The sequence below is a fragment of the Falco rusticolus genome, chromosome 9 (genome assembly GCF_015220075.1).
Source record: "Falco rusticolus isolate bFalRus1 chromosome 9, bFalRus1.pri, whole genome shotgun sequence".
In the NCBI taxonomy this organism is placed as follows: domain Eukaryota; kingdom Metazoa; phylum Chordata; class Aves; order Falconiformes; family Falconidae; genus Falco; species Falco rusticolus.
The window spans coordinates 52,020,780-52,147,125 of NC_051195.1; the positions used below are offsets into that span (position 1 = coordinate 52,020,780).

The window sequence follows — 126,346 nt, forward strand, 5'->3', positions numbered from 1 at the left end:
CAGCTGCTTCACAAGTTCCTCTGTAAGGGAAGCCCCCCGTGATGGCTGCGAGGTGCAGTGGTGATGGGGTGGTGGGGAGGGATGCTGGTGGACAGGGGTGAGGGCTGGCAGCCAGCAGCAGCTGCAGAGGAGCAGTCTCAGTGCTGGCAAACAGCATGAGGATGAGGTTGAAGAAGTGTGAGCACGAGTGTGGTGAGGACCCCCTGACCCCACAAGTGCCAGAGGACAGGGCAGGGCAGCCCAACGCCTCTGGCCCTCTGCCTGCTGCGGTCCTGCGCCTGGGCTGGCACCCACGGGGTCAAGGCAGAGGCTGAGATGGTGCTTTTGGCACCTTAAAAAAAGAGCATCCCTGCCACTGCCTCCCAGGCAGCCATGAAGGACCCATGCCCTGCCCCTCCAGCCTGGAGGGGGCTGGGGGCTGGGAGACCTGGCCTGTGGGACTCTTTGGTGCCCCTTCCATCACCGCACAGCAGACAGCCGCAGCTGCCGGGCCCCGTGGCACTGTGCCCCTGGCTCCCTTGGGCGCTGGGCGAGCTTGATGCCGGCCGGCCCTGCTGCACACTGCTGGCATGGCCCAGGCTGTGGCACTGCCAGCTGTGCCACACTCCAGCATGTTGTGTGGCTTCATGACACCTGGGTGCCAGGGACCAGTGCCTCGGCCCCTGTCCCAGCCCCAGGAGGATTGCCTGATGTGGAGGAGCCACACGGGTGTGTGCCTCTAGAGCCCCTTTCCCAGGGGCCTCCAGCCTGCGGGTCCCCGTGGTGGTGCCAGCCGAGCATGGTGCCCGTGCTTTCCCACCCCCGGCCAGTGAAGCCAGCAGAGGGGCTGGGCCCAGGCCAGAGCCACCTCCTGACCTGAATTTCCAGCCAGTGTGGGACCTGCTGCCCAAAGCCTCCCTCCCTAGGCTGACACCCCCCAGGGGTTCCTGCTCCACTGCGGCAGAGTCCTATCCTCGCTGCGGAACAATCGCCCCTTCACCTTGCAGTGAAATTCACACTGCAGCATCGTCCCCTCATCCTCATGTCCCAGCAGCACTGCTCCTGCCTTGCAAGTGCTGCAGTAGCTGCGTGAGGTGCACCCTGCACATGATTTACTGGGGCTCCTCTCTGCTGCCATCGCTCCTCTGCTGAAGTCACCATGGGACCATGCAGGTGGCAGTGTGCTGCTGCTCTGGGGTGAATTGCATCTCTGACAAGAGCTGCCTCTCCTTGCAACCCTGCTCCTCCCGCAGAGCCTGCACCAGCCCACCGCCATGCAGTGTGGGTCACCTACACACCCATGGCCCTGGTCCCCCTGCTTGCAGTGGGGCTGGCTCCACTTTGGAGTTGTCACAGGGTGGCAGAGAGGCTCCATGTCTCCAAGGCCTGTGCAAGGGGATGGAGGCTGTGTCCCCTGCAAGGGGACATGCCAGCTGGTGGCTGCCAGCCCCGTGGGGTGTTCCCTGCCTGGCCACTGTGGTGGGAGAGCCCTGCAGAGCCTGTCCTCCCTGCCACAATGTGCCTTGCTGGGGGCTCTGTCCTCTGTGCTTGGGATGGGCAGTGCTGCTGACAACTCTTCCCAGGCACGAGAGACCCTGGTGATACAAGAAAGGTCATTCAGGGACCACAACAGTGTCGTCTTCAAATGGAAATGTAATTTTTTTATTTTTCAGTGCTGATAGAGTGCTCAGAATAAAGGTAGCTGATGGCTGGGAGAGCTTCAGCTCGGACAGCCTCCAGCCTCTTCTCCCAGCCCTTGCCTGTGCACAACGTGGCACAGAGCCCCGCTGAGCTGCCATCCTCCTCCTTGGTGGCTGTGGGACTGCTGCCCGTCCCCTCCTCGCAGGAGCAGTGGCTGTTAGTGAGGGGCTGTGTGATCCCTACCCGTGGTGCCTGTCAGAGGGGACCCAGAAGCGTGCGGCTCGGTGGGCACCTGAGTGTTGGGAGCCGTGCGAGGGCTGCCCCTCACCAGCCCTTCCACCACCCCTGGACTGCAGGAGGGAGGGGGCCTTGGGGTCCCCCGAGCCCTGGGAGCGGGGGCTGGGTCTCAGCTGTCTTGCCAGGATGCCCCCTCTGCTGCCTGGACCTGCTGCCTCCCTGCCTGCTCCGGCACCGGGCGCTGCTCTGGGCAAGCGATGCCGTCTCAGAGTGGAAGTTATCTCGTGTTACAGACTCGTGTTGGGTGTCGCTTCCATCTCCATGAAAGCAAATGAAAGGGTTTTGATCCAAATTGCATTTCCTCTCGTAGTCTGGAGTATGACGGCACATTAAAGCCTATAATATTCCACTGCTGCTCTTTTGCATGATTTTTTAATTAAAAAACTATGGAGTAAACAAACATTCTGCTCTGGAGTAGCCCTGCAGAGACCCATCCGTAGGCACATTTACATCTCTACACTTTTTCAAGAAAGTTTATATCTTAACAACAACAAAAAAAAATAATATCACCCACCCAAACAGTTAGTATTGGATAAAAGTTTGAAGTGAAAGGCAGCTGGCAACCTTCTCCAGCCCGTGAAATGATATTAACATTTTATTATTCTAAGGTGAGCTTTTTGAAACGGAATTTTAAATGTTACCCTGCTGTTCCAGAACACAAAAACCTTTAATTTTATGCAAATGAACAGCGAGGAGCTGAGCGCTTAATGTAAACGAACACTTTCTTTGTAGGAGAGGTTGGAAGAGAAAAAAAAAAATTCCCAGGGATTCTTTAATTGCTGTCTGAAATTATGTAAATCCCACTGCTAGGCAGAACGCAATTATCCCGTGCCCCTCTCTGCCAGCATTGCTAATGTCTAACAAAATATCGGTGGGTGACATTTAGTCGAGGTAATGCAAATGAGAATTAATTTTTTTCCAAGACAAAGGGCAGCTAAAAGATCACCTCATTCATACACCGCGGAGGGGGGCAGAGCCAGAGGGCTCTGCCGGGAAGGCGGCGCCAGAGGCAGGCGAGGGCACCAAAAAGTTGGGCTGGTGGCACTTGGGGACAGCTGGGCCCAGGCCAGAGCCTATAAGTCCTTCTTTATCTTTTTATTTTTCAAAGGAATGAAACCCGGGGAGGTGGGGGCAGGTTGTTTGTTTGTTTTTCTTTTTAATTCATGGTCATTCTGACACGGGGGCAGGATGGGAAACGTGATTGAAACCCCCTAATCGCTCTGCCTGGTGTCGGGTAAAGGCAGCATGTGATTTATCACCTACTTGTGCTGATAACTAGCAATAATTCTATTAAATATTCAGAGTGAGGCTTTTGCAACACAATTATCAAATGGGATTTGTTAGCACAGAAATGCTTCACGAGCACAAAAAGGTGCTGCAGGTATGGGGAAGGGGCTGCTTTTTAAAGGGCTTCCCTTGCCCCCGCTTTGACTGAGGCTGGGGTCACCTCCACACTTGCAAGGTGGGGGGACGGTTGCCATTTTTGTAACATAAATCAGAGAAGTCATACAGGGATTTTCCTTCTTCTCTCTTTTTGTTTTCCTTTTTGTTTTTTATTTTTGGTTCTTGCGTTTCACAGCTACCCTTGCTTCCAAGGCTGCATCTAAGAGCTTGTGACTCTGCTTACCTTTTGAAAGAGAAAAGGAAACCCCAGCGGGAGCTGGTGCAAGGCAGGGGCAGGTCTGTGTGAAGAGTGATGAAGTATATGGATGCTCAGAAGGCTCCGGATCAGGGTAAGAAGTGCTCGTGGAATTATCCTTTGAAATGTACACTCTCTGCAGGGAGGCCCCGGGGATCATCCTTGCTGGAGGAGATGGGCTGAGTTGCACCATCTGCTTGGGATTTAGGACAGGCAGAGCTGTGAAAATAAGAATTAAAAATACAGAGTATCAGGAAATAGTTTCCTCTTGGCCTGTCTTTTTGAAATTATACCAGGCAAAGCTGGATGGTTGGTGCCACCTGCGTGCTGCAGCATTCCCCATGATGGGGCTGGGTTGCTGGTGGCTGGCAGGGACCCCCAGTCCCCCAGGGCTGCACCGCAGGCTCTGCCACCCGGCACCAGCCCCACCTGAGCATGGCTGCTCTGGCAAAGCTCAGACACCTCCCCTTTTTTTTATCCAGTTCCTGCCACATCAGCTCCCCATCCTAGTCTTGTTAACACAGCATGAGAGGGGCCGATGCCCAGGAGGAGCCCCCGGATCTGGCAGGCTCCCCCTGGGCAAGCGTCACCAGCAACCTGCAACTAGCTCCATGGTCCTATTCATAAATGTAGGATCTCCAGTGCCGAAAAAGGAATGGATGTATCATTCATCTGTTTCTCATTGCATTTCCTTCCTTTGAGTTGTTGAAGCCAGTGCATTGAGAAACGCATTCCCCTGATGCCCGCACCATGACCACCAGCCCGCCCAGACTCTCCCCCAGCTGTGCTTGGCACCCACCGGGCTGCACACTGGTGCAGTCCTGCCATGCTGGTATTGAGCAAGGAGGATGGAGGGGGGGCAGGAGGCGTGAAGTTGGGGTGATGCAACTGCAGGCAGAAGCTGTCCCTTGCCTGCAGGACACCGCTGCTGTACAAAGACTGTCCTTGTCCTCCTAAAATTTATAATCTTTATAATCTAAGATTTAGACTCTTCAAAGCTTTATGCCTGTCTTTAACCTGTAGCACATGCATAGTCTCAATGGGATTTCTCATCTGCTAAGAGTTAAGCACGTACATAAATCTTTGCAGGCTGGGGGCCTAAGGCATTCCCATGCACACATGCACACACATTCCTGCGCACACGCGTAATGGAACAACTGCCATGCAAGCTCACTCGTGGAGCCATCTGTGTCAGAGCGGGGAGGCACGCAGAATCCTCGACGCTTGTGCCAACCTCCCGAGCATTTCTCAAGCATTTTGGATGCTGGGGGGATGTTGAACTTCTGACACCACCTTTAGCAAATTCCTTCTGTGTCTGCATCTCCGGGAAGCAGGAGGGGGATGTTAGCAGGCAGTAATTGTGCCAGAGGTGAGCACAAGCAGGGAGCAGTCATGCACAGCCACAGACAGCATTTGGGTCAGACTGGGAACAGAAAATAGCTCAGGAAAGCACTGGCATGCCAGGTACTTGGCATGAAAAAGAAAGCATGTTGAAGGCTCGCTGTGCAGTGAGTCTTTCCCTGCCTCCCTCCACCAGGCTGCTCACTCACAGACATGGCCAGGGCAACGTGCACAGGACCCGGGGCTGCTCTGCACAGGTGCTCCAGCACAACTTGTCTAGTGCAGCCTCCTGTGCTCAAATGCTGTCGTGAAGATTTGTTACCAGGTTCCATCACATCAGCTTCATTTTCACTGATGTAAGCTGTTCCAACATGATCCAGAGTCAAACTGGTGTAAGATACCAGGGCAGATTTTTCATGAACTGGCAGAACTGATGAAATGCCATGCCAACCACTCTAAGTCCTTCCAGTATATAGGGTTTGTGAAGTGTTTCTCCAGCTGTTTGTATTTAGCAGTATAGCATTTGCAGCAGTCTGGTCTATGAGTCTTCACTGTATGAACCTCCAAGCTTTAATTTCCATGCAGCAGTTTTTGCCATCAAATGACCAAAAAAAAAAGAAAGAATAAATTCACATTTAAAACATCCCCATTAAACACTTTTTTTTGCCCTCATGTAATGTTGTTTTAAGTCAGACAATATGACCTTCATGAAACTCCATATCTGGTGTTTGCAATGTGAGTGGATAAGGCCTCTTTAATTTGGGGTTAAAGTATCCAGGCAAACTCATCAGGTGAGAAGCGGCATTTCATAAATATTTTGTGCTCTGCAGCGTTCACTTTATTAAAGAAAAAATTGCATTAGTTTCCCTAAAACATCATATGCCCACTACACGAAGTTATGGCCGTTAGACAGCAACCCTGGGCAGTGGCAGGCAGCAGCGCACACAGCGGTGCTCAGGCTTGCCCCCGCGCTGCACGGCTGCCTGCGCCCGCAGTGGCTCGGGTCAACTGCTATTTGTCAAAAGCATCCGTGGCTGTGGCCCCAGGCAAAGTGCTGATCACAGCACAGCACCCTCTGAACTGACCCAGGCATTTAGCCTTTTCTGAGAAATATTTACGGAAAGGTCAGCAAATGCTTTGTGACAAGATGCTAGCACATCCCTAACCCGCTCCTTTCTCACTCCCTACCTCGCCCCACGTGCCAGCCACAGAACAAACCAGGACCGGATGCCGACATTCCTTCCTTTGCATCACACAAACACTGCTTCGAGCCCCCCACGCCTGCGCGGGCAGGGATGTGTTTCTGTCTGTAACCCCATCTGTTTCCAGAGGATGCTTTTGCATCAGCCAAATGATTTTCCATGTGCCCCCACAACACTGGGGTTGTTTTGCGTGAAGAAAAGCCCTTCTCACTATGCTCAGCTTGTCCTAACGGCAGCCTCTGCTGCCCTAGTCCCCATGCCTGCTTCATCAGCACCTCTCAGGGTCAAGATTTGGGAGCTATGGTTGAAAAGGAATGAACAGGACCTGTTACTGCAAAATGCTGGCAAAGAGGAGGATGCTGCATCAGGGTTACAAGCAGGATGGCTCCGTGCACTGCACCGTGGCAGCACCAGCTGCCTTTTCCTGATTGCACCAGGTACCCCGGGCTCTGGAGCCAACTGCACTTCCCCATCCTATTGCCAATGATTTCTTCCATCAAACATGCTTTTGCTGTGCTCACTGCCACTGTGTCCAGGCAACTTCAGCTACTGGGCCCTTGCTGACCTATCTGCTGGCTCCATCTTTGCTTCTCCATCCCACAGTCAGCAGCATTAGCTGCCCGTCCTGGCAGCAGCCAGTTACTGCCCATGGTGAGGCAGGCAGACAGACAGACAGAGCAGCAGCAGGAACCAATCACTCTAAACAGATTTATCAGCTAGAAAGTTCCTTGCAAGAAAATAGAGCAGTGAGGGGCACACGGTCCTGAGGACGAAACAGGCTTACCATTCCTGAGCCCTCCCTGCCCTGAAATGGCCCGGGTTTCTAAGCAGATCAGAGTAAAAACCTCCTGTAGCTGGGTAATTCTGCCTCTTCCCGATAAGCCGGTAACCCCATTAATAGAGAGTCTGGCATGGAGGGAGCTGTGCTGGGAAAGCGCTGCACCTCAACATACACAGCAGATTAAAAAGGACTTAATCACAGTGCAGCCACAAAGTGCACTACATTGCATTATTCCTCTGAAATAAAATTTTATATACAGCCTATCTGAGAGCAGCACAAAATAAATACTTTTAAAATCTATGATTACTGTAGGGTTTTTTTTTTATTTTATATTGGTGGCTGAGTTCTGCTCTTGCTCCAAAGGATTAGAGGGATAATTCCATTACAATTTAGTAACAAGATTAAAAGAGCCAGTTATCCATTTATGGGGGTCTATGGAAACAAGCAGTGGCTTCTGGAGGTCTCAGACCCTGGGTAGGTGTATCACTCACATCACAGACACATCCAAATCAGGTTAAGGCACAGGCAGGACATGCCCGAGGTGAAAAGGTCTCTGGGGCCACCCGTCCCAGCTTTACCTTGAGAAATGTTCAGGAGTTCGCAGGGCAAAAGGATGCAGACAGGGAGACTTTCTAGTGTGAGAATGGTCATGGACCGGAGGAGAAAGGAAGGGAGAGCAAGAAGGAGCGCTCTAGAAATAAAGCCATTCAGGCAGCTCTCCCAGGAAAGAAGCACCAGTGCCACAAACGTCAGTGCTGAGGACATGTTTCACACAACCACTGACACGAGGGTCCCCAGGGCAGGAGGAGCCATCTCTAGCATGAGAGGTGGAAGAGACCCAGCACCAACCCATGGGGAGGTTCCTCTCAGGGCCAGAGTGCATCCCCAAGAGAAACAGGGTAGTGGGGTGCTGGGGTGGCTGTGACAGAGATTGCCAGATCCTTTCAGCCGTGCAGAGCATGTGAGAAATACCCATCAGCCAGACACCTGGAGAGTGCCAAGATTTGGTATGCCAGGATCTTGACATCTTTCCTATCTCCACAGCTGGAAGAGGAATTTGTGACACCTTCTATAGCAAATTTAGTTTCTTCCTATTTAGAAGCAAATTCCTGAATTCTTGAACATTTTTTTCCTCCAAGTTCTCTGTGATTTTCTGCATTGATAAAGCCTTGGCTCTGCAGGACAGGAAGGCTTTAGGTCAGCAGTAGGAATTCCCAATGGGTGTTGAGTTATGTAGGATGCATGGTTTATTACTCATTCCTCCTACCTCACACAAGGACACAGCATTATAATCATGCATTTGGACGTCAGCTTCACACTGATGATCTGTTATGCAGTTACAAGGATATTTGAGCATTTGGGTTTAAAAAGCACTTTTCAGGAGCGTTACTAAATTTCACTTGCAAGGATATTGGCTGAAAATGACCGCGGCAGAAGATGCAAACACAGGTCATGTGGAGGAAGGGAGTTATTTAGCTGTTCTAATGAGTACATGTGGGAAAGCATTTGCAGCACTGGTCCAGCTCTGCCCCATGGATTGGAAATCTCACTGTCGGAAACTCCCTTGCACAAAAATAATGTACCTGTCAAGCTACATAGGTGGAACTGGCATGAAACATTCAGGGTTAGAAACTAGCCATCACTGGCATTCTTCTGTGTATGCTCTATACTGATTAACGGATTAATTGATATTTAATTGATTGCACTGTCAGAGCAGGACTTTAGCATGTGCTGATTGTCTCGCTGACTGTTACTAACAAGTCTGAAGAGCATTTAGTATAAATCCATAGGAACTGTGCATGCAAAAGGTACAGAAACTGCTTCGGTGGCCACAAAGACCTGAGTTCATGGAGCACAGTCAGTAAGCAATGTAATCTTTCACCCACAGAAAGGTCTTTCTCCTTGGTTTTAAAATAATTGTTCAGAGAAATTTAAATTTAGCTGATTAGGTGGAGTGAGACGTGCCCTCAGTGTGACCCCCCCAGCAACATGCCATGCTCTGCTCTCTGCCTGGAAAGCTCCTCTGCAGCGTTTGTGCCAGCTTTGCACAGCCCTGTTTTGTCCCGCGCAGGGGGAATAGCCAAGTGCCTCCACTGGGGGGGACTGATGCAGACCGAGTGTCTGTCCCCATGCCACGCAGAGCAGTGGCCCGGTGCGAAGGGGCAGGTTTGGAGGAGCAGCCAGGACCCATCCTGGGGTTCTGCCTTCCCCTTGGCCTCGAGCAGGGTGGGCAGGATGCAGCCTGCATGCCTGGGGCGCGGGGCACCGTCCCCTGATGAATGGTCCTGTGCATGTACAGCACTTCTTTTGCTGTTTGTCAAGAGCTTCTTTAAAGGCCTCTCACTCCGCAGAGTTACAGCCTATAGCAATCTGTCCTTTTCTCTTCAAACAAACCCTTTATAGGCTTGTTCTTGTGAAATTTATGGGTTGTTGGGTGAAACATTAGGAAACATTACATCAAAAATGTAGAATGCTTTTCCCAGCCTGAACCAAGGTCTGTGGCAAGTGCTGGCTGCTGAGATACGGCTCTGACAAGCCTTTTCTTCACAGTGACCAGGACTCCTAAGTAATAACGGCTAGCACCGGCAGCCCCTCCGCCAGGACGGGGGATCATTCACCTGTGTGCCCCTTCCACCAGTGTCGGTGAGGGACCGGATTATCCCATCGGAATGTAAAGATGCAGAACACACCATGGACCTGCCTGGTTTTTAAAAGGTGCAGACGCAGATGTGCTGGTGAGTTCCCCGAGGGAACAAAGCTGGCTGCAGAGTGGCTTGAAATGAAGCACAAGAATTTGAAAGGATCAATAGGTTTTTGGAAGAGCCACCAGACAATTGTAACAACGTTGTCTTGCTGTATTAGTTTAATGTCCACTTGAATCACTGACCTTAAGGTCTGAAAAGGACTAAATCTAGAAACAGATTATTTTTTCCATGCAATATGACAGAGGGGCTGTGGTCACTTCCAAATGCAATTTTACGTTCTCTTATGGAAATGAGTTGTTCCTTGGCTACTTTAAAAAAAGAAACCAATATATGTTTGTCTTGAAAGGGGCTAGACCTCAGTGATGGTGAAGCCATTGTGTGCCGCAGCAGCGGCAGGAGCGGCAGCGCCGAACCAATGCTACCCCCTGGTGACCGGAGCTGACGAGCCGCGCTGCTCCGCGCTGATCCGCGCTGATCCGCGGGGACCCGGAGAGGCGGGAGCACTGGCAGAGCAAGGCCTGTTAGCCTTGCCCTGGGCTTCTCATCGCAGCAACAAATAGAATCGTTTTATCCAACATTCCCAGTTATACTGCAAGTGTAAAGACGCGGGACGCATCATGGACCGGTCTGGTTTTTAAAAGATGCTGGTGTATGTGTGCAGATGACCCCCCTGAGTTCCCTGAGGGGACAGAGCTGGCTGGAGCAATTTCTGTCATAGAGTCATAGAATCATTTAGATTGGAAAATACCTGTCCAACCGTTAACCCAGCACTGCCAAGCCCACCACTAAACCATGTCCCTAAGCACCACATCTACACATTACTTAAACACCTCCTGTGCTTCATCCTGCAGCAGTACAAAAGGAAATAGAGAGATAGACTGGGACCCTTGCACCTCACAGGGCTGGGGTGGAGGGCATGGGCAGAAGCAGGAGTGCTGGTAGGGACTGGCCAGGGGCACCTCAGGGTGCACAAGCACCCAGCCAACACAGGGAGTTGGTGCTGGGGCGCAGCCAAGCCTGGGCAGGGGGGGCTGCACAGCTCATCCGGCAGGCAGAGCGGCACTGCCACCCCAGCAGTCCCGGGCACCCTGGCAAACCCTGCTGTGAAACTTCTTACAGGAGTTAATGGGACTTCACCCAGGACAGAGCTGCAGCAAACCTGCAACCTGGTCTGGTGTGCCATGCAGCCTGGATCTCACATCTCTCTGTGTTATACTGCTCACTCTTTGCATCTTGCTAATGAAAAGCATGGATGTAATTTCAATTAAAGATAATTACATATTTAAACTTAACATTAAATTCTGCACTAAAACAAAATTACATGAAATCTCAGTGTGCAGCCGTGCTGCAAGGCAGCATGTGAGGCGAGCGGAGGAAGGAAATGCTATTATGCAAAGCCAGCTGATCCTTTCCACACGTATCTCCTGCCTGCACGATGCTTCCCTGTCCAGCAAGTTAAATCTAATCTGTTCCCACACACCATCTTCAGAGTGATCCCTCTCACTCAGTTTTGCTGGGCAGGCCCTGCAGCCACTCAGCCGTAGCCATTACCGCACTGTACAACGCAGACAAAATAATTAAATACCCCATGAGCGAGCGAGACCATCCATCAGCAGGGTTATGAATGGGGCTGTGGTGGGATTTGCCATTCCTAGCAGCAGCTACTACCTTGGCCGAGCAGCCAGGTCCCAGCGGCCTCTTGCATCCATGGGAAGAGGCTGAGAGATGCTGCTGTTGAATAATATCAGGTGTTAACCTGGGCTCAGCATCCTGAGTAAAGCTGGGGATGTGTTTTGAATTGGCGATGAAAAGCGCAGTTTCTAGACTACTTAATTTTTTTGTGAAATTGAACAAATTTGTTAGCCTCAAAAGCAGTTTTCTGAAAATTGAAAACTTTTTTGATTATTCTTTACTATTTCCCCCTCCGAAAATCCCAAACACAACATTTAATTCTTCCAAAAGCAAATGCTTTTATTTTCTATTCCCAAACACACTGAAAATTACCGGTTTGAGATAGAATAAATTGCTTTTTACTCTCCTACCTCCCTTTTCGACCAGTAAATTAAAAAAAAAAAACAAACCACCACAATTATTTGCCCAAGTCTGTGGCTGGGTTCACGCACCAGGCTGGCACAGTACAGGATCGAGCCAAGTTACTGCCAGTCCACCCAGCCATGAGCTTTATCCCCCTGCCCTGCAGCCCACAGGACTTGTGAAGTGCTGCGAGACCTTCATGGCAAGGGGACAGCACTCACCTGTCAGTGGCTCAGCTTGGAGGCCATGCAGGGATACTTTTTTCCTAGCTTTATATATTTCCTAAAAATAGATGGCCAGAGGATGAGTGGGTTAAAGCCATGCTAATTCAGACTGGCTTAGAGCCATGCTAATGAGACCAGGATTTCACAGGCATGGCTAAGTGGATCTCCTAACCTGGCTATAGACAGAGCCTCTTCCAGCCTCAGCTGGAGGTGACAGCCATGGCTGCTGGCACAGGGACACCAACCTCTTCCCACCCAAGCTTTCTGTGCTGCCCCAGAAACTCAGAGGACAGAGGAGAGGAGGGTCCACTCACATCTGCCCAGAGGGGTCCAGCAGCATCCATGTGCCTGCCCACCAGCCTGTGCCAACCGTGAGCACAGCATGGGCTTGCAAAAGTGGGGAGGGAAGCAGAGGGCACCCATGTCCCTGCCCCTCCAGGGCAGGCTTATGCTCGGGTCTGTCCCAATGCCCTGCTGTGGCAAACCAAAGACACTGTGGGACCCTCAAACCTCTTCAGAGAGAAGCTTTTGTTTAATAAAACATGAAAATTATTCATTGTGTGATCTGATAGGAAATTCGTGGTGGTGCTGTAATAATTATTATCATTATTGATTATTGCAGTGTGGCTGAGTAGCTGCAGCCACAGGCCAAAGCCCCACTGTGCACATTGTACCAGGGGACAGACCTCACCCTCACAGACACACTTCTTACACTTCTTAGCCTCAACTGGGCACAAACGTGGTGTTGAAATTGCGGGTTTGCGGTGTGCAATGGTCAGGGCTGCTAGCAGACTTCATAACTGCACAAGGCAGCGCAGCCTGGGGCTGAGAAAATCCAGACACCAGCTGAGCAGATATGGTGCATATGAAACAGTGAGCGGGCTGTGTCACATTGGTGGTGCTGTCATTAAGCTTCAGTGTGAACGTCACCTGCAGAGCCCTTCGCTCCTCTCCTCGGGCCACACTTGTTTTCTGACCTTGGACAATGTCTTCCTCAGCACACTCTGGGAAAGGCCGATTTGCCACCGGGAGGGAGGGAACCAGCAGGACGTGCTTGTTGCCTGGGTGGACACGGTGAGCAGCCACGTGGAGGGACATCACCACGGGCACCGAGGGCACCGCGCACAAGCACAGCTGCTACACTCCAGCACTGGGGTTTCTCCTCCTCTGTTAAATGATTGCAGTTATCAAGCACTGACAAGTGGCATTAAAATTTATTAGCCAGCATAAAGTTTTATTTAAGGGATGGCTAGAGATTTAGTGGGCTCTGCGAGTCCTTACTTAGGCTGGCTGTGTCACCTTTAATAACCGCCTGTAGGGCGTGCAGGATGGCAGGGTGGCCCTAGGTGTCCCGGCTTCTGCTCCCTGTCCTGGGAGGTCCCCCCTGCTGCCCCCCGTGGCACCTGCGCCCCAGCAGCCCCATGTCATGATGCTGCCAGCCCGGCCGTGCAGACCCTGCCAGCAGCGTGCACCCAGCCTTAGTGAGGGAGCTCCTCCAGCAGCGCTTCCATTAATCAGTTTGGCAATCGTGAAATACACTACATGCGTACTGGAGTTTAAATCCCGGACTCACTAATGGTTTACTACCCACTAAATCCCCCTTCATGTTATTTAACTTTTAAACCCAAGGAATATTCCAAATCAAAGAGGCTCTGTGACACGCTTAGTCCGTCTCAAAGAGCCTGGAATTAACATCCCTTCATGGCTCGACAGTGCCTGCCACACAGAGCCACTGCTTGCTCCTTATTAATATTTATGATGGGGAGAGAAAGTTGCATAAATCTTGGTTGATACTTAATTAAAACCCACTTCTTTTGATTTCTTCTCGTTCAGCTTCACTTAGTGTGGACTGTACAAGCATTAGATGCTCATCCTGCAAAGACCAGCCTGGCACATGTGGTGGCACCCAGGGGGCTAAATGGGATTTAGTGCCTGCAGCCCCCGCAGCCCCTTGCCCCCACATGCCCCTGTGCTGCTGGCTGGCCTTTGCTGCCCTGGCCTGGCCAGTGTGTCCACAGGTCAGAGGCTACAGGGGCCAACACGAGCCTCGACTGGCAAAGCACAGCTCAGCTCCAGTCCCTGTGCTTTGGTTTATCTGCGTCTCATGTCTGATCTCAAGCGTGATTCATAAGAAAACAGTTAACACGCGGCTGACATATCTTTGATACGACGATCATACCGAGGAAGCAGCTTGACCCCCGAAGGCTCCCGCGAACGGCAGGATTGACACTTCACATTGACTTTGCTTCAGGCTTATCAACAAATCTCAGCCAATTTTATTAAAGAGCCGCGTGTGGTGTGTGGGACGCGCCAGCCTCAGACAACTTCATCTAACGGCAGCTCAGAAACCAGGCAAGGCTCGGCTCATTTTCTTCTCGTTCATGTTTTCACTTTGCTGGTGAATTTCATTTTACAGAACCTCCTCATGGGTTTCGGTGAAGGCTGGAAAGTGGTAAAAACCCATTGTGTTTCCTGGCCCTTTCATGAAGAGAAGGGGGAGGGCAGGAGGGGCTGGCTGGGGGCAAGGGGGCTGCAGGCAGCAAGTGGAGGCAGGTGACTGCAGCCATCAGGGTCTCCCCAGCAGTGCCCGGACAGTGAATCGCTGTAGAGGGAGCACAGCGGCAACTGCTCCAGCACCCGCTGTGACGGGCTTGGCGACACCAGACTGGCCAGAGCCACATGCCTGGCAAACCCTGCCTGACGGTGGCTGCCAGCCAGGCCCTGAGCAGCACCGAGGGGTGAGGGCGAGTGCTGGCAGCGGGGCAGGGACACCCCAGCATTCCTGGGGACCACAGCCCTGCACCCCCGGGCTACCTGGCAAGGGGCTTTCACCTCTGCCAAACCGTGGCGCCCCATCCTGAATTACAACCCCAGGAAACGTGGAATTCTCCCGCCCAAAACCCAGCCAAAACGTGTGGGCAGCACTGACTTTTCTAAACTGGTTTACTTGGTTTAGGCTCTATTTTTTAACTGTTTAATGTGTATGTTGTATTTTTAGCACCAAAACAGGTCTGGGGCAGGGTCCCCCAGGACGAGAATGAGGGCAGCAAGCAGCCAGCAGGATCCACTGTTCTGAGGCATTATTTGGTAATTATGTCTCTTTTTACTCATGCTAATTTTATCTGTATTATTTATATATTCAAAGCCATTTATAAATAATACATACATTTATGCTAAGGTAATTGCCTCAACTAGATTATTTGTCCCAGTTTTTATTGTCTATCCAGATGCTGAATATTAAAAGTATGCTTTCTTATATGCATTAGTGGTTCAGAGCTGGCTGTCTTGTCACGGGAACAGCACTTCTGCATCTGCGGATTTGGTGGGAGAGGGAGAAGGTGGAGGACAGTTTTGGTGAGGGCAGGGCAGGGAGAGGGGAAGGGCAACGGGGAGCAGGGAGGGGAGCCTGGGGCCAGCGGCTGTGCCAGCACACCGGTGCCAGACCCGTGTGCAGCAATGCCACTGTGCACTGGTGGTGCAACCACCTCAAGCCCCCTCCGCAGGGCAGTAGCCCAGGGGTGGGCTCCAACAGGAGGGACAGGGCTTCAGGAGTGACTCAGGGAACTGGTCCCAGTATTGCTCACATCCCAATCCTACCTCCCACCTCTTCACTTACCAAAACTTGACATCGCAATGAAAAAAGATTAGGAGCATTGACAGGCCTGCAAAGGTGACAGCTACAAAGAAATATGGAGCAATCACATTGTCAGAGTGCCTATTAGGAACCTAAAAAACCTCAGCTCTCCTGCACAAGCAAAACTGATTTATTGCACAGTACAGTTCATGAACTCATCAGTGGTTTTGCATGGAGAAGAGATGGATTTTCTTTCAGATGTTTATGGTGTGAGTAGACTGTCCTGAAAGTTATTGTATGATTTTATAAATCAGTAGTGCTTGTAGGGTGAGCCAAGAACAGAGCTGGCTCTCCGGCCAAAGCACAGCCAAAACTCACCCCGCAGCCTGAGGAAGCACTGTGCATTTCTAGGGTCGCGTTTCTTGGGAATCCCTGGCACGGCCTTGCTGAACAGAGGGGCACTCGCACGTGGCTGGGCTGTGGCTGCCAGCGGTGCCAGCAGCCCAGCAGAGACAAGGATCCTGTTCGTATCTCCCAGAAAGCCAAACTGTGCCGCCTTACCTGACCGGCTTCCAGACAACGGTGCAGTCTCTCCATGCATTCATGTGGCACATGGCCATGCTGCCTGCTCCCCGGGCCAGCACCGGCACAGCGGAGCGTGGCTCCAGAGGCTGTGCTGCGTGCTGGGTGTTGGGTGTTGCAACAAGAAGGGGTTTAAAGGTATGGATGCAGGCTTGGCTTTCTGACAATCCTGTACTTGCGTTAAACATGTAAATGTTTCCTCTCCTGCATGGGATTATGCCTCGGATGCCCTGGGAACAGCTGTGGTTTATGTAGATTTTAAAGGTGAACTTTCATGCTCAGTGAAATTTTAAAAGCAGCTGATTTACACATGAATCCATTTCTTGGTGAGTGTCTATGTAGCTGTTTCTCTTCCTTAATGGTTTGTGACTGAAGAGCTGGGCTGTAAACAAGCGGCTTCTGCGCGGAGCAGCCCTGCCTGTGCGGCGGCCGAGACCACCCTGTGGGCAGACCCGCCGGCAGAGCTGGCACTGGGGCTGCGGCCGGCTGCCAGGCTGGGAGAGGGCTGGTGTCAGGGTGTGCTGACAGAGGTGGGGGCTGCTGGGCCATGGGCACCGTCTCAACAGGGAAGAGGATTTCTTCTTCACCCTCGATGGTCCGTGAGGGGCCGCAGGAGCTGGGACATCCCACTCTTCCGCTGGCAGAGGGGACATCCCAGCACCCCACCTGCATCATCCCTGTGACTTGCCCACCTGCGCAGCCCCTGGAATAAAGGATACATGGGCTAACATTGCCATTTAATACTCTTTATAGCAAACAGTTCATAACAATTCATCTATGCAGCCGAGCTGCTCTGCTCATTCCAGGGGACGTACCTCCCACCTGGTTTTGGGCACTGCAGGGAGTGACCTCAGGCACCTGTACGCTCACTGGGACCCTGGCCTTATGTCCTACAAGAGCCCTGCCTTGAGCCCTGTGGGAGCAAGTCCCAGCATGCCAAAGCATGGGCAGCAGCGTGTACCATCTGCCCTGCTGCCTGCTCCTGCTCCTGCCCTGCTCCCGGGCCCTGCAGGCCTGGCTCCAGCAGGGCTGCCTGCCAGCCTGTGGTGCTCCCACGGAGTGCTGCGGGTGAGCGGTGCTGGGTGAGCAGCAGCGGAGGCAGATCCCTGTGGGAGCACCCAAGGTGGCGGTGAGTGTCGGCTGCCCAAGGCCCTGTGCCAGCATCCTGCTCGTACAGCGTTCTGGCTCACCCTGCCACCGGCCTCAGCAATCCCATTTAAACCCGAGCACAGCGCACAGGTCCCTAAGCCCTCTCCAGCCTTGACCCTTTAAAGACACTCTCTTTTTCCTTTAAAAACACGAACTTTAAATGGCTCTGAATAAAATAAAAGAGAATAACTGAACTGTGAAGGGTGATGATTGTATTTCTTTCACTTGTAAGAGAGACCTTTATAACTCTCTTGGGAGGAAAAAAACAATAATGGTCCTTCATGGATGAAGTGCTCTAAATATGGTGTATATTTTTTAAAATACCAGTTCTACAGTTATTGAAACAAATTATTGTTAAATGCATTTACAGCATAATAACTGTGCTAATTTGCTGATAAAAAGCATCCAGTGTTAAACCCCCCATACATTATTTTGTCATTAGCATTTGTTAGCTCCTCGTAGGTATTTTCAGACAGAAGGCTTTGTTCTGTATTTAGCACACAGGCCCCGCGCTCCTCGCTCTTCCCTCCCGGTGGGAATTGCTTGTGCGCAGAACTGCAGCATTTTTTTAAAACTTCATGTTTAAAAATGGAAAATTTATTTCATTTCATTAATGGGCGAGAGAGGGAGGGAGGGAGGGAGAGAGAGGAGGGAGGAGGTGTGTGATTTAGTGAGCAGCATGTCACGTGCCATGTCAGCACCAGCACCAGCCGGACCCAGGGGTGAGTGTGGCCCCCGAGGTGAGAGTGGGGCCCAGACCCCCCAGGACAGCCCTGCCTATCACCTGCAGTGGGCTCAGCACCACCACCAGCCACGTGCGGGAGCGTCGTGCTGTGGTGGGTCTGGTGTCCCACCTGCCAAGGGCCACCAGGGCTGCCATGGGCACCCTGCCGGTGGCGTCTATGGAGTGGGTGACGTGGCAAAGCCAGGACCCTCTGGGGCTGGGAAGGGGGCCTGGGTACAGCCATGCCCTGACGACAGCTTGCGGGGGGCAGGTGGGAAGGGACCCGCATGGGGCTGCCTGTTGCAGAGCATCCAGGCAGCAGCTCAGGGCTGTGGTGTGGGGGTCTGTCCCATGGCCCATCCCAGGAGTGGCTGCCCAGTCCTCCAGCATCACTGGGGGGTGAGCAGGGTGGTGGGCACAGGATGGGGCAGTGGTGCAGGATGGGGTGGTGGGTACAGGATGGAGTGGTGGGCACCAGGTGGTGCAGTTGGAAGGGGAGGGCGTGGTAGGAAGGGGGTGGGTCAGTGGGCAGGGGATGGGGCTGTGGGCAGGGGATGGGTCGGTGGGCACATCCCAGCCTCGGAGCACCCGGCAGCCGCCAGCAGTCGGGGGTTTCTAGAGCCACTGTTGCCATAGCAACCCCGCTCTGATCTTATCATCGCCAGGAAAAAAGCAGCTTTATTATCAACAGAGATCTTCCCAAATTAACCCTTGAATGCCTGCCTGGCTCCAGCCTGGCGCTCGCCTGGCCAGCTCTTGCCCTACTCTGCTAGCAGAGGCTTGCAGGGCTGGGGTCCCCGCGGGGCAGAGCGATGGGACCGCTGCACTAACGAGACATGCCCTCTTCCACTGCCCCAGAGGACCAGGAGCATCTCGAGGGTCCTTTCCAAACATAAATGTTTATTGTTGTCCATGTGAGTATCAAAACTTTAAGTCATCCATTTAACTAGCATCGATAAAAGCGCCGGCGGTGTGAAATGTGTCTCCCCGTGCAGCACGGTGCTGGGGGAGCCGTCGGGGTGACAGATGGGCCAGGTGGAGAGAGGAGCGGGGAGCTCCGGCTCGGCTCCCAGCCCACTCACCCTCCTAGCTCCGTTTAAAACAGGAGATATATATTTCCCCCCTGAAATATTACTGCTAATTCTCCGTACGAATGTTCCCTGACCCTTCCTGTGGCCTCCAGATGCAGCCGTAACAGATAAATAATGATAATGAGCAGCAGGGAGGGAGTCAGAGCACCGATGGCCGGCAGGGACTGCGGGAGGAACCTTGCGGAGGCGTTCGGAAAGGGCCCGGAACTGGTGCTCTCCTGGCACCCACTTCACGTGTCCTCATGGGGACACCTCGCACCCACTCCCCCGCCGCACACATGGCCCCGACACCCACCCCCCCACCCCCCCAATAACTGATGGGCTGCAGATTGAAGGCTTAGACAAATCAATTAAGGTGGCTACTGTATATTGATTAATACCCGTAGCTATAAAAATATAATTGATTACCTGAAGAAGAGCAAAGGTGATGTACAGAACAGACAGAAAATCTGTCTGAAGAGTGATCAATACCTACATTCAGGAAACTCACCCAGGAGTATAATTGGACAAAGCAGAATTTGGGCCAGACTGAGCACCGGGAAAATAATTTTGCTAACAACAAGCCATTAGGAAGCTCTCAGGACTGGCCACCATCTATCCCAGGGTGAGTTTACAGCTGCGCTAGCTGCATTAACATTTAATATTTTCATTCCTTTTGGTGAAGAACGCAAAACTTTGTTTTTCTGACCAGACCAAACATTCCAGCTGGACTGAGCTGCCTCCCTCTTGGGACAGCCCCAGGCTCCCCATAGGGACACACTGATCCCAGGGATGTTTCCCAGCTGCTTCTGAGTCTTGGCAACATTTCGCTTCTGACTCCCAGGGATGCTCTGACCTGGCCCTGCCTGCACCAAGCGGTTTGTTCCTCACTCCTCATCCATGAGAGAAGCGCACACCGGGACCAAGCCCACCGGTCCACAGCAGAGCAGCTGCCCCATAGCAGCGGAAGCCTGTGCATGGGCCAAACACTGCCCTCACTGCCTGAGCAGTGGGGTCTGCAGGCAGCTGTGGGGCACCCCCTGCACTGGCCTGAGCCCCCACAGGGTAAGTCAGGTGCCATGGCCGCAGTGCTGGCACGAGCACCCTCACTGCCTGAGCAGTGGGGTCTGCAGGCAGCTGTGGGGCACCCCCTGCACTGGCCTGAGCCCCCACAGGGTAAGTCAGGTGCCATGGCCGCAGTGCTGGCACGAGCACCCTCACTGCCTGAGCAGTGGGGTCTGCAGGCAGCTGTGGGGCACCCCCTGCACTGGCCTGAGCCCCCACAGGGTAAGTCAGGTGCCATGGCCGCAGTGCTGGCACGAGCATCGCAGTGGTACAGGGAAAACCTGCGCTGGCAAACCTGCTGAGTTCTCACTCCCCAGGGAAAAGGCAAGCACCGTCTGTGGAGTGTTTCTGTCCAGCCCAGGTGCCAGGCGTGCTCCTGCCACACGGAGGGCAGGGTGATTAGCAAGACACACAGCAAAATTACAAAATGCAATGAAATACTTAAAATCTGCCCTCCAGACTAAAGTAAATCAGACATGACTTTGACAAGGTGAAACCAAAGTGATGAAACCAATCCATTGTGCTTGGGGAATCGATCTCCCCAGCAGGGAGTTAGAGAGGCCATCGATTCACAGCCTCAGCAGTCAGGAATGTCAAGCTGCCTGATCTAAATTTCTATATGCATCACTCCAGATTAAATGATGGAGGAGCATGCTGTGTGCAGGCATCCACCTGCACGGCCTCACCAAATGGCACCAGCACCAACACACTGGGTGCAGGAAACCTTGCGAGGTGACACATGGGCAGTGCCAGTGCCTCCCCTGGCAGCCACAGGCACTCACTTGGCTCTTCTTGGGCCTCCGCAGTGCAGACCCCAAACATGCCATGGCAAGTGGTGGGGGGATGCTGCGGTGGGGCCAAGTAGATGCAGGGACTCCGAGCACCTGTGCCTACCCAAGCATGGGTAGGGTGCTGGCATTACAGTCTCACTGTGAAACCCAGTGTAGTAATTAAGATTTCATCCTTTAAAAATAAATATTTATCTGGAAACACGATCTCTAGCTGCAAGAAATCTGGGTTTGCATCAACACAAGGGGGACTCGGGCAGAGAGCCATGCCCGGACCAGGATGGGGGTCCAGCCCTGTCATGCATGACACCGCACTGGTGGGGCCAACGCCGTCGACTGCTTTGTCATTGTCGGACCCAGCGAGGCCATTAGTTTTGTCAGTGTGAGAATAAAGAGCCATCTCTGGGGAGAGATGGAAAAACTCGATCCAGCTCCCGGCAGCCCTGAGGGGGTTGTGTTTTACCATTTCTTTATGACTTACCAGCTGGAACACGAGCAGGCTTAGCCGTCGCGAGTGGCAGGAGCATTTTCTGCTTCTAGCTCCCACTGGGAGCCTGTGACAGAACATCAGGGACAGGCGCAGGAAACTGGGAAGCTGGAGAACAGATTGAGGGACGGAGGGAGGGAAGGTGGTGGCGTTCCGTGGTACCAAATCTGAAACACTTCTGGCACGCGCTGTCCCATCCCACTCCCTCCCTCCCACCAGGCTGGGGCTGCGCTGTGCCTCCGGACCCTGGCTGGGACAGGCGCTGCAGAGAAAGGAAGAATTACTGAGAAAGGCCAAGAATCCGCCTGGCAGTGCCCTGCCGTGCTTAGGGGGCTGTAACTGGTCAAGGGTAGGGGCTTTTAACTGGCCTTGGGCCATCCCGGTAAGGGATGGCGAACCACTCCTGGTACCCAGTTGGGATGGCTCCTTTTAGGTCATGGATGCAAATGTATATGCAAATAAATCCTGGTCCCGTAAAACCCCCAGAACTCATCAGAATAAATATACTTTGCCTCAGCTATTTTTTCCATCCACTGAAGGAGTAAATTACTCTTTTTCAATAGTTATGACGTATTTAACTATTTCAGTATAATAACTCAACAGTAATACAGATGATGAGCTAATACACAACAGTAGTTAAAAGTGGCTGTGACCCCTGTCTCTGCTGATAACAGAACTGCAGTCATCGCCAGACCTCCTCCAAGTCACCAAACCTTTTATTTATTTCTGTCACTTTTGCTGCTTTAATACACAGGTGTGACGCATCTCTGAAAACACCTGTATGTGCAGAGTTGCCCAGCCCTGGCCAGGTGCCACATCCCAGGCTGGTGCCACCCTGCATCAGGGTTAGCCTGGTGGCTTTCCCCAGGGCAGGGCAGGTTTATGGGGTTCCGTGGGGCTGGGCATCAGCTGGGTCCCAGCCCTGCCTCCAGGCTCAGCCCTGCAGGAGGCTCTGCAGAAGTGGCTGGAGAGTCCTTTTAGGACTCCAAGGGAACGTCCTTTTTGGGCCCTTTCCTAGAAAAGCCAGGGTGGGATGGGCGATCAGGAGCCTGCAGGCAGCTGCCTGAAGGGGGGCTGTAAAGCTGTTCATGGAGTCTGCAGCCCTTGGAGGGGAAACTGCATGTGATGGACGGGAAAGCAGGCTGGTATCAGTCAAATAATCCCTCTCATTAGTCTTCTGTAAAGCAGGAGATAAGGCAGTGAAAGGGACAGCTGCTCCTTCGGCTGTGCAGTGGGTGGGGGTTTCCTGCAGCAGATTTGTCAGTGCCAGAGGACTTTCCCATGGGAGGCGTCCCCACAGACGCCACAGGTACGGCTGTGTTGAGGGCCACACTCCGTCACCCTGCCCTGGAGCCCCAACAAGCAGCATGAGCCCAGCGCTGTGCCAGCGTCCTGCCACTCACCCCTCCACCCCGGGGACACCAGGCACCCAGAGCCCACCCCAGGGAGAGGCTCAGGGTGCCTGGCCCCCACGGGCAGTGCCTGCTCCGGCTCCGGCTCCTGAGCACATGATGTCCAGCAGCTCGGCTGCCCATGAGCCAGAGTCGCCCCCCGACCCAGCACTGCCCGGTGATCCCCCACGCCACCCCTGCCGCCGCTGAGCGAGGGGGCACAAAAGTCACAGTTGCTTTTTTTGTTAATGTAGGTTTTCATGCATTGCTTCCATTCTGGGATACACAAATGTCTTTCTTAAAAGTGCTTTTCAAGAGACACCATCAAGCAAGGGTCGATGCTCACAGCACCGACAGGTGCCCCAGCCAGTGGCAATGCACACACATGGGCACGATCTGGCCGCTTTCAAAATGGCATCCTTGAAACTGCTCACGGATCATTTTTAACATCCCTTAGAAGTTGTGCACAGCAGTGCCTGCCAGCACAGCGCAAAGGGAAGTCACAAGTACGGTGTGAAACCAGAGCAAACAGCACTAATACAGGACTAGAAAAAATGCAAACTTTATATAGTTAAAGAGTTACCAGTTTGATAGGAGCTTCTATATCATTTGCTTCTTTTTAAACTCACAAAATCCGTGTGCGGTTATTTATAGCAAATCCAAGCAAAACATACACTGCAAACACACCCGAAAAAAGGGCATAATCTCAGTACGTGGTAATTGTTTACACAAAATAAACCATCACTGCTGATGTTTGGCATTAGTATACATCTTTGTCAACAGTGTTTTAGTAATGTCCTGAATTACTATAATTGCAATTAGGAGATGTAAAACACCACCCAGCAACCACACCAACTCCAGCTTCCCACTCCCTCACATCACAAGATTCTTGTATTACATGAAAGCTAGTTTCAAAATTTCGTGTTTGTAGTTACGGATTAAATAATATTAAACAGTATTACACTTGAAAGATTTGTTTCCAAGTAGCAAATGGATTCCCCATATTATTCTTTACTGTAAGTAGTTGTTGTTATATCTTATTCATCTGGAAAATAATTTCAAACAGCCATGAAAATAGCGGATTTCTCTCTGTTAAAATGATAGTCAGAGCCTGGGCCGCTGACATATAGTAACATGATTCACTTGGACAGTTACTGACTGCACATCCAATTCATTTCTTCTCTAGAGCACCAAGTTATTATCTGAAATGCACAAGGTGTCTGGGGGTAACATATGATCAGCCAGGGACGCTTTTGACGGCTTGAAGAGCAATCAATAAAAATTGTCTCCAGCAGTTTTGTAGAGTATGGAAGTTGGTGGTGAAATGAAGTGATGGAGATTAACTAGTGGAAGTCAATGCCCTGGTGCTGTGAACCCTGTTTTTTAATTAAAGATCCAAAGCTTCTTTTCACTTGAATAGGGTTTTTTTTCCCCCCACACCAAATTCAGTGCTGAAGGATAACTTCCCTCTACCCTGCGTGTGCACAAGTGCGCGTGCACCATGTAATAGCTGCTGCTGCCTCTGTCTGCCCTGGGTGTCCGTGTCCCTCCGCAGCCTGACAGGGACATTTGCATTAGCTGGTGGCGCTGGCTTGGCTCGGCCCTGAGCAGCCCTGAGCAGCCCTATTCCCTGCCGCTGCTCACCGGCGAGGGCGACGCTTTGCCATCATGGGCAGTCACAGTTGCTCACTCTTGGGAAATGCATTTTAAGGATAATCTTGATGGTCATACTGACCAAATTAATACTCTTGCTCCCAGCTCCTTAACCCAGCTACACCCTTTACTGACGGCTGCTAGTTCATCCACAACAAAACGGACCTGTAAGCTACTAGTGTTATATGATAATAATTTAATTTAGGACTCATATTTATGAGCCTGCATGCACTTTCACTGAGGTTAATGCAAGTTTTTCATTTAACATTAGTAGTGTGGGACTGGGTTCTGTTCTCCCTGCAAAGAATGACATTTGGTTTGTGACTAAGCATGTTGTGCAAAGGCTGCTGGGTCTTTATTGCTTATATGCACAGCAAGGGGGTGTTTGTATGGCTGAAATGGGTTGTGGCAATGTCAGTGGAGGCACCTGTCCGCTCCCAGCGAGCCAGGGACAGCCACAACCTGCCAGCCCTTGGGAAATCCATTTGCCATTTTAGCATTGCTTAGCGCAGTGGTTTTTAAAACACTCTGTTAATTTTCTTCCATTAAGCACAGTACAAAGCTGTATGTTTTGATGGTGACATAGTAATAAACACTTAAGGATTTGTTTACAGAGAAATAGTTATTGTTTGCTGAATAGTTTTAATGGAAAACAGCAAAGCTCCCTGCTGGGGTTTAGTACAGGACCGCTATGGATGCAGGGTGGGCAGTCCCGAAGCAGCACGCTCTTTGCTTCTCATGTACCAATTACTTAAGTGCAGAAAAGGTTTTTGTAACAGCTCCAGTGCCCAAATATCAGATGATTGCATGCTTTAACGTAAATCTTTCCTCCCGTCTATTCAAGTGTCTTTCCTATCAGTGTCACATTTAATATCTGGATTTCTGTGGATGGCATCTTTCAAGTTCGCCTGGCGAGGCTGTGCTTCTACGAATGGTATGTATGCATGGCAGCTCCCGCAACAGATGCTACTTTAAACGATCCCTTCCCAGCAGGGTGAGGACTAAACCATGTCCAGCAGAAGCCCTGAGGTCTAGCCCCCGTGAGCCGTGACTGGCCCGGCTCCTGCAGCAGGCACCAGCCCACAGAGCCTGTGGACTTTGGCAGCTATGGGTCTGTAGCAGAGCCACAGGCTGGCTGGTGCCCACTGCCCTATTTGGCAGCAAGCAGGGAGTATGCTCCTGGCTCCCAAGGCCGGGGGTGGGGAGTGCCCCCCAGCCTGAGCTGCTGCCAGCTGCGCCCAGTGGGGCAGGTAGACCCAGCCCTTCTGCCCCCCCATCTCTGCACGGGTGCTGGCACAGTTTGACCCAGTGCTGGGCTGCCTGCTCCTGGTGTCAGCCCGCCTGCCTGCACAGTGCCATAGCGCATTATCCCCAGGTAACTGCTGGGGTTTTGGACTGTTACAGAATTCCAGCCCTTTGGCCCAGAAAAGATGTTTACAGACACTGTATAAAGTAAATGGCAAAAGAGGAAAGGTGAATTACGGTTTGAATGTAGCAGCTCACAGAGGCAAACCATGCAGACCAGGTGCATGTGCCACTCCTCTTGTGCCAAAACCCTAATGGGGACGAAAAAGTCATCAAGAAACTGCGCTTACGGAAACCTGCTGGTTCCAACGAAAAGTGAACGGGAGCCCGGGCTGCCCCTGTGGACCACGAAGCCTGTGGGACTATTCTTCTGCACTCCCCTAAATACCATCCCGATGACCACAGAGCCTGCCTGCTCTGCACACCCACCCACGGCCAAAGCACCCTCAGCTTTGGTCCAGAGACACCAGAGGACGTCTTGCATCAGAGCATCCAAACATCCTCCTCACTGAGACAACGGACCACATGACTGCAGTGACTTGTCTACCAAACAGAACCAGGGGCTTGCCCCAGGCAGGCAGCTAGCCCCTGAGCCCCGGCTTCCCCTGCCCTGCAGCCTGGGAGGAAAGTGGAAAATAAATAGTTTTTGGAGATGAAATTAAAAGAAAGAAATCGTTTTAGCCATGTGCTCAACATAAACATTATCAGGGCCACTTGTGGCCCGCAGCAGCATCCGCATGGGCCAGGCCCTGGCCGGAGCTGCCCAGGCGCTGCAGCACGAACACGCGGCAGCAAGCGGAGCCAAACCCGGCTCGAGCAAAGGAGCCAGGGGCTGCAGAGCTGCCTCGGCTGGAGCAGGGGGTCGGCTGCTGACTCTGCCGAAGGATTTACAGGCCCACGTGCTGGCAGCAAGCCCAGCAAGGGGCAGGGGGTGGCGAGGAGGACGTGCAGCCCCTCCTGTGGCATCCCAGCCCTGCCCAGCCCTGCTGCTGTGCCATGCAGCATTAACCCCCCATCTCACATGCTTACTGTAATCCACCAGTAAGGGCTGGCGGCACGGGCTTGAACTATACCGCTTGCTTTAATAAGAAATGTATAAAAATAATAAAAATGGAAACTCATGGATATTATTTGTCAAGTGTGTGCCTAGCAACTCCCTGTTATTTCACATATCGTTCTAGTGGGAACATAAGTAAAACACATTAGCAGTAATTTAAAGTTGCTATGTGCATTGATTATTTATACCCTTACATAAAACTCCAGTCTCTCTGTGCAGCACACCAGCCTTGATAAACTGTGTATGTTAAATCACAATCTCCAAATATGTGGACAGAATCTCCAGGCGAATATTGTAGGTTTTTTTAATATATATATGGAGAGATAGATCCACTCTTTGGTAGTGACTTGTTTGGTTCAAGTGCATCTCTAAATCACACTATACATATAAATAATAAATAAGGGAGGCTCATATCCTTAATATTATTCTCATGTCTTATTAAACTAATATTTCAAAAAACTTTTATTTTTCCTTTAGTTGCAGGTCACCGCTAAAGTTAAAAAAAAAATTACAATCCAGCTCTGATGCTTCACAGGAAGAATGCAAGAGTCCCTGGTAAAGCACAGGCATGAATGATTATTCTAATTGCCTGGAGATGCCTTCTGAGAGATGGAATAATTAAGCGGTGAGATGATTGAGACCTTCGACACCTTTGTCTGTGTTCCCCCTCAGGCCCCCCCTCCCAGGCACAGAGAAGAAAAGGACCATTTTCTGAAAGCGTGTTTTATTTTTCCCTTCATCACTATGAACATTTTATTTGATTTCTTGCCACGAAAATCTTTCACTGCATCTGGGCGATTTCTTATGGCCCTTTGTGCACAGCTTTCCTTCAGAAGAGGGAGCAGCACCGCCGGTAAGGCTTAGGGATCTGGGCAGAGCCGGGATGACTAACGGGCAGGCGAGTGCGCTGCTAATGCCTCTGGGAAAGCCAGGCTGCACGGCCGCTGAGACCAACGGTGCCTGCCTGTGCACGCATGTGCACGCGTGTGCACCACGGCACCTGCCCAGGCTGCCCACCTACACGTGCAGGTCCCTCGCTGCTGCTGCGTGCGTTGGCCTGGACCTGCTGCGCACCCGCCTGCCAGCAGCTGTGGCTCCCTGCATGCAGGCACCCAGCGAACGCTGTCAGTGCCCGGCCTGCGCACGGGCCGGCTGCTCACAACGTGCAAGTGCACGACAGCGTTCACCCGCCTTCAGGCGGCACGTCACCTCCGGCTTGCCTTCCCGCTCGGAACCGCGGGTTATTGATTGCTGACCTGCGAAGCCCCACGCTATGTTTGTGCAGCACTGTCAGCTCGGGGGTGGCTACAATGCTGTGGGTAAGCTGACGGCATCACTGAGGAAACTGAAATGGCAAATCTCCAGGCTGCGGTTTTCAAAGAGCCCCCAGGGCCGCGTGCATACGGCAGCGGCACGGCGGGGCCATGGCCATGCCAGGGGAATCGTGGGGAAGCCTGCAGCACCTCGGGCAGCTGGGCACAGCATGCCAGGAGCAGGAGTGAAAACACCTGCAGGACTCAGAAGGTGATTTCTTGGCTCAGTGAGGCCGCTGGGGAGGCAGTCGACGGCACTCAGCTGCGGCCAAGTCAAAGGCAGCCACGGCGTTTGCTTGGGAGGTGATGCACGAGCGCACGCTCAGGGATGGGCACAGCTCTGCCAGTCAGACCAGGAGTAAACATAATGCATCAAAATTTACTGGAAATTAACATCCCAAACATCTGCTGGAGCAGGGAGTAGTTTGGCAGGTGACTGTCACCGGGGGAGCCTGGCACGGCTGTGGGTGAGCTGGGTCTGGGGCTCAGCACGTCCCGTGCTGCTCACGGCTGGGCCCTGCCTGGCACAGCGCTTGGAAAGGATTCACCAACCCCGGCACCGCCAGGGCGTTGGCTTCCATCTGTTTCGGTCTCTACAGCAAGGAGGTTTGCAGGGGAAGGTAAAACATGCTGTTAAGCCAAGTGAATGCAGTTGGAAAAATAGTGACAGTGCCAGGGTTTGCAAGTGATGCTTCAGGGCAGGCATGGGACGGCTTGATTCTCACTCTGCAGGTGCCCAGTGATGCTTTGGCACATCGCGTCACACAGAGCCACCGTCGCTGGGGATGAAGCAGGCACTGGGTGACACCTGGGGGTGTTTCTGTCCTGCTCCTGCGGGCAGCGCCCTGTGCAGCACCGGCTCTGCAGGACTGGTGGCCACCAGCACCAGCACTGGGAGTGGGGAGGCAGAGCCCTGCCAAGCCCGCAGCTTGGACCCCCTGGGCAAGGGATGAGGGTGGCTCCCACCACACAGCTGGCCAGCTGAGCTGCTGGGGGGCCCTGGCTGGGCCGCCTCTGTCAGTAAATGCGAGCTGGTCAGAAGCAAGATGTTTTGTAGGAACACGTTGCCTTTGACAAAAAATTGTTCCGAAAGAAAAATTGGGGATGGGGGGGAAGTTTTTCTGATAAGGTCAAAACATTCAGCCTCAACCTTTTCAGAGCAGAACGTTTCAATTTTCCACTTTAGCCTGACATTTTGTTTCAATTTTGTACTAAAAATCTAAATAAAATAAAAATCTGGACATAAAAGTTTAAGTTTTCCTGAAATAAGTAATTTATGTTAACCTGAAATTAGACTTTTCACACAATTTTGTTCTGCAGAAGATTCTGGAACGGTCTCACCTCCTCCCATTCAGGAACTGGCTCCTCTTCCAGCCCACTTTTAACTGCTCTCTCGAATGGTGAGGTCTGGCTTTCTGTTTTGCACTGGTTTATTGCCTGGTGAAAGGGTCTCCTATTTCCCATGGAGTTTGCTATTTTTACTGTAATGTAAGTAACAAAATTTATAATAATACATGATAATATTATTGAGAGACATATAAGCCCCAGTTAGAATTGCACTCGTGACAGTAAAACAGCTAAGAGCTTCCAGAAGAGACAGATACAAACCTGGATAGTGCTTCAGCCTCAGCTGTCTGCAGCTTGTCAGAGTGATGATACTGCAGTGCCGATAGTCATTTGCATAACCTTTTAAAATGAGGTTTGTTTACTACCGTCCCCCTGCTATAATTGCAGGGTATAGGATGCTTTCCCTAGAAATGGGCACATTAACTGCTCTGCCTTCCCAACTCAGCCTTGTGAATCATAGAAACAGAGAATTGTTTAGGTTGGAAAAGACCTTAAAGATCATCAAGTCCAACCAGTAACCCATCACTGCCAAGTCCAGCACAGAACCATGTCCCTGAGTGCCACATCTACACATCTTTTAAATCCCTTCAGTCCAGGGGTGGAGGCTCACCACCTCCCTGGGCAGCCTGTTCCAATGCTTGACAGCCTTTTTGGTGAAGAAATTTTTCCTAATATCCAATCTAAACCTCCCCTGGTGCACCTTGAAACCGTTTCCTCTTGTCCTATTGCTTGTTAGTGGGAGAAGGGACAGCCACTCCGTATACGTAAGCAGGCACCCTAAATCACAAGTGATCGCCTCACACAGAAAGCTGTGTGAGAGGACAACACACAGCTGGGGTGCGGCATCACGTCCTCATGTGTGTGCGGTTTGGGCAGTTTCTTCAGTGATAGGCAGTGCTGTTACATGATAAAACCTGAAATCGCTTTATTAGGCGCCATGTGCTGGCTCTGGTGACTTATTCCAGTGCTGTGACTCCAAAGAGTGGACATTACAGCAGGTAATTGTCTGCGCCCACCATGTCTCTCTCCTGAAGCAGGGCAGTGTGCAGCGCACCTACAGTCCTCACTGCTCCAGGCTCTCTGTGATGCTCATGACCAGTCCAATTAAAAATCTTTATCCATTACAGAACCTTCAAAACTCTCCGTTAAACCTAAAAAGTTTCGATAGTTAGCAGACAGAGCTGATTCTGGTGTTCCCAAGACAGAAACCATCAGCTTCATCAGTGCTAGAACACAGACCACCCAGCCAGCTTGGCTCCTCCTTGTCCCACCAAGTGCCACAGTCCCGTGTTCAGCAAAAAATGCTCCTGTTGGGGTGAAGCAGCATCCTTCAGGTTAACAAGGAGCCCGAGGACACTGCTCAAATGCCTCTGACACAGAGATCCTCTCCCAAGTCAAAAGCTACAGAGAACACACAGAGCAGACGAACACGGCTACCACAGCGCATGAACAAACGGCAGCATCTGGCTGCCTGCTCTCCAAAAGCCCGTGGCAGGGTGCCACAAGCTCAGGTTCTGTGCCCAAGCGGCACACAGCTATCGCACCACGTGGTGTCTGAGTCACGAGGGAGCTGCGGCCAGGGCACAGGGAACTCGCTGCCAGTGAGTGGGGCAGCAGCAGCTGAGACTGAAGGAGAAAATGTTCAGTGTTGGCATTGGGCAAAGTCCGGTGGCTGCTCTCTGCCCGACTGCAGTTTGGAGCACCATTGCCCCAGGTGCTGCCTGGACATGGAGTGGTGACCCCTGGGCTAACACAAGGCCACGGCAGCAGCTGGCAACGGTGTATGGCAGGGTGGGTGCTGTGGCCGGGGATGGCCAGTGGGCCCGGCATAAGCAGTGCCTCGGGGAGCAAGGCAGGAGGTGGGGACAGAGCCAGTGTGAGCCCTTGGCAGTGCTGGGACCCCCATGGCTCAGCTTGCAGTCTCAGTGCAGAGGCTGCCAGAATATCAGCAGTTTCATATGAAAAGGGTCTTATCTTTTTCTTCTAGATAATAACAAGTTGCTTCCATGGTTGGGATATCCAAGGGTGTAGAAATTGCCTCTCCTGGTCTTCTGCGAGGTTTCACACCCATAAAACTCGGTGCAGGGCAAGAGGCAAACGCTGCCCAGAGCCCCTGCCTGGGGAGCCAGGTGTGAGCAGGGGGCTTGGGGCTCAGGTGGGGTCAGTCTATGGCACTGGTCTGAGCCCCTTGTGCTCCTCCTTCTCCAGCACAGCCGCCTGGTCCGCAGGTGTCGCTGGCTCAAGCAGGAGAGGAATCGCACGTTGGAAGCACTGAGTGCTGCTTTTTGCACAGCGGTGGTTGCCGCCAGGCTGGCTGCAAGTGCTGGGCTCCCTGGGTGTTGTCCCCCTCCCCTAGCCTGGTGAGGCTGTCGGCGTGGTGACATGAGAACAATACTTTATGTAAATAACTTCCAAGCAGAGTTACTCATTATTAATGCAGACAGTTCCGAAGGCGAAAGCAAACAGCATTTGGCAGCAAGAACTTTTAATGAGAATGTCATTAAGGAATTCAGACTGTGAACCACAAAGTGATTCCTGGTGCACCCGGCTGACTTCTCTGCCTTCCCGTTTCTTTCCTGTCCACTAAACATAAAAATGTCATTTGTTTTTATAACCCCAGAATCCAGGCTTTCTCTCTCTCCTTTTATTAACCAATTTATTAGCAGGACAAGAGCAGCCAGCTGGAGTTGGAGGGCAGTGCCCTATGAACCCTTTTTTTGCAATCACCCTAATTATTTATTGCTATCAGACATCAGTGTTTCTATAAATTAAACCTTCTCTTCCCAAAGCTGCCCCATGGGTTTAAATCAATATCGTGCATCTCACATAATACACGATTATTAATAAGCAATGGTTTGAGATCATTCTGCATAACATTACTCCTTAGTCTGGCGTGTGCTAAAACGAGGGGGAGCGCGGCGGGTGGGAAGAGGCAGAGCGAGCCGTGGCGTGGGGGAATGTGCCACTGCCCACGGGGCTGGCGTGGCCTCAGGAACCACATCAGCCCTGAAACCAAAGTAAAATCTGGGATTTGGAATGGTCAGAGAACAGCGTTTCTGGTCTATGGAACATACCGGCACCTTAAAATCCATTTTCCTTGTGAATTGGGGAAAAACTTGAATATTCACCATGGAAGAGGAAAAAACCAAACCCACCAAACCTTAATTTAGAAGCATCTGAGCTGCCTTCTTGATAATCTTACATTGTTTCATTATGTATAAAAATATTATCAAATACAATAGGCTATATATTGTTTCATTATGTATAAAAATATTATCAAATACAATAGGCTATATATTATAATGCTAAATATTTAATATTATATGCAATTTTAAGCAAAAGTAATTTAAGTAAGAACAGTGAATGTATTTATTTTTAATATTTTACCTTATCAAATCAAAATGTTCAACCAACTCTAAAAAGAAAAAAAATTGTTTAATCTTTCTCCCATCAAAGGTGTCATCAAAACTGACATCCCCATGATGTCATTTCAATGAAAATGCTTTCCCTGATGGAAAACTGCTCTCCTTAAAAAAAAAAAAAAAAAAAGACAGAAAGAAAAGAAAAAGTGTTGCTGCCCTCTGCACAGCTGCCTGAGGGCTCAGCTGCGTGGTGGTGGGATGGTGGGCTTTGCTCCTTCCAGAGGAGGGCTGGGTGCTTCAGCCTAGACTGGCTGGCATGCTAATTTTTAATCAGTACTTCTGTGCTGTTATTTGCACTGCAGGCAGAATAAGTTTTACCTGCCAGGATTTGCAGGGACAACGAACGCAGGCAGTAGAACACGGGCGGCCAGGCCGGGCCAGCTCACAGGCTGCATGCACTGGTGCTGAGCCGGAGGTCCCCATGCCTGCCTGGCCCTGGCCTGGCGCTGGCAGCAGGAACATGTACGTGCTCCCGCTTCTTCTTCCTTCGCTTTTAGATTTAATCGTTTGCATGAGAAATATAAATATCATTCCCGTGTCATTACTGACTGGGCTGTGGCCCAAACAGTGGCGATAAAGGGGTTGTAGCCGTGCAGGTGTTGGCTGTAAGTGCGCAGCCATATTTCACTGTTTCTATTTGCTGCTGATTGCAACTTTCCAGGGCACGGGAATGGCCCCGCTTCCCTCCCTCCCTGCTGTGAATCATCCCAGGGTTTGCTTTGTCTCGCTCCTCCAAGGGCTGCTTTTGCCTTTGCTTCTCATCTACTCATCGGACTTGTTACACAGAGAGATCTAAATGCAAACTGTTTCCAGCAATCACGCAGATGAACTCTAGGACATGGAAAACAAAGTCGTCTGTTTCTGTATTGTCAGGCTGAAGAGCTGCAGCACTGCAGGATGCATTACTGCTGGTGCTTTCCTGGTGGTCCTCAGCAAGAAACACCCCGTTTGCTAGAAAAAAACCCACCTGCCTGGAAATGGTGCTGGCGCAGAGCAGGCAACTCTGTGGCTTCCTCTGGCATCTTTATAAAATCATAAACAAATTACAAGATGGGTTTTCATTAGGATATTCACAATTTTTTAAAAAAATTAATCTCGTCCAACCCGGTATCCTTTCCTTCAAATCTCTCTGGATGTAGTTTTTATTTATCTATGTTTTAATGGAGATCTTTATCTTTTCAACTGAGACATTTTCATTTACCATTTATTACAACTTTGAGCCGAGATTTCCGCACAGAGCTGGGCGGTGGCCCCTTCCCCAGCCAGGGGGCTCCCCGGAACAGCACTCGAATGGGGCTGGGGGCTGGGGGGGACCCGGGGAGGAGCCAGGGGTGCGGAGGAGGGGACTGGGGGTGTGGGAGGGTTCCAGGGATGTGTCTGGGGAGGGAGGAGGGGCGTGATGGGGTCTGGGTGTCCCAGGGGTCCCGCGGGGGTGTCTAGGCGTGCTGGCGGTTCCCGGGAGTCTGGGGGAAGTCTGGTGGTTCCGGTAGTTCCGGGAGGTCCCAGGCGGGTCTGGGGCACCGGTGGCTCCCGGCGGTGCCGGGAGGGTTCCACAGCCGCGGCCTCGCAGCGAGCGGCGGCGGCCTCCGACAGCGCCACCTGGTGGTCGCTGGCCGCCACGCACGGCGCGGGGACACGCAGGGTGGGCGCTGGGGACGCGGGGGGAAGACGGGGCGTGCGGGGACGGGGGACAGGCCGCGCGTGGGGCACCGCACACACGGACCTGCTGCATGGCGGCAATGCCTTATGCTCCTCCTTCCTACATCCCTCTCCTCCTCCTCTGCCCTCCTCCTCTCCCTTCTCTCTCCTCCTCTGCCTCCCGCCTCTCTCTTCCCTCTCCTCTCCTCTCAGTTCTGTCTCCTCCTCCTCTCCCTTCCCTCCCTGCTCTTTTCTTTCTGTTCTTTCTTCAGTCGAGATTAATTAGTGGGTCATTTCTTCCAGGGAGCTGGAGGCTCTGCCCAGCCATCGCTTGGGCTGCTGCCAGTGTTTCATTGTGACCGTTCTGCAAATCCCATCTGTAGCAGACTAGGAACGAAAAGAGCCTGTTTGAAACACTCAGAGATTTTGCCCCTGAAATGGATTGCACAGTCTTTTCAAGGGCATCTTCAGGAGTCACAATTATTAGCATAAATACCACATGCAAATCGAAAAGGAGCCTCCACAGCTCTGCTGCAAGAGTTGTTCTCTCCGGCACAATGCACAGCACGATCACTGTTTGGGAACAGCCCTGCATTCACTAGCAGTCAAAAAAACAACTTTTTCTTGTTAAAAATAATTATATCTTGTCAAGTTTGCTGGCATCTGCAAAATATCTGTTAATCTAAATTATATGATACTTAAAGAGCAGAACTGGAAGCTGTACTGATGGTAATTTTTTCCTCACACTTTTAGAAACGGAATTAACCTGTTCATACAGTCTGCACTCCACTTGTGAAGAGCTGCAGGAGATATAGGAGATATAGGAGCCAGCCTTTCATGGAGGTTGGTACCAGCCCTGCTCCCCACATGACACCGGTCCTAGCTCAAAGCATCACCTTAAAAAAAGCCTCATCCCTGCTGAGCAGTCCAGGCTGGGGGTCCATTGTTGTGGCCTTTGCCCGCAGTGGGGCCCAGCAGTGGCCACAGCTGGGGCAGAGCTCCCTGCCGCTGGGCTGCCCCCCCATCACTGCCCCAGCCCAAGCCGCCGTCTCTGGGCTTTGCAGGGGGAACCTCAGCAGGTACCACAGGAAAATGCCCAGCCCCACAATCCCAAAGTGCCTCTCAGTGTGGGGACCTCCCCAGGCTGGTGGGGCTGTATTTGTTCATCCTTGACAGACTCAGGAATTTAAATGTGAATCTCTTGATTTTGGCAGACCAAGTAAGCATGGGCAATAGCAAAATGTATTCCACCTCCTTTCTGCTGTGCTGCAAACACTGTTCCCTGTCCAGAACTTCTGGGGCACTGCCGGTGCATCTGCTGGTGAGTGTCTAAATATCAAGGAGGTCTCCAGACATGAGAAGAATCCTTTGGGGAGCCTCAGGTCTCTCCCCTTCTGCTTCTGCTGACTGGGGAGAGCCACTGTATGTGCAAAGTCAGGGTGCCTGGAACATAAAGGCTCTGGCAGTAGCAGGAATGGATGAAAATACCTGGTGCTACTTGGTGAGTCCTGACAAGCTGGTGCACACGTGCCAGGGAAGCAGAAGCTGGGAAGAACCAAAGAGAGGAATGTGGCGACAAGCAGATTAAAAACACAAAGCCGCCCAAGCCATGCACAGCCACTGGGACTGCACTGCGAAGAGCAAGCGCTGCTGCCCCGAGCAGGCTGCAGCTGACTACCAGTGACACATCCCGGGCTGCCTCCACAGCAGCACAATGAGCCCTGGCACAGCCACCAGCCTCCTGGCACTTCTGCTCTCCAGCTCTATCTGCACTCGCACATCTGTGCCACCACCACTGCGTGCCAGCTGGGGAGAGAGCCAGCCCTGCCACTGAGCAACATCCGCAGTCGCCATCCTCCTGGGCTCCTGCTATGCACAACACATTATTTAGCAGCTGAGGCCAAAAGCTTTTCCCGGTCTGAAAGGATGGGAGAGCTTTCCAAGCGTGCTAAGGCTGGATGTGCCCCGTCCTAGAGTGCAGGCAGGGGCTGTGCTGCAGCACGCGTGCGGGCCAGAGTCAGAGAGAGGTGTGGGCAGGGGGAGCAGGGCATTGGCTTCCGCACGCTACTCGTTATCAAAACCTGTGAGACATTTGTTAGCTTGTTAGCACTCCTGTGCTGGATGGTTGCTCACGGGCTGGCACGAGGGCGCAGGCATGTGGCTGTGGCACTCCGGTGGTGCAGCCTGCTCTGAGTGCAGCGGTGCTGGGCACCTGGAGCTGGGGGCATTCGTCTTCTCCCAGTGCTCCAGGGGCAGCAGCCTGCAGACCAGCTTGCTCTCCCCACTTTGTGGTCATCGTCTGTGAAGGAAGAGAAAGCAGAACCAGCCACTCCCTCCTTAACTGTTGGAGATGTCTGAGGGATGTGTAGGATTCGGGTCCATCCTTTGAGGATGCTCGCCAGAAGCGAGAGACACTGCAGACCCAGAGGAGAGCCCTTGCCTAAAGGAGCTTGCACTCACCAGTTTTCTGCCGTGTTTTTTCCCATCCGTGTACAGCCATGGGGTGGGCTGCTATCACAATGTGAACCAAGCTGCCAGCAATGTAAAGTGATGCAGAAGCCAAATTTGAGGCATGGTGCAGCTCTCCAGGGTAAAGGCGTGCATGGTCAGAGCGTTGTGGAGTGCCCTTAAATTCCTCATTGACACTCAGCTGTCACAGAGCAACATCATGGGGAAACCTTCCAGCGAGTGCCAGGAGCCTCCCATTGTGCCAGGGATGGCCAGGCCTCAAGCTGTTCATGGCAGTACCTGCAGCTGGATGACAACCATGCCATGTGGGCAGCCAGAGGGGCAGTGCCTGGCTGAAGCCGGCACAGCAGCTCCCCTTGGTGTTGGCACCTCATACTTCCTCAGTCCTGCTGTCCCCCAGGTCCCACCAAACACAAACCCCAGTACCTGGCACCCATGCCTGCCCTTGAGAGAGCAGCAGACCACCAGTGGTCCCATCACCTGGGACTGCTGAGGTGGCCCAGGGTCAGAGAGAAGCACAAGGTGATGAAGGCTCATCAGACAGCGAAAGGCATCTGGGCAGGATGTGGGATGGGCTTAACAGGCAGCAAAGGGATGAGATGTCTATGGGATGGATGTGAGTCAGGGCTGGGCAGGCAGCCCCCAGCACCATGAAACGCCCTTTCCAGGCAGAGCTGCCCGAGGGCGTAAGCGCCACCCTCACATGGCTGCCCAAGGTAAGAAGAAACAGGTCCCCAAGGAATGGGCAACGGGCACCAGCGTTTTGTCCTCAGCAGCGCCGGTGGCAGCGCAGTGCCAGGCTGAGCTGTGCATGGAGCCGAGGGCAGCGTGGCGGCAGCGCTGGCCCGAGCCCTGCTGCGGCTGGCGAGACAGCGGTGAGTGACAGCAAACACCAGCGCCGCACCAAGAGGCAGAGCGGGCTGTGACAAACACTCACTAGAAAATAATAAAGTGGCAAAATAATTCTGCATCGGACACACTTACCAGAGCATAAAGAGTCTGAAAAGGAGACAACATCTTGTATCATCTATCTTCCTTAAATACCCAAGCTGTGACAAAGTGGAAAGCAAAATTATGATGAATGATTGGACATATTTAGTCTGTACCTGTGCTCTTTAACTAGGCCTGGTGAAATGGGTGCTAATGAAAAGCAGAACACCTACCAAAAAGAGGAGATTTCATTGAAAACAAGTCTTTATTACAAATTGGCACTTCGTTTTCATAAAGTGCATAATGAAGGTGCATATTGTGACATAAATTAAAACAGGCAAGTGATGGGTCAGCACTGCAAAACATTACACAAAGACAAATCACCAGTGAGCCCTCGACAATGGCTGTATCTCATTTACAATTTTTCGAGTACATTTTCAGATTGTGAGGGAACACGGCTAGGTTTTGTTCATAAACGGCATGCCATCATTTATTTTACTGCCTCATTTGAATATGATGAATACTGTAGCCCTTTATTTGTTCACAACAACCAAATAATTGTAGATCCATGGGTTTCTGGGCAATTAATCACATTTTTTTTCCTCCAACAATCCACTATAAACATGACATTGAACAACAAAGTACATTAACCTCTGCTTTGCACAAAAACTTTGCTTATTTAAACACCACAAGGGTATCAGCTCCTGTTCTCCTTCAGGATGGATCCCAATGTGCCACCATGCACTCTCCTCATGGGCCCAGTGGGACAGCCCTCGCCCACAGCCCCTGGGATGCGGTGGAGGGGTGAGCATCCCACCCCGCACCAGCTCCCCAGGGGGACGGCAACTCTTGGGGACATGCCCATGTCACAACTACAGCACTGGCACAGCCACACTGTGACGCTTTCTGCCATCTCGGAGTGACGCTAAAAACACGACAGCCCCCTCGGCTCAGCCCAGGGCTGTGCTGGGTGCGAGCGGGGCTGGTGCAGAGCTGGGTTACATGCGGGGAGATGGCAGCTCTCAGGTGATGTACCAGGCACCGGGTGGTTTCTAAACAGCATCTGATAAATGTAGCTGTGCTCACAGCTTGGGAATCCCACAGTCGCTTACAAGGAGCTGGTTCCTCCTAACTGCCGGTGGCCAAGCTGCCACGTCCTTTGGGCAATGGGCACATGGACGGCCATGGCAAAGCCAGCCTCAGTGCCTGCTCCTGGCAGACATCATGTGCTTCCCTGGGAGCAGGACAGCCACAGGGATAGCAGCCTGTTTGGGATGCTGGGAATCATGTGAGGTTCTTCTGCTTGCGTGATGAAGGCTCTTCCTTCGAGGCGTGCATTAGTTGTGGGCAGGATCGTTACAGTGAGTTTCCTGACTCCAAAGAAGTTGGCAAAAAAGTCAGTGACTCAGATGACCTCTTTCTACAAAAAAAAAAATTCCTGAAATGAGGAGGCTTTCTGGCGCACAGCCCCAGCTCAGCCAGCACAGGGGCGAGCCCAGGCAGCCCTACCCCATGGCCAGCCTGTGTCACCCCCAGGACGGTCCCGCGAGGCTGTTCCGTTCCCACCACAGCTGCTGCAGGGTGAGGAGGCCCCATTGCCGTGTCTGTACATCCAGGTGTCCCCCCGTTCTGCTGGGTTTCAGGTGATCCCCACCCAGCCCCAGCAGTGGCATGAGGGGCTCATGGCGAGGGGGGGCTGCCTGGAACCCACCCACTCTGCTGTGTTAAACCAGAACATATTTTTCTTCCATGTTGCTGTTATTCTTAACATTTTGAAAAATCCTGTTTGTGGTTTGTGGGTTATTTTAATCTACCACTGGGGATAGAGCCTGCCTGTAAAAAAATGGGAGTGCAGCCACTGTTAAGCCATGAAAAGCAGTGACTGGACCGTTATCTAACACTGTTGTAAGGTTACTATTTATCTAGAGCAACTGAAGTTGGCACTCACATCTGGCGCCTGGTACTTAGTGCAATTATTTATGATTTCCACCAAGATTTAAAAGCTCATCGCCGGCCTTGTAATGCAGTAACTGATTGCACTGCTAATGTAATTAAGAAAAGATTATGATGTCCACGTGGCACACCAGATGGTGGCATTCATAGCAATCGGCACACACAACTGGCAGACAACTGCACAAGGGCAGCAAGGCACAGGCAGCTGGAGCGCTTCGTTTTGTACCCTCTGCTCGCAGGCGAGGGAAGGTTTCACACTGCTCCTTGTATGGGGCCACTGCCCTGCTGCCGTGTTCCCTTATGCACCCTTGGACTGGGGTTGCAGTTGTGCAGAGCACCCGTGCACATTTCTGCATGGTGGGTGAATGGGACAGCCTATGTGCAAGGAGGTCGCTCTTGGTGGGTACACGCATCCTCTGCTAACACGTACCCACATCTTGCACAAGCCCATCCTCATTACACCTGTGAAACCATTTGGTAGGAGCGGTCTCCAGTTTGCTGCTCATCGTCATTTCCATCCAAAATGTCTCCTGGGAAATGGTGACTCTTTCAGCTCCCCATGGTGTTGGGGGGAATGAACCTGACTTCTTGAGCAAGCACGGACAGCATTGTGATGCTACCACTGGCCAGGGAACCCTGCGGTGGGAAGGCATGAGCATCTCTACAGAGCAGCACCAGGCTGTGGAGGTCCATCCTTGCTATGGTCACGCTATGGAGTCCTTAAAAAGAATAAAGACACCATGAGGCAGGTGCTGAAGGCATTTCTGCCTGTAGGAAGAGGGAGTTTGGTCCTGTGACTCCCATGCTAACTCCTGTGCCAACTGGGACTGGCCCAACTCCATATCACTGCAATAGACCCAGGTTTGATCCACTGTTTCTCCGGCCCAAATACTCAGGCAGCAGGAAGGGAAGCTACAGGCTAGGCTCAAAACGAGAAAGTTTGAAACCTACTCATCCGTTTTGACAGCTGATGGTGGGATTTAGGGAGAATTGTACTTCCACTTAAATGGGAGGTTTCTGGCTAACAGTGGGAGTCAGGTCACTGTGGAAAATGCATCACTACACATTTTGGGGGTGAACCCAGGGAAAGCACTGCTGCTTCATGCACTGCTGACCTGGCTTGTGGAGCTCAGGACTGGGAGGTGACTGCAGGTGCTGTTCCAGAGGCTGGTTCAGGAAGCAGGCAAAGGGCAGGGGCCCGGCTGGCCTTCCCCAGACAGCTTTCCACACATCCATCCTCCTGGGACAGAGACTCTTCTCCCATACAGCGGTGAATTTAACTCCTGCAAAAGGAGAGTTCTATCGTGCAGCTCCAAGGGATTGCCTTGTTCGGGGACCGTGCCAGGCTGGGCCAGGAGTGCCTGCCTTCTCCAGGATTTTGCATTCCCCATGAGCGGGAGAGGCTTGTCCCTGACATTGCTGGATCCATTATTCAGGATTAATGCCCATTTGCTTGTTGCACCTTCTGTTGTGGAGATAATGCTGCAGCTTTGATTTGCTTCCAGCAGGGCAATGGAGAAAGCAGAGTTAATATTGTGTCAGACCAGAGAGGAGCACTTTTTCCTGGAAGCAGCAATGTATGCAAGGAGCTTGTGTCACCGAAAGCCCATTCAACATCATGCGTCGCCTTCCTTGCTATTGCGTGTGAATTTATAATAAAGTGGCTGTGACTCATTCACTCTCGGTAGTGCAGCTGACATAAGTAAATACGCAGGCTGTAACCTCGCTGGAGATTTTATACCATCTGTATTTACAACATGAATATTTCAGAAAATTTGACATTTTGGAGACTTCTGTCTTCCAGGTTTAGTGACGATGAGTATTTGGGTCAGGAGTGCTGCAGGTTCACAAGTAGCATCCTGTCAATAATTTAATGCTCCAAGAGCTAAGCAGCGCTAGCAGGACGCACACCGGCACTGCAGGGTTTGTTGGCTCATTGAGCCGACACAGCTCTGAAGCAACATAAAAACAGTTTTTGATCTCTTGCTGCTGGCCTCTGCCTGAAAAGCATAAAGCAGGAGGCAACTCTGTGGCAGCTATTCTGCTAATGTCACTGTAATACGGATGCTGTTTTACTGTCACTTTTAAGACAAAAACAGCAATACATGGGGCAGGATAGGACAAGGCATTTCTCAGCCCTTTCTCCTGCTGTCCAGGTACATGAGCTGCCCAGGCAGCCCCCTGAGTGCTGGGAGATGCTGAACGACTGCATCCTCTGTTAAATGCCCGCAGGACCTCATGCTCAGGCAGCCGCTCTCTCTTCCAGTTGCTGCCCAGAGCCGAGCTGGCACTGCCAGAGCGCAGTGGGAATCCCACCCACCAGGACAACTCAGGGACTTTGCAAAGTTTTGTCTACAATTAGTTTAGGTGTTTTTTACAGACACAGGGTCAGAGCCTCCTGTCACTGTGTCACTAGAGAGGGCAAGCAGGGTGCCCTGAGTATAGCTGTAGTTGGGTTTCCTTTGGTGAGCTGTCACAGCAACACCCAACAGCCTGTGTCACACTGAGAACAAGCACAGGTCATCACACCTGTGGGAGATGGCAGCATTTCCTGGGAAGCTCCACCCAGAACCTAGGGCACTAATTGCCCTAATGGCCCTGACCAGCCCCATCTGGGATGCCCACACCCCCCTCCATGGGCCCAGGAGCCCACCTAAGCTCAGCTCCAGGCCCTCAGCCCCCACCTGAGCTACGCTGCCTGAGGGGGCCCAGCCCCTCACCGACCCCGCAGACCCTCACCAGCCGGCCGGCTTGGCTTGGGTCCTGCCTCATCCCCACGGACCCGGCCAGCAGCCGCTGCACCTGACCTGTGGGTTGGCTTCCCCGCCTGGCCTCGGGCCTGTCCCATCCCATGGGCTTGCCGGGTGGTCCGGGTGGGGGTGTTGGCCCTGGCTGTGGCCAGCCCCCCCTCACCTCGCTCCAGTACTGTGAGGGGCTTCTGGCGGGGAGGATACCTGCCCACAACCTCAGCAGAGCTCCAGCACCTCCACGTGTGCACATGCTTACACATGTGTGCACAAGCTTGCACAAGAGCTTGCTGCGCTGCTGCAGCTGGGAGCTCTCTGCTATTCCCCCAGGCCAGAGAGACCTGTTCCCCGCCCCGCTGAGCCCTGGCAAGATGCTTGTTGGTGCCTGTTGTGGGCATCCAGGCTGGTGCGGCGCTGCGACTGATGCACCAGTTCCTCCCCTCCTCGGAGGGCAGGTAGTGCCGGCAGCAGAAACAGAACAGCCAAGAAATGAAATATGAGACAAGTTGCTGTAATAAATCCCACAATTACCCAAGAGACAGAGGGAGCAGAGCATCCTGCAACAAGATCTTTGACAGAAAAAGAAGAAACTCTGTGAACAGGCCTTCCTGTTAAACTCAGGTGAGATTTTTTTTCTCTGTTATAAAACACTGTTCTTAAAATATTTACATTGAGAAAATGCACCACTTTCCATATGAAAGCTATGCTTGGCACAAGCATCCTCTCTGCTAGAGAGGAGCTGGAAGAGCCCTTCTCTTTATAATGTCAGCTCATTATCGTGTTGTTGAAGCACATTATACACCCTGAAAGCAAAGCTCTGGCTTTGTTGAACCTCCCTTTGGTTAGCAAGAAATTGATGGTTTTGGCACTAGGGGAGCAGTCCTGCTTCAGAAACGTCTGCAGGATGAGGATGCGCTTTGAGGAAAGTGCAGGTCTGTAATTGTGGAACAAATCCCTTCAAACTTACGTAGGAGTAAACTCAAAGCTAGAAAGAAAATAAAATGGGATGTCAAATTATGTATTCAAAAAATGGCTTCTCATTAGTGATGCTGGGTGAGCTGTAGATTCTCCCATCACATGATACCCATCCTCTTGTACTTGCCAGCAATGCAGAAACCTTTCTGAGGGAACTGGCTGATGCGCTTCACTTTGGCTTTATCTCCCTCCTTGTAAGGATTGTTAAATGTGTTTTCCTGAAGGGATCCTACAGATATGATGTTTTAAGTATCAATAAAGCTGGGAGGACATTAAGCAGGTGCTGAGTGTGCAGCTTCTTCCCTGCCACTGCTGTAGCTGCCCGCACAGGAGGCTCTGCCTGCGGTCGCACCATGGTGGGACTCGGAACAGCTCAGCAGAGTCAGGGCTTCTGCTTCAGCCACTGGCTGTGGTGGGTTTAGGTTTTACCATGGAGACCCCACTTCTGAGCTCATACCCCAATTTCTGGTCCTTTGCTGTGTAATTCATCTGGCTGGATCCTGACTTTGCCCAAGGCTTCTGTGATGCCTTGGGGTGGTGACCTTGTGTTTGGGGACAGCCAGGAGAGGCTGAGGAGGCTCTCGCTGTTCCTGTGGCCTCGTCATTAAGGATACTTCAATTGCAATTTTTCTGATCTCCCAGTGATACTGTAATTGTCCAGTTACGACCGACTTTGGCATCGTTATCTACACTGAGTCCTGTCAGATGGATGAGAAACTCACTGGGGTGCTAATATGCACAAGCTGCAGTAGCCAAGGAGCCAAGCAGCACTGTCTAATGCTGCCAGCTGGCCTGGGAATTTCAATGGAGGGAGCGGACATGCTCTTGCAGGAGGGGTTGGGACGGGGCCCTCGGCGTTACCCAGTGCTGCTGCACTTCTGCACATGCTGCAATGATAGGAAGCAGGGCAGGGGGAATGGCTTGGGGCTGGAACAGGGGCATTAATTCTTTGGCTGCAGCTTAACCAGTGTGTGAATTGTTTCAGTTTAAGAGGAATGAAGGGTGCTGGCTGTGGCCCTGCTTTGAAGAGTTTGAAGACTAGAGCTGTTTTGGGGGTGCTGCATGGCTAAATGGAGGAGGGGCTGCACCTAGGAAAAGTCTTGCAAAGTCAGCTGAACTGTTACCGACTTCCCAGTGCCGCCTGCCAAATGGTCACCTATTAACTTACTCACTGGCATTCCTTCCTGCAAACACCCGGTCATCTGAGTGCTGTTTGCTGTCAGTGTGTTCCTGGGACAACAGCTCTGCAGCCCTAATAGCCACTTTCCGTGGATTTTGCCTGCATGTATCTGCAGGGAAGGCTTTGTCAAAGCCATAAGCAGTGTGCTGCTCTGTGCAGCTCCCTCTGCCCTGCCAGCAGCACGAATGGCACAGACCTGGGGCAGCGCTGCAGGACAGTGCCCACCCCCAGCAAGGAAGCCAGGCAAGCAGTAACATTTCATCAGAGGAGGTCTGCAAAGAAAACATTATTTCCTCAAATGTGTTCATTGTTCAAAATTATTCAAGCAAAGGTTTCCATCTCACTGTGGCTATTATTCATAATCTGAGGATCTGGATGTGTGGCTCTCCTTGGTAATTAAGCCACATGGAGTTTGTTCTGCCCCCTATTTAGGCAGAACAGCAGTTGTACCTCAGTCCTGGGGTGTTCCTGCAGAACAAACAGGGCTGGTCCTGGCTGCAGGGCCTTGAAATGGGGCTCACTAATCCAGGCTTCAGGCTTGTGCCATTAAATGGTGCCATTGCCCTGTGCACCTCTGTTGGTGGCTTCCCGTGACCCAGGCAGGTCTCAGGATGCTTTGGGCTCTGGTTCCCTTGTCGTAGAAGGGGGCTGGTGAAAGTCCTTCCTCCTGGATTCCTGGATGATCTCCTCAGATTAGGAATGTCTTGAACTTTTTCACAGCGGGGAGGGGTGTAAGGCTGAATTCAAGCCCTGGCTGGAGCAGTTACTGGACGCTATGTACTTCGCAACTATCACTAGCAGTGGGGTTGTGCAGTGGTGTTCCATCTATCATACCTGAAATGGGGACTATAATACAAATATGAGGACTTGCCTATACAGTATCAGTGCTCTTTAGTAACAGCTATGGGACAGGAAAGTAAGTGGGAAATAAAACAAGGAATAGTGCCTTTTCCAGATCACTTCATCTGTTTGAGTGGATCCCTGAAACAACAGTTCAGAGCAATTTTCTGCCAAGGTTATTTTGGTAACTTTCCAGACACTGCTCACTCACGTCTGGTGAGTGTGATGCTCCAAGCAGCAAATATACTTGCAAACAATATTTTCCTAAATGTGTGTGGCAAGAAAGGAGGAAGTCTGCTGCCAGCAAGAGCCAGTTCCCATGCAAGGTCCTGGAAAAGTGCTGGCAGGCACCAGCAGGACACTAAACTGTGCAACTGGGTAAGTGCCTCCCCTGTACCCACAGCCAATGTGTTTTGGGGTGTCTGATGATCCGCTTCTTAGGAAGAGGAGTCAGAGCTGCAGCCCAGGACCCAGCTGAGCACAGCCAGCCCTGGTCTCCTGCTTACCTCCACCCAATGTCTGCCAGGCTCTGAGCCCACCCACCTGCAGCGAGGGTGCAGGCATCATCCAAGGGTACCCAGCCCCACAGCTGCATGTGCCCCACAACTGTGCACATCCCCTGGGGGATGGGACTTGCCCTCCCTGCAGGAGCCTGCCAAAGCAGGGATGCAGCAGCAGTGGCTCCTGTTGGGGCTGTCTGACTGCAACAGGCAGATATGCGGGCTCCTTTGGGACTGCCATTGAGTCACTGACCCTACAGCCGTTCCTGTAATTCAGGAGCTGGTTAAGCATGTGCTTGAGACTGAACGCTTGTTTTTAGTGCTTTGCTGACCTGGGGCGAAGTGAGGAGCTGATAACACTATACAGCGTTTGCCTTTGGTGTGCAGGCTCCTGCATGAGTTGCAGCATCTCCTCAGGACTCTGCTTATGCTGCAATGGGAGCTGCAACAGAGCATGGGAGCGAGCTGCCTGTTATTTCCATTCTGCTGGAGGTCCACCCACCTTCGAGGTCCAAGGTGGTGGTCCTGCACCCAGGGGACCTTGTCCATGAGATAGGACCAAAGTCAGAACATAAACACCGACGAGGACACATTGTTCAGCAAACAGGGCTGTTTATTCCCCATGCTGATACACTGGCCAGGCAATCCCTGTCTGGAGCAGGCTGGCTCTCAGCCTTCCCCAGGCAGGGGTCTGCCTGAGCACGCTCAGCACCCTTCCCCAGGCTCTCCAGCACCCACCACTCCTGGTCCCCAGGGACCAGCCTGGGATCCTCACCTCTGGTGCTGCCAGTGCCAGCATTGCCCTCGGTGGCAGGAGGGGGACAGGCAGTACCTGCCCGCGAGGGCTCTGGGAGCAGTGTGGGGGCCTCAACACGGGGTTTGCCATGGTTGGGAAATTTATGAACAATTCATAAATGTGTTTTACAGACAGCTGTTAGTATGTGCTGAGCAATACTCATTCTGTCAAGGAAAACTAGTTACAGGGTTATAGCCAGGCCACTTAAATATTATGATCCATAATATATAAATAGTGGGCCGAGAGCGGCTGCTGCTTTGTGCTGTAAAGAGCCCTGTGCATGCTGCAATCCTGCAGTGGCTGAAGGTGTCTGCAAGCCATGTATTCACACAGGCAATTGGTGCTTCTAAAAAACACTTTCTATCCCATCCTGAGGTCACGCAGCATGCTTGCTAATTAAGCTGCAGGCTGCCACAGCTGGGATTGGAGGGGAGGGTGAGGCCAGAAGCTGGGAGAGGTTTAATGCGGGTGGGCAACAGACCTCGGAGCTGTGCCGCCAGCCATGGGCTCAGGCCTCCAGCCTGCCACTTGAGATTTGCATGCATTGCCCCAAAGCCAAAAAGATGTGGTGATGCTGTGTGCCTTTTCACTCTTCAGCTTAAATTAAGAAATTATGTCTTTTAACCTTGGCTGAAGTCACATGCTCCCTCAGTGTTGTGGCCAGACCAAACTGAAAGGGACAGAAGAGTCAGTGCTGCTGTTGCAAGGAGCCAAAAATGCAGCTCGGAGGTGAGGGCTACTGGACTATCAAGTATCTGCCTGGCCATGGCATGACTGGTCCAGCTGGTGAGGAGCTCTGCTTGGGCTGCAGCCTGGCCTGCCAGTGGTAACGTGCACCAAGGTGCATCAGACAGCCAAAAATGAGGACTGCAGCAGTAAAATAGTGAGCTATTTTCCCTACAGGAAATATTACACAGCCTCGTTGAACAAGAACAAAAGATTAGATCTTATTCAAACCAAAATGAAACGCAAAAATGCTGTGAAACCTAGTGGGTGGTCTGGGGGTTTCTGACTACAGTGAGCTCCTGAAATATCCCTGCATCTCTTCTCAGGATCATGTTGCTACCTGAAGTGATTCAAAGATCTCCTTATGAAAAAGCACCCCCCATGCATCCCAGTAGAAAGCAGGTGCCTACTGCACAGTTTGCAAGTCTTTAAAAACCTCTGGAGTGGTTTATTTGCTTTGGTTAAGAACTTGCCACTATTTTAAACCTAGTGGTTTAGCTCTACTGTTATCTATCTGCTGCTAGGGCAGTGGCATGCCCCAGGCTCTGGGTATCACTGAGGAATAGAAGGATGGAGGTTCACTAACTCTAGGGGTTTCTGGCAAACCTTGCCTGGGTGATGTTAGAGACAAAACCACCCAGAGCCTTTTCAGGGTGGGCTTGGTCTGCAGCTGCACACTTCCCTCATTCTCCCTGTCAGCTGCTGTCCTTCAAAACACCCTAGCAATTGGGGATAGGTGTCTAATGGGGATAGATAGAAAGCCATGCCTTTCCCACTTAGAGGTGCCTGAATTTAAGGAGATATGAGGACCTTTGAATTTCTTTTAGAATAATCAAAACTTAAAATAGAAATATAGAAGGGAAATTGTAGCTGAAAAGAGACATTTTGGTGCACTAAGTTAGAGCAGGTGAAACCTACCTCCAAGAAACCTTAAAACCAGGCAGCAGCTGAGCCTTGACCTGCAGCAGCTCCAGTACAAAATTAAACTCTAGGCTGATTTTTCTCTAAAGGCAAGCATGGAAAAAATGGTGCATGCAGCAATATTTCACTGCCGTGCTAAATGTGGCTACAGAGAGATGAATTCCTGCAGCATAAAGGATTTTAAACAAACAAGGGCTTGCTTGAGCTTACAGTCAGGATGAAGATGCAGGATCCTTTACAGGTTGTCATAGTGTTTCCCCATGCAAACTGGGATCCTTTTTTGATGGTGAAGCCCGACCAGCACTTGCCAGGAGTTCCTGCTCCCCCTTGGGAGCAGCACATGAAGCAGAGCTGGGCCAGTGCCCCTGTGCTAGCCCGCAGTACTGCACATCCCCATCCTGGCACCAGCACAGCACCCAACACCTATGCTGTGCCTTACTGAGCAAGCTCAGAGTGGTGCATCGCAGACAGCAGTTCAGCACAGATTTTGCTTATAATAAATGAGGACTCTGTATTTTTTTCTGTTCTCTATGGGAAGCATAGAAACCTGTGCTATGCTGCTCTTCCAAAGTGTTGTCTGGGAATGGACAGATTTTACTCTTACGTTATGCTTGAAATGTAAAGAGGGTGGTGGGGCTCAACTTAAATCTCTTAGCTCAGCCTCTCACCTAGGAGCAGATTCAGCTGCTCACTCAATGTGCTTTGGGACTGAAGACACCACAACACAGGCTCTGCCCTCCTGCATGAACAGCCACAGCCCCTTCCATGCCATCTCTCCCCATGGAGATGACAAGGTGCAGGCGCAATGAGTAGGACCTTGCTGTGGCCAGCACAGGAGGGGATGAGCTTGCCAGCTGCAGTGCTCGCCTTCCTCCGGAGTGGCTGCAGGAACAGGTCCCTGGGCATCTTCACCACTGCTGCAAATGCTGCCAGCAATCCACTGTGAGGTGTGAAGCAGTGCTGTCCCCAGCATCAAGCCCCAAGGAGTGCCACCAGTAGTTGCCACCCTTCCAGCTAAGCTGTGCTGCTGTGGCTGAACAGAGTCGAGTAACACAAAAGGAGCACGACCCACACCGCTAACAATCCCAGCTAGCACACACATTTATTTGGAAGGATGCAAATTCTGGCATCCATCCACTCGAGGATGAGCGAGCTGTGTTTGTCCAGCCATAGCTCCAGTACCGTAGCCAAGACTGACTTAAATTCCTCCTATTCAGCCTCCTGAAAACAAGACACTGGTACAAACTGGACAGCATGTACGTGACCACAGAACTCGTGAGAAAAGACATGCTCTGAATAAACAGAAGTAAACAAATGCATTTTGAAAAAGATTTATGTAAAATATTCAGAGGAAAACATTATACTTGCAAATACTTATGCTTTTGAGTAACTTTACACTGGTAGATTAACCAACTCCAGTATAGTTATTCATGTACCTAATACCAAGTGTACAAGTATTTGCTGATTCAGAGCCTGTGCTTATGCTCTGTGAAAGAGCACAATGGTGCCTTTCCCCAGCCTCCAAACTCTGCCAAGGTTTAAAGGTCTCCATAAGCAGAAGCGCTGAGCACTTGCCCTGAGCTGTGCAGGCCTGCCTGGCTGCAGCAGAGACGTTCGCTCCCTTGGGCAGCACGGTGCTTGCTTCGGGCAGCTTCTTGAGGGTAAAACTGAAGCAGCAGCTAAACTGTGCTGGAAAGTGACTGTCTCTTTGGAAAAAACGTTATTGCAGATCATGCCACAGACATGTTGGGATATATGTTTGCAGTGAATCTTAGAATATTTTGTGGATACTAAGCAGCAATTAGAGTCTTCCTTTGGAATCAATTCATTTCCTATCGCCGTGGTAGCAGGGAGGATCTTATTGAAACTCTAGGATTTTTAATATTATTACACTAAAGACTCTCTCAGTATCAGCATCTCCATGGGGGAGCATTAGCACACTGTAATGTGTAACAACTTCTCCAGTTCAGGAAATCTTGTTGTATTTGTAATAGGGCATTAGGGGCATATATTATGTATGGGACATATATTTCTCATTTCCACCAGGCATCATCTTTCCTTCTCTCTAAATTACTCTCCAAATCAAAAAAATGCATTGTATTCCTTATCACTATATATATATATATTAATTTTTTTTTTTAAAATCTTTGGATCCAGAAGCCACTACCAGCCATCAGGGCTGTATGCGGTAGAAGCCAGAAAGTCTTGGTCGAACAGTAGGGGAATACAGCTGTAGCTAAGAATACCCAGTTATTACCGTGGTTCAGCAAGCACCAGTCAAAAATGCTTTACTGGGGAGAAGCACCAGCCAGAAGAGGAGGAAAGTTCGGTCCCCTCCCAGGGTTGTACCCAGGGTTCTGCTACTGCAGAACACTTTGCTTTATGGACAGGCATACAAAAACACTAGTGCAAACATTATTCTCTAGGCAAGCCTCTCAAACACTAACTAATAAAAGCTCATAGTGTTTCTCTTGATAAGAAGTCTGACCACACCAGGATGAAGAGCAAGGGCCTAGAACAACCCTGAGGATCAAACCCAAGAACTCCCCTGGGCCTTAGCTGTAACCAACTCCACAGGCACCTCAGCAACTACTGACCAGCCACTGCTGGGCTCATGGGAAACTCTCGGTCAGCTGAGCATCTACCTACCTCAATGAGAGCCAGATAGATGCAAATGCAGCCCGGAGACACCCGTGGAAGAAAAGAGAAGGGCTGTTTGCTCAACTGTTCCTGCTCAGTTCAGCCTGGCTACGGGGATATACCTAGAGAGTTCAAATAGGATGGAAGCAGCAGCTAGCCAGGCAGGAAAAGAACAGGCTGGACAGAGCTACTCAATAGATGACTAAACCTGAACAAGAAGAAAGTGGGAGAGGGGAATAAAACAGGGAATTAGTAGTGTAGTTAAAGGCAGAATATCAGACAAGGAATCACCCTATAACAACAGTGATGGACCTCCATTTAAGCGCATCACCCTTTCAGGTGGTACCTGATTTTGTCAGGTCAAAAGGGGACAAGTGGGAGCAAATCTGGAGCGAGATCTTTTTCCTTTTTTTAAATCACAGAGGCCAAGTTTCCAGCACAAAGGAAACCATGGTTCTGATCAGGCATGTCATGGAAAATAAAGGAAACCAGCTCTAGAAAGGATGCAGGAGACAAACTTACCTGGTCTGTGCCCCAAGGGAACAGCCGAGTAATGTCTGATAAGCGCTTTTAGGAGGGCTTTCAACTTGACCAGTGATAAAAACTCACCAGGCTATGTTTCGTGCCTTTGCTATTGTGAAGTTTTTCACTGTACCTTTGCCAAATCTCTTGCTGCACTTCACACCCATCACTTCTGAGTTTATCACAAAGGACAGGGAAAACAGGTTACTGCTCTCCTCTTTGATTCATCTACAAATTAATGCTTTCCTCCCTCCTTTATTTCATTCTTCACACCGGGATTTCTTTTTCTTTAAATTAGCAGCTCCAGCTCTTTCAGTCTCACATCAAAGGCAACCCCTGCACCAATCTTGCTGCTTTCCAGATTATCAGTGATGACCTTCCCTGAGGTAAGGTGCTCAAAACTAAATGCAGGACAGCTGCAGGATTAGTTCATGTGATTATGGCTACAGGCCATGCTACTGTTCCAGGTTATGCTGTGATTTGCATCACCTGCTAATTCAGTTAAGCGCACTCTCAATTTCATCACTGGCACGTGATAATGTTGAGCAGAACCAGACTCAGCAGACCTTCAGGTCAGGATATGTTGCATGCTGCAAGTGGACCCCTAACGGCTGTTGGTCACCCAGCCAGCATGCTAGCCCTGCCCTCCCTGGGCTGTGTTTGCTTAGTTTGTTTTCCAGATGGCGGTGAGGGAGCATCGAGGACCTTACTGAAGCCAAGGGAGCTCCCAACACTGCTTATTCCCTAACCCCTGGGACTTGAGAAGAAAACTAGCTCGGTTTGACACGACTTGTCCTCCGTCAGTCCACAGCAGCTGCCATTTCCCGGGTGTAGGTTGTTTCAGGTTACACTGACCAAATTACAATTGTTTAGCTGGTTTTCCCCGTGTGCGCTGCCCACCTGCCAAAGGCTCAGGCAGACAGCTGGAGGCCGGGGCAGACCCCCACCCAGCAGGAGCTGGGGCGAAGTTTCTACCCAGGCAGAGGTCAGCAGGGGAATCGCCGGGTCTGGGTTTTTTTTCTGTGAAGTTTAATTTTCTGAGGCCGGGGCAGTGGCCCCGAGCACGCGGTGGGGCAGGACGCTTCGCGGTGGGTGCCGCCGGGGTCGCGGTGCCGCCGGGGCGGGGCGGGCTCTGGGCCCTGCGCACCGCGGACCGGCCGCGGGTGGGCGGGGGCCTGCGCAGCGGCGGCGGCGGCGGCGCGGGGAGCCCGAGCTGCGCTGTGCTGCTGCGGCCCCGGCCCCGCCGCTCCCCGGGCCCGGCACGGCGCGCTCCGCCGGGTAAGGCTCCGCGCGGGGCCGGGCCGCGGCCTGCACGCCGCTCCCCGCCCCGCTCCGCCCGGGCCCGCAGGCCGCTCCCCCGCTACCGCCGCTCCTCCCGCCGGGCCGCGCCGGCCTCGCCGGGCGATGAGGAGCTGCTTCTGCCTGCGACGGGGGAGTCGCGACCCGCCGCCCGCCGCACGGGCAACAGTTAAGTGTCCCCGAACCCGCCGCGGAACCCTTGGCGCAGCCGCGGCGCTCCCGGGCGGGGGGCCGGGCCCGGCGGGCGCTCGGGGCTGCGGCGGGGCGGTGCGAGAGTGGGCCCCCGGCGGCGGCCTCACACGGCCGAGGGGGGAGACGGGGGAGGCGGGCGGGCCGGGCCCCGCACCCGGCTCGGGGCGGCCGCAGGGCCCCGGCGTGCGGGCCAGGGCAAAGCCCTCCCGGGGCGCCCGGCTGCGCGCGGTGGAGGGCCGGGCGGGGGCCTGCGGGGCCGTGCGTCGCGGGGAGGCCGCGCCTTCGCAGTGCTGCGCGCCGAGGGGGACCGCTGGGCTCCGCTGGGTGGGTGCCCGCCGTGGGGACGGCTTCGGTCTGGCGAAGCCCTGGTGACCTTGACCTGCTCGGGAGATTACTGCACGTTTTACTAGTGACTGGTTAGAGAGGGTAACAAAACCCCGGTGTTTCACATGGTCTCTTGCTGCAGGGTTTCACAGCATGGGTTCAGCTGGTGCCCGTGTTTCTCGGCTGTTGCCAGGTTTCTGGGTATCTGGAGGCGGTAACGCAGGCACTCTCTTTGCAGCACGGGCCTGAGCGGTGGTTCTGAGCAGCCTGTGCCTTATGTACTCGTGCCTTGCGTTACCAAGGCTTGTGACCTTCTGCTGCGGTTTCTGGAGAGGTTCTCCGAGACCCACCAAGCTGAAGTATTTTCCGTGCTTTTTCTGAGCTGGGGTTCTCACAGCGTGGTGGTGGTACCACAAGCAGAGCCCTTCAGCTGAAGCAAGACAGGCTGGCCTTTAGCAGATGCTCAGCTGGTCAGGCTAAAACTTGGGTTTCTCCATCATGTGTTCTATTTTACCTGAGTTAGACCATGCTAACACATACCTTAGCAGAGCCCGCGCATCATGTGGCAGGTTGGCAGTGTCATCCCTGTAATGTTAACTGAGCTAGCCTTACCCACTAGATTTTCTCATCATGCTGGGACAAAGGCTTAGGCTGAGCTTCAGGAGGTGTGAAATAAAACAGACAACACTTCAGTCCTGTAGTCCATGCTGCTCTGACAAAGTGAATCCCAGGCTGAAGGGTTCCTGTAGACCCCTGGGACTCATTCATGCATGTGCCAAGATAGAAATAACACCTGAATGTCATTTAAATTTTGCTACCCAGGTGCAAGGTCATCTATGTATGGAAACCTATTTTGGTTTGAAATAGGACGTGCTAAAAAAATGTGTGTCCATAGTAAGAAGTGCTGTGAAGCAGTACAAGATCTCAGTTTTGCACGTTCTGTGATTTCAGTTCCTGTTTCCATCCAGTTTAGTCAAAAAATGTAGAGATTTTACAACTGATATGGGGCAGCTGTCTTGAAGATGAGAGCCTGGGTGCAAGGGGTGATTCCAGACATACCTTTCTTTGGGGTGAAATGCGAAACTGAAATTCTGTCTGCTTGTGATGGAGGCCTCCGGGGCCCTGACCCTGTGTCCTGCCACAGTCTCCTGTTTTTCTGATTGAAACTATGTCCCATTCCATCAACAGAAATAGAAAATTGGCCGGGGCTGTGTCCTGTTCCCGGATGCGGTGGGAGGACCGTGTGTGCAGAGGAGCGTGTCAGTGTAACTTCTAAGCAACCTGCGTTGTGCTAGCAGTACCTGCTGCTTTTTCAAAATGATAGAGCAGTAACTCGAGCATGTGAGCGAGGTTTTTAGTAACGTGCCTGCTTTGATTTGATAGGATTATTTCCTGCAGGGTGTAGGAACTCAGCGAGATAGTTGATAATTTTTGTCCTGTTTTGCCTTAGCTCATACTTTACTGTCTGTGGGAAGAGCAAGTCAATATCAAAGTGCAGGGCTTGGAGAGAGAATGGTCTTATTGTTTCTTCCTTCAACTACAAGTCCTTTGCTATTTAACTTCAGAACTTGACCCGCTTTGCTGGCAGCGTGATGCTTCTGTAGCAAATACATCATTGGGTCTGATGTGATCATGTACCCACCAGCCCTTGAACTTGCCTAACTTGTGGGAAAGGAGCACTGAGAGGGAAAAATGCTCTATGAACTCACAAGAATACATTAATTTCTGAAAATGTATTCCTTTGACCACACACACTGCTGGGCTTTGGCTGGGATGCATATATAGCAGTCACCTCAGTGGCACACTTGAAGCCGACAGTGAAGCCAGCAGAAAAGTATGCCTAGGGTAAACTAATAAAAGCAGGCATGAGCTAGCAGGAAAATGGGTGGGAGCGAGTGAAAAGGACATAGACAATCCCGAGGATGCTGGGAGAAGGGGAGATGTGTGGGCTGCAAGATGGCACCCTCCGGAGTGATGGTTTGCCCTCAGCTTTGCCGTCTCCACAGGGTGTGAGGTTCATGGTGCTGAGGTAGCTGCCTGGAGCCACACTGCCAGTTGGCAGGTGGGCTTCGCACTGCCAGGGCAACACAGCCCCTGTGTTAGACATCTCCTAGGAAGCAGACCTGGGGTGTGTGTTGAGAGTAGGTACTTTGCAGCAGGAGGACCCAGAGCGGAGCACCACTGAGTGTTGTGTGATAACGGATCAAACTGAGACCCCAGCTGGGCTGTACGTGTGTGGCTTTCTGACTGCTGCCTGCATTTCCTCTGCTCATCTCCCCTGCCCGTTCCTGGTGGCATGCCCTGAAGGCTGGCAGCCTCTGCAGCCAGGGGTGGCAGGACAGGACAGAGTGCCACTTGCTCTGGTTTGTGTAAAAGGCCATCAGCCCCCTGGCCTCAAACTCCCCAGTGCAAAGACTTCTAGAATCCTGATCGGCAGCTCTGCCTGGAGCCTGCCTGCTGCAGGGCACCCCAACTCTAGTCACTGCTATCTCCTCTCTGGGCTGTGGCCCGCAGAGCCATCTCTGCTGCGCTGAAGGAGGGGGCCTTGCTGTGCCGCTGAGGGAGCGGGTTGGGGTCTGTGCTGTGCGCCTGCAGAGGTACCTGGTGGGGTCGGCCAGGCCATGCCTGGACTGGTACCACACAGAGCAAGTGGTCCCCCAAACCCTGGGCAGGAGGAGGCAAAGGAGGTAAAGCAGGGCCTTGGCTGAGATAGGGGAGAAGGCTGTGGCAGAGGCTGGCAGAGTCCCTGAAGGCCTCTCCTGCAGCTCCAGGCATCAAGATGCCTGGGACACTCATCCCTCCTGCCTGGCAGCATGGCCAGTTCGAGGGGGTGGGAAGCATTTGGGATAAAGCCAGCAGCGTGGCAGCTGCGTGCCAGGAGCCTGTTTTCTGTGTCTCGTCCTGCAGCCATCCCATCCCGCTCTGCCGTGCGCTGCTCGGGACTGGTGCTGGCAGGATGCATGGTGACTTTCTCTGGTGGAGGCACGTCCTCTCCCTGCTGGCTTTGTCCTTCTCCCCGCTGGCTTTGTCTGAGCGGGCCCATGGGGTTCTGAAGCCTCTTCCTGCCCCGGGGCCGCATCCGGCTTCCCTTAGCAGCCCGGGCATGCTGGGGGCTGGATGTGGCCCTGCAGTTGAGAATGGCCTCCAGGGAGCATGCTCCTAGCTAATGGGAAAAAATGTTCTTCTAACTTTTTTGGGCTGTTCCCAGAATAAACCTGCAGTGGGTGGAGCGGCACAGGCCCTTCGGCAGGGCTCGGCAAACACAGTTTAGCACAGGATGGTGAAAGGCCATCTCCTGGTCAGCTGGTTTGAGTTCTCAGCCACCATGATGTTAGGTGGGCATGTAGGTGAAACTCAAGTTGTTTAAAGAGAATCTAATTAAAATAACAAGCTGTCTAATAGGAGTATTTATAGAATCCTGCTCCTTAATTTAATCTGTTCTTTCACTGTTTGTTTTTTTATTTTTTAAGTTCAAAGGCACAATAGAAAAAACCAAACTTTGCAGACACCCTGGGGGAGAAGTGCAATGTAACTAATCATCTGTATGATTGCCCAGCCAGAGACTCCCCTCTGACCTGCGCAGAGTTCACAAAAATATTTATCTGAGTGTGCAAACGAATTGCTGCTGCTCCATATCTGTTCCAGATGCATCCTCAGTGCCATCCGCACAGCAGGAAGCTGCCCTGAGTGGCTGGTCTGGCACGACAGAGCCTTGCCATGCTGTGGTGGCCAGGCACAGGCTGACCCAAGCCTTCCCACTGTGGAACAGGGTGCACCATGCGGATCAGAGACCCAGAGTTTGTTTTCTGGATTGATGTGCCGCCTGCCCACTGATCCCTGCTGGCTGCAGGCACAGGCTGTGCTCCGAGGGTCTGGCTGAGGAAGGTGCCAGGCTTACTGGGCACTCTGCGGTGATGGCGGGCGCAGGGAGCTCAGCTTGGTCCTGGCTGTAGTGGGGTGCTGCTCTGGGCCCTGCGCCGGTGCTGCATCATATCTCACCCCGTGGCTTCCGCCTCCCGCCCTCTCCAGGCGGAAAACCCTGTTCTCCGTGCTTAGCCGCCACCACCGCCATAGAGGGGCTTTGTGTGAGCCAGCACAAAGTGAAGACTGATGCTGTTTCCCCTCCCCCTGCTGCGCTGAGAGGGACCGCAAACGGCTCCGACGACAAAGGTGCCCTTTTTCCTCCCGCTGAGGATGGGGTGCCGCCAGGGTGAGGGGTCTGCCTAGAGGCACCCACCCCTCTCCTCTCCTGCAGTGGTGCGGGGGACCCCCAGGGACCTGTCCTCAGCCTCTCCCAGGCTGACCCTGCTGCTGGGGTTCCTGCCGGGGCAGCTAGGCCCCCCTGCAACAGCTTCCAGTGTGGGTCCCTAGCCCCGTCATTGCTGCCGAGGAGGAGGAGGGAGCGCCAGGGGCTTCCTGCCCGCCTGGGCTCTCCCAGGGCCTGAGAGGGCACAGCCCCTCTGCTTCCCCTCCTGAGGTGAGGTGTCAGTACTGTTCCAGCTGACCCAGCTCCCCCACCTCTGTGGAGCAAACCAGTTCTTCGTCGGGGCAGGTTTGGTGGAGGCCAGAGGCGCTGGGGGAGCAGATCTGCTTCCCCACGGTGCAGCTGCAGCCTTGCTGGGACCTGCCGCGCAGTGTTTTTTAGCGTGCTGGGGATTATCATCACTTACCTGGATTTGAGTTCAAAATGGCCTAAGAGAAGCTCATATCAGTTTTCATTATCGTCCAGCTCCTCCCAATGTGTAATAACAAGTCATCATGTTATTGAGAGTGACTTGGAAAGGTTTCAGAAAACGTGCGTCTGTATGAAGAACAGATTGTAAGTTCTTTGTTAAATTCACATTATTTTTGCTTGGTACTGCACGTTTAGGCAATGGGTTCTGGATTATTTGGGAGGCATCTGGATGAGCTGGTAGAGCAGTGCAGGCAGGGGCGCGGGGTCTGTCTGGGCTGTGCCGGGTGCCACCAGTGTTCCTGCAGCAGGGTCCTGAGAACAGTGAGCCCCTATGGCTCAGGGTGCACTTCTAGTTGTGCTTTGGAGGCTTAGACTGCATAGGAAGCAAAGTGGGTCTGGATGCTTGTCTAGGTACCAAAGCAGAGCTCTCCTGGGTTTGGCTCATCATCAATAGTGTTTTCACCATTACTGATTGCTATTTTCTGTTCTGGACTCCTCAGGTAGTCTGGCTGTTCATGTGACATTATTATTATTTACATAGGGCCCAGACTTGCTCTTTCTTGTTGCCTGCAGCACGGTGTTTGTTCAGACTGGGCATTGTGAAGTGTAAACCCAGGTCCCACTGGCACCAGCACTCACCTCTGCCTTTTCTAGAAGCAGTAAGTAACCAGCCATCTACATGGCCTAGAAATGCTGGGGTTTAATTGCTCTGAGGAGGGAATTGAATTAGGTAGCTCTGGTTCACGGCTTGTCTGGCTGCTCAGCAGTGATGCTTGTTTACACAGAGCACTGCCCTTTTATCTCTGGGTTCGTGGGGGGTGGTTTCCTGGGGCATTCCTGCCTGAAAGCCAGAGAAGACTTGCCCTGACTGGCTGCCTCTGCAGGAGATCACGTGCTGAGGCAGTGCACCTTTCCTCCTCCTCCTCCTCAGCGAGTTGTTTCAGCAGCTCTCTTGTCCTTTCCTCGTGCTTCCTGCAACAGCATCTCTCCGGAATTGGTTGGTCTTACCCGCTTCTATCCCCCTCCGCATATCTCCCTCCCATGAAGTACTCGGTGATGTCTCCCCTCGCCTGGAAGATGCTCAGGCCCTCACCAAGGCCTCTGTCTGCTTTGCATCAGACCATCCTGTGCTGCTTCATCTGTGTTCCCCTGGTGTTGAGGCTCTCTGCAGCAAGCGTGATTTTGCATACAGCGCCAGATACATCTGTGCTGCTACATGAAAATGGTTTGGTTCAGGAGGGTGCAATGGGACCGAAGACTTGTAGGGGAACCCCCCCCATGTGTCTAACACCCATAGTGGATGGGGAACCTCCCAGTGAAGCCATTAGGAGCAGATTTCTTTCTGTTTAAAATGACAGAGCTGCTTCAACCAGCCTGACTCAGGGATGAAATTTGCTCTCTGGGAGGGAAGGGAATTGAGCTTGGGTTTTCCCATCATTGCTAGATGGAGACCAGCCCATGCTGAGTATCCTAGAAACAACAAAATTAATCTCAGAAGAGGCTGCTGGCCCAAATTCCAAGCCTGTTGGGCATTGCACAAATGTACCCTCTTATCAAAAGCAAATGAAACTGCAGAAGGTGTGTCTGGCCTAATACTGTGTTTAACTTGGTAGTCTGTGGTGTGTCAGCACAGGCACTGTGGCATGCATGCAGACTCTGGGTGCTCTCTGTCTTCTGCTGGTGGTGTGCTACCGAGCAGCCCTTTAATTCTGCTCCTTTCTTTCAGGATCAGTCCATAATGCCTGAAGTGCGAGACCTCTCAGATGCCTTGCCCGACTTGCCGATGGATCCCATCACGGGTGTTGGTGTGGTTGCATCCCGGAATCGAGCACCGACAGGTTATGACGTAGTAAGTAGAGCTATTTCAGCTGCTGTTGCTAAAGCTTTGATTCTGCACTAATGAGGCTTTACTTTGCTGGGAACAGCATCTCTTCCAGAGGGCACTTGCCTTCAGATGTGTGCTTTAAGAAGCAATTTGATATCCAGCTGCCCACCACTCAGCCCACAGCACGTAGTGCTTTCCCTCAGTGGAGGTTTGTGGGTGCAATCGTGCTACTTCATCTGTGCCACTCCAGAGGAGCATAATTACCTGGGTGAGGGGTTTTCAGAAACAGCTGGCCACCATGGCATGCAAATTTAATAATCCTAGTAACATTCATCCTGAAGGAGTCCTAAGTATTGCACAAATTATATCTCTGAATAAATGGATCCCGCATCAGCTGTTTAATCCCACATATCAGCACTGCACAGTAATGATGAGAAGCTCCAGAATGGAAAGCAAAGAGTTTTGCAAGGATGATTTTGATGGACAGAATGCAGACCTCTAAACTAAACTTTGGCAGGAGGCTGAGCAGCAGGAAAAGGCAGCTGGATACAGCAGAGGTGAATATGAGTGTGTAGAGGGAGGTCACTGTTCAGCAGCTGCTTGTGCCTTGGCTTAGTTGCTGTGTAACCAACAGCATGACTTTTCTCCCCGTGGATTAGTGTCCCAAACAGTGAAATAACATAAAGTACTGACCTTGCAGAGCTCTTTATGGAAAGATTTAGGCCCTAGTCACCTTTCCATGTACGTGCTTCAACTGTGCTACATCACACCTTGGGTTTCCAGAGTTGCACAGCTTGTGTGGTCAGGAGTGGAAACCAGTTGACTTGAGGCTTTGCTTACACCTTTTCAGCTCTGATCCGCTGCATACCCTGTTCAGTGTGAAGGCTTCAGGTTGAAGTAAGGACATGAGGGAGGGAATTGTGAAAAGGTTCCTCAAAGACCTGGAAAGCTTTTGCATTCACTGCATTTTTCTGAGGGCTCATTCCCTGTGTGAGCCAGGCTGTGTAATTAGCTGCTTGCCCTGATAAAGGAGCACGGGACAATGTGAGAGTTGTGGTAACAGAATTGTATTCTGGCTAAATGACTGGGCAGAGAGAGTGCTCACCCTAGATAGCCTGTCTGTGGTTTAACAGGGAGCTTTGCTGCTAACGCAGTTTAAACAAGATAAAAGAGTCTTCCTGTGGCTTAATCCAATTATGATGGTGTTGTAATAATGCTTGTGAATGTGGGTCACTCTCTTCTAGGGGGCACAGAGGAGGCTGCCTTTCCTCTGGTTCTTCTGCCTTCCTCTCTGTTTACAAGGAGCTCTTCTCTGACCCTGGGGCCAGCAGTCCCTGCTGCCAGGCCATGGGGCAGTGCCTGCTGTCTGCAGTTGTCCTGCCCTAAGCGTGGCTTCCACGCAGCTCCTGCTTCAGCCTTATGTATGGCAGATCAGCGGTCCGGCTCGGTGCCGGGGTGCTGCAAGCCACAGTCTGTGACCTTTCCGCTGCACAGCACCTGCTGCGATGAGGCCGCTCTGGGTGCCACCTTCATGTGACAGGATGTCCTGGTACTTAAACCTATGGGGCCGTGGCACATAGGGATGTGCTTTTCTTGTCTGAATGTCTGGGAAGGTGGCTCCTCTGCGTGAGTCAGGACTCTGGAGCAGTGTGTGGTATGTGGGGTTGCCACTTCCCCATGACCTCTCTGGGACCCACTGAACTATCTGAAGGCATGAAGCAGAGCATGCAGAAGTGCACTTCTCAGTGCAGCAGGGAGAGTCATGTTCCGAGACGTGGGCAACGTGCAGAGTTGGGCGGTCTCAGGCTCTGTGTTTCTCCAGATATGCAATTTCCCTAATAAGACACCAATAGTTGATTGTTGCTTCAGGGTGTAAAGCCTTGATGAAGGCAGCTGTGACAGCTCCATCCTAGGAGTGTACTCCCTAAAGCCCTAATAGTTAAAGAGATTTGGATTGCACCCTGAAAAGGAGAACCGCTTACATCTTTTGGGAAGCGCTAACACTGGTTTATCTTGGGATGTTGTAGTCCCCTGGTCGCTTTGCCTTTTGCTACAGCATCCTGCAGCATTCAGTTCCTCAGGTGGATTCACAGTTGCATGGGAAACTATTTCCTCATGTTAGTGATGAATTTGACATTGTGTAGTTTTCACTGGTGGTTTTGAGTTATGTGACTGTGCAGTACCCAGTTCTCTCTCTCTGAGACAGCTATGTTACAGGCTTTACCTAGTTTCCCTTTCATTTGTGTCCTTTCTCCAATAAACAACCATTGCCATATTCTTTTCCTTCCTTTTCCCTTTGCTCCTTTTTAAAACAAAACAAGCAGAGGCATGGGTGCTTTCAGCCCAGGTGTAAGTTAAAAGCCCAGGGGATGTCCTGGTCCATTTTCCAGGTTTGCATGGAGCCCTCTGGGTTCAGCACACCCCCCGGCTGGAGGTGACACTGCAGCAGAGCCTGTGATACCAGAACTGGGGGAATGCTGGTGAATGGGCCAGAGGTCTCTTACCCTCAGTAATTTTTTAATTACTCGGAAATCTCCATTGCCTTTGTGTCTGCCTAGAAAACAGCTACTGATGCTTGTAATGACTAGCCAGGTCTATTTAACAGCTGAAGGACCAAAGATTTACGTTGTCAGAATGTACATAGTGCATCTGAACTTAGATTCCTGAAAATCTGCCCAAACTGGCAAGACTGAGTGTCTGGGTGGGGAGGAGGGGGAGGAGAGGTGGGAGGCTGGGAGCCTGGGGGTGGAGAGGTGTGGTTCCCAGCAGCCACCTTCCTTGCTGCGGGCTGGACGCCAGCTCCACAGTGGGGTTTGCTCTGGGGTGGGAACCTGAGCAGGCTGCTAACCTGTGGCTGTGCTGGAGCAGGGGCGGCCCTGCACCCACTGGTGGGGCAGGCAGTTTGGTGGGCCTGTTTGCCAAAGGCCTGCCCAGTGGTAGCAGTAACTCCATACTGACTGCTGGGCAGCAGGTAGAGCAACCAGCACTTGGAGGGGTTGGCTGGGGAACACCTTCCACACTGGGTGTCACTCCATCAAGTCAGTCTGTTTTGTAACACATGCTTGAGGAGTGTCTTCCCCCAGCTCTGTGAGAAGGACCGTTCTTTGTGCCTGGAGTGTCGTGTCCTCAGTCCTGCATGTTCCGCACCTCTTAGCTAAGCAGAGGACAGGGTGAGCTGGGGCTGCACAGTGCCCATCCTGCTGGGCAGGTCTGCCTGGGCCTCTCCAGTCATCTCCCTTCCCATGTTGCCCCACTGAGGGTACACTGCCATCGTGAAGCAGCGCGGCTCAGGCAGAGCTCTGCTTCAAGAGGTGGTGGGGATCCTCCTTGCCTGCAGGAGCCCAGCAGATGATGTAAGAAGATTCCTGTTTATATTGCTCTGTTTTCTTTCCCCATAGGTTTTCTGACAAGTTAATGCATGCTTGCATTCTGCAGGCTTGGAAAAAGTCTTCAGCAGGATGATGCGGAGGCAGAGCGCTCAGGGTTAATTGTTTGGGATGTTGCCTGTGACTGTTACATTTTGACAGAAGCAGAAATGGTTTTGCCATCATTCCTGTGGGGCCCTGGGGCTGACTAGCTCTCACCCCCAGCTGCTTTTTGCTCTGCTGCTGGTGTCCTCCTGCAAGGCTCCACAGGTGGCACGGCAGGCACAGCCTGCCTGGTGCTGCCGGGGCAGGCAGCCGTGCAGCCTCTGGCAGCTCAGCTGGGTGGAGGAGCATCAGAGGGGCCCGAGCGGCTGCTCAGCAGGGACCCTGTCCCCAAGAGGCAGTGCTGTGGGCCAGGCCTGGCACTGCTGGCTCCCAGGAGGCAAGGGCCCGGTCCCACCGCCAGCTGCCGGTGCTGCGTGGTGCCCAGGCTGCCCGGCCGTCAGGCGGGGGAGTGCGAGGTCAGCCAGTGCTGCTGTGCCTGGCAGGAGGGGGGTCAGCGCCCTGCCCCGTGGCTCCCTGCAGAACCAGCTTGGATCTTTCTAGTAGATATTTGATGGGTTAGAGCGACAAGGTTGCTGCTGGAAGGGGCTGTGGTGTGGGTCAGAGGTTTGGGTGTTTTTTATCACCAAGTTGCAGTGTAACAGTGCCAGGCTTCTCCAGAGGGGCAGCAGTGCCAGCCCGCCAGTGCAGGGGCCCATCAGGGCTCTCAGCCAGCTGTGCCCTGGGCAGTGAGTTGTAGAGACTGGTATCAACTGAAGTGATGTACTTCCACCTCAAAAATTATTTGGTATCGTTGTAGGCAATGTGAAGTCCCTAAAGCTTACAGAGGTCTGACAAAAAACACGTTTGACAGCAACTTGTATAGCACCGGTTTTACAGTTGCAGGCTGGGTCTTTTGCTGCCTGTTTTGAGCATCTTTAATGTGGGAAACAAACTGGCTGACACAAGAAAAACTGCAACCAAACTCGAACCATATTAATTAACAGAATGTATAAATCTGGTTGTAGTCCCTCAAACCATTTCTAACAAGGGCTGGGGTTAAAGCTACATTTCTCTATATGCCAACAGTTTTTCTAAGCTGTCTGTTTTCTTTTTTTTTTTTATTTCTTTTCACCAGGACTGACTTTCCCACAGGGGAGGGAGGTGCATGTGGATTTTATATATTCCCAAACTAGCACTTTAGGAAAGAGTTGAAATCAAGGAATAATAAACAAAAAAAATCCCACCAAAATCCTGTTCTGAAATTTTATTATTTACAAATGATGCATGTTTCTTTGCAGAAGCTGTGTGTGTTGTACAAGGGCTCGAGCTGAGCAGGCACTTGTGAACAGCAGTTGCCAAAATGTGAAGAGCAGCCAATGCACTTTGCTCCCTTTGAGCAGACAATAAACACGCTTTTTTTCTCCCGCACTTTGGGTAATTCGAGGGTCTTGTCAGCACACATCTCTTGTTTCCTGCACCCTGCGCAGAATCTCTGCTTGACAAAACATGGGTGCAAACAGTAACAACAAATGTCAGCTCTTTGTTATCAGGCTGCTCTGGGGCCAAGGTCTTAACTCAGTAAGATTAGACTTGGAAGAGCCACAGCGGAGCAGTTTGCCCCCATCTGAGAGGCATTAGGCAGAAGTTCAGCTGTGCCTCTGTGTATCTTCAGACCATGCGAAGAGTCTACTGTTGGGAGCTGTCAGTCAGGCATTAGTCTGGTGGGGTGATCTTACTTCTGCTACCCTTCTCTTTGCATTTGCCTTCTTGTCTCCTCTCTTAATTGACAACAAACCTTTTGGGGCAGGGGCTCTCAACAGCTTACGCCATGCAGGGTGAGTGCCTGGCTGCTGAAGGAGCAGAGCCCTTTCCCTGGGCATGGTGCTGCCTCATGCCCATTCCTTGAGTCAGCTCAAAGGCAAGATCTTTCCCTGCTTTTCTCTTCCTGCACATGCCTCTCGCTTTAGTGGAGGGCCTGGGGTCCATTTCCTTTGCCATGGACGCTTGGTTACATTGGAGAGGGAAGTTTACAGAGTGCATCCTTGCATGTGGCACTGCTGCTAAAAGCCTTGAGTGACCAGGGCTTTCCCCAGCCTTCCTTCCAAAAAGGAAGCAGCTTTTTGGCCTGGCAGCCAGAATTCCTAGATGGCATTTCTGTGAAAATAGTACTGAGATTGGGCAGTTCATTTGCTTTTTCTACATGGAGCCCTCCTCAGAGCTTGCCCTAGTGTGCCCTTGTGTGTAGGGCAGTAATGAGAGCCTAGATATGCTGACTTTTCTAAACTATTGTTTGGAGACCGTAACCAAAGTTGCTGTTTCCTCATTAGAATAGCTTTTGTCAGAGCATCTTTAATCAACAGACTCCCGAGAGACACTGGTTTTTAGAACTTCTTTTTATACCTCCTCTTGAAAGTTCTTTGCACTATACCTCGTGCAGAAACTAATGAGATGCTGTGAGAGTTCGGGCTACTGTTAATTAGAAGAGGTCTGAGGAAGAAGTACTGCACATATATTAACTTTATCTTGGCTCACATGTCTCCTCTCTCCCTCTGTCTCTTCTTTCTAGGTTGCACAAACAGCAGATGGCTTGGATGCTGACCTCTGGAAAGATGGCTTATTTAAATCCAAGGTCACACGATACCTGTGCTTCACAAGATCATTTTCAAAAGAAAATGTGAGTCCGTTTGCTGAGTGTCTGTATGATTTGCATCTGTGCCTGGTATGCTTTTACCCATAAGATGATTCATTTTATGGAGCCAATTATAATTCAAGCAGGCATTTCACGGAGTTTGGGTGAGCCAGGAGGCAAACTGCAATGGCAGGATATTTGCATTTTGTCTGTGTTCTTTGTTGGAAGAAATTGCTGGCAAAATCTGCAATAAAAGCAGCAAAAAAGGGAATGCTTGCATTTCAGCAACCCCGTCATGCTAGTGTTTCCTGCTGTAGCAGTGGGTGGTGCATGTTCATGATCCTGATGAATTTCTAATTACCTAGAGAAGCAAATGCTGCAGGTAGCGTTGATGAAGGAAATGTTAGTTTCTGAATCCAGGAGCATTATAGATATTTTCTTGTAGGATTAGCTTTTCTTTCTTTCTTGTTTTTCTTGCTGATTCTTGAAAATTTGCCCACATTGTGCATATGTTACCGTATTCTTGTAATCTTCTAGTATGGCTATTAAGCACAAGTTAATATCTGATTAGTGGTAGTTGTCTGCCCGCATCTTCTGTGGAGGAGACAAGACCATGTGCAGTGAGAACCCGATGCCTTCTACTTTGTTTTTTGTTGAGGCTACTGTGAAAACTTCCTATTTTCTGGAGGAACTATTTAATTCTACAATGAATGCACTCCATCTAGTGGGTAATCCTGCTTTTTGTCATGTTTTAGATATTCACAGTGACTCAGTTGTCAGGGTATGGAGATAGCATTTTGTACTTGTGCTTTCACCAACGATGGGAACAGAAAAGCAACTGTGACTTCAGAGGCTGATTATGGGTCCTGACAGGAAAGCCGGGGACTGCCGGTTTCCAGCATTTGACCTTTATTCCATCCACTTCCCTGCCTGCCTGCCTGCCTGCAGATTAAAATAAAGCTCCAGAGCTATGGGAAATACTGCTTCCTGGGGTGGATGGACAAAAATTGTGCTTTTCATCCTGGAGTAACTGCAGTAACAGGAATTAATAGCCCCAGAATAGGCAGGGAGGGTATTAAACAGAAAGATTTGTGTTGATTTGAGTATTAAGTTTGTCTGTGGCTACCTGAAATGCAAGGTTGTCAGAAATAATTACAGTAGTAGCAATTGCTGGCTACCAGAGACAGTGTGAATACCCTCAGTCAGTGCCTGTTGGGCTTTCGGCATTAATCCTTTGCTCGGCATAGTTTGGGAATGCCTTCCTCATATTGATGAGTGAATTAAAGGGAGCGCTGGGGGGAGGACTGCCTGTCCCGGCTGCACAGCAGCCTGGTGTGTGAGGTGTGGCATGCGTTGCTGTGTCCCGTGTGTGGGTTGTCTCAAGCCCTGTGTTAGACCCCCAGGTGCTTCTGGCAGAGCTCCTGGGCAGCAGCCTGCAGGCGGTGCTGCCCGTGTTAGGGCGCTGGCATTGAGCCCGTGCTTCTGTGGCTCACCGTGGCTGTACGCGATGGGCAGCCAGAGCACCCTGTCTTCTCAGAGGGTGGATTTCCCAAAGCTGGCTGGTCCCCATCCTGAGCACATACTCTGCCCGTGCCAGGCAGAACGTGTGCTTGTGCTGCTTGAGGCAGTGGGCTTCACGTGTGTGAGGGGCCTTTTTGTGAGGCAGAGACCTGACCGATAGATGCTGGTGCCAGTCTGCCAGCCCCTGGGGAGCACACAGACCTGATCAGTGTTCCTGGTCCTCTGGGAAGACTGGAAGAGGGCTGATGGGCTGGGAGGAGGAGGAGACCAGTGGGGGAACAGCCTTTTCCTCTCCTACAGGGAGCAACATGCTTGTCCCCAGTTAGCCCAGCAAGAGGTTTCTCTCCTCTCTCTTTCTCTCCAGCCACACAGGGATGTGAATGCTGCCTGAGTGGGGACCTCAGAGGGTTAAAAAGCCTCAGTCCTCCCTGGTAGCCATGACCTAGAGCTCTCATCTGGGAGGCAGAGGTCCTGTTGCCTGGACATTGATGTGTTGCTATACTTTGGGTTGGAAGTTTTGCTGCTTTTGGGTTTAACAAAACACTGGGAACAGTTTGTCCCAAGGAACATGTTGTAGTTAGCAGAGTTAATGCACCTCAGATAGGTGATTTATAACAGAGATGGTCTGTAGCATCTCTCTATCAGAATAATCATTCCCAACAGCTTACAATATTTGACAGATTATAAGGACGTTGCTGGTATTTGAGTGTCATGGTGAGGAGGTCCTGAATGGTGCTTCTCGCCAAAAAGGAGGCTTTGTGCCCTTTTCTCTTGTGTATGTGGCAGAGCATCAGTGCTGACTCCCCGTGTTTCAGCAGCTAACCAACTTATCAGAGGCATCTCTCCTACCTGTCTGCTGTTGATGTAGGAATGATTGTTGGTTCAGCTGAAAGTTGCATGCTGATGTAACACAGCCAGACAGTTTGGATAAATAAAACATGAAGGATGAATCGGCAGCGAGCACTTCCATCTACTATTTGCTGTGCCAGGACTACATTAACTGATACATTCAGGCTTTGCAGCATCCGGCATTGCTCACTCTGAGAAGCCCTGGCCAAAGTGGGGGCAGAGGCACATGGGGGCTGCCTGGCCTCAACCACTTTGCATGAGCAGAGGACATGTGCCATGTTTGTGTGGTGGGACAGGGCGCAGGCATGGTGGTCCTCCTGGTGAGGAGTTGGCCATGAAAAGCAGAACCTGCAAAAAATAAACTTGGATCTGATCTCCCCTTATTTCAGAGGCTGCAATTTTAAATACACTTTAAAATAGTTGAGAGTAATAGTCAGAGAGTAGAGGTTTGCCTGAAATACTCTGCCAGATAAAAACTACAGGAGGTACTTAGCAACCAGTAACAGTAAAACACACTGATGTGGTTTGATGGCTTAGGATGAAATTTTAATTGTTCTGTATTGCATTTCTGTTGATAAAGGCTGTGTAGTAACTAAAGTGTGGTTTTCTTCCATACGTGAATCCAGATTATTGGCAGCAATGCAGGCTTTAATGAGAACTGCAAAGAAAATCTGGTCTCTAAACAATTGTGGAGGCTGTCATTCTGAATTGTGTTTTGAGCTCTTCAAGCCTTGATTAATAGGATGAGGCATCAGTTCAGAATTCATATGGACTCCAAATGAAGTTCTTTGTTCCAAATGGCCTGTTCTTCTGCAGTGTGCCTGTGTTTGGAGCTAGAACCATGTCTATTCAGTACTAATTAGCTAATGCATGTAATAACTTGGCTGTGTCTGCATGAACCATCTTCCCTTAATGCTTTCTGCTGTTGCTGTCACAGAGATGTCGTGCTACTATTGTAGATGTAGAGTGTGTGAGAACTAAGGTGACCTGCTTAGTGGATGAGTTGGTGGAGGTAATACTTTGAACTGCTGTGTTTCCAAACGGAATAATTTGGTTGTGCTTCCAAGGATCCAGAAATATGGCAGTGGATGAGGCATAAGCATCTGTAAATGCTGAAAGCTGTCCGGTCTCCCAGTCAATCATCATGTAGTTCCTGCAGAGGAGACAGTTGCAAGTGTTGGCTTGGTACCTCCTTACCATTTTCAAAGTTGGTGGTTGTAGGGGAATTGTAGAGGAATGAAGCTGGGTTACTTAACATTGATAATATACAGCTGTGGGCTGGCTTCAGGGGTGGTAGGTTGGCTGATGTGGATAAGGTGCAGCTGTGGCTGGTTCCTGCTAAGTGGTTAAATAGCTCTAAGGGGTATGGAAGAGGAGGACTGGATGAAGAGAGACCTGGAGGAAGCAGAGGGAGGAGAGAGAGCATGCCCTGGATGTAGGAGAGATGAGCAGGCAAGAAGCAGGGTGGACTGGCCAGAAGAGGATGAAGAAACAACACAGACAGTAGATGAACTTTTGAAACCTTGTGGGGGATTGGTGGCTGTGCCGGGGCAAGGTGCAGGAACTACTTATTGAAGTTAACCTGGGATGGGTTGGTAAAAGCCCTGCTGCAGCCGGCTGGTTTTGATAGTGCTGCGACTGGTGGTCAGATATGATGATAAGGTATCAGGGAGTTCAGCAGGTCATAAAAGCTGGGTTTACATTTTGTGACATTGTCATAGCTAACTGTTTCTTTTCTCTCTCCAAAGAGTCATTTAGGCAACGTCTTGGTTGATATGAAGCTCATTGATATCAAGGACACTTTACCCGTGGGCTTCATCCCCATCCAGGAGACCATTGATACACGTAAGTTGGTGTCTGTTCTTCAGTCCCATGCCTTGGGAGCAGCTGCTCCACCGGTGCCGGTGTGGTTAGGCAGTGGAGTCCCAGGTAGTGGGATGCTCTCAGCACTGCTGCTTTCTGGGGTTACATGTGCATGTTTGGGGGCAGCTCTGGACTGCCATGAAACAGCCTTTGGTTTTCCTGTACTCTTTGGGCTTTTTAATACTGCTGCCTGATTGTTACCAACTTGCTGCCAGAGCAGCACAGATCTGGGGCAGGAGGCAATAGTTTATTTTTTTTCATTTTGCAAGGGGGGAGCAGAGCTGTGGGGCTGAGGGATGTTCACAAATGGGTACCGAAGGGTAGGGCATGTGCTCGTGGTGCTGGGTTCATGCACGCTGGCTTTACATCTCCCATCATGAACAAATGAAGGCCGGTGTCCTGGCAGGTAGTGCTGGGGATGGCACGGTATGTTTGTACTTCCTGAGAGAAGGCACAAGTGGAATGTCCAGGGAAAACACCATCCTTATTTCTGCATGGCAGAAATAGCTTTGCTGCAACATTTAAGTTCCCGGTGTACTTGGATCCCCTGAGGCCCGTGGCAGTGGCAGCTGGAGCCATGTCTGGTCGCAGCGCTCTGCAGCAGGCATAAAGTGCTTTGGGCTCGCAGTGCGGAGGAGGCTGGGGATGAGCCCCGTGGGATCTGTGTGTGGAAGGGCTGCAGGACACCATGCACTGGTGCTGAGTGTATGCAAGGGCCTCAAGAGCAGGGCTGGTACCCATGCTCATCAGTAATTAAATCCAGCCTAGTTATGAGTAGAAAGGAGTTACATGAGCCTGCTTTGCAGGGAATAATTCATCCAGGTCTGCAACAGATGAGGATGGGTTTTCAGTCACTGCTGACCTGTTCTGATTTGAACCCGTGACCTAGAAGTGAAAGGCTCTGCAGCCTGTTTCTCATTCCTCTGGGTCACCTCCTTTCCCTGGTGAATTCCTGGGTGCAGCGGAGAGTCATTGGCTTATCCTACTCGCCCTTGGTAGTGCTGGACACTTACTGTGTGCTACTGTAATTTTTGTGAAAGTCCTGGTGGAAAGGTGGAAGGGGACTTCGTAATTAATTTAAAATGCATTGGATTGCAACCCATACAATCTTTAAAGCAGGGGCACTGTCTGTATTAATGAAGTGGTGCATATCCCTGCCTCCATTAGCATAAATGAACACATTTCGATTGACTGTTTATAATATGTTTACTTAAAATTAACTCTGGTTAAGCATGTGTAATTAATGAATCCAGCTCCTAAACCAGGTTTGCTACAGTCTGCAGACTCTAGCCAAGTGTGAAAGACCGAAGACAAAAGCAAATAGTCAGCTTTGTACTTACAGTGAAAGTCAAGTAAGAGGCACTGATTTTGTTCACAGTTAAATCTGTGGTGATACATGTTTCGGTGTTCATTTCTAAGTGACAACTGACTTGTGGTAAATATATTAAATGTTGTAGTACTCCTTACTAGGTTCTGAGAAAATTTTCATATGTGGAAGCCTTAAACTCTGGACTCCTAAAATCAGTTTTAGGCACCTCAAATAAAAACCCTAGTTTTCCATAGCAGGAGAAGACTAGACTTCAGGGATACAGGTATTTAACATCTCTAAAAAGCAGTGCTGTAACTGCAAAGCTGAGTGCACAGATGCTGTATTGTGACACACCTCGCACGGTCTGTACATTTATTGGTGCTGGTGTGACAGCAAATTTCAGAGGCTGAGATAGATTGCTTTCTCCAAGGTGCAGATTACAAAACAGGAGGAGCCTATAGAGACAGGGCTGTTTGCCATCTGTTGAAGTGAGAGCATATTTTTAAGCTGGAGGATATTTATTCATATTAAACTGAAGGGTTTTTATTTTGCAGACACTTGTTTGTAGCTGTTGGTTGTTTCCAGATTTTCGTTCAGTGTCTGCACTTTAGCTTTTCAGTTTATCAATAGACTTCTGTCATGTCTTTCAAGTGCCTGCATTCACAAATAGAAACCTCGCCTTGCTGACACTGAGACTTTGTGGACTCCTTAGGATGAGATAGAGCAATGGTTTCCAAGCACCACAAATCCGTGTCTGTACGCTAGTAGTACCCGTTGTCACAGGACTGATGTGTAACTGGGTGTGGATTATATCTTCGTGCAGACAGTGTGTATATACATGAATTCTTTATACAGATAAGTCTTAACTCTGACGGGCTTGAGTTTTTCTTGATAGATAACATGGAAACAAGTGAACTTGTTCTGCGATGCATAGCCAGGAAGGGGCTATGCAGCAGATTCATCTACCCTCTGTACGCAGGTCAGTGCAGCACAGTTGCCCCATAGGAGCTCCTAGCAATTACTACTTTGTAAATCTGGTTTATACCTACAATGATACCAGGGCAAACACTGTGGGGGTACCATTTCAGTGCTTGCTGACTGAGTCAGGAGAGGTCACTATCACTTATGGTGTGTGAGATTTGAGCAGGCAGCTTTTACTGTTAGCTGTGCTGCATGGCAGTCTGATTTTCTGCCTGCTCCTCCTCTCTGTTTGGTTGGCTGTTTGGAAGCGCTTGGCAGGACAAACTGACCAGTTGTGTCTGTGACTTCCAGGTATGTTCCTAGAGGAACATGCTTGTGGGAGGCTTATTTAGATACAACTACCAGGCCAGTAAGGCAAACACTACTCGGAAAGAGAAGGAGAATGTGAGAAGTGTGTGGAAGTAGAAAAATCACCTGCCATTTCGGTTCTGTGGTGCAGTACTCTGTGGCATACTTGATGCCTTATCTTCTCTGCAGAGGGTAGTAGGGAGTATTGGTTTATCGCAGTGCCTAATAACAAATCTCACACGGTATACAGAGAGCTTCTGATAGAAAATTTCTCCAGTCACTGAATGGCACTGCACTGTCTGGTTTGCTGACATATATCTGTTCTTTGGCTCCAGTTCCTGCCATAATTATCTGCCTAATATCTAGAGAGACAATAAATAACATTTATACCCTAATCTTGCATAAAAACCACCCTGTGTCCTGGGTTGTTTTTGCAGAAGAAATAGCTTTCAGAAAAAAGAGGCTGTGCATTAAATTCATCCCTCGAGATTCTACAGAGGCAGCGATCTGTGATATCCGAATCCTGGGCAGATCTAAACAAGCCCCTCCTCAGTACACGTTCATAGGGTAAGTACCCCTCACTCCAGAGGCTGTTGTCGTAACTTTAATTGTACCAAGGCTAAGCACCCTGTTTTCATATAATTACTAAGTAGTAGTTTGTAAGAGCTGAAGCTTGTCATTAGAAAAGTCTACATAAATACAAGCGTTGCTGAATTTGATGTAGGAATTAACTAACCCCTCTTTTTTTTTTTTTTTTTTTTTCTTCCCATTAGACTGGTTCTCACTAACCAAGGTGCTTGTGAAACATGTCAGTGCTTGATGCTTGTGCACATGTGCAGCATTTTCTTGCAACATTAATGTCTTCTGTGTTGATTGCACAGGGAGTTGAACAACATGGGCATTTGGTACCGGATGGGCAGAGTTCCACGCAACCATGAATCTTCACAGCCTGCAACTCCTCCTTCCCAAGTGCAGTCTTCGACACCAGCTCCTAACCTGCCAAGGTAAGTTTTCTGCTTTCCAGCCCCTATTGCTTGACGCTGCATGGTGTATTGTTACTAACCTTGCCTGGTGGAATCAAGACCAGGGTGCCATGTCAATATGAATGATTACGTGGTGTGATCTGATCATGAGGGAGGGTGTCGTTCTTCAAAGTATTTGCCTACTTGGAAGTTCTTTTGACTGTCTTTATACAAAGGCATACAGACGAAGAAGTCGGAAGAAAGAAAAAAGCCTGGAGAGGAAGGGAAATGGCAAACTACACCTTTTCTTTGCTTTAAACTATGCGGGATGTTGTAGTTTCCAAGTACACGTGGGTCACCCCTGGAGGGTGGGCCAGAACTGTAGTCAAGCTGATTACCAAAGGGAGGGAGAAGTGTTCATACAGATTTTAATGCATAGGGAGACAAATTTTGCTCATTATCTAGAATCAGTCCACTCATGGTTTGAAGTACTGGCCCTGTTTTTTCTTTTCTTGGACCCACATCCTGTGCTCCAGTCTAGCAGATGACGTTGAACATGCAGGGTAGACTGCTCATCCTGCAGTGACTGACAGGAGCAGCACTTCTGGGCAGGTGCTGGCATGGCGTCCATCCAGGTTGTTTTCCCTGTGTTACAGGCAATATTTGCGTGTGTATAAATGTATACACTTGTGTATATACTTGCATCTAACAGTATTGACAGCCTACTTGCTGGATTTCTCTGGACAAAACAGAGTGGTGTTAAGCAACAAACCAACCCAGACAGAGGTTAAACTGAGCTCTTTATACTCTTGGCATTTGCTATGAAAGCACAGCATCCAGGTGAGATGGGCTTCTACTGATGAGGCTCATCGACTGAACTCTGGGCTGGGCTATTGCCAGGGGACAGCATGTTCTCTGCTGGCTCCTTTGGGCTTTTGCTTAATTATGTGAACATGTATTTTTGGACTAGCCATTTGGTGTACTGCAGATACATTTACAGTATTACAATAACTGTTGAGAGCTAGTATTTTGAAGCAGATAGTGGAGGGGAATTCCAGAGGGATCGCTTTGTATACAAAGGTCACTGTGTCATAAGGGTGGAAAATGCTCATGTCTTTCAGAATCTTGATTTACAGGTCATTTCAGAGAGTGATGCTTTTGAACTGCTGTAAACTGTTCCCAAAAAAGCTATCTGATATATTTTTAAGGCAGGTGTGTACACTTGAGCCTTCACCCATGACCCAGACTTAAATCTACTGTCTTGCAGCAGCTCTTTGAGCTCTCCAAAGCGTTTGGGTGTTTCTTTCACTGAGAGTTTTGCTTAGTTGCCTGCCGTGCTGTGGCACACTGCTTGCTGTCCTGTACTGTCAGATGTGCTGCAGGCAGAGATGCTGTCTTGCCTCTCAAACAGAGATGGAGGCAAAAGAGATGAAAAGCCAACAGTCTTCTGGAGATTTACCTGTCCCACCGGGAGCTGATACGTTGTTTTGAAGCTCCACTGGACATAAGCTACATGCTAGCACAGGCTATGAGAGATCAAACAAAAAGATGTCTTGATTTTAGAGTACAGATCTTCATTTTCTCTCTGCAAGAAATTCCTGCCTGGGCAGATTTCCACAATAAAGAGAAAAAATTACCATAGCAAGAGAATGTCAATGGCAGCCCTTAATCACTAAGTGTGGAAGGGTCACTTTATGGCCGAGCAGGGAAGGCTGCAGAACAGTGTCAGCTATTGGGAACAGGGCCAAAATTAGAGCTCAGAGCATCAGCGACAGTCTGAAAAGAAGTGTTTACAAGGCTTATATATTTTATAACCTCTTGTTGTACAGTTTATGGTTTACAATGGCTGCAAGGAAATTGGATCAGTTTTGTTTTACTTGCCAAATAAAGCAAATGTCAAAATAGTCAATATAAAATGTATTCTAATTTGGCTGAGTTAAAACAGCCAGTATGCAGTGGAATAATTGAATGTTACATTAATGCCTCCTAGTAAAAACCACCTGTCTGTAGCCAGCTCTGCTCTCATGCCCTGTGCATGATTTACAGGTAACTTTTACACCAACAGCCTGATCATTCAAAGCATCTTTCATGTCTGTTTTTTTACTCTGTTTATTTATTATCCAATATATTTTTTAAGAAATAGAAATGTATATAAAAGTGCATCCTGCAAATATTTCATTATTACGGGGAACACGTACTACTTGGAAGCCTTTTCTAATACTTTATCAGCAATGTGCTAAGTTACTCAACACTTAATGTTTGTGAAAGATCATAGTCACAAGTAACCTCTTATTTTTACGTCACCACAGAGAGATGAGATTACACTGGTAGCCAGTTTGCTGTTCTGTTCCATGTGGATATATCCTGACGGGAACAGCAGTGAGTTATCCTGCCATGAGTGCTAGGAGAAAATCAGCAAGCAGTGCTGAATAGAGAGCACTACGGAGGTTCTGCTGTTAGGCTGGTCAGATATTTAAGCCATTCTCTTTAGTTGCTGTCTAGCATTATAAAATAATTTTTAATCAAGGGGGTGTGCTTGGGTGCCTCAAAAGTATTGCCAATGCTAGATATAAACTAAACTAGTAAGAGACACCAATGAGCTGCTGCACCACAAAACCTTCCTAAATGGAAGGACTTTTTGCTGTGGGAGATGTTTGTTTCTGTGCCAGCCATGTTTCCTCCTCTGATCCATGATATAAGTTACTGATGGCAGTGGATGGCGGCACATCAGAGTGTTGTCATGTGTCAGAGGTTTGACCTCCACAGCTTGCTGCTCGTCAGCAATGCTGCTTCCGCTGCTTGTGTCACGGGGTTACGGCTCGCAGTCAGAACTGCACAAGGGGAGGCTTTGTTTGATATTTGTGCTGGACTGCATATGTTATTTTTCAGCCATTTCTTCTCCTTGGTGTTTCCTACTACAGGCATCTGGCTTAATGGTCTCTTAACGGCAGCCCTCGCGCATCCCAGTGAGGATGGCATGCTGTGCTGTGGAGCACAATCATGCCATTGTGCAAGGCATCAAGCTGCTTTACTGTCTTTTCTCTCCAAATTCTGCGACAGCTTCTTGGCACTAATGGCAGCCTGGAGAAATGCACTTGCAGTTTCCCATCCTAGAAGGCTGCTACTAAAGAACTGCTTTTGTTGACTTGAGTCACCAGTGGGAGTTTAACGTAACTTTCCTCAGTACATCTACTTTGTGTTGAAGGCTTGCACTCCCTGGTGCTGTGACATTGCTTCAGGGAACAAGAAGGTAATCCTCCCCCCGAAGAAGTGCTGGTAACCGGTAACTCACCTGGCCCTTTGCACACTCTTGCTTCACCCAGCCGGCAGATTGGTGATTGCCAGTGCATGGGCTGGAGACTTCAAGAAAGGTACATGTCATGAGCATTTGAGCAGTGTCTTGGGGCTCAGCCCCTCCATACTGCAAGCTCTGTTGGAGTAGGCTGGAGTAGGACTTGTGTGTAATGTTCTTCTCTTTGCGAGTCCAGTTCCAGCTTTTGGGGAGCAAGTCCCTGACTTCTGTGCCAACCTCCAACCATTTTGCCTTGTAACTGCCTACACGGCAGCTCCCATTACATCCATGGTGCTTTGTGAGCCTTTGTGGCTTCTGTGGCTTGGGAGTGCGTTTTGCATCCCTTCCCAAGGTGCTGCTGAAGTCTCTGCCACCATCATTCAAACAGGCCTTTCACAATTTGTCAGCTGCAAGCAAGATGTCAGTCAGTGCTGCTGAAGTGTGTTTTACAGTGACAGACATAATTGCACTTAACTTTTTGCGTGGATGTTATCAATCTGTGATGGATACTTTGGGAAATGGAGCACTCTGATTGCACATGATGTGTCACAGGCGTTTAATCTTCCTTTCGGAGAGACTGGGATTCAGTCACAACTTTTACTTGTTGATGTCAGGTTTTGAAAATGTAGATTTGTGCTGACCCTGGGAATCGTTCAGTCATTTAGTTTGCAAGGCTGTCATCTGAAAGGTTAATCGTTTACCAGGGAGAAAGAAGATCTTGCAGCAATCCACTTGTATTCGTATCATGCATTAGTGTGCCTGGGTGCTCAGTGTTCAGGTTCAGAAGGGCAGAACTCCTCCGCTTGCTTTCGTGGGATGCCTGTGGCATGTCTTCATAGCTGTTCTAATTGAGAACCACAGAAGTAGGGCAGGGGAGAGGGCAAGCCAGTCCTGGGGCAGGGGGTAAGCCCAAGCTGCAAGTCTCGGTGGGGCTCACAGTGCCCACTGCCATCCAGGAGACAGAGCCATGAGTCAGTCAGTCGTGCTTTGGATTGACCAGAAAGGCATGTGAGTGAGCAAAACAGTGTTGGCCCTGAGTGCTGCAGCTCTGAGAGCATGTCTGGAGGTGACAGAGTTGTTGGGTTGCCTGGCCTGGCCAGGAGAGGCCAGCGGCATGGGAGCACGGTGGCTCAGGAGAGAGTTGCCGTCCCGATGGGATGGCAGTTGGGAGTACTGAGCGGGCTCCTACTGCATGGGACTCCTGGTGCAGTCAGGCCTGAGCCATCATGGGCACCGGCAGGAGGAGGCACCAGTTTGCAGAGCCAGGTGGGGGGAGGATTGGGAGAGGGGTGGCCACTTCCCCAACGGCAGCATGCTGCTGGTGCGGGGCAGCTGCCCGCTCCTGTGTGTACAGCAGCAGGGAGAGCCAAAGCTGGCACAGACTGGCTGGATGGAAAGGACAGTTTTCTCCTGTTAGCAAGGCGAAGTGGCCAGGCTGGCCTTGGGCAGCGAGCATGGGTGAGCTGGAGCGCAGCAGCCTGCCATGGCCAGGGGGAGCCAGGCAAAAGGCTCCCTGGGTGCAGGTGGTCTGTGTCCAGCCAAGGAGTCTGAAATGCCCACCGTGGGCAAGCAAGGGACCAGGCTGCTGGTGCTGGAGGTGGGGCCCAGCTGGAAAGGGCAGTGAGTGCTCGTACATGCCCAGCTGGTGGGGGCCGCAGGTGGAGTGCGGGTCCCTGCAGCAGCCTCTAGCATGGCCACAGGGCCTGGTGCTGGTCTAGAGGCAGTGTCCCTCTGGATTTTGCCTGTAGGGGCTCTGCCCCAGCCCAGGAGTGATGCCTGGGGGTGGAGCAGTATGTGGGCCTCTCCCTGCTGCCTGCTTCCTCCCCGGGGGTCTGGGCTTTGGAGAGAGGGGCTGCACACCATGCAAGACCCTGGGGCCCCAGCAAAAGTCTGCTGTACTTGGAACTCCTGCCTGATCCGCATGGCTAATAAGCCACAGAAACAGCTCATTTGTGCTGCAGCTCACACCCCTCACAGCTGTGGGTCTGCAGTGTGGTTGGCAGCCATCCCTCCCTGCACACCCTCTCTGTGCTCTGAGCACAAGTCGGTCTGTGCCACCAAGTGCCCAGGTCTTGAAATACTGATCTAGCAGGAGTATTGCATCAGGGACATGCTGCTCTAGTTTTGATAAGCAGATAACAATTGTCCTACTTAAACCCCTGAAATAAGAGCAGGATGTGTAAATTTTCCTCCTGTGCTCCCAATTACCTTTTAAATAGTTAAGCTATCCCTCCTTAGGAAAGGGAAATTATTTGTTCCTGTTTCTCTGCTCCCAGTGGAGCTTAATGTTAAGGAATGTAAGAATTTCCTTTCTAGGCAGAGAAGTCTGATTTTTCAAATTGATTTATTAATGGTGTTTGAACTTTGTCGTGTAAGCTTGGAAAGTGATCAGTGTATGGCTTTCTGCTAGAAGCTGATGATGTGCAATAGGTGGTAGTTAATAAAGCACCAGCAAGCCTGTGTGATAGAGACCTAAACTCACTCTGGTGATGAGCCGGTCTTACTCTGTGCAGTGGGTTAATTGAAGGGAAGTGGGAAGCCTTTTACCTTCCATATTTTTGAAATAGCAACAATATTATTTAGAAACAACTATCTTAGTTTTTTAAGACATTTAAAATAGATTTTTATGGACAGTCTGTACAAGAGAAAGTTCCAGGGTTTCAGTGTTGTTCTCCTCTGGTGCAGAACAAAGCAAAGACTTCCAAAATCTGCAGTGGACCAGAGGCAGATGCTGCTGGTAGCCTGTTGGCCACCGTGCTTTCACAGAGGGGTAGCAGTCTACCTTAAAGTCCCTCATCTGAACCAAATGCTACCAAATGAGGAGTACTTTGGGATGGGCGTTTCTAGTTTGACTGAAAACTGCTCTGAGAGGTATTGCCAGTGGGATCTCTGATAGTCTGATCCTTTCTACAAAATGCTTCCTTCTTGATGGAGTTGTGTTTTCTAATCTGTTTCATCAAAACTGCTCTAAGTAAAACTACCTTCTGATTTACAACTAATAAAACATATTGTTTGGCTTGAATGCTCAAATAGCTTGTATTTTGAAATACAGTAAAATATTCCTAGTTTTTAAATTATGTACCCTACAAGAGGGCAAGGATGGTTCAAGGGCTCGGTTCACATCACAGTAGCTGTGGATAAAAAAAACCCAAAGAGATTGAAACACTTAAGTTGAAGCCTGGAGGAAGTGTTTCCATAGATCCTTTCTAGTGGGTATCGTAAGAAGCAAAATTTAAGGATGAAATGTCTGTGATGCGTGTACGCTGTGCAAATAGGAACATGATGGTTTGTTTGAGTGGGTAAGGGGTGCTGGCATACATTTAGCCAGAGTCTGTTTCCCATAAGGAATTTGCTATGAAACTGCATTGACCGTATGGCTTGCATCCAACTCAGCTGGATGAAGACGTGCAAAAATTGGTCACGGTCCAGTATGTTTTAGTGGTAGAAAATGATGATTAGGAAAAAATGTTTAAACAATATGAGTGGCTTCCAGGCACAAGAATCCCTTGCAGCAGCCGAGAGACAGTAACTGTAGTTAAAGTCTGATTGATTTAGCTGATTTTGAGGGCGCATTGAAAAATTTGGGGTGTGCTGTGAGTGAAGAGGCTTCGATCTCCTTAGAGTCATTTTTCTTTATAGAGCCCTGTTCCTGGTACAATAATATTCCTGCGGGCATGTTTTCTTTAGGGTGTAGGGTAGAGTCATTAAGTACAAACTGAAGGTATTAATTCAAAGAAGCTATTGACTCAGTTGTTAAATAAGCCCTGCAGAGGAATTAAGCTTTTTTTCCTTAAAACTTCTGTGTTGTCTGCTATTTAATATGATCTCTGCCACTGTTGATTTGTAATCTGTGCTTTCACCCTGAAGTGCATGTGGTTGTGTTCAGATATTTCCTTCTTTAAATCAATCACTTTTCACCATTTTCCAAAACGCTTCTTGAGGTTTATTGCTGTTAGTAAAGTGTATGGACTGTCATTATTTATTACTGGCAAAGTGCTGACAACGTGCTCTTCCCAAATGAGTCTTTATGTGGAATATTTGTTTAACAGGTTTTGCAGGGGAGGCGTTGCTGCTCCCTACGGGCTGGGCTGTGCCTGCAGCACCCGGGTGCTGCGGGGTCTCCCTGGGCGACAGCCCCCCTCCACCCCTGGCAAGGGGATCGCCCCGGAGAGATGCTTCTCATCGGACTGACGTGTGAGCCTGGGCTTTGTTGTGCTGATTAATTTCACAGAATTTAAAATCCTAACTGAGGAGGCTTACACCGTGTGTAATTTATCTTTTTGGAGTATTTCTGCTGTTTGGCAATTTTCCCCTACTGCTTCATTATCTGAAAACTCCTGACTCTGGAGAGCAGCTAGTGAAGGATGTGGAAGGCTGTGCTCTTCCCGCTGCAGCCTCCAGAGACACCGTGCTGCTCATCTAAGACAACCACTTCATAAGCACTTCATGCTTACAGTATGAGGTCTTAGTTCTTTGATGCAGTCCTCTGCCTATAACAATTTAATGGGCTACAGCTCAGACTTTCAAGCAGTGTAAATTAAACTTGTTGGGTTTTTTCTATTGTTTGGCAGCTGTTCTACCCTGGTTACTTAAGTCCTCTGTTCTAAATTAATCCCTGTATAGAGGAAGTTGCAAGAGCTTCATTCTGCATTAAGCTTTACATTTTGGGTTGCTGGTCTGCAGTATATCATGCTCCCTTGTTAGCATCATCAGGGTTTGTTCTGTTCAGCTGGTGATTGCTTTAGTTTTGACAGAACGGCGCAATATCATTTTCCCCTGCCTTCAAGGCGTGGTCATTTTGGGAGGGGGATGTGTGGAGGCATGCTGTATGTAGTGCATTGAGTATGCATGCTGCAGACAGGCCTTTTTCCATTTCTGCAGCTGGGAAAATTAAACGGGTAAATCTAAAAGTGGAAAGAATCACTCACTCCCTTTTTCATTCTCTCTTGCATTTGGGCTTTTATAAAATCTGAATCTGGCACCACCAGCTCTCATTGATTTTTGGGAAACAGGATATTTTAGTAGCTTGGAATGAGATGAAATGCTTGCAAAGCCCATATGTTGCTTGTTTTAGGGAAAGGGTCAGGAAGGTTTTAGAAAGTATTTAAATATTTGGTTTACACGATTGGAATAGATTGTCTGGAATGAAGTCCATTACCCGAGGTGATTCTTGCCTCAGTTTTGTTTTTCATTGCAGTTCTTTGGAGTATGAGGTAGGTGTTCTGGCATCGCAATGCCTGAGCACAGTAAAAGTTAAGGACAGTGAATAAATACTGTAGATGGGATTCTGGACACTGCTGCAACCGGAGGTAACATAGCTATGGCATTGTCTGTAAGCTGCAGTTTGGAAGATGCATTCTGGTAGAGTGAGCACTTGCTGAGAGGTCCTCTGACATCTGTCAGTGAGATGCCAGCAGCCCATTTCTTCCCTCCACGGGCAAAGCTTTCAAGTTGGATTACATTTCTTGGGAGCTACAGCCTGATACTAAGTTCTTCTAGGTGTGTCTTCAGCTTTTACAGCTTGGAATTTAATTGTTCTGTCCTCAGTTTTTCATGAGACATGATCTTTGCGTAATCCATTGATAATGGAAGATATGATTCTTGTTATTTGAAGGTATTCCTATGAGACCGCAGTTTTTGCGGCACTGTTAAGTTTATTTAAGATAAATTGCAGTCATGACAGTAGTACATCAAAGGACAGGACAATTCCAGCTTGCAGCATGCAGTATGGTTTCTAATATATTTGATAATGTGGGGCGGTTCTTGAAAGTTTTGCCTGATTTCTCTACCATGCACATCCAGTCCAGTTGGAAAGCAAAAACTTAGTGTTGTTCTTCTGCTGTGCCTTGTTGATATTTTTATATGAATTATGAAGCATCCTTTGATATCTGGCATTTCCCCTTATGATACCCTGTTACTTTTTATGAGTACTTGCCCCCTAACTTCAAAAGCAGTTCATCACCTTCCTGCAGACAGTTATTAATAACTGCTTTGGAACTGTCGGGCATTCCTGGGCCTGTTTTATGCGAGTTTCTCTCCAAAAATGTTCAAAAAGTGGCCATAATGCACGCAGACCTCAAACTGCCTTTGTTAGCATGTGAAGGATCTCTCTCATCACGTGCTGCTGCTTTTGCTGTCGTATGTAGGCTTGTTCCATAGATTTAATGACTAAAAGAAAAACTGAAGAGAGTAATTAAATCTACCCTGTTCTGAACTGTGCTGTTGCAGTTGTTTCATTCTAAATTGCCTGGAAATTATTGTATGCTGGGGAAAGATATTTTTTGTATTTAACCCATGCTGGAGCAGCATGGTTTTGACTTTGATGTTGGAGAGAGTGGAGAGAGCGGGCTGGAGCCCTGACAGCTGGCCTCACTGGGGCAGGCATCTCTCCATCCTTCCATCCTTCCTAGCAGCACCAAATCCACTTTGTGGCTTTCATTCAGCGGGGAGGAAGAAAGCTACTTTTTGTGACAGTTCAAAAAGAAAATAATTGGCATGGGGATAGTTAATGCAAGTTGCCATTCCTTAACATTAGATATTCCACTAAAGTACTAATAATTACTGTTAATATGTTTCAGTGGAAACTTTCAGAGTAAACGAGCACTGGTTGAAGCAGTATTTAACGGCATGCTGCTGGCATGATAAGAATGCAAATAAGCGTTATTAGCCTAATGATTTTGCTGTCACCATGGCTGTGCAGCAGTAGTGTTGTGAATATGTCATGCAGTACCCGTGAATTTGGAAAGTGTGTCAAAACACAACTTCAATTAGTTTGCTCTAATTATGGCTCTAGAGAGTTCATAACTATATCACTCCTCATTAAAAGAGATTTTCTTATATGGATTAATACAGCACATAAAGGGATTTTTGAGCAATCTGAGGCATAGTGGTGTGGAGGGAGGAGATACCCACATTGTGGAGGGAGGTGCAGTGGGTCGGGAGCACTGCTGGGGTCCAGCCGCATCATGTGAGCTCCTGGTGCAGGGCAGGGCCTGGGAAACCTGCTGCACACAGGGTGTCCAGGACTGGGCAGCTGCATCAGGTCAGCCTTTGGGCAGCAGCTTTGGTATCCCTTGGCACGTGAACCTGGTGGATGATCCTGGACAGGATCTTCAGTTGAAAAAAACAAAACAAACAAAAAAACCCCAAACCAACAACAACAAAAACACAAAACCCCTAGCAGGAACTACATGTGATGCTAAAATAGAGATCTGGACTGAAAGCTTTGCTCTGATAAAGGTCGAGGAGCATAGGCAGGTCAGAAGCCTGTGACAGTCTGGCATCTTCAAAGCATCCTTCCAGGATGCTAAATGTCCATGTACCTTTCCCAGGGTATTTGTAGTGACTTTTAAATACTGCGTTTTTGTATTGCCTGGGCATGTTCTTGCTTTGTAGAATGGGGAAGAGATTCTTGTGCTCACAGGTGAGCAGTTGGTGAAGGGTTAAAGTAGTAATTGTTTAAATCTTTTAGGCTTTCCTCCCAGTTCTGTGATAATTTGATGAAGAACTTCACCCTAATTAAATATTCAAATTAGGAATAAGTGTCAATATGGCTTCCCATTGCCTGGAATGATGATTAATTGTATTCAAAACTCTAGTGGCCGCTGTAATCTAAACGAAACCGTTGTTCTTGATTATTTGTGCAACACATTTACCATGTTTTTGTTTTAAAATTTAAACTAGTAATTGATTTGCCATATGCTGCAGAGCTGCACATACTTTCACGATATGTGTTTAGGAACTTGGGGACTTTGTAATTGGGATTTTCTTGCTTTTCAATGGCAGCCTCTTTTTTTGTCTTCTACAATGCAAAATGATTTGGCTTTCACAACACATAAGGAAAATACATTATGCAATCAACTTAGTAGGTATAAGTTATATTGATCCTGGCCAAAGTTTGCATTAATTTGAAATAAATTAGATCTTGTTTCCCGTTTTCCCATACAGTGTCATGCTTTTAGAAAAGGGAAGGGGGAAGGTGAGAGCTGATCTCCTTCTAGCAGTTACTGCCCTCCGTCTTGTGGTCTTGCAGATAAATGTTCTCCTTGGAGAGCCCTGGCTCTCCTCAACGCAGCTCGGTGGGAGTGATGAAATGCCCATTCATCCTATCTCAAAGATGGAAAGTGGCCACGGAGGGTAGGGCACGGGCCGTTGTTTCCAAACACCCTTCTAACAGCCTGCATCCAGGCTCCCCAGTATTGGCAGGCCAGGGTCAGCAGCGGCTGGAACTGGCCCTTTCACTCACAAGCCCCACGAGTGGCTGCAGCAGTGCCAGCTGCTGAGAGCAGGTCTGAAGGCGAGGGCATGCACCCTGATGCCTAGCCTTCATAATGCCTACCGCCACAAGGGAATTCCTCCGTGTGTCTTTTAATGTTGATAGACCTGAAGTGGAGAAGCAAATGGGATACCCTGTGGAGTTAGGCAGCGAGACCTGGATACATCACCTTCTGCCGCCATACTCACGCGTATGTGGTCAGAGTCCCTCTGACTCAGAGCGATTCATTTTAATTACACGCGTGGAGCATGCATGCCGCTTTAGCACCAGGTTTCATGAGCACCATATGCTGGCATGAGCTGCCAGGCATGCTGGTAGCGACTGGGGACTTGGTTCAGAAAATCTTTTGCATACTGAGAATTCGGAGCTTTACTGGAAAGCTGTTGTGTGCATTTGTGGCGCTGGTGGCTCCTTTGTGGTGCTTAGGCAGTGCCCACCAAGAGCCAGCTGTGGGACTGTCTGTGCAGTCCTCTGGCTCATCACCTCCCTTGCAGACTGTGGCGGTCCGGCCGGCTTGGTGTGGAGAGCTGTGGAAAAGGGCTGGCCGGAGGTAGGAGGGTCAGCCTCTCTTGCGGCAGAAGCTGGTAGAAACTTTAAAAATACTTTAAAAGAAAAAACTTTAAAAATGGGCCTTTCAAGGAGATCTGCTTTGTTTACTTCCAAAACAATTCCTGCTGTTCTGTTTGGGATGAAGAAAGTGGTTCCCTGTACAAGCAAGAGAAATTCAAAGTCTTTGTTAGCTGTTTTGGTGCCTTGGAAAGTATTTTTGGATACTACTATTAAAAAACAAATGAAAAGCGTGTAATGCCTACAGGCAGTGGTCTTCTGTTTTAAAGTGTGTTCATGACAAACCTGCCTCTGCTCGCAAAGAGTCTCATATGGATTGTGTTTTAAACAGCAAACTGCTAGCCAAATTCGAAAATGTTTTCACACCATCTTTTTTTGGTTAGAAATATCTTTGGGAAGCACAAGCAAACTCAATTTGATGTTTGCCTTTTCTTATTTTATCCGTGCTGTTCACCATCAGCTGCATCAAGGGCTAAAAATACGTAGTTCTTCACAAAATGTGCCCTGTTCTTAAAGGCAGATAATTTCCAGATGATTTTTCCAATAGATAAAACCTGCTAGCTAAGAACATGGATTTGTTGCTTTGCTGGAGGATACGCAGGGCCCTTTCTCACAGGTATGCCGTTTGTGAGAGGAGGCAAAGGCCACCTTGTTTTTCTGGCAGGAGGGCAATGTCAAGGGTCTTGCCATGTCTAGTAGCTCTTGCTCGTGTGAAATGGTAGCTGCTGCCTCTACCTCATGCTGTGCTAAGCCTCTCCATGAAGAGGGAGCATCTTCATTACACATGGCAATGCAGTCCAGAAGATTAATAGTAACATTTTATAAAAATTGTCACAGATCTGGGATCAGCATTAGAAAAATACAGATTTGAATTAAAAGGGAAAAGCCCGAATCTCTCATCAAAGCATAAAAATCTGTGGGCTATCGATAACAATTACCAGCAAAAGGTCTTTTCTCATGGCAGACTTCTTGGTGGAGCTCCTGGTGGCCACACTGGCCATATCGGGTGGGCAGCGTGGCGGCAGAGGCAGAGCAGCCTTGCCTGTGCTCTCCCAAGCCCCAGCACTCCGGTGCCCAGCAGTGTTCTGGGGCTGTGTCCTGCTTGGACGGGGGAGCTGGCATTGGCTGTGTGCACCCTGCCCGAAGGGCTGTTGGGTCCATCCTCAGTGCCGTGGGCTGGTCCAGAGCAGCTCCAGGCGCTTCATGTGCAGCCCCTCTCCAGTCCTAGGGCCTGATGAGGGTAGGGCTTGCTAGGTGTCGCATCCTGCCCTCCCACACCGTGTATTCCCAGGAAGGTCGCCTACCTCATCTTCTAGCCTGTGTCCAGGCTTGCCATGTTCTGGGTTTTCCTTTTAATAAGCTCTGAGTGACTGAAAGTAGTTTCAACTTTGCTTCCATGATCTCTGTTTTTTCCTATTTATAGGAAAGTTTAAGGGAAGATGTAAAAATATCTCTGTGCTGCAGGAATGCTGGGCAGAGCATGGTTGGGAGGGAGGGTGTCGCGCACTGCTGCAGCTAGAGAGGTGACGAGTGAAGTTTGGCTTCCCTTTTCTCCGGGGCTGGTGCAGGAAGCTCAGCATGTGTGTCACCCCCTGCCTCAGGGACCATGGGAGTGCGCAGCAGGCTCTGGGTAGGTTTGGAGCAGGCCTTAGTCATCAAGAGAGTTTCAAAGATCTTATTTATGAATGTACTCAGAAGTTTTTGGCATGGATTAATCCAAAGTACTTGCTGTTAGCGCTTTCTGCCTTGAAGGAAATGCAGTTGAGTCCCGCAGAGTGTGCAGGCATGCTGTCCATGCCTTATGTTGACGCTTGTGTTTGCAAAGGGGGGGACTGCGCTTGCCAGCCACCGCGCAAGCTGTCCCCGGGTGCTGGCTCGCAAGGAGCTGCTAGAGGGTGGCTGGCTGCCTCTGTAGTGCTTTGGCTGTTCGTTGGGTCTGCGTTTCAGCAGGGTGGAGGGGGCTTGCACCAAGGTGTAGAGTCTTTGCTCGCAGCTGGACTAAGGAGCAGGTAAAGCAGCTGAACCACCCTTGGTTGTAATGGCTGAATCGCCACCTCAGCCTCCCCCTGGTGTTTGGGGCCTGCTCCAGCTTTTGTAAGCAATGTTAAAATTTCTGTTTGCAGCTTAACCTGACTGGAGTCATCAGCCAAGAGCAAGCTGACGGCAGCAGCAGCATCTTGTGCTCTGTAGTAACATCCTCTCCATTTCCCATCTCTCTTCCTTAGGCATATCTCGCTGACACTCCCTGCTAGCTTTCGTGGGAAGAGTCACAGCACTCGCCTGGACTTGGAGCACCAGCACTCAAATTTGTATGCCATATCAGGTAAGCTGGCGCACGCAATGGTTTTCTGCTCTTCTGTGTAATCAGAAGTGTAACCAAGTAAAGCAACCCTGCTTCTGCAGACAGCCAGGTGTGCAGTACCCATGAAATGTACATCCAGCTTTTCGTTAGTGCTATTTAAGTGTCAAGAGCAGAAGGGGTGCAGAGAGACCCCAGAAAATGCCCAGGCACATGTGTTACTGGAAGCAAACGTTATTGATCTCTGGGGAGATCACAGCCCTTGGGGAGGGATGATGCTGCCTGTGGAGGTGCTAGATGAGAGCTCTGATGGAAAGCAACACTGACACAAACATTGCTCCTCATCTTTTTCATGATCTTCACAGGTGAGTCATAAGAGATGACATCTCTGCCCGTTTCACAGGAAGCTTTGTCTTGCCTGGCAAGGATGAGTTTCATATGCACTAATCTTTGCTACATTCAACATACACATTAAAAACAGATGAGATCTTTACTCTTTCCCATTTGTATTTCGTGAATACTGGCACTGCATAGATTTCTTTACTGAGTATTAAGACAAATTTGAAATTAGATGTTAGGATATGGAGGGGGGGTGTCTGTGTTATTTGTAAGAAGTGTGTGCTTGCACACACAGGCTTGGTGACTCTCACTGCAGCTTTCTCTCTGTTCACCATTCCAGGCTGGTATACAAGTGCTGGAGCTAGTGATAGTTTCCAGATGTCAATGTGGAAAGAACCCACCAATGAATATTTTAGCTGGTTTTTATTTTTAACTAGTACTGGTATGCAGGGAAAATGTGTATTTAAAAAGTGTTGGAGGGTCAAGTCCATACCTGTACCTACATGGGTGAGGGAACTTGCTACTGTGCTTCAGGACCATGCAGTGGGTTTGGTTTGGAACTGGGGTTCCTGTGAGCTGTCCCCAACAGCTCTGCTCTTCTGGAGTGCCTTTAAGTATTTGTTTTCTTGGAGGAGTGGTGAACTAAAAAGGAACGTAGCCTCATTCTCAGGGCCTAGGAAGAAATGCCTCTCGGAGTGAGAGGCAGGGATGCCTTAGAGTTGTATCTCATGGAGTCTGTCATTCCTGGATGTGCCAAGAGCTGAGTGGTCTGGAAGCTATTTGTGAACACCAGCAAAAGGACTTCTGGTTCTGCAAACTAAAGAAAAATGTTAGGCACAGCTGTGGCACAACAGTGTGTTTCACCTGCTTCTCCTGTTAGGGGGCTAGCTCATATTCTGTGCTTCAGCTGAGTAGTGCTGGGGTGGAAGAGAGTTTTCCTTAGGATTATTTTTTTTGGAGTAATATTACAGCTGAACAAATATTGTGATAGGCACAGTAGAGTCACACTTAGCCACAGTTTTCTTTTTGTTATGTCATTTTGCAAGGGGAGAAAAATATTGCCTTTAAACCTGATTCTGTCAAAACCTAATGGAAGTACAGTCCCTTCATCTGGCTGAAGGAGATTTTTCAGGACAGCTTGGAAACACAGAAAAAGCAGCAGTGGATTCGGTGGGCTGTACAATATGTACTGCTTGTGCATAATCAGGGAAGAGAAGATGGCAAAAATGTGCCATTCACAGGTTCTTGCTGTTAATAATGAGTGACACTTCTAACATGGGAACATGGCATTAATTCATGTACCATAATCAAAGGGTTATTTAAAAGGTAATCTCTGACTGAAACTGCAGCTTCGGGTTCCTAAATAGATGGAATATAACAATTGCATAATTCTTGTCAGTACTCGTTTTTCTTGTTACTCTCCTGCCCTAATAGATTTAGAAATGTAAGGGAAGGCGTGTTCTTGTGGCCACATGAGAGATAGTCCTGCATGGACGACAGAAGGCTGTGCTTTCTCTCCTGAGGAAGCATCGAATGCACAAACAGCAAGGCAGCAACTCTGCATGAATGTTACTGAGAACAGCCCAGCTCTAGGACTTCCCATGGACTGCCTCTGCTTGCAGTGCAGCCTGGGAAGGTGACCTGTTTTGCAAAGAACCCAAATACTTAACCAGATAGTTATAAGCAAAGCACAAAATAGGCCTGCAAAACTGGGCATGGCATTAGTCCTCCGTGTTTGTGTGAGCACGTTTCAGTCGAAGTATGTAACTTCTCCCCCCGCAACTTCACATTCTCTTCCAGACACGTTGTTATACAAGTTGTGCATACGTGTGCGGTAATGGCTATTGCAGCTGTGAATCATTTCTGAAGAAAGGGTCTTGTCATAGGAAACATCCTGTGCATTGGCAGGGATCTTCATGCGTAACTCCCGACCAGGGCTGCCTTTTCAGCAGCTGTGATGAGGTGCTGTGACAGTTCCCTTCGTCATTGCCGAGGTAGATTAGCCCCCAGACACACTGTGGAAACCATTGCGAAGTTTCCTGTTACGCTGGTGTAGTTTGCAGCCAGTCCGTTTTATCTGCACTGCAATGCAAGTGCCTTGCTGCAGTGCCATGGCAACGGGAAATTTATTAACGCACTTCCACTGTCGTCCCTAATTGCTCTGCTGGGATGTTGTGGGGTCCCGGCTGCGGTGTGCTGTGGGGCCCGTGGCGCCAGGGGAGGTGTGGGCATGGGGAAGATGTGCAGACCGTGGTGGCGAATGGCAGGCGAGGTGACCTGGTGCCCTGGCAGGTGCCCTGGGGGCTGCAGGACTGCTCTGTGGTGCTGCCAGCCGGCCGCGCGTGGCCAAGCCTGCGGGCTCCCTCTCTTGGCTCTCAGCAAAATGGAAGGATCCCCGGTGCTGGCACAGGGAAACAAAAGCCATTAACGTATGGTCTCTTACTTTCCAATTTTGGTATCGCCTCGGTCTGAGTTCTTGTGGTGGGGACAGGATGAGCTATTTAGGGAGGGAGGGGGCTGTAAAGGAGGGTGAAATAAAGAGCTGCAGCATGGTCTTGGTTCTCTGTAGACACCCACGATTTTCTCAGCAGTCGGTGAAAACAACACTTCCAACTGGGGTTCAGTCTATTTATGGAAGGTGAAATGAATTTTGGCTGTCAAGCTTACTCTGTATCTCAAAATACATTTTGGCAGAAATTGCCATATCCCGCCTGGAACTGTCCTGTTGCTCCTTGGGGTGTGCAGTGCAGTTATCATCACAAAGCTGGAGTCAAGGGAAAAATTATCTTGAAAGTAGTAATTACAGTTTTAAAACCAAGCTTTTGTCACTTTCAGTCTTCGCAATGAGGCATCGGGTGACCAGAAAGTTAGGGAGACTGCTCTCTGCACAGTAAACTAATGAATCAGTCTTTGACAGGGTGCGTATAGGAGACTATGGCCCAGACCTCGCAGCGGCAGCATGCCATGTGTCACAGGGCGGCTGGCTGCGGGCATTGTCCTCCATGCTGGGCAGACTCCCTGGTCCCATCCCATGGCTTGTGCCTGAGACCAGCGGGCAGAATTACTTCTAAGTTGATCTGCAAAAGGTCTCTGGGCACTGCTGGGAGTGTGGTGCTGAGGAGCTGACAGGTTTAATATGCATGTTCGAACGGGCAGCTGCTGGAAGAAGAATGCCTTGCTCCAGACAGACCTGTCGACAGACACTGCTCAGTATTTCACAGCGTAGTCTTTCTTCATGGCCTTCAGCTTAATTAAGATGTTGTTGTGACTACATACTGCCTTCATTTCAGACTTCAGCATCTTCTGGCTGCATATTGCTTTGGCTTATCAGAGCTACAAGGACAGTGAGGGAGAGAGGGAGCTCTCTCAGGCAGCCACAGATAATAATGTACAGGGGAAATTCCTGAATGAAGTGAAAAATTATTTATAATAATGGTACTCAAATAGAAGGGAAATAAGTCACTCTAAGGGTATATAAATTTTTACGATAGTGTATAAACAGCCATAGCTTGCCTTGTCTCCCATCTATCCCTGCAGAGAATGAGGGCAACATCTAGCATAAAGAAAAATATAATAAGAAAACGAAGAAATGAATGGGAAGAGCTGGAGGATTGATCACTCGGTGTATTTGTATATCCTGATGTAAAAGGTGCTGCTGACAGGTGGCCAGGTTTCTTCTGTATAAAACCATGTGTGTGCTGTCAGGGCGATGTGAGCAGCCTTGTTTCGATTGATGAATTGCCTGCTTTCTTGATTAAACCTTCCGTCACTTAAGAAACAAAAAGCCTGTGTTTGGATGGCAGAGTGGGACATGTCAAAAAAATCTGTCTGCTTTACCTTTGTGCAGATGTTGGGCACAGACTGTAACATGTATTATTAAAATGAATGTGGCATTTACTGTACATTATTTCTTTCCTGGGAGAAAGGACCTGTAAATTATATGCTAATAATAAGTTTTAACCCTTTCAGAAACCAAGAGATTTAGGAGTGCAAATATTCCTGCAGGCCTCGCTAATTGGATGGGTTCTGATACCACTGTAGCTCTCTGAAGTTAATAAACAGTGTGTTTCAGACCAGTATGCCGATGCCTCTTGGGGATATTGTCTCCCATAAGTTTTCTGCTGTGTAAGTGCCACTGAAACGTAAACCTTTCGAATTACAAAATCTTCCATTGAAAGCCCCCTTCAAATTCTGATTACAGGCGAAAGCTGTCTCCTGCCTGGGGACGAGGCCGGCAGGGAGAGGTTGCACAGCCAGCCATGCACGACCTCCGCTGCGGGGGGGACCCTGCTCTGCTGTGGAAGCTGGCAGAGCCTCCCCACACCGGCTCTAACCTTTGATTTCACTTTCAGAATCACTTCAACCTGCCAGTTTGAGACGTACTCAACCGACTAGTCTCAGGAAAAGGATTAGGGATGGAAAAAAGGCTTAACACACCTTGCAGAGCACATTCTGATGGGGCTGTGCAGAAGTATCTGATAGACTCTGTGCAATGTGATTTCCATCTTGACAGTCTGAGAACATGTTGCGTTGGAAACTGATAACCGAGTTTGCCAAATGAGATTCTTACAGCCTCAGCTGTGGTTTCTGGGAACTCATGAGCTGGTCCAAGCTGTGTACTTCCCCATAGTGCGAGTTTTCTTGGCTAAAGTGACATGGTCAAAGTCACTGCTGGCTTTGGTGTGTGACCCTGCACACTGCTAAGCAGGGTTGTCTTTTTTTTTTTTTTTTTGCCCCAAAATTTTACTGTAGCCATCTTTGGCATCACGTTGTAGATAGACATGTTTGTTGGTTGTAGCACACAAATTTATGTAATTTGAATATAGGAGTCAATAGTCATACCTCCTCATGACCTGTTCTCAGCCCTGTCAGAATGTGTGCACAAAGTAGCTAAAGCATCTTTGTATCAATTTTATGTGTGAAACAAGGGTATGGACTTCCAGGTACTGCTACAGCTGTCATCACGTAGCCAGAAACTTAACTTCAGTCATAGAAAGCTAACTTCAGTTATATAAACCGATCTCCAAGGATTTTTGTTCTAGCAGAAACCTGGAGATAAACAAAATGATCAGTTACCCTTGGATAGGACTGAGCTTCATTTTTTTGATGCTTAAATATGGAAGCTGTGCTGGAAAAGCAACAGAGCAAAAGCAGAACATACGTTAAATTGTTTATTGATAGTATTTTCAAATAATACTTGCCAGCTGTCAGCCCAAAAACAATTAAAACATTTGTGTGAGTACTTAAAGAAATAGTTGATGTTAGCCTGACATACCATTCTGTCATCCATAAGTTCAGTATCTCATAGTACCGTTAAATTGTGTTGATCTATAGAAATAAAACAGGATCCAGAAGCACGTATTATTTGTGCTGTATAAATGTTAACTCAGTTGTCTTTTACAATATGCTTAAGACTCTCGTACCGTTTGAGGGGTTTTCAGTTCAGTTGCAGATGCTGCAGAAGGTGCTTGTGGAGCTGCAGTCAGGGCTCTGTGCAGAGCCTGCCTTAGAGCTGCACCTGCCAGAGCCCTTGGCCCTGAGCAGGGACAGCAGAGCTCGTCACCCCGTGCCTCTTGCCAGAGCCTGTGCCCACAGTGTTTGTGCTGTGTGCCTGCAGCATTGCTGGCTGCTCCTGAGTGGAGCTGATGCCATTCAAATGCTGCTGCTCACTTTTCTTAAATCCTTTCTTTACATTCAGGCTGTCCATGATCATGGCTGTTCTCTGAGAATGCCAGCGTTCTTCAGTTTTGCTGATACTGAACGGAAGGTGAAGGTTATCATTCTCTTTCAAAGGCAAAATGCCATATCCTCTGGGTTGGAGCTTATATGTCACACCCAAAAACATGTCACACGCTTTATCTACTGATAAAGCAACATTAGCGATTCTGAACAAGGCTGCAATGTTTCCCATTCATTTGCTTAGGAGCAGTGGGTTTTGAAAGCAGTTATTTGATGCAGCAATGCCTTTGCGTATATTTCTTGTCTTAAAAGCACTGTCTTGTGATTGTCTTTAACCATGTTATCATCACAGTTACTCGTGTGCAGTATTTTTCCCAGAGAAACTGGACTGAGCACCAATGAAGGGAAACACGGCCAGTTGCCAGCTTAGTGTTGGCTGTGCCTGTTTGCCAAGCTCGCTACAAAGGATGTTTTTGTGGGCAGCTCTAACAGGTGGCATTTTCCCCACATCTCTAATTTGTTTATTTTGGAGTCATGCAGCAATATTTATTACCTTAATATTTACCTTAGAGGTAAATATTTACTTAAATGGTTGTTTATTATTATATTTTATAGAGAAATATTTCTTTATGATATTTAAATGTTTATTCACCTCTTTCAGACACTTTGTAGAAAGGTCAGTACAAACTTAGTGCTTTGGGGTAGCAGGATGTTTTGTTGTGGTATCTGGTGGGCCTTAGGTGGTAACTTGGGGCAGGTGAGAGGTCGGAGTAGTTGCCTTTGCGACATGGGACGGTTGGGCTGCAGCTGTAGAGGGAAACATTTGCAAGCGCGTAGATTCCAGTCAGAGTTCAATCTGCTAGGTCACCCCAGCAAGCTGTCCCAGCACGAGTTCAGTTGGAAGTGGCCCCAGTCCCCCAGGGACGGGTCCCTGCTGGGGAGGGGGTGGAGGGGCTCCGTCCCGTGGAGCCTGGCTGGGGCAGCATGGGGAGCCAGGTCTGGGAGCATGGCTGTGGGAGGAGCGGGTGCTCCTTGGGAATACAGTGAGATTTGGTGTTCATTCCACACTAGTTTATCATCCAGATCCCTGGAGGAAGCAGAGAGAGTGGAAACTGATGTTAATGATCTGGAAAAACATCAAAGCCAGTGGATTCCTGAAAAGGAAACCAAGTTGCTGTTCCGTATTGGATAATGCAGATCTTGGCAGGGGGGAGTTGTAATTTGTCTGGGCAGCTTTGTTGGAAGCATTTATTTCACACACTGCTCTTATTGCAGCAGTTTGCTTCCATATCCCTCCTCCTTTTCAGGAGCTCCATTGGTTTATTCAGTGTGGCTGTGAGTTCTGCTCCGAAACACCAACACATGGCTGTGGAGCCTGGTCGGAGCCCAGCTTGGCTGCCTGGGTGCTGGCAGCTTTGTTTTTCCACTGCTCAGTGATTGACTCAGGAATGCATTGTTACACGTACCTCCCCCTATTTTTTCTTTTTCCTTTTTTTCCCCCCCAAAATGACAAAAGTCTCTTTGAGGTCTTTGTAGATTAAGAAATGGAAGAAAAATTAAAGATTTCGTTACATTTCAGTGCCCATACGTCAACTTCTTTCTTGTTGCAAAATGTCAGGTTATCTATGCCACTTACTTCTCTTCAATGTACATTTTCTTTTAAAATATACTGTATCTTTTATCTGTATGTAATGAGGACAGACGTTTTAATCAGAGGTTAGTCATTTATTTTTGCAAACTATTGTTTTGCTTCATCATTTTTGCAGGTAATTAAATGGTTCGCTTGGCACAGTGTGTCTGCTTTATTAAAACAGGTAATTTTGAAAAAAAGGAAGATGCTATTTTTTGGATCACTGCACAAGAATTGCTTTTATCTTCATCTTCCAGCATAGTTTCTGGTGGTTTTGCGATACTCTCCTATGTTCAAGCATTTTAGTACACCCTGCTCTCTAAAGGGGGAGGCCCTGTGCTACATTTTACTGTCGATCCTGATTCCTGCGTGTACGTTCTTTGCACTTCTTAAGAGTAGAAGCAGAACTAAATTTATTTTTTGTGACACTGAATTTTAATCAGGATGGTCCAAAAAGCAGACAAGTTGTGACACAAGCTTTATTCTGCATTGAAACCTCTTTACTGAGGCTGAGATTAAAGTCAGCCAGTTCTTTACCCTATTGCAATTTCCAGTCTTTGGACTAAGAGACCTGGATAATCTTCAAAATATAAAAGGCTCTATTAATATCCAGCAGTTCAGGGAGACTGAAGTCTCACGTAAAATGCTGCAGCTGCGTATTTCAGGAAGGGAAGTGTACATGTTACTTAATACTGCATTTAATGAGATTCAGAAAATTATATTTCTTATTAAATTAGCTCATCCATGATATACAGAATCTTTGCGTGCTTGTTGCTCCAGCGTACCGCCCTGCGTTATCAGTGTTGCACTCAGGCAGGCATGGCCCAAATGGTGAAAGATGAAGCCATGAGTTCTCCCGCCTGTGTAATTTTTCAGACATGTGATTTTCTGATTAACCTGCTGTCGTCCAAAGTGGCATTCTTTATCTTCATCATCTCACTTTTGCATACTTCTACAAGAGCGTGACAGCTCTGGCTGCGGTGCTGCTCTTTCTCTTGCCTTAGTCTCGGCTGTCCCATGAAGCTGCAGGCTGGCATGGCAATCTCGCCTTCTTCTGCTATAACGTACCAGACGTACAGACTGCACCCATTTTTTGCAGATCACACATCACCTTCCAAGGAAGCTGCTTGTTGATCTCTGCGGAGAGGATTATCTGGCTGCTGCTACCCCTGAAGCCTTGAATTATGTATGAGCAGGTGTACCAGCAGGGACGTTCCCCATCCCAGTGGCGTGGGTGGTGGCAGAGCCGCTGGCGCTGACGCCAATGACTCCGAGCCCACAGGGCGCATCCAAAAGCAAGCAATGGCTGGAGCAGGGCTGTGTCGAGAGGGACGGTGATGCCGGAGGGGACCCCACTGATGATGCGGAGCCCTGCCAGGGCAGGGGTCCTGCTCTGCCCTCGCTCCGCACGCCCAGCAGCAGTCATCGCAGGAATGTGGCTGCTGGAGGAGGATGAGCTGGCGGGACTTGCACAGGTTGCTTGTGGAGCACAACCTTTGAGGCGGGCTGCGCTGTATTTGTTTTGCTTTTCTGAGTGCCATGGTTTAATTTTATTATTTTTTTTTTAAATAGGAAGCCGCTCTGTGGTTTGGATATTTAAACAGTTATTAACCGAATGACAATTAACAGATTGCATAGACAGATTTTCTTTTCAAAACCTCTGAAATTGAGTACAGTTTGCAAAACTATCACGGCATAGTAATGACAATGAATTTTGATTTCCCGGAACTGATATTAGACTCCTTATTAAACTATGTGCATCTGCTTTTAATTTACTCCAAATAATTGGAAAATGCAATGAAGCTTTCCAATTAAAGCACGGCTTTATGCTGTTTAATAATACCCCCATAATATTATAGCTTCTGAAGTGACAGGTGAGTTGGTGTATGAATAAAACATAAAGGCAGCAATAAGGGACAGAAAACCGGAGACAGTTGTTGGGGATTTTAAATGCTGGATGTAATTTGCATATATTAATCTCTTCTTTTCAGCCTTATCAGGCGTTCTTCAGTATTTGAAGTTAAAATAGCGTTGACAGGCGGGAGTACGCTTAGTTTTTTCAAGGATTTATTACTTGTATAATTTCTGATCTTTAATAAGCAGATATGACTGATCCTCATAGTTCTATAGAAATCGGTTAATTGTTCCAGATGGCGTGTACTGATTATGCAAAATTACTTTTCACACCATTTTTTTTTTTCTGATGGAGTTTGGAGTAAAATTAAATTTTTTATAGCCTTCTTATCATGCTGTTTTACAGTGGTTTTTGCACAGAAGTTGAATTTAATCTACTATATTACATTGACCAGCAGAGTTACTCTAATGTAGCATTCTGTGATTTGACAAAGAATAATAGAACACATTGCTCATTGTTCGTTACTGTGCTGCTAATAAAAAGGAGTTCTAGTGTAGAAAACCAGGCTGTTATTTATGAAGAATGCTTAATTTGCACAGTTAAAAATGCAAAATTGTTACAATGAGATGTTCTCTCTTTTGGATAGAAGACTTGGGCAGAACAAATGAAAATAGTCTTGTTGCTACAGATTTCATCTAATAAAAAAGGATTTTTGTAAATCACTGGTGCGGTGAGGCTGTATTTTATTGGGAGGAGCAGTCATGCGGGCAGCACACTCTGACTCCTATCAAGAGGTGTCACTGGTGTTTTCCCTGGTTATCGTCATCCAGATATCTCAATGGCATAATTTCATAATTGAAAACATTTATAAAGGTTGTTGGGCTTCATTTATCTAATGAAGAGCTGTTTATACAAAATAAACCACACATAAAGCCCTCTTCCTAATAAGTTTATTGTAATTCGTTTTGGTGGCGACTCACTGGGAGGAGGTGTGCCGCTGCCTCGCTGTCCCAGCCGGCCACCGGGTCCCGGCAGCGGGTGCCATCCACAGGCGTGCTGTGGGCAGGGTGGTCCCACAGCTGCTCTCGGTCCTGCCGGAGCAGGCAAGATGCTGTGACGGGCATTCACACGTTGCTGCGGGTTTGTCCAAGAGTAATGTGGGGCCCTGGTTAATTCTGGCATCGTGTCCTGTCCCATGCTGTGCTGTGTCCTGCCAGCGGAGGCTTGTGTGAGTTTGCTCCGTTTTCCTCCCTCTGGCCAGACCCAGGGTTGTGACACCTTTGCCCACAGGCAGCGGGTGCCCTGGTGGTGCAAGGGTCCTGCTTGTCCCTTTGGCCGGGCTTTGTCTGGGGGTCTCTGCTGCCGCCACTCTTAGAGCTCTGCTGAGGGGCTGAAGGGAGAGTCGGGGCCAAGCACAAGGCATCTTACTAATCTTTGGAAAGCAAAAAAGCAAATGTTTAAAAAATGACCTTGTGGTTAATGGAATTAAAGTCTCCAATTAAATTAGAAAAGTGGGGATACAGTAAATGGACTTTTATAAGGAGTGCTTATTTTTAACTCAGTAGAAAAAAAGACAAGTAATTAACTCAACCATTAGAAAGCTCAAAATTTCTCACATCTCCTGTGGAACTAGAAAATTGTTTTGTGAATACTTTTGTATATATACAAAAAATATATATGGAGACAACCGATGGCATAAATCAGAAATGATCAGAAAATATTTGTTCTAATGAAGTAATAATTTGGTAGTAATGCTTTTCATCAGTGTAGCTTAAGGCTACATTAAGTGGACAGACTTTATATGGATTCTCTAATTTTAATCTTCAAAATGCTATCTAATGTCTCATTAAGACTTGCATATAATGTATCTTAAGTACAGTCATTAAATATAGTTTAGGGAGATTTATGTTCAGATATTGCTTAAAGATGTTTTAATAGGCCCATTTACTGTGATGATATTAATGAGCTCTTAACACATATTAAGCTTCTAAAACTAGTGGTATTCCTCTTGCAGTGAGCAAAACAACTTAGGAATTGTAAATGAATTGGATGTTCCAACAAGGCCGTTTTTCAATTGAGTCTTCGCACACCCCCTCCAATCCATTTAGCTCTGTAAGCATCGGGCTGCGTCCCCGCTCTTCTGCTGCGCGCTCCTGGCACATGCCGTCCCTGCGCCCTGGCACTGTTGTTTGGACCGGCTCATACCTTGTGTCCTGGGCGTGCAAGGGCTTAGTAGGGGTGGTTTGGCTTGTGTATCCACGTGTAGGTTTAGTGGTGGACTTGGCAGTTCCTGGGTTAACGGCTGGACTTGATGATCTTAAAGGTCATTTCCAACCTAAACGATTCAGTGAAGTGTAGGTTGAGAACAGGCTAAACCTGCGTAAATATTGGTAGCGTGTTACGCAAATCTGGTTGTGTATCCACTAAAATAAACGAATCAAGCACTTTAAGGAAAGAGCCAAATACAATCGTGCTCTCAGATAAATTCTGCTTTTTTGATCATCTAAAGTTAAGATGCAAGAATTGTAATTGCGATAATAAAAATGTTCATTCCCCTATTGTCGCTTTAGTTCCAACTCAGAAAGTTATTGCAAACAAAATTTTCCGGTTTCATCACTTAGCTCTTCTTAAAAAATCCTTCTGAGTTCAGAGACTTTTATAATTACTAAATTGGTTTGTTAGAGGGAGATAATAGCAAATTTCTTCTTTTCATAATTGGACATTTCTTCCCTGTAGGCTAATGTATGCGCAGCACTTACATACACAATAAGCTGTGCTTTTGAAAAGCCATAACTAGCTAATAAGTGCTGTGGTGTCATCAGAGAGTAATGGTTTGCTGATTAGCATAATTAATGACAAATGGTGGTGCGGAGCGGGTGGATTGGTTTAGCAGATGATGAATGCTCTGCAGCCGAGGCTGAGTCCTGCCAAGGCGGCCTGGCTGGCTGGCAGCGGTTGCTCCTCAGCAGGTAGGTCGTTAGTCGCCACCGCCTGCCCCTCGTGCCCGCTGCCGCTCCTCAGCAACTCAGTGGCTCCGTGGGACGAGCCACACGCCGTCACAGCTGTCCTCCGCCTGGCCAGGCGGCACGCCACTCCCAGGGCTGGGGCCTTCGGCCTCACGCCACAGGACTGGCCCGGCACCCACAGGAGAGGAGCTGCGGCCAGCCGGGTGTTCCTGTGGGCTGCCAACGGGCCCTGTCCTCCCAGGGCAGGAAAGAAGCTCCAGGCAGCCGGCCATGCTACAAGACGGGTGCATTTATCTGTGACTTGATTAATCAGGGCTAATTTGCATTCGCAAATGAGACTGATAAAAATGGAGTTACCTTTTCACCTTTAAGGGGGAGGAGGAATTATTTCTAGGTTGTCTCTTTTTTAAGTGATAAGCAACTCTTTTACCAATAAGGATGAAAATACTTAATTTGCATTAGCAAAAGAAGCTAATTATTATATAGTTAATTAGCATCTGGAAATGAAGATTATCTTAATTACAAAGCACAATTTCCTTAATAGCTACAAAACTGTAAGTTTGATCTGTGTGGAGATTGGTGACTATTATTATGTAATTAGTGATCATATTAATGGTGCAGTGTATTTAGATATAATTTGCATATGCAAATGAAATTTACCTGATAGAAATATGTGGCTCCACTAATGACTCTGAGCACTTAAAAATTAAATTACATTAGGAGATCGGGATCCTGAGTTGCCGTGCAGTGGCATGGTGGATTTCCTCCCGCAGAAGGGCTGTTGGCTCTGTGGGGCCATGGCTCCGTGTTCTGGCGGTTGGGAGGACGAGGAAATGTGTCTGCCACGTTGGGAGGACGAGGAAATGTGTCCCCCGCGTTGGGAGAACGAGGAAATGCCCCCCCCCATCTTTTCGGCTCCCCAAACCTCAGTGTTAGGTACAGCCTCCCGCAGCTGGGTGGTATCTGTGCAGCATGGCCATCGCCCCTGCTGTACTGCCATCCTCTCCTGCACTGAAGACCTCAGTTTTGGGTCCTTGTCAAGGCTCTTCTGGCTAGATAAGCGTTACATCATTGGATGGTGGGATCAGTTTCTGTGCATCAGTGAGTTCCAGGGCAGGAGATGGGAGTCCCAGGTCCTTTGTAGCTGTGCTAGTTAGTGAGTTTCTGCTTTCCACTCATGTTTAGGGGTGCCCATGATATGGAGAGCGTGGTGCTTTCAGGACAGCTGATCAGTCTTCCTTTCTCTGCTTTTATTGGAAGCAAAAATTTGCCTGTGTGTTTAAAAAAGCTTAAGTCCCTTAAGACAAAACCATGTTAAGAGAGAGTGCTGTGCACCCTTATCTCCCCACGGAGCCTTGTGGGACAGATGTTGGTCGCTGAGCACACAGCTGGAATTCACACAGCCAGGTTGGCAGCTGTTGCAAGAGTGAGCGTCTGCCACTGCTTGGTGACCTGGCCCCCATCCAGAGGTTTTCAAGTTGGAGAGCCCAGTACCCTCGCAGTGACAACCTTCCTGCTGCTGTTGTATAAAATCACACCTCTGTAGGTGTCTCAGCAAAGGAAAATCAAAGTTACCAGGGCCAGATATTGTAACAAAATGCAGTGTGTGTTTCTTTAATATACCCTGCTCCTAACCTGCAGTACTGAAATGACTGAAGTGCAAAAAATACTATAGCTGGGAGGAAGCAGCCGTTACCCAACAGGATGTTTCTCTCATCAAGAGGGAGAAATTTACAGCCACCGGCCGGGGAACACTGCAGCTATTGTGGGTGCTTCCTGAGATGCTTTTTGCAACTGCCTGCTCCAGCCCAAGTCCTGCCTGCCTGCACCTCCATGCCTCTCTGCGGCAGACAGACATTACATGTTTAATGACTTCCAAGGAGTCTGTCTATCATTACAGCTAGAGCTGAAAGTAATTGAAAAGCGTCTGTGTTTCTCTTCAGCGCGACAGCGTTGCGCAGAGGCTGGAGCAGTGCCTCCACTTTGCCTCCTGTCCTCGAGCGGGACCTGCCCCAGCTCTGCTGCAGCCCCGCACCAGTGCCCTGTTTTGTATCTGCTCTGGTCTAATTAATTAAGGGTTGTTGCTTGGAAGTAGCACATGCTTAGGTGTGATCTTTGAAGTTTAGTGTGGTGCGGAGACTTCAAAGGGGACATTTTATTAAAAAATAATAAAATCAAGAGCTCCTAAACACTTGCAATTTGAAGAGCTTGTTTGAAGTCTCTCCATGTTCTCTGGTGCTGATACAGGCACAGCGCTGAGGTACTACTTAGCCATCACCATGCAGTACTTAACCTTCGCTTTATTTAAAAAAGAAAATAATCAAAACCAGGAGTATTTTCTCAAGTGTTTTCGTGGCTTGATCTAGCAGTAAAGAACTAATTGTGCCATGTCGTGAGCTATGCAGGAAACAGAGAAAATCAAGGCTGACAATCAAATTAGCAAAAATGAAAATTTAGTCCAGGTCTGTTTTTTTAATCAAAGTCTTTTCAAGACGAACAGGAAAGCTGTAAACCTTTCCCATCATGGAGGTTTCCTTCCACAGCCCGGGAGGCCCCTGCTCTCCCGCTCCCCTCACTGAGCACCATGTGGTTCAGTGCTGCCGCCATCCCACTGCCCCGGCCTGGGCACAGGGCACGGGGCTGGGGCGTTCCCAGCGCTGCTGCCCTGCGGCAGCTCCCTGGTGCGAGCTCCTGCTCCCTTGGGAGCTGCAGGACCAACAGCGCAGCCACCCCCAGAGCTGGGTGCGATGCTTCAGGGCCATCTCATGCACTTGGGCTTGTGCCTTTTGGTCCAGTGGAACTGAACAAGGAGAGAGGCGGGAGGCTGAGCCCTGCACCCCTGCTCACGGTCCAGCCAGGGGCTGCTGGAGGCACCTCCAGGGCTGGGGGTGTGGGCAGAGCCCACACGGCGCTGCCAGCCGAGCCCGTGGTGCCAGTTGCTTGCACGGAGCACAGGACCATCCTGACTACTCTGGTCTCCTCTCAGTGCGCTCGACTAACGAGGGGCCGCACAGGGCTGGCGACCTGCTGATCCCCTGGGCAGCCATCAGTGATGGCCTCTGCGGGAGCAGCACAGATGGCAAGCCCAAGCAACAACGTAAACTGCAATATGTCTTGGAGGTGCAGTGGGGCTGCAGCTGGTTTGTTGCGTCGTGGTGATCTGCTGGGCTGGGGGTGGCTCAGCGATCCCCTACCCCTCATTCAAGCGGTCTCTTACTGTGGGGCTGCTCTGGATAGGCTGGAAAGGGGCTGGAGAGCAGCCAGAAGAAACAGGGTTAATGTCTTAATATTTGGGTCCTTTATTAAATAAAGAAGCGTGTGTGTTTTGGAGGGGGTGTCTGCAGCTGGGAAGCGCAGCCTGGGGCAGTTGCAGCATTCCCGATAGCAGCCGGCTTGGCAGGAGCTCACGGGAGAGTTTGCTTTTGTTTTTCCCCTGAGGTTTTGCTATCATTAGTGATTTGGAAATGCAGAGTGGTGGTGTTCCATCTGGGACTCGGTGCCCGGTAGCGCAGAGAGCACACACACATGTTTACTATTCAGACTGCTATTTAAATTACTGTGTACAGAAATACAGAAGTAGGAGGCTTAGCTGTACATTATAGAGAGTGTGGTTTATTTTGAAAAGCTTGCATCCTTCTCTTGATGCGTTGCAGACTGTTGTAAAACTTTTTTTCCATATTTCTGAATGACTTCCCCCTGTACTGAGATCACAGAACGTGCCTGGGTTCATGCAGGTGTCGTGTGCTGTACACTCCACGTGCGGGTGTAAAGGCTCAGGTGTGCAGAGCTTGTGCCAGGGCGCTCGGTGGGAAGCAGAGAGGCGCAAATAGGAGCCAAAGCTGGGAGGCAGTGTGAAGGGGGTGATGTCCTGGTCCCTCCCTGCCCAGCCTGCCCTGACCCGCCGTGGCTGGTCAGCCAACCCAGGTAGCAGTGTGAGTCCTGGTGTGCTGGATGGATGGGCAGGTGCTGGAGCCGGCGGCCTGTGTGTCCTGCAAGGGCTTGGGAGATCCCTGTCCTGTTCCTTGAAAAGCCATCAGCCTAGCGCTGTCACCCTGAGTTCACAGTCACGATTGCAGAGAGTGGCCATTCCCTGGACAAGAACTGTCTCCATGTGCTGTGGGGTGATTCCGTAGCCGAGTCGCAGCCTCACCCCGTGCAGGGCACCGCTTCTGATGGTGAGAGCCATCTCTTGCCCTCCTCGGCCTGGGGGACAAGGCTTGCACGTGGGCTGCACTTTCTCACTTATGTGGAAACCGCGTTCGGAGGGGTCCTCCCTGCTGGGGTGCCCTCCCACCCACGCGAGGCTGGGCTGCGTGCTGGGGCAGCATCAAGCTCTTCTGGTGGGTGCCCTTGGTGTCCGCGCAGGGCAGGGGCTCGCATGTCCCTCCGGTCTAACCGTGGCTGCCCTGGGCAGGTGCGAGCAGCCGCCCAGCCCGATCGCTGCCGTGCCTGCACTCTCTGCCGGCCCCCTGGCTTTTGCCCGCTACCAAGTTCCTCTGGTGTCATGGAGCTGAAAATTAAGTTTTCTCTAAACAGGTGAGCTTTGCTGGGTTTATGGTATTGCTGTAGGCTGGTTTATGAGATACTCATCTTGGTAAAACATAAACACTCTGCTAGCATTTCAGGTCTGGGGAAAATCTGAAGACTTTTGCAGTATTACAGAAAGCTCTTTCTAAAATCTAAGATCATTTGAATTTTAAAGGTGGCAATAGTACATTCAGCGTTGGGGTTTTTTTGTTGGTTTGGATTAGCAATGCTTAGTTTTCAGAGTCATGTGGGAAAATGTTTTGCAAGGGATTGATTGATTTAAATATTTTTAATATCAGCAGTTGAAAATTCAAGTGTAAAAGGCCATACAAAAATAGCAGTAAAGAAATCCAAAGCTATAAAACCTTATGGTGAGAATTTAAATGCAGAAACAGCTGTTATTTCCTTGGGAGTTGAGGTATATAAACTCTTCCATGGCTGTGTATCCCCACAATAGTGGTGTGAAGAATTAGCGCTCAGTGCAGTGTGCAAACTGAACCCGCCAAGCACTGAGGCAGCTATTCATCTATACCCAGGAGCTAAATATGACAATGTTAGCATTTTTCATTTCCCTGACGTTACCATTAATAAAGCAATGATCCAAAAGAAGCTTTGCTGAGTCTGTTCTTTATGCTTCCATCACTCACGACTAGATAATTTCACACAGGATCGTTTTTAAATTAAATGACGATAAAAGCGCTCTGCTGTCCTGTGTTCACTAGTTCATAGAAGTCTATCAAGTCATTAATGTGTCATGACAAACTGCTAGTTGGATACAAGAGTAATTAATTATTTGCATAAATAACAGGTTGAACTTCGTGCTTTGAACCGCAATGACATATGCGTCACATCACGGACATCGCAGAACCTCTTGCATAGAGTTCATGGGAGGGGTGAAGCTGAGCCAGGCATGTTCTGCAATCGCATCCTCACTCGCTTCAAATGGTCAGGAGCTTGGCTTGGGTTTTGATGCTTTTTGTGTTCCGAAGTTCTTCATTAATGGTTGTTTCAAGAAAGCATCTGATCATTGAAGATTTCAATGAACAATTATACAGATTTTCATAATCACCATTAATCACCACATATTTTTCAAGATAATTACAGCAATTATTATTTAGATTCCTCTTTTATGTGCGCATAGTAGAAAAGAACAAGTGCTTATTACGCTGGGTAGTGTAGAGAACTATGGTCTGAAGTTCTTTGTCATCCAGAAACTCATTATGTTAGCTGATGCTGCCTGTGAAAGTTCGTCAGCATGTTTAAATTAGGGTAGCATTGGCAGGTCTGATTATTTAAATCTGGTAGCTTTGCTAAAAATATAGTTATTCAAGAAAGATGAATTACTAATTTGACAACTGAGATTTACTTGGAGTCTACAGCACAGAAGTCAGCATCTATCGTGTGCTTAGGGGAAGGTGACAGTACTTTTTCAGATTAAAGAGAGAATTTCTAAGCAAGCTAACAAGTTGTATTTATAGAGCACAGTTTTGTGGCCTGCCCTTTAAGGGCTGAGAGTAAGTCTTAGTGAATGGTAATGAAGAAGCAGCCACTGGTTGAAAGTTGGTTGTGCTTTTCAGTGGTCCTGCCCCGATGAAGAGGGTGGCATGCTCCCCTGCCTCTCACCTGAGGGCTCTGGCCTCCTCCCTGCTGCCCCTGGCTCCTTTCAACTCTTTTATCTAATTGCAGTAGGCTAATTGGATGTGACCCTCAGGGAGGAGCTGCTCCTGGCAGACAGAAGCCACCTTTCTGAAATCCCTTTTTAGTTTGTTCTGTTCAGAGGGAGAAGAGTGCAGGCACCTCCCTAATGTGTTGCAGATGCTGTGCTCATAGTTGCACGGGGAGAACCTGCTGCCTCCTGGATCCAGCCCCTCCATGCTGGGCCCCCGGCATCCTCCTGGCAGGTGAGGCTCTGCAGCCGAGCAGCAATTCCATGTGCAGGGTCAGGAGCTGCAACCACTCAAGGGCTGTGGCTGCCTTGGAACACACTGGCGGAGGTGGTGTTCCCGCTGGCCCTGCTGCTGGCCTGGCTTGGAGCAGCTTTGTCTACCTGTGCAAGCAGGCTTTAAATGAAACGTGCAAGGTACAAATGTCCTATAGGTATTAAAAATATTTTAAAGTCACAGTCTTTTAAAATGTTAAAACCTATGTGGATCAGTGCATGAGCTTACTCGTGTAGTGGTATGAGTAACACTACTGATGGTAATGCTGTAAAAATGTGATCTTGCCCACCTTTTCTGTTCTGAATCAGTGCAGGTTGCCTTTGGAAAGAGAGCTGTACTTTATCATTCGCCGGCACCAATTTCTTTTTATCCCTTTGTGTTACTGTCTGCTGGTCTTGAACGTGGCACAAATTGACATTGAGAAGTGCTGAATAGCTCTTGGCCAGACTAAAACAAGAACTGCAGCTCCAGGCCAGAGCCTGGCTGGTAAGTCTTGACGCTGGCCCTGGCAATGGTAACACTGGGCAGAATCGCAGCACAGCGCTCTGCTCATCAAAGACTGCCAGGAATGCCTCAAAAGCAACGGAGAGGAGGTGGGAAAGGAAAAAGGGAGGAATCAGAGGCTGCTGCTGATGTTTATTTACAGTACATCAGAACAAGGGACATGGAATTAAAAGCCTCCTACATTTCTGGTTTCATTTAATTTTCTTATGAAAGTAACTGGCTGCTGTAAATGGTAGTAGCATACTGTCTGGTGGTGCACAGCGGGAGCGATGGCACCCGTGCCCAGACCCAGGTGCCAGACACCCCGGCAGACCACAGTGCAGCGACGGGAGCTCTGCCCTGCCTGTTGCTGGAGATGCCGGGCCCTGGCGATCGCTTCCTGCAGTTACCTTCTGCAAGTCTTGGTGAGCTGGGGGCAGGGGGAGTGCTTTGAAGGGGTCAAGCCATACGCTTTGAATGCAAGCTTGCTCATGTGCAGCCCCATCACGGCAGCACTGCTGCTGGTGCTGCACAGCCATGCTGCACATGGGAAACATGGAGAGATGGGTCCTGTGTGGGGAGAGGTGTCTGCCAGGGCTGGGCACGTGCTGCTGAGCTGGTGGTGCAGCAGCTGGCGCTGCCCGGGAGGTACGCACTGCAGAGTGCAGGGAGGGACCGGTGCTGCAGCCTGGCCTCGGGACAGCCTGGCCCTGCTGCGGCGAGGGGCTGTGCAGCGGGCAGGGGTACGCAGCACTGAGCCTCCCCTGTAAAATCACTGCAAAAAGGCATTGCTGCAGCTGGAGTTTTGTTGGAAGCAGCATGGTTTTGTTCAAACATGATGCAGTCTTGTTGACATGATGTAAAAGCTAATGTTAATGTGAGACGGTTCAGTGTTGTGCTGGAACAAGTTGTCGCTGCAATTGTTAATCTTCTTGGATTTGTATATACACTCTTAAAAGGAAGCTGGGTGCCTCATTCCTGAAGTCCTTGTGAACGTGAAAAAAATGAGGCAGCAGCTTTGAATCTCTCCCTTCCTGTGGCCAGTGCTGCTGGAGGGCAGGCAGCACCTCCCAGGGCGAGGTGGGGGACACAAGGGTGTCCTTCCTCCAAAGTGGTTCCTTTGTCCAGGGCCATTGTCCAGCCTGGAAGCAGAGGCAAGGGATGAGCAGCCGGTCCCCACGTGTCGGGGGGGGGGAGGGTTCCCCACTGGCCAGCACTGGGGGCTCCTGGAGCTCGGCCAAGCCGTGGGGCAAAGGTTGCCACCCTCCCGGCACTGGGGAGGCAGCCGGCTGTGGCAGCCTGGTGCTTGAGTCCCATAAAGTTTCCTGAATTGGTGGGTATTTAAATCCTTGTGACTCCTAGTGCCTGGCTGTGAACAGAGCTGTTGAATGAGTGTGTTATTTTCTGATTTCTCCCTTTAATGTATTTTACCAGCAGCCTGGTGACGGGCCTGACACGCTGGCTCCTGTGCACGCTCCTGCGCTTTGGGAGTGCAGCATTAATAACACACTTCCATGCATCATGCCATTTTTAAGCATGATCGTTATGATAAAGGGCATATACTTAATTACCGGCCTGCTTAATTACAGCTCTGTTGAAGCTCGTTTGTTTAGGAGAGTGCTAATTGCGCTGCTGAGCCTTTGGCACACCCTGCTTTCATCTGCTGCTTTGCTCTGCAGTTTTGAGCTCTGAGAGGACTGGAGTGCTCAAGGACCGAAGGACGGATGGAGGCAGTCCAGCGGGGGCTGCCGCGAGAGCACGCACGCTCATTGCAGCTTATTCTTTAAATTACTTTACAAAAGCCGGCGTGTGACTGATCAAAGCAGGTTTCTGTCGGGATAACAAATGCAGATGGTCTTTCAGGTTCAAAACTTCCTGGATTTGGTGATGCTGCTTTTTATCTGCTTCCTTTTGTTTTGCGTAGCACTGTGGCTGCCACAAATAACTCCAGTGGAGGGGGTTTTTAAGTCGAAAATATACAAAGTAAATGTAAAATGCTAAGTATGCTTAGTAACCCTTGTTAAATCACTAATGTGGTAACTCATTGGTGCTGATGGAAGTCACAAACAGCAAGTGGAGAAACACTGGGTTCCTGGGTGCAGATGCTTTGTGAAAGAAAACCCTATTTGAGGATTACTTGAGGGCATTTCAGGGCTTAAATTTGCTCTAGTTTGAAGTTTTCATTTCTTTCAGAGCTGAAATTTAAAGACTTAGAACGTTAAAGACGTAACAGAAATAAAGGGGGTGTGTTTGGGGCTGCACTCTGCCTTAGAAATGTGCCCTTTTCAGTCTTGTGTGGAAATTGCTGAGTTACATGTTTTAAAAATAAGTGTCTCCCTTGTACTGACACGTCTTGTGGGAGGCATTCTGTGACGTTTCTGAGGTGGTGATAGCAAGACAGAAACACTGAACATCATTGCACTAAGAAGAATACACCAGACAATATAAAGGCAAACCAGCCTCTTGGTGTCAGTGAGGTTGTGCTACAGAGTTGGCCCAGTGATACAAGGCTGTTCTGTGTGTTGTGATGTCCTTGTGTCTGTCTTCATATTCCACTGGTTTACATCTTCCAGATGTGGTTTGCAAGTGTCTGAGATCCATTGCTCGCTGTTGGGTTTGCCCTGGCAGGAGCCAGGCCGGGGAAGGTGCTTGGCCCTGGATTTTTGATTTCATCCTGCCCAGGCAGTAGTACTGACTGCCGTGGGGAGGTGTGTGTCACCTGAACGAGGTATGGTCCTTAGCCTCTTGCTCAGACACCACTGGCTTTGCTCAAATGGTTCTGTGTGGTACTGGTAAACAGATGTCTGTCCTCTTAAACTGTGTGTATTTAGTTTCAGTTTCAAATACTGCCCTGTTTGAGCAGCTGAACCAAATCGGAAGACTCAGCGTTGAGTGTATGAGATTGTATATGGATAGAGCAGGGAGGGTTTATTGAATTCCTGATTTGGTAGGGACTAACCCAGCTGTGACTCGAACAGAGAGAAACCACTGACAGGTTAGAGGGAGGAAAAGCCTGGCAATAACTTCTATGAGGTATCAATCATGTGTCAATGCCATGAATACCTGATCTGTCACTGGGAATGTGTGAAGTTGCATGTCAAAGTCAGCTGGAAATGTGACATGTCTACTCGTTTTGTCCCTTTCAGCAATGGATGGAGTGCCTTTTATGATTTCAGAGAAGTTTGCCTGTGCTCCTGAAGGGGTGAGTTGCCTTCTTTGTTCTCCCAGTGTCTAAAATTCATCTTTGCATGAGGAACGATCACAAAGCATCAACACAAACTACCCATTTCTGGGAGCTTTTCTTTTGTGGGGCCTAATACGTACCTAGTGCTTGAGATGACCCAAGGTTGTGTTTCACAATACTTTCCCATAGTGTGGGAATGGCTTTTGCCAGATTACTTCTAAAACTGAATTGTCCCAGGACTTGAAGATTTATCACCACCAGAAACAGGAATGTCAATGGGACTCTGGCGCTGGAAACATACCTAATTTCTTAGCTTAGATTGTAAAGAAAGCTGCAAATGAACAGCTGTCCTAGATTTAACCTGCTGTGGAGATGGCATAGTGCAGTCAGCTTTACAGCTTCCCTTTTGTGCCCCAGAAGTTCAATGCAATGGTAATGGCATGGTGCACCTTAGTGATGGCAGCTGCCATGTGGCTCCTGCGGCTCCGCACCCTGCATGGGCAGAGCTGGGTGGCCACACGTGGGCAAGGATCTTCCAGAGTTACTCACTCTTGGTGGGCGCTGGTGGTTTTGCAGGTGGAGCGCAAGCAGCTGTAGCTGGCCCGGGATAGCAGGGTTGCCACAGCTGCGCTGGCCAAAATCCAGTTTGGTGGGAAGGCTGCACCCTCATGTTTGCGAGTTCCAGCCTGTAAGGTTTGCGGAGGTGGATATGTCCTAATGACACCACAGCTGGACCTCGGCTGCGTTCCAGGGAGCAGGAGCAGGGATGGAAGAACGATTTTAGGATTCCCATTGCCCTCTGCCATGGGAGATTATACAAGCCAAAGTGTCTCAAGTGCAGCAACAAAACAGGCTGGGTTATTTTCATGTGGCGTGTTTCTAAGTGAGTTCACTCCTGGAGTGGAGTCCTGCTCGGCATGCCTGTGCTGCTGGCGGCAGGGCTCCTGCCTGGCAGCGGGGAGCTCGGGAGGGCACCGCGTCCTGCGTCCTGCCTGCTTGGTGCCGACAATGGCCTGGGCAGGACAGGTTTGCTCAGCTGAAACAGAAACCCCCATACCGCTTCAGAATTACTTTTGAGTGTCACTGGGCCAGTCCTAGTTTAAGTTGGTGATCCAGAGCTCAGAGGCTCCACCTCCCGTTACCAGTTCCCCAATCCATTTGATCCTAAAACAATAGCTCTTTAAAAATCAATTTACAAGAAGCTGTTAAGGCAAACACCAAGCCTCAGCTGTATCTGATTTTTCATGTTGTGCTCCCACTTTGTGCTTTCTTCTTCCTGCTGACACAACCTGCGTGTGCAGCCGGATGCAGTTTTTCACAACCATTGCTTTCTGAAAGGGTTGTTTATGGGCCGTTATTCCCAGAAAGCTGGAGTCCCTGCTGCGAGGACAAATGCAGAGAGATTAGGTCGTGCTAATCCTCCCCTCGGATCCTTTAGACACCATTGCCACCATATGGTCAGTTTGGTCAGGGCTTCTCACAGCCGGTGCTGCTCACACCTATGTGCTGTGGCCATATGAAATCCATAGGGTGTTACAGAGTGCGTTGCAGTAACAGCCATGCTGCAGCAGGGAGATGGCTGAGGAACTACCTGTGTGAAGTGACACCGAGATGAGTGTCAGCTGTCCCCGCTTAGGGAGAAAGGCGTTAGAGCTGTTATTCCTAACCCGCCTTCTGCTTCTTCACTCTCGTGGTGGACTGAGAAAAAGGCTTATGCACGTGTTTACAGATGGTGCCTCTAAATCTCTGGTGATAAGGGTATTTGCTGACTTTAAACAAAAACAAAACAAAACAAAAAAACCCCTGAATTTGACATTTCTGTTTCTTTTTTTTTTTTTGCCAGATGCAGCCAGTTGATCTCTTGGGCATCACAATCAAAACTCTTGCAGAAATAGAAAAGGAGGTAGGTAGCCAGCCAGGCACTAAGCAAAAGTGTCGTGAGAGCTGTGTTCACTTTGTTGTGAGATCCTTTCCCTTATGGAAGAGGCCTCTCTTGACTTCCCCAAGTCACTGTTGGTGGATAAAAGTCAACATGATTCAAACAGTAAGCTCAGAATTGGGGATGTCCTCTGTGATCTGTGCCAGGTGAAGGTACTTTAGATGCTGAATCTAATGGCAGAGTCTGCTGCCCTCCGTTTAATTCCAGATGTCTTTCTATTTAACCTTTCTCATTTATTAACAAAACACGTTACAAACGGGACACTGTATTAGGTTGCCTCTTGCGTCTCAGGGAAGCAAATGAACTTGTCTAAGCAATGTCAGGTGAACTCCTTCATCGTTTTTCAGTTTGATAGTGCTGGTAACGTTACCAGGAAAATGGGGCTGCACTGCCAGTGAGTGTGAGTCTTCTAGGAGCTTGGGGGAGAGACATGTATCAATCTGAGGGTGGTCTCACATTCTTGAGGGAGCGTTTTGGTATATGCGTGACTTGGGCTGCATGGTGCCAAGGAGCCACCTGCTCTGCAAGGGCTGCCTCTCGGCTGAAGTCTCAGACCAGGAGGAAAATTGTTTCAGCAGCACATGCTTCTTCGGGTACCACCAGTCACAAACATATCTTGTGCCAACCAGCTGGGTTGAAGGCAGAGAGAAAGAAGATGGTGTTGCAAAACCTCCAGACTCATCATGACTTCTCCGCTTTCTGATTCCAGTTGTGAGTCCAGTTTCCTGAATCCATCCTCTTCTCCCGATGCAAGTTTTTTCTGAGTACAAAAAGAAGGTGGTCGGTTGCCAGGGCTTTCCAGGCACCCAGTGGGCCAGGGGAGCACCGACGGTGGCTCAGTGCTGCCCGACGGGGGCAATCACTGGCAGAAGCACCTGCCGCCTTGGGCGCTGTGGGCCTGCCGTGTGGCATGTGTGCCCTGCTTCTGTTTGGGGCTGCCTGCGCCCGTCACGAGGGCCCCACGCACTGTGAGCCAGGGGTGCTCAGGGCTGCAAGCCCCTCTGCATGCCTGCCTCCTTCCCCCCACTCACGCCAGGAGCTGGCCATGGGGCAGCAGGTCCCTTTTGCTGGGGGGAGGGCAAAGTGGTGTTGGATTTGCTTCTGTTGTCCTCTGCGTGTTGCCTGGTGCAGGAGAGGTCTGGGCACCACTGCGGGGGGGGCTGTGCAGCCCTGCCCCATGCCCCTTGCAGGCCAGTGGCATGCAGCGACACTGGCACCGGCGTCATTTGTGGCCTTGGGAGGAGAGGTTGATACCTGCCAGCTCTCCCCACACCCTCCCGTTCTGTTACAGGCTGTGTGCATTTCAGAGTAATGAAAAGTATAATTATGCAGCCCATATTCCTTGATGAAGCATCTTGTCTGTACATAGATAGCTGTGCATATAAATATTGTGAATTTCTGCATGGCTTTATTTCCCTTGCAAGCAATAGCACCATTACAGCAAATCTTCTGGATTTCCAAAGCAGCAAGAACATTTTCCCTGGAGCTAGATGCCTTGCAAAAAATATTCCCAAAGAATTCCAAGAGTTACTGTTCTCTGTCGTGCATTTGCAGATGTGTGCACCCTGCGAGGTGAGCTGCATGGACTCTGCCCTTTCGGGAACGCTGTTGAAAATGGGTGCTCAGGCTGCACCTGGAGCCCTGCGGTGCGGAGTGGTGCGGAGCGGAGGGCCGGCGGGCTGGAGGCGAGGGTGCCGTGCGGCCGCCGCTGCTCTGGTGGATGCCGGGCCCCGAGGAGCGGGGCCGCGCGGGTGTGGCCTCACGGCGCCTGCCCGTCCCGGTAGCGGGACAAGCACCGAGCGGGCGGCGGGGCGGCACCGCGACCGGGCGGGCAGCGGCGTGCGCGGCCGGCGGGTGCCCTGGGCCTGGCGGAGCCCTCCCCCCGCCCCCCCCCGCGCCCCCCCCCGCTGCAGCCGGGTTGGGCGGAAAGTCTGGGGAGAGGCTAATTAGTAAAGCAGCATCTCGGATTAATCATTCCTCCTAAACTGACAGGGAAGGCGGTGCGTTTAACCACCTCATTGCTACGAGTTTTCGTGGGCTGCTCTTCGCGAATATGTTTTGATGAAGAAGTTGTACATCTAAAAGGGCTTAAAATTTTAATTTTATACAGAAATATTTTTCCTTGTTCTCGTGTTTGTAGTCAATTCTCCGGAGTGCAGTCACATGAAATGTTCTTTAAATGAACATATTTGCTAACTGGCATGATTTCAGTTTTTAAAACATTGGTTCCAGCAATTAGGCATTTTTTTCAGTTCCCAAATGACTAGAGAAATTCGTCTTGATTATAATTGCTCTTAGCCACGCATATCTAATTTGTGTCTTTTTAAGTGTTAATTAGTAAACAGTTTGAGCTGACATCTTTATGTGTTTGTGTGTTGAAAAATGAGGCTTATTGCTTATTTAGCTTGGGGCTGGTACTGCTAGCTGTGACATCATGACATTGAGGTGAAATTAATGAAGACGCGTTTGCCAATTAAAACGCAGCCTGCAGAAGGACGGCTCCGTGGCGCGTCCCCTTGCGCCGTGCAAGCGGCCGCTAATGCTCGGCTCTGTGCGGCCCGGCCCGGCGCGGCGCGGTGCGGCTCGGCTCGGTTCGGCTCGGCGCGGCGCGGCGCGGCGCGGCCCAGCCGGGCGGGCGCCTTCCCCGGGGCCGGGGCCGTTCCCGCCGCCGCCCAGCCGCGCACCGGCCGGGGAGCGGGGCCGCCGCGGAGCCCGCGCGCCCTCTGCCGGCCCGGGGAGGGCCCCGCTGCAGGGCCCGCGGTGACCTGCGCTGCAGGGCCCGGCTGATGCCCGCGGGAGGAGCAGGCCCTGCCGCAGCTGGGCGCTGAGGGCTGCTGGCGAGCCGAAGCGGGGCGGTAAGAAGGTTTTGGCGCTGGAGCAGGGAAGGCCGAGCCACATCTGCTGGGAGAGCCGGCTGCGGGAGCAGGCCCAGCTTGCCTTTCCAGCAGGGGCACGCAGCCCGCACACAGCTCCGAGGGTGCCTGGCACCACGCACAGGCCCGCAGCAGCCCTGGCATAGCCAGCCCGGCCAGCACCGTGGCCCTAGCCCCGCACACGTGGCCGGGGTCAGGCACCAGCAAAGTCACTGAGTTCCCGAGGCCGCCGTGCTGGCTGCGTGTGCCGAACCCCAGGCTGGCTGCTGAGGAGTGGTGACAAATGAGTCTGGCCCAGGGGAACAGGGGGACATCTTGGTGACATCCCAGGAGCCATAAAGAGGACAATGGGGAACATGAAGGACGGTTCATATCCAGGGCTGTTACGGTGGGTGAGCCGGCGCCGTGTGCTGCTCCTGCTTCAGCCGCAGCACCAGCGATGGGAGAGCCGCCGCCGCCCTGGCCTCTCCAACGGGTGCCATGGCATGGCAAGGGGCCACAGTGGCACCCAGGGTGGCCTGGGGCTGTCAGGATGCGGCCTGTGGCGTGCCACGAGATGGCACTGCTACGGTGCACTCGTGTGCGCTGTGGCGCCCAGGCCTGCACCGCCCCATCCTGCCGGCAGCAGGGTTGTCCCTCAGCAGCAGGGATGTCCCTTGGGCTGTAGCAGTGTCCAGCCAGCTGCAGTGACATCTGTGGGCTGCAGAGACACGAGTATAGGTGTTGTCGGCCACCTTGCCAAACTAAAAATGTTAATGATGGTAGTGTAATGATGGTAGTGTAATGATGGTAGTGTAATTATGGTAGTATGCTTGTGTAAATGAGGCCTGCAAAGGGGAATCTTTCTGACTAGCTGCTTTACGTGCAGGATGACTGTGGCTGTGTTTGTGTTAACGCTGGGCTTTAGAGGAGCGGAGTGAATCCTAGCCAGGACAGTTAGATGTGGTAGTTCCAGCAGGCTCACGCGGTGTGGCCATGCCCAGGGCAGAGGGACAAGGTCACAGCTCAGGGAGCTGCCAGGCACATTACTTATGTCATTCTTCTGCTTGTGTATCGTCCCGGCACAGGCCGGGGAGCATGGCTGTGTGGCTGCACACCCTGGCCCAGGCTGCCATCGGGCAGTGCCCCACGGTTCCTTCTGTCTTGCTTTGTCCCACAGTACGACTACAGCTTCCGGACAGAGCAGAGCGCGGCGGCCCGCCTGCCGCCCAGCCCCACCAGATGCCCACCAGTCCCGCAGTCCTGAGAGGGGCCGCCGGCGCTGGAGCAGGCGTGTGCATGCATACTACTGAGCGGGACACGGGACGCAGTGCTGGGGCCATCCTAGCAGACCTCTCTCGTCCGGCCATCACCGCCCACCCTGTGCTGCACCACCTCCTCCTGCACATGCCACTCCACGCATTGGGACTGCGCAACCCTTCAGCAGCTGCCACCACCCTCTCTCGCTGCTGCAGATACCTCTCCACGTGAGTACATGACTGGGAGCCTGACAGCAGCTCCTCACTTGTCCTCACTTTATAACCCCTGCCGCAGGACAGTCACAAAACCCAGAGCTGTTACAAACTGCTGTGAACAGCAAGCCATGAGCTCATGGATCATGAAGAAATGCTCAGCAGTGAGCCCTAAAAGTAAGGAAGAGTAAAAAATATGGCTGGTTAATCTGCAAGCCTCCAGGCATCACACCTGAACTGACATGGAGCTGATGGGCTCTCGACACCGCCCGACTGGAGGCCCCCTGCAGCGCTCTGTCCAGCGGGCAGCACCGAGCCATGGCGGATGCCCTGTCTGCCTCTGCCGAGGTCCGGGCACACAGCAGCTCCGCCGCAGCCGGAATCAACCCGAGACTGTGATCACTTGTTTTTGCTGTAGGCTGGTGGAGCTGGGGACACTTGCTCAGACCTGCCTTGGGCTCTCTTTCCAGAGACCAGCAAGGTGGAGGGGTGTAGAGAGCACAGGCTGCACTGCAGTTCCTGAGGTGAAGCACCTCTGCTTTGCACAGGGTGTCCATTTGTCCATCAGGAACTAGAGCGACAAACGTCTTGTATTTCTTTCTGGGCTGGATGCTGGCAGCGGCCCAGGCAGACCGCGGCAGTGCCCCGCTGACCCCTGGCCAAGCTGCCTGCGGAGCTGGCGCCCTGCTGACAACTTGGATGCTGTCACTTGCTGGTAACTTTGGACAGTTTTCTAATATTTGCCCCACTAGCTGCTAAAAAAAAAAAGAGATGTGCCTGTTCCTTTGTGCACTCATGGGGAAGCACTGAACTCTGACGTAGTGCAGGATGAGAGTGGGATGCATTAAACCCTGACCTCAGCCTCCTTGTGATCGCTGACCTTAGCTCGCTCCCGAGTCAAATGCATGTCTTGGAGAAGTCTGTTGCTGTAATAAGTTATTTAGAAGTGCCCATCTGACTCCATGCTGCTTTTTCAAGTCTCTGCTGTAGAACAAAGCTACATCATGGCAGCAAAATGGCAATTTTTAAGTAAGTGTTAAAACATACAAATTTTTATATTGTAAAATACTGATTACCTAACCCTATTGAAATGCAATTGCCATAGTAACAAATAATAGTATTGTTGCTCTCAGTCTGGGTCGTATGTATGCCCTGACCTGCTTTGCACTGCTTTTGATTGATCTTGTGTTTTCTAGTTGGACAGAATAGTGACTAACAGTAGGTTTTGTACTGTCAGCTTGTATTTTTTATTTGTATATATGTAAAATATTTCTTGTCCAAAGAGTCATTTCTGGTTTTAAGGCACCATACCGTATTGCTGGGATAATGAGCACAAAATACTATAACATTCAGGACAGACTGAGTCTAAGTCTTCGCTTCAACTTCTTCCAATCAGGTAAATAATTTTCTGAAACTGCCTCTGTAAAGCAAGGCCGTGCAATTGGAGAGCAGAGGCCAATTTGGTTGCAGGTGTGTCGTATTTGGGCAAAAGAATTAAAGCTATGCCATTTGCACCAGCTCTGGAGGTTTGGGTGGCCCCATGGAAATGCTCGTTTACTTGGAGGTTGCAGCACCATTTTTAGTTCTTATTTATCCTGCAGGAAAGAAAAGCCAGACCTCACTGCCAAGCTTCACAAAGGCTAGATTGATGATGCCGACATCGACAAATGAACATACCATGGCAGCCTGGTCATTCGGCTCAGGTTCACTTGAAGTTCAAATCCACTCCATGCTGTAGTACTATGCCCATCTCATCCATCTTTTGTCTTTCTATTTTTCTGCTTGTATTTTTTTCTGTAGTTTTCTGTGGCATCCATTCATTGCTTCTGTGGCTTAGTGGACGCTGCAGGTAGGTAGAAGCCATCTGCAGCAGTGCATTCCTCATATTTTTGGGATGAAGGAGCTGCAGGGAACTGACCTTCCCTGTTACTGATTGGTGGTGGAGGAGTGAGGGCTGCAGGCTGATGCAGGGCGGTCGGTGCAGAGTCTGCAGAGCTCCAGGGCAGTTCCTGCCACAGGGAGATGGGGGGGGGGGGTGGCTGCCAGGAGCCCCTCCTCAAGCCACATCATCCCATGCTGAGGGCAGGGCTGACTGTGCAGCAGCTGGAGGGCTCAGTGAGGAGCGAGTTCAGATAGCTGCTGAGCCCTGTGTTCAGTGGGGTACTCCCTGCATATGCCTCAGAAAAATGGGCATGTAGCTTTGGGTCCCTTCCTATGAGATTTAGCTTCAAGAAAATCAGTAGATAAAGTTAGTGCTTTAATACTTACAGCAACAGTTAACATTTGGTCAGTCGTCTTAGAGATGGTGAGCTCAGCTTTCTCTTCAGTGACCTACAAGAAACACTGGATAGCTCAAAATGCTGATGGGATGTGCAGCTGGGACAAGCATCTAAGAAATCTTCAAAGATGTATTTGTATAGTTGGTTCTCACTCTTCCCTCTTACGCTGGGCTAGCAAAGCTGCTTCAGGGTGCATCTGCAAAAAAACTTGAGAGATTAGCTTGATCTTCACTGTGTGTTTCTGTGCTGTGGCACTGCAAGGATAGCCTGTACTGAAAGCATGAATAGTACAAATGCAGTTCTTGTGGTACAAATGCAACAGAACTGTCTTGAGCAAAGAGCTACAGCTGCTGAGAGGCAGCTGAGCTCTTGAGACCTGCTAAGCGACAGCTGGAAAACAGCATTTCCAAAGGCTCAGAGCCAGTGCTTGGAAGCACAGTGAGACACACGGTGCAGGTTGGTTGACTATATGTGTCATCTTCTCAGTCCGCCAATGATAGGAAGCTTTTATATTGCACCTCTGAATTCCCAATACCTTGGGCATCAGGTCAGCATTTCCACGGGCAGATTTTATTTGCTGTTCCATAACTTTTGTACTCGCAGCAGCTCATTGCAAGGCTGGTCCTTGCATCCTCCTTGCAGCAAGTCCCCTGTTGGTGTGTGCCATAGCCAGTACCAGCATCTCTACATCTTACTCCCTCCCTGTCTGAAAGGCAACTGTGGTAGCATTGGCCCAGGTGAAATATTCAGGGAGATGTTGATGCTGACGGTGTCTGGCTGTGGAGGAGCTTTCTGGAGCATAAGGGGAGGGGATGAGTCAATGGAAAGCAACAAAAGTGGATTTGCAGAGCTTTCCCAGATGTGCTTGGCTACCTTGCCTCTATTCCTAGAACAAAACTAGTCTCTAGGTAGCTTAATCTTGTGGCTGATGGAGAAATCAGTTTGCCAAATTATCCTATGTCTGCAACAGAGACAGAAAAGCAGCAGTGAGGGGTTTGCTTGCTGTAAAATACACCTTCTGATGTGAATTAGTAGTGACACGCTGCCTCCTGGATTTCTCACGGCAAAGAGCAGGTCGTGTGCCGAGATGACTCGTGGGCCATCCAGGCCAGGCTGTGCTGTCTAATGTGTTAACAATGGAAAGGCAAGAAATTAGTCCAGAAAGTACCGTAGAGTGTGAACTTTGTGCTAAAATTCAAGTGTGGACAGTTGTAGCAGGTGTCTTCCCTGTGGGAGCATCTCGTAGGTGTAGTTGCATAGGAATAAACTTCGTCAAACTTTTTTCCTTTGACTGTCACTGAGTTTGCCCGTGGTGTTTGTAGGAGAGGATCCCCCGTGAGCCTCCTGTATAGTGCGAGGTTGTTGGTAGTCTGTACCTTTGGGCTTGTTTTGTTTTACGCCCATACCTGTCCCCTGCTCCCCGGTTTCCTGAGCTCTTCAGACTGAACCCGCAGAGCCTGGAGAAGGTCCCGGCACGGGCTTGGCATGTGCCGGGTGGATGCCAGTGGCAAGGGTGTGCGTCCACAGGTCTGGGCGCTTCTTCAGTGGGGCCCTAAAAATCTGCTTCTGGGAGGGAAATTGGCATGCGGTGCCTTTGGAGCTGGCTGGTCGCAAGTTGGCCTTCACCTCCCTGCTGCCCTCAGGCAACACGGGGTCTGTCCTCCCAGATGTGCCCACCCGGCCGCTGTCCCAAAGCAGCCCCAGCAGCCTGGCCGGGGTGGCAGCAGGCACATCACGCAGGTGCCAGCAGAGCAGCTCACTGGAGAGCCATTCCTGCTCCTGCTGCAGGGCATGCGCGTCTCGCTGTGTTCCAATAATTACCTCAGCCTTTGAGCCTTGACAAACAGAACGGGAATTTCGGCAGCAGGGCAGCTGAGATTAGTTATCCTGAGACATAAAATTCTGACAGCATTGCAGTAGGGGGGGTGCTCCTCTACTCATGAAAAAGCTCAGTAAGGTGCTGCTCAATTCATTCAATACAGGGAAACCAAACAGTTTGGATATTTTGGTTGTTTATTGTGCACTTGTTTCCTAACAGCAACAGTTTTAAATGTCATCCTGCAAATAGAAGAGAGAAACCTTTTACACAGTTGCAAAGTGTTTTTCTAAGATGCAATGCATTTTGTTGGGTTATTGAAAGTGAATTTACTGTGCATTAATCTTACGAATGTTACTACATTTTATATTTATTTTAGATGACCCTCCTGTATTTTACAAAGGGAAGTTTCGTTGTGTGATAACTTAGTCTGTATTCTTAATATAATTTGTTAAATAAAACTTGTTTTAATCAGTTTATTCTCTGTGCTTTGTGTTTTAAATTTGGAGTTTAAGAAGCTTAAAACGCCACAGCTCTGACTTGTGGGAGTCCCTTGGACTTGCAAGTCATTGCATTGACTTCTTCAGATCCCAAACCTGGATATTTTGGAAGTAGTTAAAAACATCAGGAGGAGCGAAGCGTGAGTCAGTGTTTATTCTGAACAGAGCCCCAACATAGAGGTTGTAGCTGTGGCACCTGGAACCACTTCTGTTTCTTTATGTGATTACAGGTTTGCTTGGTACAGGTAATGCCTCTTACAGCAGGGCTGGACTTTGGCAGGCATTGGGCTTTGTACCCTGACGGACATTCGTTGAGGAATGAGAACGGTGCAGGGTCAGCCTTGCACACTGTGAGGGGACGGGTTTGTCACCCAGTGGATGTTTCCAGCGGTGTCCTGCAGAGATGAGCGTGCCTCCCTTCCCACCTCCTGTCCACTTCTGGAAGAAAATACCAAATCATCATGCATGTCAGCCCTTGGACTGGAGAGTCTCAGTAAAGAACAGGGATTGCAAGCTTAAATGTGAAAGATTAACGAGATGTTTTCTCCTCTGCGGCAGTGGGGCAGATTGCCTTTTGCTTCTGCTTGGGGCTGATGGGGACTTTTTGAGCAGTTTTGGTGGGATGTGAGGGCCAAGACCAGAGATGGCTTTTTCTCTGTTCTCAAGCTGCCCAGGATGGTGAAGGACACCACAAAAGATGGGAGCTGGTTTCAGGCACAGGAGTAGTAAAGAAATGGGAGCAGAGGCATCACTGGAGCTGGACCAGGGGCTGCACAAACTCTGAGGAGGAGCTGGCTGACGGCAGCGACTGCCTGCAGTGCTGGCTGGTCTCGGCGGACTGAAGCAGCTACAGTCTGTTCATGGATCTGAAAGGTCAGCTTCAGAGGTGACAGCATGATCCCCCTGTCATTTACTTTCGGTTTTGGGGTTTTGTCCTTGGAAATTACATATAAAAGGACTTAAGAAAATCTGTCCAAAGTGTCTCTCTCAAGAGGTATGCTGCAAAGTCAAAACAGAAATCAAAATAGCTCAGCGTGTTTTCTGGAGCATATGGGACCACACGTGACATCTACACTGCCACACAGCCTGTGTCCCAGGTATATGTGGCAATAAGTGTGTCACTACAGTAAATGACAGCAACATCAGTGAAACACCTTGTTTATCCTCTATAAGGATTAACAACTTTAGTCATTCATAATTATCAGCTGCAAATTTTGCGTTGTGTGTAATTAGGAGGAGGTCAAGTCAAAGTCATGGAGTCAGCCTCAAAGCCTGGAAACACCACTGCAGGCTTGACTTGTCAGCACAGGCTTTCGTTGAATTTGTTGTTTGTTAACACGCACACATGTCCGCGGCCGGTCCTTCGCCTGGCCCTTCTGTACAGACCTGCCTCCCCATGCCAGGGATGCGGGTGCCGCCACAGCTCGGGGCAGTGATGGATGGCACTTGCCTGGAGCTCGTGGCACTGCAGCCGGAGCAGCAGCAGACTGTGGCAGCATGCAGTGTGAGTGCAGCATGCAGCGAGTGACAGCAGTGTGCAGTGTGACAGCAGCATGCAGCTTGCATGGGGCTGCATACCTCACTGCTTCCCCCTGGCCCCCAGGGCCCTGGCTGCTGCCTGCTACACTGCACAAGGACCCGCAGCAGGCAGGGCTTGCGGGCAGGGCTTTATTGCCCAGAGGCCGCCCCAGCAGCCACCCTCTGGTGCAGCGTTTTGACTCGGAGCTGATGCATCAGGGATGGAGGCTGGACGTGAGCCAGGTGGGAGTGTTTCTGCAAGGTGAGAGTGGCCTGGCCCAGCTCAGGGAACCCCGGGGGGGGGTGGGGGGGGGTGGGGGCGGTGTACACACACACCCCCGTGCGCATGTGTGCGCACACACTATTTTACAAATATTATAAACTGGGATTCTGCAGAAATAAACAGTTCTATAATCAACTCTGAAATGCAGCTGTGTTTTAAGAGAGGCAGCTAAGGATGGAAGTGCGAGTTGCCGGGGATGTGCGGTGCTTTTATGACTGAGCCTGCCCTGCGTGGCCATGCTTTGCTTGTGCCCAGCCGAGCACTGAGCACTCTAAGGGCACCGCAGGGATGCTGCCAGGATGGATCTTAGGTTGAGTGGTGGGAGACGGTGCCTGGTGCCTGTGCAGTGGTGGAAGATGAAGTCCCTTTGGCCATCTCCAAGCAGCAGGGAGAATCTCGTTACTGGGCAGGACAGGATGAAACCTGGCAAAACAAATACCTGGTGCAGGGACTGTGCCGGTGGCAGTGAGGGCAGCACTCGGCTTGGGGCAGAGCCCTTCCCGTTGGGCTTGGGCAGGCGGCCGCAGGGGTCCCAGCTGCAGTGGCTGCCAGGCCAGCGGCGCTGCGAACAGGCAGGTACCTGCATGGCCGGCAGCAGCAAGCCCCTGTGGGGAAAACAGACTTCTCGACTAGGGAGAGGCTAATACTACATCACTAGAACCGAAAATTGTTATTGTTTATGCTAAGTTATTCTTCTGAACTTGACCAAGCTGGTGGTGCGCAATGCAACCTCTGGCATCTTCTCTCACCCCAGCCAATATTTCTGTCTCGCTTATTTTGAGTGGTCTTTGACTTAAAGATTAATACCCAAGTTCCCGACATTCTCTTCAGGCACATGTTTTTATAACCTTCCTTTGAAAGCAAGTACCACTTGTTCCACCAAACACTAAGAAACTGCGTCTTGGAGCTGCTGTGAGAGCCATCACCAGCACCTGATTGAATATCCCGACTGGGGAGGAGGCGGCGCAGGGGGGACGTAAACCAGAGTGAGCTCGTCCTGCACACCAGCTCGTGTCTCCTCGCATGGGCGTGCGGTGGGCAGGCACATAAGCTGCCTTGGAGCCACTGCTGAGCAGGTGATGCCTGCAAACAGCAAAGCTCCTTCTGCCTAATTAGCCACGGGACGTGGGCTCTGTTCTGTGGCACAGGAAGCCGGCTGGGGCTGCACATCCCTGCCTGGAAATACAGCTGGGCTTCCAGGCAGGCATGTCTGCCGGGGAGGACACTCATCCCCCAACCCTTGCTTTTATTCGTGGTTGGGCCCAGGACCACTCTCATACAGCACAAGCTGCCTTTCCTCCTGCTGCTGGTGAATGGCACTCCCCTCCCCATGAGGCCTCTGGAATTGCTCTGCTGTTGAAATACTCCAGACTTTACCGAAATCCCAGTATTTTTTACTCAGCCTCTGATCTTTGCACTTCCTAATTCAGCTGCTCAGAATTTTGGGGTAATTACTGAATGTTTAAAAAAAACCCAAACATCACAACCTTCTTCACCAGTTCTCTCCGCAGTGTTTCTTCTGAAACAGCTGTAACCTAAAGAGTTGCTGTTACTAGTGGTGATGAGCTGGAGGGGGGTCTCCTTTGTTAGGAGCCACAGCGGTGCTCAGAGCCTGCAGAAGCGCAGGCATCCTTCTCCTTCCCTGCCTGCCTCAGGGAGGCATCCCTTTCTGTGCCTCTAGACATGATGTGACGCTTTAGCTGGCGGTGTTTTGCTCACAGGCCAAAGCTAGACCATGGACATGGTTTTCAAAAGCACAAATTAGCCAAGATGATAAAAACAGACGGAGTAAAAACCCGGGGCCTCACCTGCTGCATCCCTTGGTGCCATCAGAGACCAAGGCAGTGCCTGAACAATATTTTCATTTTCTTTTGTTCCGAAAACATAAATCCCCATACATTGAACCATCTTTTCCCCCTCAACTAGAACAATATTCTCTGATATTTCAGTTCTTTCTGCTCTTGCCTCTTGTTGGACAAACTAAATTTAAATTTTTCTGCAAAGGGTTTTTTGGTGCCAAGCAGGGAGCTCAGCTCGTGCAGAGGGGCCATCGCCACGAGCCCTGTGCTGGGTCTCAGCCAGGGCACATGCCGCGGTGCAGAGGCCTGGGCTGTTGACAGCACCGACCTGCCAGGCCACTGGCTTGTCCAGGCATTGGCATTCACGCAGTGCAGCCCCTCGGCATTGCACCCCAGGTCCCAGGTATCTGCAGGGCTGCGATGAGGGACCCACCTGCCCAGGAGCATCCCTGGGTGGATGCGCAGGCAGGGTGACACCAGAGCTGGTTTCTGTTGTCCATCATTCACAGAATTTGTTTTCTAAGGAAAATTTCTAATTTCTTCTGCTCTGCATAGTGCTCCTGGCACCGGGAGCTGCCATTTGTCTCCAGCGAGGTGTTTCCTGGCTGCCCCAGCCCCAAGGAGATCTCCTTTTGTCAGAGGGAAGCAGCAGGCACAAGGGCTGGAAGGAGCCAGCCGCGGTCCCTGCGGCGTTGGACGGTTGTGTTAGGCTTTGTGTGCCTGTGGCTTTGGTGGTGGTGTTTGTTTTCTTTTCTCCTCTCCCTCCTACAGCTTTAAAAATTAACTTGCCTGGGGAGTTTCGCAAAATCTTTTCCTTTCTCTGAAATGATGGATAAGCCATGTAACTGATTGTCATGGCCCTAGAGAGGATAAACATCTTCTGCAGTTTAAAATAAAACCTCACTTCTTGGTTAATAAGTGTTGAAAGAAGCATAAATAGAAATTACACAGGATTTCCATGACTAACAAGATGACCACATCAGTGAATGTTATTTGGGGTTAAAAATGACTCAGCTTTTGCTTCCCTAGGGTAAGATGTTTTATCCCAGCGCAGGAAAGGCTGCCAACAGTACTTTGAAGGTCTGGCAAACTCAGTGTAGCCTGGATTGTGAAGTGGG

At 50.0% G+C, this 126,346-nt stretch overlaps 1 protein-coding gene and 1 long non-coding RNA gene across 7 annotated transcripts in view; both read left to right on the forward strand.

The window, feature by feature from the left end:
- LOC119153143 overlaps nucleotides 1-3,736 on the forward strand; it is a 9,798-nt gene extending 6,062 nt beyond the window's left edge. Inside the window, exon 3 of the long non-coding RNA XR_005106074.1 lies at nucleotides 3,497-3,736. This is a non-coding gene — a long non-coding RNA (uncharacterized LOC119153143). The remainder of the gene's footprint in view (nucleotides 1-3,496) is intronic.
- Nucleotides 3,737-52,787: 49,051 nt separating this feature from the next.
- On the forward strand, nucleotides 52,788-121,607 carry MVB12B (multivesicular body subunit 12B). 6 transcript variants are annotated; one of them, XM_037399116.1, is made up of 11 exons: nucleotides 52,790-53,075; nucleotides 58,639-58,756; nucleotides 59,824-59,946; nucleotides 65,899-66,006; nucleotides 70,080-70,176; nucleotides 73,210-73,339; nucleotides 73,654-73,776; nucleotides 88,094-88,191; nucleotides 110,733-110,788; nucleotides 112,614-112,673; nucleotides 114,264-115,064. In XM_037399116.1, the coding sequence occupies exons 3-11, from the start codon at nucleotides 59,836-59,838 to the stop codon at nucleotides 114,657-114,659; spliced, it is 1,179 nt and encodes a 392-aa protein (XP_037255013.1). In that variant the 5' UTR covers nucleotides 52,790-53,075; nucleotides 58,639-58,756; nucleotides 59,824-59,835; the 3' UTR covers nucleotides 114,660-115,064. The 6 variants fall into 6 exon arrangements, with proteins under 6 accessions (XP_037255011.1, XP_037255013.1, XP_037255012.1 ...); XM_037399115.1 differs by having other exon boundaries at nucleotides 52,790-53,074; nucleotides 58,671-58,756; XM_037399114.1 differs by lacking the exon at nucleotides 58,639-58,756 and having other exon boundaries at nucleotides 52,788-53,074.
- Nucleotides 121,608-126,346: the final 4,739 nt, after the last annotated feature.

Bases quoted from the DNA above. Each gene is read 5' to 3' on its own strand.
- MVB12B (XM_037399114.1), top strand. From the start codon at position 53,012: ATGAGGAGCTGCTTCTGCCTGCGACGGGGGAGTCGCGACCCGCCGCCC. The intron at 59,947-65,898 runs GTAAGTAGAGCT...TCTTCTTTCTAG, and splicing joins CACCGACAGGTTATGACGTA to GTTGCACAAACAGCAGATGG. The intron at 88,192-110,732 runs GTAAGCTGGCGC...TGTCCCTTTCAG, and splicing joins AAATTTGTATGCCATATCAG to CAATGGATGGAGTGCCTTTT.